The 141,077-nt window shown below is 33.7% G+C and overlaps 17 protein-coding genes, 1 long non-coding RNA gene and 1 other non-coding gene across 23 annotated transcripts; 10 read left to right on the forward strand and 9 right to left on the reverse strand.

Moving 5' to 3' along the window:
* Positions 1–146: 146 nt before the first annotated feature.
* On the forward strand, positions 147–4,491 carry LOC125857604 (pentatricopeptide repeat-containing protein At5g61990, mitochondrial). The gene is made up of 3 exons (XM_049537215.1): positions 147–3,472; positions 4,011–4,184; positions 4,276–4,491. Exon 1 carries the CDS (start codon positions 239–241, stop codon positions 3,332–3,334), a length of 3,096 nt encoding a protein of 1,031 aa, XP_049393172.1. The 5' UTR covers positions 147–238; the 3' UTR covers positions 3,335–3,472; positions 4,011–4,184; positions 4,276–4,491.
* A 1,006-nt stretch (positions 4,492–5,497) lies between these two features.
* On the reverse strand, positions 5,498–7,526 carry LOC125857605 (GDP-mannose 4,6 dehydratase 1). The gene is made up of 2 exons (XM_049537216.1): positions 6,332–7,526; positions 5,498–5,819 (listed from the first exon to the last, which is right to left on the reverse strand). Exon 1 carries the CDS (start codon positions 7,430–7,432, stop codon positions 6,341–6,343), a length of 1,092 nt encoding a protein of 363 aa, XP_049393173.1. The 5' UTR covers positions 7,433–7,526; the 3' UTR covers positions 5,498–5,819; positions 6,332–6,340.
* Positions 7,527–8,385: 859 nt separating this feature from the next.
* Positions 8,386–24,234, reverse strand: LOC125858500 (ADP-ribosylation factor GTPase-activating protein AGD3-like). 2 transcript variants are annotated; one of them, XR_007445753.1, is made up of 19 exons: positions 23,810–24,234; positions 22,657–22,733; positions 21,138–21,238; positions 20,304–20,374; positions 19,707–19,769; positions 17,810–17,854; positions 16,788–16,853; positions 16,622–16,669; positions 16,438–16,533; positions 16,283–16,324; positions 14,619–14,825; positions 14,356–14,487; positions 14,046–14,279; positions 13,843–13,929; positions 13,447–13,761; positions 12,291–12,527; positions 11,082–11,250; positions 10,779–11,012; positions 8,386–8,936 (listed from the first exon to the last, which is right to left on the reverse strand). XR_007445753.1 is itself a non-coding variant. In XM_049538291.1 (19 exons), exons 1-19 carry the CDS (start codon positions 23,867–23,869, stop codon positions 8,822–8,824), a joined length of 2,403 nt encoding a protein of 800 aa, XP_049394248.1. In that variant the 5' UTR covers positions 23,870–24,232; the 3' UTR covers positions 8,386–8,821. The 2 variants fall into 2 exon arrangements, 1 of the variants encoding a protein (XP_049394248.1); XM_049538291.1 differs by having other exon boundaries at positions 10,779–11,016; positions 23,810–24,232.
* A 4,143-nt stretch (positions 24,235–28,377) lies between these two features.
* LOC125860562 (mRNA cap guanine-N7 methyltransferase 1-like) lies at positions 28,378–39,302 on the forward strand. The gene is made up of 13 exons (XM_049540545.1): positions 28,378–28,539; positions 29,219–29,358; positions 29,431–29,499; positions 29,614–29,685; positions 35,673–35,774; positions 36,027–36,083; positions 36,735–36,873; positions 37,260–37,324; positions 37,429–37,479; positions 37,613–37,675; positions 38,128–38,251; positions 38,380–38,441; positions 38,907–39,302. The coding sequence occupies exons 1-13, from the start codon at positions 28,461–28,463 to the stop codon at positions 39,003–39,005; spliced, it is 1,122 nt and encodes a 373-aa protein (XP_049396502.1). The 5' UTR covers positions 28,378–28,460; the 3' UTR covers positions 39,006–39,302.
* A 1,952-nt stretch (positions 39,303–41,254) lies between these two features.
* Positions 41,255–43,269, forward strand: LOC125858363 (magnesium protoporphyrin IX methyltransferase, chloroplastic). Its single transcript, XM_049538123.1, has 2 exons — positions 41,255–41,892; positions 42,647–43,269. Exons 1-2 carry the CDS (start codon positions 41,317–41,319, stop codon positions 43,052–43,054), a joined length of 984 nt encoding a protein of 327 aa, XP_049394080.1. The 5' UTR covers positions 41,255–41,316; the 3' UTR covers positions 43,055–43,269.
* A 38-nt stretch (positions 43,270–43,307) lies between these two features.
* LOC125858364 (trihelix transcription factor ASR3-like) lies at positions 43,308–45,372 on the reverse strand. Its single transcript, XM_049538124.1, has 2 exons — positions 44,431–45,372; positions 43,308–44,279 (listed from the first exon to the last, which is right to left on the reverse strand). The coding sequence occupies exons 1-2, from the start codon at positions 45,140–45,142 to the stop codon at positions 43,993–43,995; spliced, it is 999 nt and encodes a 332-aa protein (XP_049394081.1). The 5' UTR covers positions 45,143–45,372; the 3' UTR covers positions 43,308–43,992.
* A 601-nt stretch (positions 45,373–45,973) lies between these two features.
* Positions 45,974–46,134, forward strand: LOC125861074 (U1 spliceosomal RNA). The gene has a single exon (XR_007445940.1). It is a non-coding gene; the product is annotated as a U1 spliceosomal RNA (small nuclear RNA).
* Positions 46,135–47,858: 1,724 nt separating this feature from the next.
* Positions 47,859–54,190, forward strand: LOC125859583 (uncharacterized). The gene is made up of 7 exons (XM_049539361.1): positions 47,859–48,025; positions 49,732–50,254; positions 50,382–50,538; positions 50,775–50,819; positions 50,969–51,134; positions 52,513–52,880; positions 53,705–54,190. Exons 1-7 carry the CDS (start codon positions 47,903–47,905, stop codon positions 54,021–54,023), a joined length of 1,701 nt encoding a protein of 566 aa, XP_049395318.1. The 5' UTR covers positions 47,859–47,902; the 3' UTR covers positions 54,024–54,190.
* A 2,823-nt stretch (positions 54,191–57,013) lies between these two features.
* LOC125858530 (protein BONZAI 1-like) lies at positions 57,014–67,175 on the forward strand. The gene is made up of 16 exons (XM_049538332.1): positions 57,014–57,282; positions 59,126–59,173; positions 60,793–60,941; positions 61,013–61,061; positions 62,896–62,952; positions 63,521–63,709; positions 63,803–63,937; positions 64,594–64,655; positions 64,730–64,832; positions 64,911–65,025; positions 65,568–65,644; positions 65,720–65,857; positions 65,956–66,120; positions 66,382–66,495; positions 66,587–66,683; positions 66,802–67,175. Exons 1-16 carry the CDS (start codon positions 57,133–57,135, stop codon positions 66,894–66,896), a joined length of 1,743 nt encoding a protein of 580 aa, XP_049394289.1. The 5' UTR covers positions 57,014–57,132; the 3' UTR covers positions 66,897–67,175.
* A 716-nt stretch (positions 67,176–67,891) lies between these two features.
* On the forward strand, positions 67,892–69,870 carry LOC125859736 (ethylene-responsive transcription factor ERF114). Of its 2 annotated transcripts, none has more exons than XM_049539552.1 (2): positions 67,892–68,402; positions 69,042–69,870. In XM_049539552.1, the coding sequence occupies exons 1-2, from the start codon at positions 68,156–68,158 to the stop codon at positions 69,614–69,616; spliced, it is 822 nt and encodes a 273-aa protein (XP_049395509.1). In that variant the 5' UTR covers positions 67,892–68,155; the 3' UTR covers positions 69,617–69,870. The 2 variants fall into 2 exon arrangements, with proteins under 2 accessions (XP_049395509.1, XP_049395508.1); XM_049539551.1 differs by having other exon boundaries at positions 69,033–69,869.
* Positions 69,871–75,095: 5,225 nt separating this feature from the next.
* LOC125857454 (uncharacterized) lies at positions 75,096–88,146 on the reverse strand. Of its 3 annotated transcripts, XR_007445666.1 has the most exons (9): positions 88,030–88,146; positions 84,684–85,124; positions 83,349–83,571; positions 82,502–82,689; positions 81,937–82,417; positions 79,097–79,283; positions 78,473–79,012; positions 75,443–75,642; positions 75,096–75,356 (listed from the first exon to the last, which is right to left on the reverse strand). It is a non-coding gene; the product is annotated as an uncharacterized LOC125857454 (long non-coding RNA). The 3 variants fall into 3 exon arrangements; XR_007445667.1 differs by lacking the exon at positions 75,443–75,642 and having other exon boundaries at positions 78,531–79,012; XR_007445668.1 differs by lacking the exons at positions 75,443–75,642; positions 78,473–79,012; positions 79,097–79,283.
* A 5,999-nt stretch (positions 88,147–94,145) lies between these two features.
* Positions 94,146–101,244, forward strand: LOC125857452 (glycine--tRNA ligase, mitochondrial 1-like). Its single transcript, XM_049537047.1, has 9 exons — positions 94,146–94,552; positions 95,065–95,447; positions 95,544–95,661; positions 96,113–96,307; positions 98,297–98,521; positions 98,870–98,929; positions 99,027–99,107; positions 99,196–99,601; positions 100,873–101,244. Exons 1-9 carry the CDS (start codon positions 94,373–94,375, stop codon positions 101,088–101,090), a joined length of 1,866 nt encoding a protein of 621 aa, XP_049393004.1. The 5' UTR covers positions 94,146–94,372; the 3' UTR covers positions 101,091–101,244.
* A 92-nt stretch (positions 101,245–101,336) lies between these two features.
* Positions 101,337–103,870, reverse strand: LOC125857453 (floricaula/leafy homolog 1). Its single transcript, XM_049537048.1, has 3 exons — positions 103,402–103,870; positions 102,443–102,852; positions 101,337–101,840 (listed from the first exon to the last, which is right to left on the reverse strand). The coding sequence occupies exons 1-3, from the start codon at positions 103,865–103,867 to the stop codon at positions 101,466–101,468; spliced, it is 1,251 nt and encodes a 416-aa protein (XP_049393005.1). The 5' UTR covers positions 103,868–103,870; the 3' UTR covers positions 101,337–101,465.
* Positions 103,871–108,805: 4,935 nt separating this feature from the next.
* LOC125860701 (uncharacterized) lies at positions 108,806–111,980 on the reverse strand. Its single transcript, XM_049540708.1, has 6 exons — positions 111,631–111,980; positions 110,119–110,380; positions 109,968–110,004; positions 109,580–109,685; positions 109,152–109,262; positions 108,806–109,066 (listed from the first exon to the last, which is right to left on the reverse strand). The coding sequence occupies exons 1-6, from the start codon at positions 111,811–111,813 to the stop codon at positions 108,950–108,952; spliced, it is 816 nt and encodes a 271-aa protein (XP_049396665.1). The 5' UTR covers positions 111,814–111,980; the 3' UTR covers positions 108,806–108,949.
* A 3,136-nt stretch (positions 111,981–115,116) lies between these two features.
* Positions 115,117–117,457, reverse strand: LOC125860044 (uncharacterized). Its single transcript, XM_049539940.1, has 5 exons — positions 117,411–117,457; positions 116,585–116,639; positions 116,402–116,508; positions 116,113–116,147; positions 115,117–115,464 (listed from the first exon to the last, which is right to left on the reverse strand). The coding sequence occupies exons 2-5, from the start codon at positions 116,585–116,587 to the stop codon at positions 115,397–115,399; spliced, it is 213 nt and encodes a 70-aa protein (XP_049395897.1). The 5' UTR covers positions 116,588–116,639; positions 117,411–117,457; the 3' UTR covers positions 115,117–115,396.
* A 12,274-nt stretch (positions 117,458–129,731) lies between these two features.
* LOC125860810 (uncharacterized) lies at positions 129,732–132,349 on the forward strand. Its single transcript, XM_049540832.1, has 4 exons — positions 129,732–130,108; positions 131,002–131,060; positions 131,843–131,960; positions 132,060–132,349. The coding sequence occupies exons 1-4, from the start codon at positions 129,882–129,884 to the stop codon at positions 132,136–132,138; spliced, it is 483 nt and encodes a 160-aa protein (XP_049396789.1). The 5' UTR covers positions 129,732–129,881; the 3' UTR covers positions 132,139–132,349.
* A 1,184-nt stretch (positions 132,350–133,533) lies between these two features.
* Positions 133,534–134,715, reverse strand: LOC125860795 (uncharacterized protein At4g14100-like). Its single transcript, XM_049540815.1, has 2 exons — positions 134,176–134,715; positions 133,534–133,845 (listed from the first exon to the last, which is right to left on the reverse strand). The coding sequence occupies exons 1-2, from the start codon at positions 134,663–134,665 to the stop codon at positions 133,652–133,654; spliced, it is 684 nt and encodes a 227-aa protein (XP_049396772.1). The 5' UTR covers positions 134,666–134,715; the 3' UTR covers positions 133,534–133,651.
* Positions 134,716–135,012: 297 nt separating this feature from the next.
* On the reverse strand, positions 135,013–138,487 carry LOC125860617 (succinate dehydrogenase assembly factor 2, mitochondrial). The gene is made up of 5 exons (XM_049540614.1): positions 138,242–138,487; positions 138,061–138,165; positions 137,834–137,960; positions 135,484–135,552; positions 135,013–135,397 (listed from the first exon to the last, which is right to left on the reverse strand). Exons 1-5 carry the CDS (start codon positions 138,346–138,348, stop codon positions 135,251–135,253), a joined length of 555 nt encoding a protein of 184 aa, XP_049396571.1. The 5' UTR covers positions 138,349–138,487; the 3' UTR covers positions 135,013–135,250.
* Positions 138,488–139,345: 858 nt separating this feature from the next.
* Positions 139,346–140,909, forward strand: LOC125859839 (uncharacterized). Its single transcript, XM_049539670.1, has 4 exons — positions 139,346–139,454; positions 139,738–139,996; positions 140,080–140,274; positions 140,508–140,909. The coding sequence occupies exons 1-4, from the start codon at positions 139,363–139,365 to the stop codon at positions 140,901–140,903; spliced, it is 942 nt and encodes a 313-aa protein (XP_049395627.1). The 5' UTR covers positions 139,346–139,362; the 3' UTR covers positions 140,904–140,909.
* The last annotated feature ends 168 nt before the right edge of the window (positions 140,910–141,077 follow it).

A 141,077-nucleotide genomic window follows, 5' to 3' on the forward strand; every position in this document is an offset into this window, starting at 1 on the left:
ATTACAACAATTTTGATCAAAATTCAAATATATTTCAGACTTTTTTCCCAATTTTAATTATATATTATAAAATACTCAAATTAAAATGTTTAAAAAATTATTCCATTGAGTCATGACAACATACTAAATAATACCATACATAAAGTCATCCCTGTTCACTTTCCTCTGCAAAAATCCTCTTTGAGATCTACACTTATTTAACTGGTTATGGTAATCTGGACAAGTTTGTTAAGAAACTATGAATCTCGTATTGTCAAAAAGGATATTGATTATCTACAATTGGAGTTATCGAAGACATGTAATCAAGAAATCAATGCGCTATACCCACAGTAAATCAACAGTGGAAGAAATCTCGACGATTTTGAAAGATAAGATTTCGGAAAGTAAATCAACAGCGGAAGAAATCTCGACGATTCTGAAACTTAAGAACTGGAAATTACTTTTGGAGTCGTCAGAAATCCCTAAAAAGCTAAATGCAGATGTGGTTCAGTCCGTTCTTGATTGGAACAAATTACTTGTCAACCCTAAACGCTTGCTTGACTTCTTTGACTGGTCGAATCATAAATTGGGTATTGCTCACATTGATTCTTTCTCCATTCTTGCTTTGGCTTTGTGTAATTCGAACAATTTTGCACCCGCCCAGCATGTGTTTGATGAAATGATTCAGAGACGATTTCCAGTACGGGATATTGTTAGTTCGTTGGTTAAATGTTACAAGGAATGTGATAAGTTTAACTCAAAGACTGTGGTGTTTGAGCTGCCAATTGATGCTTATAGGAAAAAGGGTATGCTAAATGAGGCTGTTTCTATGTTCTTGGATATTAAAAATGAAGGCTTTTTCCCGAGTTTGTTGTGTTGTAATACGTTGTTGAATGAATTACTAAATGGTAATAAAATGGAACTGTTTTGGAAGGTTTATGAGGGAATGCTGGAGAGCAAGATTAGTCTTGATGTTTATACATACACCAATGTGATCAATGCTTATTGCAAGATTGGCAATATTAAGGATGCTAAAAGACTTCTTCATGATATGGGAGAAAAGGGGTGCAATCCAAACTTGGTTACATACAATGTGGTTATCAAAGGCTTGTGTGGGACAGGTACAGTTGATGAAGCATTGAAGCTAAAGAAGTCAATGGAAGGAAAGGGATTGGTTCCGGATATCTATACCTACAGCACACTCATTGATGGCTTCTGTAAGAAAAAGAAATCCAGGGAGGCAAAACAGATTTTGGATGAAATGTATGAAGTAGGTCTGAACCCGGATCATTTTGCATATACAGCGTTAATTGATGGATTCATGAAGGAGGGTGAGGTGGACGAGGCATTTAGAATAAAGGATGAAATGGTTGAACGTGGGAAGAGTTTGAATCTAATGACCTACAATTCTATCATAAACGGGCTTTGCAAAATTGGCCAGATTGACAAAGCAGTAACTATCAAGGCTGACATGATTGATATGGACATATTCCCTGATGTGCAAACATACAATTATTTAATTGAGGGCTATGGTCGCAAGAATAACATGGATAAGGCTTCTGAACTTTTGGTTGAGATGACTGACAGAAACTTGGTACCTTCAGCCTATACTTATGGTGTGCTGATTAATGCTTTCTGCAACACTGGAGATCTCTGTCAAGCAATTCTTATTTTGGAGAAGATGATTGCAGCTGGCGTGAGACGAAATGTTATCATCTACACCCCAATCATAAAAGGTTATGTAGAGGATGGTAAATTTGAAGAAGCAAAACATATTGTGCAGGATATGTGGCAGGATGGTATATTACCTGATATCTTCTGTTATAATTCAATTATTAGTGGGCTCTGTAAGGTGGGAAGGATAGATGAAGCAAAAGCGTGTCTCGTTGAAATAGAGAAGAGAAGACTGAGACCGAATTCATATAGTTTTGGGCCTTTTATTTCTTGGTATAGAGAGGCAGGGAATATGCAAGTTGCAGAACAGTATTTCTGGGAGATGATAGATCGTGGTATAGCGCCTAATTATGTCACCTTTGCTTGTATCATTGATGGGTACTGCAAATATGAGAATATATCACAAGCATTTTCAGTATTGAATCGCATGCTTGAAATAGGTCGACTGCCAAATGCTCAGCTTTATGGTATTCTTATCAATGCCCTCTCAAAGAATGGGAAATTGTCAGATGCCATGGATGTTTTATCTGAACTTTATAATAAGGGTCTAGTTCCTGATGTGTTCACTTACACCTCACTAATTTCTGGTTTCTGCAAGCAGAGTAAGTTGGAAAAGGCTTTTCTACTTCTTGATGAAATGAGTCAGAAAGGTGTTAGACCAAACATAGTCACTTATAATAGCTTAATAGGTGGTCTTTGCAAGTCAGGTGACCTATCGAGAGCTAGGGAAGTGTTTGATGGTATCTCTGGAAAGGGTTTAGCACCAAATGGTGTGACATATACTACAATCATTGATGGTTACTGCAAAGCTGGTGATCTAGATGAGGCATTTCGCCTTTCAGATGAAATGCCTTTGCAGGGTGTTCAACCGGATGCCTTCGTATACAATGCTCTTCTTCATGGATGCTGCAAGGCAGGAGAGATAGAGAAGGCATTGTCATTATTCCATGAAATGGTAGAGAAGGGAATTGCATCTACTCTTACTCTCAACACATTGATTGATGGGTTTTGCAAGTTAGGAAGATTGAGTGAAGCACTGGAGTTGGTGAAGGGTATGTCTGATATGCACATCCTGCCTGATCATGTAACTTACACCATTTTAATTGACTACTGTTGCAAGAACGGAATGATGAAAGTAGCAGAAGAGCTTTTCCAAACGATGCAAGGGAGGAAACTGATACCAACCATTGTGACTTACACTTCACTCATACAAGGTTATCACAGAATTGGAGAAAAATTGAAGGTGTTTTCACTATTTGAGGAAATGGTGGCAAGGGGCATTCAGCCTGATGAAGTAGTCTACAGCTCAATGGTTGATGCACTTTACCGAGAAGGGAATCTACATAAAGCTTTCAGTCTTTGGAATGAACTTTTGGCTAAAGGTCTTTTGAAAGGACATGTAAGTGAAACATTAGTAGGGTCTTGGTGTGAGAAGGGAGAAATTTCGGCATTGTTGGCATCACTCAATGAAATAGGAGAGCAAGGTTTTGTACCTAGTCTTGCTATGTGCAGTACTTTAGCCCACGGATTAAATCAAGCAGGATATTCTGAAATATTACCTATGGTTATGGAGACCATGGTAAAGTTTTACTGGATCTCCAATTCCATGACTTCAAATGACTTAATCAGACATTGTCAGATAGATGAACATACTGAAAGTATTAGCAACACTCCAAAGTAATCAGCCTTATAAGTTACTTGTCAGCTTCAAGACTAGCTCAACAAGAATGTTGTATGCTGGATTAATCCGTTCTCTCTGCGGTTTCTGACCGTGGATGCTCGATGGCGAACCCAGACACCACTTGTGGGACAACACTGGGTATGTTGTTGTTGAACTGCTGAATTTTTTAAGTTTACTACCTGAAATAGGATAGTGATTTTATCTCTGTGTACAAAATATATGTATCCAGTATTTTCTTAATGTGGGGTTTGAATGTTAACAAAATTCTTGCTTATTTAAAAAGAGAAGGTGGCTCATCTGCTTTGTCATGCACCATGCCTTTGATGTGTCAACATTTTCTCATCCATCTCTACTCGCCAAACACACTAATGATGAGAATATTGATATTTAAAGACCTTGAGGATTGTTTTATGATGATACTAGCTCGATGAATAATTGCTCTTTGAAGTTTTATTGGTCATAGTCCATAAAACTTTTGTTGGCAGAGTTGGTGGGTTCATATTGTTGTTTATACCGTGCAACCAGATTTGCATGGTTAGAGTGGTGAGACTATTAAGATGAACTGACAAATGATCAAGTTTCAGCATAATTTAGTTGCCTGATTGAAAAAGAATGTCTGCAACTCAGTGTTATTTATTCTCATGTTATCTGATATAAGTTGTTTCCATTTATGAAGGAGCAAATGTTTGTAGCACTGCAGCTTGCATGTGAAGTTCTTTCCTTGGAACTTGCTACATTATTCTTCGGTTCTATGGTCACTCTGCTATGTCATCCTTATCACGGTGCTTTTTCCTTGGTCTATTGAGGAAAAGCAAGGCAAGGAAACCTTGATGTGCACATTTGAGTAACTGTAAGTAATATACATACTGAATACCAATGTCAAAGCTTTTGTATCAGAAACAATTCTGCTTGCTCACAGTTTCCTTTCTGTCTTTATGTAGGTTCTTGGAGAAGGATGCCAAGGAGTTTCTCGTGTAGTTTTCAACCCCTCTGATGCACTTCTGAAGTTACCTACCAGCGTTGAAACTAGGATGGATGTCTCTTGTTAGCTGTAGATCTATGTCTCACTATCTAATGATTATTCGTTTTGTAAAACTTTAATATTTTATGTATAGGCTTCACATTGTCACTGGAAAAAAGTATAGAGTATTTTGATGAACATTTGCCCAAGTTCGAGTCCTTGATGAACATTTGCCCAAGTTGAGTACTGCCCAATACTGTACAATGTGCAAAAAATTTTAGAGAAGAAACTAAGGTATAAAAAAAACATCAAGAAGTTATTTCGATGAAAGACATGCGTGACATTGTAACTTGGCCCTCTCTGTTTTATATCATTACATATTAAAATTTCCTTTGGCAGAATGAATAACCTGGACTGAGCAAGCTGTTTCCCCAGATAACTCAAACCTTCGTTGCTTTTTGGGACGTGGAAACTTCAAGCTGTGAGTGACTTATGTGCTGCTGTTATCTGTTTGCAACTTTTAGGAGGGTAAGAATCTCCACATCATTGAGGGCTAATTCTGAGACAAGGTGACAAATGGTCTTGCCTTCAAGATCAGCAATGCGTGGGTTAGCCCCCGTTCAAACGAAATTCTATTGGTCAAAACGAAATGATACAGCTTTAGTTGATTAAACATGGCCATTGACAAGATGATCTTTGATCATTAGTCTGATGGTTCAACATAATCAGAAGTATGCTCATTATTGATCCAAAAACATATATATCCTCTCTCAAATTCGAGCCAAGTATCACTTACCGTGCAACTATAATGTAGTACCAGAAAAAAGGTGGAGGATAGAGAAGGGAAAGAAACGAGAAAGCGGAGAAGAAGGTACAACAAGAGAAACAAAAAGAAAGAGAGGTAGAAAGAATATGACTAAGAGAGAACAAAAGAGAATGAACAATTCATCAGCTTGTTCCAAACAAAATAACAGAGTCGAGTAGAGATTTCTTAACAGGGATGGCATGACAGGGCAGAGGAAGACTACAAATCTTTTTAAGCTCTAGAAGCCCGGCAGATCAGGGTGGCAAGTTGGATACTTCTTGTCACTGAAAACGAGGCTCGGGAAAATCCTGATTCAACCACATCAAATTCCAAATTTGAACTAAATTCAAGAGAATCAATTTTAATGGAAGAAACAACTTCCTCAAAAGAATGAGTTTTACTGTACAAGTAGATCTCCAGCTGGAAAAATTCTTGTTTAACTATGTTTTGTATAAAGCACTTCAGGGTTTTGCAGTAAATTTAACAAAGCAGTCAGCTATGGAAGTTCAATATTTACGTTTTCCTCTAGAGGATTCCGACTTCCTATACATATACCTCTTTATGTCTTCTACACTGCAAACACACACCAGGAGACGCTTCACCATGGACTACTGCATTAACATCGGCTTGGTAGACAACAACGAGACTATATACAACTTTCTTGTCATTTGCAGACACATTCCCACAACTGTTCTGCAACTGAAAGCAGGTTCTGCATACTGCAACAAGAATCAGACATAAATTAAACTACAACTACAACATACCCAGTAACAAAGTGGGGTGGGGTGGGGGGTCTGGGGAGGTGAGCGTACACAGACATTACCTCTACCTCAGGTAGAGAGGCTTTAGCCAGATACCCTATAAAGATGTGAATTATTTAGCAAATGTTCTTTATTACCACACACATACGGGAAGCACCAATAGTAATAAATGTCTTTGTGTGGTTTTTTTTTACTGTGTAAATCTATAGTTCGGCATATCTGAATTTCTACACAAAAACTTGAACACAATTTGACTGTTCCATTTCCAACATTGAAGCAGCAAAACTCAAATAATTAGAATACGATTCCTCAAAACTTAACAATTGAGTTTGATCCAAAAAGATGACTCATATATGTTTGTATTTAAAAAGAAGTCATGAACAACAATAACAATAGAAAATAGCATGGTGCCTATCTTCAATACAATTTTCAACTAGAGCAAAGTAACTAGCAAATGTAAGTGGCATTACATAGAGCTTTCAAGGCTGTTGTTGAGCATCCATGTAACCAGCATCAACAAGAACCTTCTCCCTTTTAGCCAATTCGACATCCTCGTCCACCATCATCTTCACCAGTTGTTTGAATCCAACTTTGGGCTTCCATCCCAAAACTTTCCTAGCCTTGCTCGAATCTCCCTTAAGATTATCAACTTCTGTAGGCCTAAAGTACCTCTTATCAATCACCACATGATCCGACCATTTCAATCCTACATAACCAAATGCCTCTTCCAAGAACTCCTCTACCGTGTGGGACTCCTCGGTTGCTACCACATAGTCATCCGGCTTCTCTTGCTGCAGCATCATCCACATTGCTTCTACATAGTCCCCAGCAAAACCCCAATCCCTGGATGCCTGCAGATTCCCCAAAAACAGCTTGCTCTGTAGCCCAATCTTGATCCGACCCACAGCCCGAGTGATCTTCCTAGTGACAAAGTTCTCACCCCGCCTGGGAGATTCATGATTGAACAAGATCCCATTACAAGCGAAGATCCCGTACGCTTCACGGTAATTGACGGTGTACCAATGCGCGGCACACTTGGATACAGCGTAAGGGGATCTAGGGTGGAAGGGTGTAGATTCAGATTGCGGTGGTGGTGTGGATCCGAACATCTCAGATGAACCAGCTTGGTAGTAACGGATATTTGATCTTCCAGTAGCAGAAATGTGAGAACGGACAGCCTCCAGAAGACGGAGAGCACCGGTGGCGACAACGTCGGCGGTGTAATCAGGGATCTCAAAGGAGACGGCAACATGAGACTGTGCGGCGAGGTTGTAAACCTCATCAGGTTGAATTGTATCAATCCAGCGGCGGAGAGAAGAGGCATCGGTAAGATCGGCATAGTGAAGCTTCATGCGTGCCTTATGGACATTGTGAGGATCGATGTAGATGTGATTAACTCGTTGGGTGTTGAAATTGGAGGATCTACGAATCAGTCCATGAACTTCATAGCCCTTGTCGAGAAGGAATTCAGTCAGATACGACCCGTCTTGGCCAGTAATGCCGGTGATCAGAGCTACTTTCCGGCGATCGCCATTGGAATCTCCGGTCGATTCAGATCTGTCGGATGCCATTTTTCGGTGACACGAAGTTATTTATTCTTGAATTTGTATGTTGGAGTTTTATAGTAAACGCTTATTGAGAACTACTTGTCAATTTGCGTCAAATTAATTGAATCAAGTCTAACTATGACACAAATGAAAAAACAAATTCACTGAATCACAAATAAGAAGAAGAAATATCAAAATTAGCAAATTTTGCACGTGCCTGTATGATGCTCGGTTCGGTTATCGATTTGTGAACATGCTAAATCATTAAAGAAACTTTAAAATATCGATTATTGATTGTTATTTATCATTTGTTCAACTATTAATATTTCATATGAAAACATATTCTTCATTAAAAATTCTAAACCGCTATTCAATAAAAGATAAAATCTAAATCATTAAACTAATAACCATTAGACCCTCTTATTCCTTCCTTCTCCAAGTTCTAGCTATGGAAAAAGGTATCAACAACAACTGATTTTATTATAGGACAACTCATGATGTTCATATCGATCTATTATGCGTCTCTACATCTAGCATTGGGTAAACCTCATACAATAACTCCTATAAACCAATAACAATTTTTCATTTCGAATAATCAGTTCCAACTCAATTTTGATTTGTTTGTCTTACACTCCTTTTTTTGTTTGTTCCAAAAGTAGCACTTTTTTTTTTTTTGATAATTCTTTAGTACTAACTTTCCACGTAACATCCTTTAAGATGACAAAATTATGGAAATACATTCTACATATATTTATGACTTGTGTATGGGCTTGACTGTCAAGCCTCATTCCTCGTCCTGAACATGATATCGAACTGAACTCACATGAGGTAGTGGACCGTGATGTTGAGCCCGAGCACATCCTCCCAATATACAGAGATCAGTTCGATACCATGAAAATAAGAAATCACTCTGGAGAATCTAAGCTAGAAATCGAAACAAATATTAACAATTGATCAACATGAGTTTGCTTTATATATATAGTTGGGGAAGAAAAAAAATTATCACTTTGCACCTCTTCAGTTTCTACAGCATCTCAAACTAATTTAATATAACAAACTATTTACAACTAATCTACTGTCTAATTCTGTAAGCTCTGCAAGAAATTATAGAGAAGAAACTAAAGGCTGAAAAATACATATGAACAAGTGGATTATGCATCTTGAAGCATGAGTGAAGCAGCAAACTAAACATCCTGGGCACTCTCTGTTATATCATCTCTTCGCTCCAATTTGCCAACGCAAAGAGATTTCTCTCCTTCATTCCATGAAGGCTGCATATATTAAAATCTCGAAGACCTGGACATTATAGCAAGCTGTTTTCCGAGATAGCTTAAACCTTAGTTGCTTTGAAGATAAACGCATCACTCTGTGGGACGTGGAAACTCTTACCTCCGAGTGACCTTTGTGCTGCTGCTATCTATTTGCAACTTTCAGGAGGGAAAGAATCTCCACATCATTGAGGGCTAATTCTGAGACAAGGTGACATGGGGTCTTGCCTTCAAGATCAGCAATGCGTGGGTTGGCCCCCCTGTTCAAAATAAATCATATTGGTCAGATAAAGATGATTTAAAATATACAAATGATACAACTGTGTAGTTGGTTACACAGGACAAGACGATCTTGATCATTAGTCTGATGGTTCAAACATAATCATAGCTAAGTTCATTATTGATCCAAAAACATATAAATCCCCCTCAAATTTGAGCAAAGTACTGACCAAAAAGTTGGAAGTGCAAGTCTAATGTAGTTCCAAAAAGACGTGCAGGAAGGGCAAGAAATGAGAAAAGGGAGAAGAAGTGCAGAAGAGAGACAAATAAAGAGAGGTAGAACGAATAAGAGAGAGAGAGAGAGAGAGAGATTAATTTATAAAGTATAAAGTATTCGTCAAGCTTTATTCCAAACAAAATAACAAGAGTCCTGTTTATAGAGTTACAGATCAACAAATCTTTTTAAACTGTTGCAGCAGGCAGATCAGGGTGGGCAGGTTAGATACTCTTATGAAACGGTCACTGAAGACTAGACTCGGGAAAAAAGCTGATTGTTTCAACCACAACACATCAACATCCAAAGTTGAACTAAACGAGAAATTCAAGAGAACCAACTTTAATGCAAAAAACAACTTCCTCAAAAGAAAAGAGTTTTACTGTACAAGTGAATGCTAAAAGCTAAGTTGCACGGACTACACTTTTGGTGAGCTGCAACTGCGTCATATCATGTCTAATCACCTCTCTAAATACTTCTTCGGTCTACCTCTACCTCTCTCAGGGTCGTTTGGTGTGAGGGATAAAAATAAATAGTGATGGGATAAAAATTTTGTAACTTGTTTGGTTACCATGTTTGGGATAACTTATCCTGCCATTTATATCATAGTGACATATACATGATGGGATAAGTTATCCCAGGATAGCTAACCCCGGGATAACTAATCCTGGGATAACTTGTTCCCAACCAAACGACCCCTCAATACTTATTCGCTCTACATCTACCTCTGCCTCTCTCAATACTTCTTCGGTCTACCTCTACCTCTCCTGAATCCATCAATAGCCAACCTCTCACACCACCTGGGGCATTTTTGTTTCTCCTCATCACATGCCCGAACCATCTCAACCTCGCTTCCTGCATCTTGTCTTCCACCGAAGTCACTCCCCACCTTGTCTCGGATATCCTCATTTTGAATCCCATCTCTTCTAGTATACCCACACATCCATCGTAGCATCCTCATCTCCACCACTTTCAGTTTCTGAATGTGAGAACTCTTGATCTGTCAACACTCCACCCCATATAACAAAGCTGGTCTAACCACCACTTTATTCATTGAAGCATTTCATTGAATAAAAAAAATACACAATATTGCATTGAGATACTTCACATGATGCATCAAGTATAAGTTACGGTTCTGAGTTGTAACTAATTCTCACAGAGGCAGCTTCATGAACTAAGCTTAACTTGGGATTAGAAGTCCGACCACCCATGAGATAGGTGGAGTTTCCCAATAAAGCACTCCCTTGGCATATGCGAGATATAAATATTCTGAATGTCGGCACAATAGCTGTGGACTCCCATGACTTCAACAAATAAAAATTTATAGAATGCTCTGGTACATGCCATTAACATCGAGCTCCTTCGGAACTTTTGTGAATATCCAAACATTAGTTTGTTTCGCAAACTTAAAACTGAAGATATACAAGCATAGGCTTCTAGGTTGTGAGAGAAAGAACTATGGTAAGTGAGACAAGCGTAAGTGTGTGCTTGCAGGGTATAGAGACAAGCATAAGCATGTGTGCATGCATCAGAATGATGGTTAAACACAAAGTACCCTTTTTATCTTTACTTATAAGGATTAACAGCGAACTTAAAAACAAAGAATTACCTCGCAAGTAACAGTTTGGAAGTTGCAGTTCTTCCTCTCATAACACTATGATGCAGTGGGGTCTGACCTCGTGAATCACAAGCATTTATGTTGGCACCATGCTGCAGAAGCAGCTCGACCATGCCAATATCAGCAGTTTGGCAAGCTAGGTGAAGTAAGGAACAGCCATCAAGAAATTCATCAATGCAATGCTCTTCACTTTCACTTTGTGGGTTAAATGAGCTTGAACTATCACTGCCTAAAAAGATGATGTTAATCAGGTTTTGTTCGAATCAGAACAAGTCTCTAGATTTTGAGACGTACCAGGTGATGCTTCTTCCCCATGGACTGCATTAACATCAGCTTGGTAGACCACAATGAGACGATATACAGCTTTCTTGTCATTTGCACGGACACCTTCCCACAACTGTTCTGCAACCGAAAGGAGGTGTGTAGTGTCCTTCACCTTGTGAATGAAACGTTTTTCTGCGTACTGCAACCAGAAACAGACATAGCAAACATACATTAATTCACATTTAACCAGAAAAGCTAGCTATAGAGATTTGAATTATTTAGGAAGAGTTCTTTCTGTTACCACATGCAGACTAGTTGCACATAGGGGAGCACCATTAGTACTACATATTCATTTGCACACAAAAATGCCACAGAAGGCCTCTATACACTGTGCTGAGAGCTTGAGACAGGCAACACATCTAAACTGTACGAGATTATTCACCTATGAATAATGTCTGTGTAACGCAGATATGGATACCAGCGTTGGGTACGAAACAGAGTCGCACAACAGAAAAGATGAACATTTTGAAACATAGAGGGATATAACCTCATTCAAACAAATATTTCAACTTTATATATTATTTGTACGCGGTCTACTACATACCAGCAAAAGATGCTAATAGTTGTGCATAACATACTTCATCAATTTCATAGTCATAACATGCATGATCACCAAATATTTAATTAACTAAGATCCTTTGATTTTACCAAAATAAAAAGACGACAAATGTCAAGATTACGTAACAAAGAAGAGTCTCAATTTAACCTAGAATAAAATATTTACAGTATATTTTTTTGCCTAGGATGGTTCTTTTCTTCTTTAGTCTTCAGATCAAGTCATGCTTCTAACAAAAACTGCAGGCGTAATTTTGTTAACTTTTGTGGTATCACATAAGTTCTTGAAAAATATAAGAAATTAGGAGAACACCAGAGAGAAAATGTTTGACATCCATCTTACATAGCAGAATGTGCAATGTCCTAGACCACCGATCTCTTCTATTAGCTTTGAACTGGGAGATAATACCAGAGAAAGGCAACTAGATAAACTATAGGGTCACTCTTAGGCCTAATGTGCAATGTCCATAAACCTGGACACATTAAGGGCTAAACAATTGAAAGAACTGGAGTAATGAGCTGATGATGTCAGCTTTAATTGAGAAAGAAAATTACAAGACGAGCAACCCCTTGAAGAGATTGAACAGACGGCAAAGGAAGTAGCTTGACTATTCGGAGAAGTACCTTTGCATGAATGAATTTCTCCTTTACTGAAATATGATCAGCATAACTGGGTTTTCCAAAGAACTCTTTGTGTTTTTCAGACTCAAAAAACCGCATTGGTATTTCATCAGCCTGAAACGTTTTTCTTGCATGCAACAGCTCCTCCCAAACAGAATTCACGAACACATTACCCAGTGCCTCGAAAAGCGTTATGATTGAAGGCCCCCACACTTTAACATCAAGTTTCAAAGATCTTACCTACAATTCAAAGTTGAAAACTGTTAGATAATTTCAGAAAAGGAAACTTCATCTTTTGCATGATCATCTGTCACAGGTCTATAAACTATTATTTTTTAAGCAAGTGAAGTGCTTAACAAAGGACAAACTATTCTAAATCTAAACAAGAAAGGGGAAAATGGACAGAATACTGCATTGTCATTCAGCAACATGATTCTCTTGTCTCATATTATAGCCTTTCTCTTCGGATATGCCGCAGAAAATTAACATAAAATGCAGTTAAGGTATTCTCTTCTCACTTCCACTTTACTCTGGTTTACTGAAATTCATATTTTGTACTCAAGTTCTGTCATTCTGATCATAACTTGATTTGCGGCTTGCGCTAAATACAACTAAAACAAAAAAACTGGAGGATGAAAAGAGCCAAACTTTCTTCTTTTGACAAGTGTAAATTTGGAGAAAATAAATGAATAAAATATTTTAAAAACTCAAACTAAATGAAGAAACGATTTCACAATGACAACAAGGAGAATTATCAAGTACAACCCTCAGAAGTTTAAACACGATAAGATCAGACTTCATTTAGTATTTTAATTGTGAACGAAAGTTCACTCCTCACCAATTTTTTCATGTATCTAGGTATTTCAAAAATTTCAGCAGCAAAAGAAGAGGTCCAATCTATCATCAAGAGATTGCGTGGTTAAAACTGAGGTATCTAGTTCCTTTCTTCTTTTGGAATGGGTCTCCTTTAATTTTTACACAGAAAGATGATACATATACTTGTAAAAGCTCTAACAGACAATTACACAAGATGCACATGGTTAACTTGACAGCAGGACTTTCTATTCCCACATGAAATGAGAGAGGTTTAAGAAGATTAAGTTTCTGATTATGCACACAGAAAGAAACTTAGGTGCAAAATGTAACTAAGTTGGCTTGCCTTGGATATATGTACACCAAAGTTCCGGTGAACACCAGAACATTCAATGCATATAAGAAGTCCAAGATTTAAAGAAGCCCATTCTGGTCCAGGAGCACCACAATCAGCACATTTATCATTCCCAGGTATCCGTTTTAGTGCTTCAACTGGTTTCTCTCTTTTCGTGCTGAGGATGTGCACTGAACTTTTGGATGGGCGTATGAAAGATCTACCAGTAAGATCCCTCCCAGATGTGTACTCTTCCATTGCTCTTTGATCATGGTCAATTGGACTTCCTATAGAACTACTTTCACTAATGGGACTACCAGAGAAATGCTGAACACCAAAAAATCATATTATCAGATATAACAACAAAAATAAGGAAAGGAAGACTTATATACTTATTTTCTAGTTTACCCTTTCAGGTGTCTGGGAAGTTAGCAATGAAGTAATAACTCCTGTTATTTTTTCTATCCAGTCCATTTGCTCCGCTGCACTCTCTGCCTGAATAGCCAAAGGATATATCTTTACTAAAAGGTTATTGTTGATTAGAAATCTAGGTTGAAATCCAGTTCTCTTACTACAGCCCAAAGAATTATCAGGATGCCTCAGGCATTTACCTGCAAAGTATAATTCTTTGTTGGTGAAATTATTCTGAAGCAAAATCTCAGATCAGACTGATCTGCATCTGCTTTTATTGTTGATGTCAGTAGGTTCACTGTGTGACGTGCAACAGCTTTTTCCTCATGTACACCTCCATGATAATGAGAAGAAAGCCAACGACTCAGCAGTCCTGATCCCGGTTCTGGGGAAGAGCATCTGTTTGAAAGGAGTGGGCTGGCAGAACCCTGAAACTGCATTCTCCACATTTGAGCAGGTCTATATAATAGCTGAAAGAACTTGTGACAAACATTTAGTTTGATGACTTACAGATGGCCTGCTCAATTGTTTTCGATAGTAGTACAGCATTCCTCTGCTATCTAGAACAAAGAATCTTCTCTTCCAGTCACCTCTGATATTAGAAGAACGCTTTGACAGGTATCCTTGTTTTATAGTTTGTACCTAAACTATTGAAATCTTAGCTAAAGAAATGAAAGGTAGAATTTTCTTTAAAACAAATACTGAATATCGTAAGCAGTAAGAGAATGTTATTTGCTAATAGTTGTAGCCAAATGCAGGATTGTACTACATACCTTTCCTTCAGAAGCAGATTGCATGACTGCTTCAATAAGTTTGTGAGAACTCCTGGAAAAAGGTTGTGTGACGTCACCATTTGTAGACCCATTGAACGAACATCTCCTTTCTTGATCTATTTTCCTTTTGTACTCTTGCATCCTCTCATTGAGAGCTGCCTGCTCATACATGGAACTTTCTTGAGCTTTTTGTGAATAAGCCAAGACCTGTAACAGAACAGCATCCCTCAAAACATATAAAAACTATTAAAAGATGCCATAAGCATACAATGAAAATTAGTAGTATATCACTGAAGCAATTCCACGTATGCTACATAAGTAGAGTGTAATAGTAGATGCACAAATAATGGATCCAGCAGCTGACAATTGAAACTATAACAGAAGAACTTTATCATGCAGAGTCACAGACAACAAAAAAAAGACACAAACTAAAATCAAATTAGCTATTAATGATTGAGAAACTAAATTGCCTCATCTGCCTATCTAGTAATCTTGGGGTCGGTAATGGATTCAGAATTCATGCAATTATCTCCTGAATTTACAAGCTTGTGCTTGGACCCTTTGTAACTTCAATGCCCAAAACCATTAATTTTTCTTTGATCAAGATCCAGCGAAAATGAATAAAAATTTAGTCGAGGCTTCAAGAAGCACCAAAATGGGGCAATGTGGAGCTTCCTGTGATTTGGCAAATGTTCAATCTGCGAAGGCATTGTTTTATGGTGGGCAACGGCGCAAATCAAATCTGAGCAAAAAACTGATAGACCAGCAGTAGACTTTTGAAGTTCGAGGTTTGGAGAATGCATGGGTTAATGACTTCTGGGTACCACTATACCACTATTTCCTACGCTTCAATACGCAGTTAGTGAGTCACAAAATTGGTAAAAATTCTAAAATCCATTTTTTCCCTGAAAGATCTAAAAGCAAACTACACATGCATGCAATTTACCATGTATTGTGTTAATACCTACAAGATCAAATGAACTGCACATCAAGCAAGATGTTTCGAAGGGAAGGAAGATGCTATACAGAAGATGTTTATCGATTTGGACTATTCGGGGCAACCTACAAGATGCCAAAGTTGAAATTCATAGATTCTCTACAGGAATAATACTCTGTACAGAAGGAATCCGTCCTTTTCGTTTATTGTATTGGGAGATTTCCTTTCTTGTAATGTCCTGTCCTAGCAACTTCTAAATGTGAGGCTGTTTATTTTTCTTATTATTAATATGATCAAATGCACTGTGCTGTAAATGTTGCTTTTGTAATATAATTATAATATTTCTTTGTAAAAAAACAATACGCAAGTGGCGGAACACAGTCCAAGTTAACTAGCCTTGATTACTTTGTGGCGATTGCGTAACAGTAATAAAGTCTTCAGTGTAAGACATGTGAACGTTAACTAATTTCAGAGATATCTAATAATTAGAATTTGAAATAGGTAGTTTATCTATATAGAACTGTAAATTGGAAGGATTGCGGATAAAAAGGATTATGGATGCCAAAAAGAGAATATTTGTCATGAAGGTAATAAAAAGGAATGAAAAAGAACCCAACAATTCAATTTCATGAAGGTAGCACATTATCATCCATTCCCTCAAGCAAATTGGAAGGCATCATGGGAAAAGGGTATTCACAAAAAAACTGTTTCATAACTAGCATCTAACCTGGCTGATATAAGGCTCCATTTGATGCAAAACTTCATACCCCTGTGCATCACGTAATATCTTGAATTCAGCATGATGCATTCATTAATATCAACAAGCATAAGATTTCACCATTTTAAAACTTTTTTTCCACTGAAAAAGAAAAGGAAAAGGACCTGTTTGAAAAACCGAAGATGACTGTCCATCATACTGCCAACAGCTTCCAAAAATTCATACTTCTTTTTGGCCTCAACCGCAGAAAGAGCACCGACCTGAACTTATGAAATATTTCAACAATTATATTATCTTGCTATTTGTTGCATCACTATTTGATACCGACTGCCAAAGAATTGTGCACACCAGATTAAAGCGGGCTTGCTCAAAGCTCAACCTTGCATTGTAAAGTTCCTGGAAGGACTACCAAATTAGATGTTGCCTGACAATGGTTACCATAGAAACTACCTGATCAATAAACAACATAAAAGGATAGTGTTTATGGATTATAAGAAGAACCGATGTTCGTTACCTCCTCAATGGCTGCAGCTATATCCATCCTAGTACTTTTCCTCAATGACAAAAACTTCTCTCGAACCTAGATGATAAAAGCAATCATTTTAATGTACATCAAAACAAAGAACCAAGTACCATCATGTTAGTTTTCGAACTATTTCAACTTCTTTTCAGAAAGCTACAACTCAACAAATGTGAAGATGTTTCTAAAGGTTTAAAGGTCATAGAAGCAAGATGTGGAAACGCCATCCGGTGTTAATCTGTTATCAAGGGTATAAAGATCTTGTACCCGGTTGGCCTTAGTTCCGAGAAGTAGACACCCAAAAACTCTTTTTCTTCAAAATGTAACTCAAAAAAGATTGTATGAAATGAGTCCAAAAGGAGCAAACATATATTGATGATTCATATAGTCGTCCCAACTTAGTTTGGGATTTAGAAGTTATCATTATTGAACAATTTTAAAAGGATTAATGTCTTACTATACCAAAATCTGTTGCTTAAAATAATCTGAAAAGATAAGGATATATGTCAAAGACAACAGGAAAGTCTTTTACAACAAAGAGCAAGACCATGGCAAATTCAAAATGACATATTAACATGCACAAACATTGTTTGGACTTCAACAATCAAGGTTGTCACTAAAGTTACAGGATTTAGGAATACTAACCAATCACAGAACAGAAAAAAGCAGCCACTGGCAAACAAGATAATATTGATTATTAGCATATTAGGTACATAAATATCTTGCTTTCAAGTTTTCAATACTAGTAAATTAGTAATTCCCGCTTTTTTACTTGACATATTATTAATTACTGCCTCCCCTATCCTTTTGAAATGGTATTTATAGGTTCTAAGTTGAGTCTGCTATTTCAAAAGAGAAAGTACAATTAGAAAAACAGAGAACAATTAGGTACAATGCCAACAGAAAGTCACTCCATTGCAAGTCTGTATTTTTCAATTTAAATGGGTAATTATCCGAGAATATAAAGCTCAACACACGACAGATAAAAGATTTGACTAGAGAGACATTGTATCCACCTGATCATAAGCAACATTGGCTTTGTCAAAACGCTTCCGAGCTTCCTGAAAGTAATGAAAATTCACATAACATCAAAATACACGTGTTAGGTCTTTGAGAATACACTACAAGTGGTTGAACTACAAAAGGGGCAAGAAGAGAGATCTGTACATATATTTGCATAACTGAGATGTAAGGTTGATTGGACAATTGGGTGGGATAGAGTTCTGCGAGATCATATATGGTCAAGTATGGAACAAGTCAAAAACTAAACCATCGAAATCATAGGCAAGTCCTACCCAAATGATAACTAGTTACTGTCAGCGTCTTCTCTCCCTCCCCCCTTTTATTTAAATAATTATTAGTATAAATGAGATGCTTCAAAGGTTATTCAATATCTCTAGTGGAGCAGAAACTATCTATATGTTGAAACCAGATAGCTGATATTCTTAAAAAATCTATTACAGCAACCCTAAAAAGCTATAACATTGTAGAGTTCCAGCTAGTTGCCTTGAAAGAATAATGGGCGTTAAACTTAGAAAATAATCCCAAAACAAAGACACTGCCTTTTTCTAATCTTAACTCCTTAGAAACATTCAACTATTTCTTTTTCTATCTGATCCAGTTTAATTATTTCCTATTTCTTTTTTTTTCTAGGTATCAATTTGACAAATTCTCAAAACAAAATCAATGAGCATCAAGTGTAGTCTTTTGAAACCATCGATTAAACATTTACGAACCAAATTACAGATACTACAAATTAGTTTGTTGTTTAAAAAACACACTCTCTTGATTCATTTCTCAGTCTACGGAAGAAAATTTTCGCACCTACAAAGGAATGAAGCTCAAGTAGCTGTCAAACAGAAAGCAAAAGGGCTTTCTACTTTGATCAGGTAAGGTTTTCTGCTCTTAACATGCTTGTTCTTATTATCAATACACAGAGTGTAAGAGTAGTGCCCAAAGAGCTAATAGAGAATTTGGCTACATCTTGTCCTTTCTCAAATTTAGTTGAAGGCTTGAAATCTGACAGAAGCTTTAGTCAGTGTTAAGACGAAGTTACCTACTGAGTTCCCTAGCATGCATACATTATTGCTCCTTCCTTCAACAACTTCTACAAAATCGAGCCATCCCCTTCAATTGCTTTTGAAGAAGCATTTCCTATCCACATGGAGGAATCCTTGTCTAAACTTATTCTGTTAACTCGGTTCCTTCTTTTCTCTATTAATTTGAATACCAGCTACTCCATCACTTAAATCTATTAACTCTAAGATTTGAACCCAACAAAGAAATACAAGAGGGAAGACCTTGCCAATGGTTTGATTTGCATTTGGTTGAAGCATGAAGCCTGGTGGAAACTTTAGTCAGTGTTCAGAGTGTCATTAGAACCTCAGACTATCATAACGACTTCAATTATGCTACTCACCCAATCAACGAACCATTGGGCAGGTTACAGCAACAGAGGTCAAAACACCAACCATATACCTATATTCAAAGCTTACTTTGAAGATAATCCTACTCTAATGTTTTCATTCTCTCATAAATAGAACATATAATAACGTGCACAAGCATATGCTTTAGCCCAGTAGGACAGGTTCTACAAACATCCATACTTCAGAAAATAAAGTTTATGCAAGTTTGATTAGCTTACATGTCAGTTCATCTACAAAGTATTTTTGACTGACCAATTTTGGTTCATCACTTTATTGTTCATTTAGATGCTTCCTTCTATATGCATCCAGGAAGATGAAAATATATACTGACAAAATAAGGAAAAGTACTTGCACCAATGGGCAATGAAACATCCTAGTAAATGTGCTTCATAAGTAAGAATTAGCCGAAGTACCCAAAAGACTAGATTTTCTTATCTGTACAAACTTTCTCTACACAATGGACTACAAGTGAAAGTAGTGAGTATACCTTTACATCTGGAAGATCAATGGTTGCTAAATGCAGTAATCGATCATTTAATACACGCTCTACCTAAGCAAGACACAGAAAAAATGCCAGTCAAATGAAATAAACAAGGCGAAGATATTTCAAGGCACACACAGTATAAAGTATATATTGGAATGGAAAAGAAAAAAGTAAATTAGACTTGAAGTCGAGAAGAGCAATAATACCCCTAAAACAAGTTGGCATGAGAAAGTTTGAACACATTAGATGTGTCCAGATATCATTATTAAATAAATAAAAGTATCTCCTCTAGTCACATAATTCAACATGATAACAGATCAGGCTCGCATGAGAGAGAGCGTGTAAAAAATAATTATTTAATTAGAAGTGTCCTCCGTCCCTGTAGTAGTTTAAACTTTAACATGAGGTGGCCACTCTATCTACAATATGATTCTACAATTTTACCAAACAATTCATGGACCAGTACTAGGATATGGATTACATCCATGCAGATATAACAACTGTTAACAATACAAATCATTTGATAAACAGCATAATAGTTTTTTTAAAAGGAAAAAACTGCATAATAGTTGAAGTGCAGATATGGGGGGAAACTGATACCTGTGACCGAAGAACTTCCTTGTAGGTTCCAATTTCTCTCAGAGCGATAGCAAATTTGGCCATATCAGGGCCTATGAATGCAACTTGCATTTATTAGTATAATTGGGGAAGTAAGACTTTGCATTGATTCTTTGTTGCAAAAAAGTGTTGCTTTATGTGGAAATGGAAAAAAATAGAGAATTGCAAATGAATGCACGTGAGTTAGATAAGTGCAGCCAAATATGCCAATCCAAGTCGTTAACCTTCTAACGTTTAGCAATTATTAGGAACATCACAATCAATGAGAAACAATCAGTCCCCTATTGAACCTATAGGTCATAGACATTTTCTGTTTTGGATAAGGGACCTATAGGTAATCACTTCTAAGTTCAAAAGGTTCATAACTGAATTCAAAGATTTGAGGCCCTTCTAGAAATCATAATCTAGAATACATGTGCATCTTTGAAAGTTTTGCTTTTCTTTGTAATATGCATATGCATACCTTTTGCACAAAGGAGTCCCCTAGCATACCACAGCTCTGACACTGTGTAACCACCATTTAGGATATATTACCTTTATAAAGCATCCACGATGTAAAGAGTTGAGCTTGTTCAACAAACTTAGGATATGAGGTGATAACATGAGGTCTCCCCTCCTTCGTATTTTTCCCCTTTTAATATTAGTGTACATTAAGGGTCAATTCCTAACCCCCACCACCACCCGCTCACCACAAGGAGGATTTTATTATAGAGAGTTTAAAAAGTACAAAACTTATAGAAAACATTTTCCTTCATACCAAACACACCCTAAATACCAAACAATCTGATCTGAAAAGGTAAAGAGAGAATAGGAAACCTCCATATGCAACAGAAATGGGATCATTACGCCCTCCACCAAAGATTTCAAGTGAACTGGCAAAAGCAATGTCTCTATCATATGCCTCTCCAAGCCCTTCTCTGTAAATAGGAAACAAAAATGAATGAGCTCATAGCAAAATGTTGGTGCATATTTGGATTACCATGGAAACAAAATTTATGCAGAACTACTTGAGAATTAAGATACTGCCTTTTTTTTTCCAGTAACATCCTTGAAATGAAGCTTGTAGGAATACTAAACACTCCTTCCTATAAGCACAGCCCATAATGGTGCAATATACCTCTATGGTCAATAGGTAGAAGATAAATATATTTTTACATTATAACGGCCGGTTTAAAGGAAACTGTAGAAAGATACAGTCAGAAAGAAATAACAACTGCCAAGGAACTTCACGAAATACTATAACTTAATGAACCATAGTGGCAAAGCAGAGGCCCCAGATGTATATTAGCTTGTCCTTAGTTGTAATTTCAGACCCGCTGCCGAAAGAGAAAGCAGGAAAGAAATACACAGACTGGAATACAACCATGATATCCCTTGCTGAAAAAATCAATTGTGAATCAACTTCGCTGACAAGCAATCTTTGTGAAACTGATTCAAGCCAACTGCCAAATGATTCATCAGGCAACTAACATAAAAGATGATGTAGCCTAGAAATAGAGAATCATGCGACTTAAATATGAATTAGTGGTTCGAAATAGAGAATCATCTGAAGGAACGAAATAAGGTTTTAAGAAGGAAGTGTATTGTGAGAGGATGGTTTAACGAGAGCTTAGATTACAGCTTGCATGTACAGAGATTAAAATGGACAGCTGTCAAGTCAGTTATAGTGTTAGAAAACAAAGATGAGTAAAAATAATATAATACATTCCCATCATTTTACAAGACGAGGCAATGAATAGTGCAGAAATTGATATATCCAGATAATACATCTGCATTGGATGTTCCCTCAAATTTTAAGGTAGATAGTATGATATTGTTAAAGAAGAGCAGTGGAATTTACAATGTAAATCCACTTGTAAGACTTCCCTTGAGGGAAAAAAAACTGCTCGAGGTCATGTTAGAACTTCAGGTTTACACTCTTCTAGCATCACATCTTCTCAAGGTTATCCAACTGATATATGGTATTAAAAGGTTTAAATTAAATGACAAGCTGGTAGCACAAAAGCTGAAGAAAGCTATTCCCCTAATTAATCATGCAAATTTTGGTTACATGTATGAGTCTTATGACCAGGCATCCTAAAACTTTATGGGATCAATAATATATTAATTGGAATATTCTCAGAATTTGTGCCTCGTTTGTTGGAACTAAAGAATGAAGCTGCTACATTTTTGGTGGAACTAAATTCCCCCGTCTAAGTAACAGCACTGGTTGTTGCAGTGGACAGCTGTACACCCTTCTCACCTCCAATTTATACATCATAATATTTGCTAACGGACTGCCCTGTGCAATGTTACATATGATAATAAATTGATAGAGCAGGATAAATAAACTTACGTGTACTTTCGACATCCTTTATAATACTTTAGACATTTGTCCCTCAAAGTCTCAGAACTTTCCTCCAATGATTGGATCTGTTCCACCACCACAAACAAAATTTAAGGACTTCAACTCATGGTAAAAGAACATCAACAAAAATATGTACAACTACTGTTGCATGAATACCAATCTCAATGTATATATCACATAAATACCTGCTTGACCAGCTGTGTATGAACACACTTACTTGCAGAGGTGTTAAGATCTAGTTATAATAAGATATACTAGCCCTAGATTATATGTCAGTTAACTGTTGGCATATCATCAAACAGATCTATAGAATCATTCCTATTGAATGAGTGAGTGCTACACCTATCATCTAACCATGGGCTATATACCACAAATCAGCTTAATTGTAGCAGTTGACATCTAACAAAATATAATTATACACTCGTTCAAGGAAGAATATTTCAGCTAAAGCATAACTTGTTTCTCCTTGGTTGTTGATGATACACTTTGGTAAACTATCCCAATCCTCATAGTCTCAGGGTTTATTCCAGACAAACCAGATTCCTCAAAGCCCAATTACAGTCCAAACAACTGTCCGATAAAATGCTAAATCAACAGCTTACTATGTTTCACTTTTTAAGGCCATGTAACTTAAGACAAAATAAATTCCATTTAAAGGATAAGGGAGACAAGAAAACAACAGTGTCTGCATAAATATAAGCGCATAAACAGCATCCAAGGTGTGGTTTAGAGGTCAATGAGGTAGGTAACAAACTTTAAGATCAGGGGTCAAATTCTAGTGGATACAAAAAACACCTCAACACCATATAATCTATTCTCATATGTGTAAGCTTTGGTGAACATAGTTAACCGATATCTACATTGGTGGCATGTAGCAAGTTTCCACATGCTAGCTAGCCAAGACACCACTGTAATAAATAAAAAAATAATAAAAAAAAAATATATATATATATATAAGCCCCCAAAATATTAATTGACTGACAGAAACCTCAAATAGTCAAAATTGATTAGGCATCCTGCATCATAATGGAGTTATTTCTACCGTTAAAATAGGCTAAGCTGATAACACAGACAGGTGGGTACCATCAAATATGGCAACTTTCTTGAAATAAAATCAAGAATCAAGATTGAAATTCTTTACCTGTTGACGAAACATAGGAGAATCATCGATTCTGGCGAACAAAGTCTTCCCTTCTTGCATCTTATGAGTTTCTTGATTCACATTCGAATACCCAAAAAGAAAAGAAGTCCAATAATCAAGATTCCCAAAAAAGAATGATTCTTATGATTCACATTCGAATACCCAAAAAGAAAAAGAAGTCTAACAATCAAGATTTCCAAAAAAGAATGGTTCTTGGAAAGGGAAAAAAAAAGTGATTTTGAAGTTAAAATAAGATGAAATTAGTAAGGGGGTTTTGATGTTTTGAGGGAGAAAATGGAGGAAAACAAATAAATATTGCTGGAGAAATAGTGCGATAATTCATGGCTGTCATTAAAATACTATTAGTCTCTCTCTTTCTCTCCGTTTAAGGAATTCGGTTTTGATTTTTACAAAACGCGCAGAGAATGAGGAAATTGAAGCACGGTACGAAATACGGAATTTGTTAATCATTTTAACTGTCTGTCTATATTCGGTATGGCCGCCATCTTCCATTCTTGCTTGTCCACCACTATTCACTTTTTTATATTCTACTAACAAAAATATTGTTTGTTTGGTACAAGGGGGACACTTAAATAGCTGGAAGTGGCTGGAATTTGAAATGCTTTTATAAAGAAACTAGTAAAATCATCCATTTAATATCACTGAATTTATAAAATAATACTTAAAATTTATGAGTCATTAAAATTAAAACACTATATTATCTTACATATAAAAAACATTAATATTGTAAGTAATTTCTCTTTTGAATATGTTAACAATTTTTTGATTTTTTTCGCGAGACACATCACAATTGTAAAATTTATGCAACTTAAATGTGTTTTTGTTCTTACGAAATGCCTTTGTGTATATATATATTCTTATTTTATTCTTTTTTTTCCTTTTAATGTTGATTAAAGAACCAATGATTTATTATTTCCTGAATAATTCATTCATTAGATGTTCTTGAGTTATGTGATAATGACAAATAATAGTATAGATCTTTGAGGAATTTTTCTACTGTGCCTTCAACAATTTCATGAAGTAGAGAAAATTTATGTGAATACTTAACTAACGTGTGTTGTTTAATTTGTACTAACAAATATTTATAACAATAACTTTGCAGAAACATAAACAACAAAGTTTAAAATATATACTCAAAAATAACAATTAATAACATAAGCATAAATTAATGACGGTAAAAAAAATATACCAGAATTTGTAACAATAGAATGAAACAGAAAGGAAAAAATTGTACACAAATATTTAATTGTGCAGGTTAAGAAGAAGAAGTTCAGAATTTTTGTTATTTTAAAATGGGAGGAAATCTCTCTATTTATATCTAGACAACATAGGGTAGTGTGAACAAATATTTATTGTGCCTTATCGGAAAGGTCACAACTCTTTGAAAAAGTTACAACCCTTCGGAATGGTCATAACCTTTAATACTCCCTCCATTCCATATTAACTTAAGTTTTGAGGTGATTCACACCCTTTAAGAAAAGTAGGTTAGGACATAAATTGAAAATAATTTTTCATTTTTACTCTTATTAATTATTGTCAAAAATAACTAAACATTAATTATAATAACTAATTCCAATACTAACTTAAAGGGTAAAATTGGAAGAATATTTTAAATATAGTCTTGAAGATTGAAAACTTAAGTTAATTTGAAAAGTGGAAAAGGGCTCAAAACTTAAGTTAATATGGAATGAAGGGAGTAAAAGACAAAACTTTTCATAAAAGTTGCAACTCTTCATAGAAGTTACAACTTTTCATAAAAATCGTAATTGTTCAGATAAGTTGCAACTTTTCACAAAAGTCACAACTTTTCATAAAAGTCGCAACTTTTCATAAAAGTCGCAACTTTTCATAAAGTCGCAACTTTTCATGAAAGGGGAAAGCTAATTTTGTAAATATATAAATTAAAAAAGGAATCTTGGTTTGTGGTGGCACCACGTAGGCGGGCCTAGGATTCTCTTTTATATATATATGATTATTTGAGGGTGTGTTTAGTAGGAAAGGAAAATGTGTTCGATTGTAAAAAGAAAATTAAAGATATTTAGATATAATTTAGGTGAATATTATGATCTCGAATTTAGGCTTATGTGTCAACTCAATAAAGGACTAGACATTCCGATCTAACATCGATTGAGGATCCAATCCCTAATATTGACCCGAGACATGACCCTGACTACAACCCCAATGACGATTCAAGATCAAGATCCGACCACTACCTTGAGATCGAAATTGGGATTACTAAGACATGACACCCAACCTCGACACCCCACTCTGAGACTCGACCCTGGGATCTGCTTTAACCTTAGACCTAACCCTAACTTGACACCTACCCAATTTTTGATTGAGTCTTTGATGGGGGTTTTTGGTTTTGTGTCAATTTAGGTTTGGGTCCCGTGTCGGTTTAGAGTTAGGTCAGGGTTCAGATTGTGAATCCCAAGATAGTGAGAGGCTCATATTAAGACTTGGGTTGATCCCTAGATTGAGCCAAGCCTCAAATCAAGTGATCATGGATTGAGTCTTAAATTAGTCGAGGGTGGGGGTGGGGTAGGTCACATTACAAGGTGGTAGGTCAAGGAGCTAACTGCACAGGGTTGGTGAATTTGGGTAGATTAAGGGCCTGTTTGGAAGGACACCCTGGTAATTGAATTTGGTGTAATTGGTGTAATTGCATTGTCTTGTCCTATTTGGAAGGACGGGTAATTACTTGGTCAGCAAGTAATTTGTGTAATTGGCAGGGGTAATTACACTATACAATTCACAGGCAGAGGTTGTGAATTACTGGTAATTACATGGTATAATTACCACCTGAGTACTTTTTCATTTTTTTTAATCTCTATTTTTATTTTGTTTTAACTTTTTTTACTTCTATTATTTTTTAATTTCTTTTTATTTTTATTTTTATTATTCTAAAAATTTGTAAAAGTCTATTTTTTATTTTATATTATTATATTTCATTTTATTCTTGTTCTCAAATTCTATGTAATTTTCTCGTATTATCTATTTCTTTATGCCATGTTTATTTTCTCATTAGCATAATTTTATTAGTATTCTAATTTTTAAATTAAAATAGAATTTATTGTTAAGTAAGGTTATAGACTTACATTTTCTTTATTATGAAGAAATAAAAATAAATCATATTTATTGCTATGTTGAAATTTGTTATAAGAGTATTATGCTAAATTTTTTGTTTTGAATTTATTACTTATGTTATATTTTCAGTTTCATTTGTTTTAGTAATATTGAATTTGCATTGCACGTCATTTTTTAATTAGACTTGATAGATTATATTTTTGTCAAACATTTACTAATTTATGATATTTTATTTATATATTGCTATTCTTTTTATCAAACATGCATTTCACAATGTTCGTAGAAACTTTATACTTTTAGTTGTTACGATCAATTCAATTGAAATATATTAATTTGAAAAAATATAAATCAATTATTTTTTCATAATATTAGTTACAGTAAATATGTTTATTAATTAATATATTTTTTAAAAAGAATATATATCTTAAATATTTAATTTAATGTCATTTATAAAATTTCTTATTTGTCTAGTATAAATTTTAAATGATTAATTTTTATTTTTAAAATTTATTGTAATTTTATGATTGTAATTGTGCATCCAAATAGAACATGTGTAATTACACTGTGACAACCAAACAAGACATGTGTAATTACACTGTGGCAACCAAACAGATCAGTGTAAGACTAGATTGTGTAATTACTACCCTAGTAATTACACCAATTCCAATTACCTGAAGTAGTGATGGGTGGGAAGGTTAGGTTGAAAGAAAATTTAGGAAAATATTTCCCCTCGCTTTTAGTAGAAAAGTCATATATCTTAAATTGAAGGAAAATATATTCATTTTAAAAATATCTAAACCAATTAAATATGAAAAAAATGAAAAATATATTGAACACACTAGAACAGTTACTTATATTAGCTCATTCTAAAACAATTCGTCTTTGCAAATTTGTCAATCTCTTTTAAATATTCTTAGCTATTTTAAAAATAAATTGTTATTAAAATTTGTGACTGGCAAGAAATTTAGCGTAGTTTTAAAATAAGCATTTGATATTTCATTGCATACAAAATAATATTTAAATATTTTGATTGCCCCCGATTCAAAGTACTATCATTTAGTTGTGTTAATACCGCTAACATTGATATTTCACCCATACTATTTTATACACACATCTTCAAACTTCGACTCTAATTTCAAAAGTTCAAATAAAGTGAATTTATTTTTTATTTTCATGGTCAAACGCTAATTAATTTTTGAATTATATTGTTACCATGTATATTAGATAATTATATACTCCATTTGTGAATTTTTTCCAAAATCTCTCGTATAAAAAAATTATTTCTGAGTTAAAAATCAATTATTATAAAATTAAAATAGATAGAAAATTTAAGGATAAACCCTAACAACCTTTTCTTTTTTATTGTTTACAAATTCCTTTTTTGGGTTTGCAAGGGATTACACGAATATTGTCAAAAGTTCAAACTCCTCCTCATTCCCTGTGCTTCTCTCACTGTTAATTTGGAAAAAAATATTTTTTAGGCCGCTGTACTTGTCAAATTTGTCAAAATCAGATAGGTGTTGTTAAATCTTGATTTCTAATCATGAAGCGAGATCACTCAGAGCCTCCATCTTCAAGTTCTCTTGGACCTCCTCAATCCAAATTTAAGCACAACCCTGAAGGTAATTTTCTCCTTTTAATTTTAACACAAATCAATTTTAGTTGATTCTTATTTTTTACTTATAATATGGATACATTCTTGAATTAATTAACCCAATAAAGATAGAGTTTTTGCTGTTATTTACTGTGTTGGCGGCTGGCGGGAGGTAATAGTACTTGATGAAATAGTCTGGGTGTGCGCAAGTTGGTCCGAACACCACAGTCAATCCAAAGTTAGAAACTTTACTTTTATAGAAGCATAAGTGCACAACCCAGAAGGTGGCTTTCTCATATTTTCTTGTAGGACAAATCTCAATTGATTATTTCCATTTATTTGTGTAGATATGGATACATCATATATGTTCTCACTGTTGATTAGTACCCAAATCTTAAGCATAACCTAGAAGAGAACATATTCTTTTAATAGAAACCTCATTTGATTTTATTAGTACTATTATTAGTTGTATAGATATGAATTTTTATTTATTTTTTTTTTTTTCATTTTTACATTAGTAATAAGCTTTACTGTCATTTTAGCTGCCAAAGTATTTGCTACAACTGGTGGAATGCCACAAAGCAATGTAACATGCTCTAAAGACTGAACTTGTGATGCAAAACTTTAGGACGTTGTTACTTTTGGATAAAAGAAGTTAGAAGCTGGGTTTTTTATTGTGGTTGATTGTAAGTTTGAACTGGTGTCAGGCGATGCTCATTTTCTGGAAGATGAGAGCACAAAAATTTTTGCCAGGAAGGTGGCTGATCATTACAGTGCGAGGACCAACCAAACTCTTGAAGAGCGTGAAGCAAGTCCTATCATCCACTTAAAGAAACTTAACAATTGGGTATGTCTTCTTTATCCACGGGCATGGTTATTCTGCATAGTTCATTGCTAATGAGGTTTTCTGGCGTTTTAGATCAAGAGTGTCTTGATTCAACTCTATGCTAAAAGAGGGGATGCAGTTCTTGATCTTGCTTGCGGGAAGGTACTTCTTGCATATTGTATACCCTAATTATTTGGCATTACTTGATACAATTTATAGGTGGTAAGAAACAAGTCCCCATGCATCTAGTTTTCAATATCTTTCTGCTTGCACCAGGGTGGTGATCTCATTAAATGGGATAAAGCAAAAGTTGGATATTATGTTGGCATTGATATTGCCGATGGTTCGGTAAGTTCATCCTAGATGAATATATTTTTGTCGCTTTTTCTGCACTTTTATTGTGTTTGAGTGGGTTAGAGCCCCACATTAGTAAGGGAATAAATTGTTGGTCTGCTTATATGAATTTGAGCAATTCTCCTATCGCGCCTCATTTTTCACAAAACAGGTTAATGCAACGATGTGACAACACTTTTAGGATTTAAAAGAGAAGAGTCGTCATCTAACAAATTAAAGACGCGTTAGGGCACCATTCTAAACTAACTACCAAATGAATTAAATTAAAAGGTCAAACGAAATTAGTGATCAGGTAAGGGTTTAAATTACCACGAAAGGAAAATGTTAAATAACTTTCGAGGTCTACAAATGTGGGTCTCAGCCGTATCTCATATTATTATGTGGGGAGGTTAAACGAGTGTAATTTTTGATGGACTTTTTCTCAATATTGGATTGACTTTTGTGATAACATTGTTGAGTGATAGATTTGACATTGTAGATGGGGTATGTAAGTTGTTGATATGGAGACATTTGATATGGTACGAGAGGTGCATGATACCAAAAACTTTGGTACAAAGGTATTTGATACCGAGGAGGCAGTGTGGTGAGATTCTTTAGGTATGGCGTAGGATATGTAGGTTTAGAGACGTGTGTATGAATTTGGGGTGGATATGGGTAATTTGGAGACTTGAGTATTCGTTGGAGGCATATGAATGAAGCTTGGTTGATTTTGAGGATAGGAAATAGGATGAGTTGGCGGAGGATTATTTTGAAAAGTGGCTTGATTTGTGGTAGGACGGTCACCCATGCATGTCCTTAAAGAGGGATCGACCAAAAATCTTAACTCATTTGCGCATACCAATTATTTTTTCTTCTAATTCTACTATTTTCTGCTTCAACCGTAAGATCAACTCATTTGAAGGATATTCCTCTTCAAAAGTTTCAACCATTTCTGTGATAACATTATTATCAATCATTTTTTTCTTTCCTTTGTGATTCGAACTAGGAGGAGAAGGAAGAGCACCTTTCGATCGTGTGTGGTAAACCATAGTGTACAGATCAACCTTTGGGGAAGAGTAGACAAAAATAAAAATCAACAAGAAACCAAGTCAGAACATTGAATATATTGAGATAATAAGAACATTGTTTTGCTAAAATAAATGTTCTAAATGCAAGGAGCCTCGTTGAGCCAGAGGTAGGCCTAAGACGACAAATAAGTGATACACAATAATTAATTCAAGCCTTATTTTGCCAATTTGAAGCTTAGAGTCAGAAGAAGTAAAGAAAAATAAACTATTATTTATTGAATAAAATTAAACTATTACATCATGATAAGAAAACAGAAACAAAAATAAACTAAGGGGAAAATGGGGTAACATGGAAAAGTAATCTTAGAAATTAGAAACTTCGAAGATATTGATCCCAAGAACTTGGCACATCTGCTCTCTTATATCTGGAGTGATTTCATATTCATGGTTCAACAAATTGTGTGCCCATATATTTTCTCTCTCATCGACGAGTCCAGGATATCTTTCTCCACTTGATTCTCTATCCTCGGCCTTTTTCAAGATCCACATGTAGTATTCAGATGTAAGAAGGGTCGTCGTGCACCTATATCTATGGTCATCACCCTTTCCCACCTTCGAAGTGTGTTATGAACTTGTGGAATATTTTGTCCAAAATCATACTTATAGTGATCTGTATTGATCGCAATGTATCACTTGAACTCATCCAAACTGACGGAGTGCTCAAAGAGAAGCATATGGTTGAACGTCCTTTAAGCCAATAAGCTCAATGAAATAGCGTTCATCACCTCTCACTATAACACAAAGGGTGGACAACCAAAAGAGTTTCCATTGAATGCGATAGTTGTTGAGTCCCTTAAAAAATATGAGTCAATCTTTGACTCCCACGAGGGAGATGAAATATTCCATTTTTCTTGGATGACTATCAATTTTGTTGTCTTTACCTTTGTAAAGATCTATCATGTCAAATCGGTTATAGGAGTGTTTGATTGCCCACAATTGTAGTAAAAAGTTGCATCTTTCAAAAAATATTCTACCATTAACACATGCAGACAAACTTCTTATTATCTCTGCTAATATCATGGGCATTATAGTTTTCCTAGGTTCGTCCCTTCCTTGAGCTAACGCACGAACCACATGACCCAAACAAGTATCGATCTTTCCTATTTCTTTGGGAAAAGCCAAAAAATCCATAATGCAGTGACAAAGGCATTCAAGCGATATTTTTCACATTTTCTGCAGAACAATCAAATTCTTCATTAAAAAATTGATGACTATCTTTATGACCGAAGCGTGAATACAGAAAATCAAAAGGATTCCACCCAAAATCTAAATAGGTTAATGTCATATTGCATTTTATTCCCAGATTCTCTAGAAATGTCCTTGGTGATTGTTTATAGGGTACAATCATTTCACACTCACAATAAGGTAAGTCAAGCCATTAAGTTCTTCAATTGTCGGTACCAANCAATATAGGTTAATGTCATTGTATTTCATTCCCAGATTCTCTAGAAATGTCCTTGGTGATTGTTTATAGGGTACAATCATTTCACACTCACGATAAGGTAAGTCAAGCCATTAAGTTCTTCAATTGGTACCAATTCAAAATCACTAAACTTGAAGACCATCCTCGAGGGGACCCAAAATTTCAGCAAAGCCTTAATCAGGTGATGGCTAGGTATGACAAAGATGAAGGATAGTTAGGCCGCCCAACAAATTGCGAATCTCTATTTCATAGTCTTTTTTTATGTCATTCCCCCAATCTCTTAGCTTATAACTCACTTCTACGACCATTTGCGGGTTGACGAAATGTGGAGAGGCCATCACTCAGCAAATAAAACAACAAACAAATTCTAAACTCCATTTTGACATAGTGTGGCTTGAATTAATTATTGTGATCACATTGACACATAATATGCACGCCAAGTCTCAGTGTGATCACACTAATTAATTCAAGCCAAGTTATGTCAAAATGGAGTTTAGAATTTGTTTGTTGTTTTATTTGCAAAGTCATGACCTCTCCACATTCCGCAAATGATCGTAGAAGTGAGTCATAAGCTAAGAGATTGGGGGAATGACATAAAAAAAGACCGTGAAATAAAGATTTGCAATTTGTTGGGCGGCCTAACTTTCCTCATCTTTGTCATACCTAGCCATCACCTGATTAAGGCTTTATTGAAATTTCGGGACCCCTCGAGGATGGTCTTCAAGTTTAGTGATTTTGAATTAGTACCGACAATTAAAGAAATTAGTGGCTTGTCTTATCGTGAGTGTGAAATGATTGTACCCTATAAACAATCACCAAAGACATTTCTAGAGAATGTGGCAATGAAATACAATCTGACAGTAACCTATTTAGATTTTGGGTGGAATCCTTTTGATTTTCTGTATTCACGCTTCGGTCATAAAGATAGTCATCAATTTTTTAATGAGAATTTGATTGTTCTGCTGAAAAAATGGGAAAAATATCACTTGAGTGCCTTTGTCATTACATTATTGGGTTATTTGGTTTTTCCCAAAGAAATATTAAAGATCGATACCTGTTTAGGTCACGTGGTTCGTGCGTTAGCTCAAGGAAGGGACGAACCTAGGAAAATTATAGTGTCCATGATATTGGCAGAGATAATGAGAAGTATGTCTGCATATGTCAATGGTAGAATATTTTTCATGCAATCTTTTACTACAATTGTGGGCTATTGAACACTTCTATAACCGATCCGACATGATAGTTTTTTTCAAAGGTAGAGGCAACAAAATTGATAGTAATCCAAGAAGAATGAAATATTTCATCGTCCCTATGGGAGTCGAAAATTGGCTCATATTTTTTAAGGGACTTAACAACTATCACATTCAATGGAAACTCTTTTGGTTGTCCACCCTTTGTTCCATGGTGATGAGCGTTATTTCATTGAGCTTATTGGCTTAAAGGACGTTCAACCATATGCTCCTCTTCGAGTACTCCGTCAGTTTGGATAGGTTCAAGATACCACTGTGATCCAATACAAATCACTATGATTATGGACCAAATAATCCACAAGTTCATAACATACTTCGAAGGTGGGTGAAGGTGATGGCCATAAATATGGGTGCACGACGACCCTTCTGTACATGTGGATTTCGAAAGAGGCTGAGGGTAGAGAATTAAGTGGAGAAGGATATCCTGGACTCGCCGATGAGAGAGAAAATATATGGGCACGCAATTTGTCGAACCATGGATATGAAGTCACTCCAGATATAAGAGAGCAGATGATGCCAAGCTCTTGGGATCAATATCTTCGAAGTTTCTAATTTATAGGATTACTTTTCCATGTTACCCCATTTCCCCCTTAGTTTATTTTTGTTTATGTTTTCTTATCATGATGTAATAGTTTAATTTTATTTAATAAATAATAGCTTATTTTTCTTTACTTTTTCTGACTCTAAACTTCAAAATAAGGCTTGAATTTATTATTGTGCATCACTTATTTGTCGTCTTAGGCCTACCTCTGGCTCAGTGAGGCTCCTTACATTTATTTTAGCAAAACAATGTGCTTATTATCTCAATATATTCTGACTTGGTTTCCTGTTGATTTTTATTTTTGTCTACTCTTCCCCAAAGGTTGATCATACACTATGGTTTACTACAAACGATCGAAAGGTGCTCTTCATTCTTCTCCTAGTTCGAATAGCAAAGGAAAGAGAAAGATGATTGATAACAACATTATCACGGAAATGGTTGGAACTTTTAAAGAGGAATATCCTTCAAATGAGCTGATCTTAAGGTTTGAGCAGAAAATAATGGAATTAGAAGAAGAAATAGTTGGTATGCGCAAATGAGTTAAGTTTTTAGTCGATCCCTCTTTAAGAATAGGGCCACCTTTCAAAATAATCCTCTGCCGACTCATCCTATTTCCTATCGTCAAAATCAACAGAGCTTTATTTATATGCCTCCAACAAATACTCAGTCTCCGAATTAACCCATATCCACCCTTACTTCATAACACGTCTCTAAACCTACAGAACCCCACCACACAACCTCCTCGGTATCAAACACCTTTGTACCAAACTTTTTGGTATCATGCACTTGATGTACCATATCAACAACTTACATACCCCATCTACAATGTCAAATCCATCACTCAACAACGCAATCACAAAAGTTAATCCAATATCGAGAAAAAATTACACTCGTTTAACCTCCCCACATAATTATATGAGATACGGCCGGGACCCATATTTGTGGACCTCGGGCGTGAAGGGAGTGTTAGAGTCCCACATTGGTTGGGGAATGACTAGTGGTCTGCGTATATGGATTTGCACAAACTCTCCCTCATTAGCTTTTGGGGTTGAGTTAATCTTAAGTGTCATATGTTTACATGCTGCAAGTTAGAGATTCCTTTCAGTGAGCTATTTATATTTTATTGAACTATTTATAAGACTTTCTAGAAAACATGCAATCTGTTATTTGATCACTTATAATCTGGAAAGATGTTTTACCTATAGATAATCCTATGAAATGGACTCGTGACTAATGAATATTTCCCTGCAAATAATTGTTTATTGCAAGACAAGGGTTGAGCATTGGTCTCTGGCAGAACTATCTCCATGGATTCGTTTTTTATTGAATTTTTAATAAATGGGAAAACTTATTGGTTTGCTAAATGTTGATCAAATTGTAGTTTTTGCCTTTTAGTTGGAGGTTAATCTGGATTATTTACTTGAAGGTCACAGAACTTTTCTTAAATTCTACCCACTTGACATCACAGTCCTAAATGCTTCAGGCATATGAGATGCTTTCATTTCTTAAATGAGTCCTCCATTTAGTAGATTACATGATAGGTTTCTTCCTTTATTTACGGAAACGAAAATTCATCTTTTAGAAGGTTATATTTCTTTATATATTTTTTGTTAAATTCTTGTATTTTAGGTCTGCTATTTATTTTCTACGGCATTTGAGTGCTAGCCTGACTTTTGATATTATCATTGAATTATGTAAAGATAGAAGACTGCCGAACCCGCTACAATGGTGATGCAGATCACCATCAGCGCCGCAAAAAGTTCTCATTTCCTGCCAGACTTATGTGTGGAGATTGTTATGAGGTAAATCAGCTAACCACATGATCAAATTTTCCCGCTTTTGCAGATGGAACTGAAATTTCATAGCTTTTGTTGCTTTCTTTCTCGTCGTAAACATCAGGAATATTGGATGTATCATTTCCTAGACGTACTAGGACCTTATGTATAGTGATGATCAGCATTTGCTTTAAACTACTGATATACCAAATTGCTTTGTGCTTTTATTGGAAAATCGTGGGCAATGACACTACTGATATCTTTTGTGGTGATTTTCAGGTTCGTCTGGACCGGATTTTAGCAGATGATGCACCTTTTGATGTTTGTAGCTGCCAGGTATGTCAGTATCCTGTATTTCGTATAATATAGCAAACTTTGTTCTTCAGGGTGTTAGGTAAAATACATTGTTTGAGACTTCGTTACATAGTTTGGGACTTCGTTCTCAGTGACTACAAGTATTATTTTCCCTTAGAAATCTGCTGTACCATCTATTTGTTTTCTGGCTTAATTGAACTCCTTCTCTGATATCCCTTAGCCAATAGAGATACATGCTTTTATGAGTTGAAGCGCTGTATAAGACAACTTCTCTTGGTACGAGAAAATTTGAGGTGTTTTGGATTTGTTGTTTCCCTTGTAAATATCTCTTCTCAAGCTTTTATGTTCTGCTTCCGGGTTATATTAGATGTTTCCTTTGTGCTATCTTGGTTGTCCTGCATCCTTACTAGTTATTTTTCCGATGAACCTTGAAAATTAATAAGTGTACTCAGAAGCTTTTCCTATTAGTATAATCCACATCTTTCTTAAGTTTGAAATGGAAAAACCTTAGGAACGTAGAGGTTGAAGAAATATTGGATGTACAGTGTTCTCCTAATTGGATGCCTCTGCATAGTAGCTGCAGAGGCGACAGCACTTTATCCTGTCAATCATGCTTGTCTTAGGTGGACTTTCATAGTTGATTGTAAACAAAGAGAACTTGAAAATTTGCAGTTTGCTATGCATTATTCGTGGTCTACTGAGGCACGTGCACGCCGTGCGCTGGCCAATGTCTCAGCTTTACTTCGACCTGGAGGAATATTTATTGGAACAATGCCAGATGCCAATGTCATCATCAAGAAGCTAAGAGAAGGTTTAACTTTTGCTCAGTTCTGATCTTCTTGTCCCTGTTGAAACTATAAATATGAAATTGTGATGTCTTTATGATGTATGTTCACTCTCATCTCTAGCTTTTCAATTAAAAGAAAAGAGGCTGAAGTTCAGTAATATCTTCTGGATTTTTTTCCTTGATTAGAACCTAGTGTATATGCCTTTTACATCATGGAATAAGTCACGTTGAAATTCCTCCAAGTACTTTGTTAATTACTCTAATATTGTTAACTTATATGATCGCGTTTCCATTGCTCAAACTAGAGGAATGATGGTGTAATTGAATTTTTTGAAATGTGTTATGTAGCCGTTCTTGAACAGTCTTAAAGATCTGTTGATATATGGTCCCTTTCCTCTGTGAATCTGCAGCTGAAGGGCTAACCTTTGGTAATAGTGTCTACTGGATACGTTTTGATGAAGAATTTTCAGAAAAGGTAACTTGTGCTATCATTTTCTAGTAATTTTGTACAGAAATTTATGTATGTTCTCTATTCTGTGTATTTGTAGTACTGTATACTAAGATCTTCTATTGTTGCAGAAATTTAAATCTTCAAATCCTTTTGGCATCAAATACAAGTTCCATCTGGAAGTGTGTACACCATGTGCCTCTCCTATATATCTTGGCTGCATCCTTTAAGCTTATTGCTAATGATTTTTAGTGTTTATGTGTTCTTGTTCATTTTGTTGCAAATCATAAATTTTAGCTTCCATTTGGACTGTAGGATGCGGTTGACTGCCCCGAATGGATTGTCCCTTTCCACATCTTCAAGGCATTGGCTGAAGAGGTATTTAGTGTCTTTACCCCCTGTTTATAGCTTGGATATATTCTGACCCCACAGGACATTTGCTTTCTGACTTTATGTAGATCCCTTTTTCTTTAAACGAAAACGGGAAACCATAGGTTTATAAGTTCCATTTGGAATTGATACCTTTTTTACCTTAAATCGGACCATGGTACGTTCTCTTTTATACTGAGTTGGTGGATTTTTCTTGATTGAGAGCGCTCTAATGCTAGTTATGAGTCACAAATTAAGGAAAGTATATTACATATCACACAAATCCTTCTAGTAAGTCGGAGATATATTTTGTATGGTATATGAGGCATAGTTATTGATATCTAATGGATTGCCACTTAGGAAGACATATCATTGTTAGCATTCAGGAATACCATGGCATGCAGTTCTTTCTCACCTTTTTGGTTTGTTCTGACAGTTTTATTTTCTTTTGTTAAATGCAGTATGACTTTGAGCTAGTTTTTGTGAAGAATAACCACATATTTGTAGACGAATACATGAAGAAACCAGAGTTCATTGAACTTATGAGGAGGCTCGGTGCATTAGGTGATGGGAACCAAGACCGAAGTAAGCTTAGTTCTTTGGTTGCTGAATTTTACGCTTTGATGTTTCATCGGAAGTAATGTTGTGATATTTGATGCCTTATTTTATAGGTTTCCCCCAGCTTGTGTTCTGACTTGTGTTGCTAACAACAGGTACTCTATCACCAGATGAATGGGAGGTAGCCTACCTTTATTTGACATTTGTTCTGAGAAAGGTACTGAAGCCTAATTCATGTTTCAATATTACCATTGTTTCTTAAACAGTAATCTGCGAACCGAACTAGGGGTCCTAACCAGCATGTCCCTGACGAACGAGACCTTATCCCTTTAACCAAGTCATACAGAGGTGGACTAGGACTTGTTGGGAAGAAAGGTTACGTGCGGCTTGTAGAGCACATGTAAGGCACAATCGGGTTGCTCATTTGAAGCTTATGAGTTTAGAATTCGAGCTCTTTCAAATGATTGAGTTCTAAAATAATAATTTGTACATATTAAATGGATTTAAGACAACTTCAGTGTGTAGACCAAGGTTATTGGGTTCTAACAAACTCGTAACTTGGTCTCTAGCTCTGCTTCTGCTGTCATAGTGTAGGTACCATGTTAGGCACCAATATGTGTCAAACTTAACAATGACAAATATAGTAATTGTGATCTTGGCTAAAATCTTGTTTATTTTGCAGAGAGGGCAACCAGATCAAATACAGAGAAATCCTAGACGAGACATAGGCAAGATGCATTTGACTAAAGACGATATCGAGAATGTCAATGGTGCAGTGTAGTGTCTTGCTGTTATGGCATATGAAGAATTATCTGCAAGGAAGAGGAACAAGTCAACAAAATGTGCCCCTTTTTCGAGTCGATAAATCGAGCTGCTAATCAATTTTGCAGAATAAAAACTATAGATAGTTTTGGCCTAATCATTTGTTACAAATTTCAACTTGCTATAAAGCTCCAGCATGTATAGTTAAAACAAGCCAGTGCAATGTGTGTCCACTTGCACCTACTTACTACCTTGTAAATTTTATGTAGCATTTATAAATTAAAAGATAATGAAAATAGGCAAAAGTTTCTATTTAGACTGTTTTAAAGATTAAAATGCACTTAAAGTAAGTAATTATTGTTTAACAATAATCATTACAATAGCAATATCTTCATTATTAATCACTACATAACAATCTATTTATTATTCGGAGAGGGTCTAAAATGCCCCTCAAGTATTTGAATTGGTACAAAATTATCCTTCATCCGCCTATCAGCCCTAAAATACTCTTGACATCCACCTTTCGGCTCAAAAATACCCTTTATGTTAATCATTTGACTCATATTTGCCCTTATTTTTAATAGCTCCCTTAAAGTAAAATTATTAAATATTTATTTATTATATTGCTTAATATGATCGGTCCAAATTTAAACCCTTCTCAAATAAATAATAAAAATGATATTTTTAAAAGTTCTAATTTTCTATAAAACCACTTATGTTTTATATTTTGACTCGATACACTTGAAAAAAATATTGAAAAAATAATTAATTTCATGATATCTTCCTATTGGCCTATTTTAAATCGACCCCAATTTATTATAACGTAACCCAACTCATAAATGGGAATCCAACTAAAATCCATACTTACCCCTACTTATTGTCCATCTAAAAAAAAAATATTTTCATTGATATAAAATTTTCTCTCAATTATCAAAATGTCTTGTTCATTTTTTCTTTTATTCCTTTTTGTAATCTCTTATTCTTAATTAGGATATCTGAGACTCAAACTTGAAATGAAATCACATATTTATATTCTTTTAATTAGTATTATTGTCACGATGGGATGAGGGTGGGGATAAGAGAAATGATTATTTTTATTAATTTATTTTTAGTTTTGGGTACACACAAGAAAAATGTAATAGTTGTACATATTTGCTTAATTGAGTCATCTTTTATTAAACTAATTATTTCTATATGAATGCATCGTTATTTTCCTCTTTTTTTCTCTCTTGTTTGTCATAAATTGAAAAATAAAATAAAATGGTGGACAAGATCCAAATAGAAAAAAAATGAAAGAGATAGGAAGTGAAGGGTCAGGGAGGAAGAGTAGAGAGTAGACACATAACCTTTTTATAATATTAAATTTACTATGAAATTCAAAAGCATGTCAATCATGTGAGCTTATATATTAAATAATTTCAAATTATTTTAATGGAAAAGGGTCTAAAATTCCCTTAAACTATGAGATTTGGTACAATATTACCCTCCATCCACCTAATGAGTATGATGTGTTAGACATAAGGGTATTTTTGAGCTATAAGGTGGACGTTAGGGGTATTTTAGAGCCGATAGGTGGATGAAGGGTAATTTTGTACCAATTCAAATATTTTAGGGGTATTTTAGGCCCTTCTCCGTTTATTGTTAATTACTCCACTACTGATTACCACATTATAATCCCCACAAATTAGCCCCCCTGGGTCTTTCTTTTATTTATTATACATCAAAAAATTATCCAATCATCACTTATCTAATCCTACTATTAAATTATGGAGTTTAATTAAGTTATTTAAAGATTTCTTTTAAGAACAAATCTCACATATGGTGGCAGATTTATTTTATTTTGAAAATTATAAATGTCATATTTTTAAGAAGTTTTTTTTCTTTAATGGTATAAATTCTGTTTGTGTAGTGATAGTGACCACATATATAATTTAAACTCTATTAATAGGTACTTATTTATGGTTTATTTTAGAGAATTGAGGCGACTTTTGAGTAATATCTAATATTATTTAAAAGCTAAACTTTTCTCTTTTCTTGAAATAAAAAGATACTTACTACTTTTGAAGCATTGTCCAAATACAAATTAGTGTTCTAACATTAATTAATTACACAAGAGTAATTTTTCAAAAAGCGGTGACTCAAACGAAGTTTAAATAATCAATCAACTGAGTTATTATGATTTCGTATTTACATATTAGAAGGTTGAATTATGCTGACCCAACGCTAACGAATGGCAACGAATCATATCCTTATCCCGCGCGAGATTCCACACTATCATCAACTACCTTCTGACCACCACCAAATTTAGCTCTAACTCAACTCCAACTATTATGGCTTTCTCCTCGCCGCTGTTTTCTCCGGTTAACTTCACCTTAAACCCTAATCCCCAACTCCATCATCCTAAATGCACAAAGCCAAACAACCGCCGGAGCTTCTCCGTCTGCGCCATTCCGCCGCTCTCCACCGCCACCGACATCTCCGCCGTCACAGGTCCGTTGGACAGAACGACTATCGCCGTACTTGGCGGTAGTTCCGTGGCGGCACTTGCTGCTATTCTCTCGCTCGCCGACCCCGAGCGCCGGCGGCAGCTTCAGGCGGAGGAGGTCGGCGGCGGTGATAAGGAGGTGGTGAGAGAGTATTTCAATAACAATGGGTTCCAGAGGTGGAAGAAGATATATGGTGATACGGATGATGTGAATAAAGTGCAGTTGGATATAAGATTGGGACATTCAAAAACTGTTGAAAATGTGATGAAAATGTTGACGGAAGAGGGATCTCTGCAGGGAGTTACTGTATGTGACGCCGGTTGTGGGACCGGTTGTTTGTCGATTCCGTTAGCTAAAGAAGGTGCCATTGTATCAGCTAGTGATATTTCAGCTTCCATGGTAGCTGAAGCCCAAAAACAGGTGATCTTTGTTGAATTCAAGCTTATTCGCTAAATAATTGTTGCAGATTCGAAATTTTATGTCTGTGGATGTGTAGATTACCTCATAGTTGATTTATTATAAGTACTTCATACAACAACAACATTACCAGTGTAGTCGGGGTATGGGGAGAGTGAAGTGTACGTATACCTTGTCCCTATCTCAGAGGTAGAGTTGTTGTTTCCGATAGACCCTAGGATCAAGAAATTATAAGTACTCCAATAATCTTAAGAAAAATTTTCGTATATGTTTAAAATAATACTCCCTTTGTCTCATTGTTTGACCGTAGAAATTAAACTTGTGATCTAAAACATGTCAACAGAAAGTTTAAAATTGAATTGCTACTAAATCTTGAAAGGTGAAATTGGGACAGACCTGAACGGAAAGCGTGCTACATAAATTAGGACAGAGGAAGTAGTTTGAGTCGAAGGTTCAAAGAGTTGGATCTGCCTATGCTGCTGCATCACAGTTTGAGTAGTGGTAAAATAAGAAATTTGTTTCGGCTTCTCTTAGGTTGAACAAACTTAATTACAGTGCGGGAAATGCAATATCTTAAAGGCCTGTACCTCTTCTTTTCACCGGCAGCTTTTATGTTATCTTTGGAGTGTATCTTAGATTTCAAGAAGAGCCCTTGATTCGTCTTAAAGAAAGAAACTTGTTTTTGAATGTAATTGGTATTAAGATTATGGCTTTTTTGGAGTTGAGAACTGAACAATACTTCCTAATCTTAATGAAGGCGCAAGAGGAGTTGTTCAAGGGTAAGGATGACCAATCCCTGGCACCAGTAATGCCGAAATTTGAAGTGAAGGACTTGGAGAGTTTGGATGGGAAGTATGACACTGTGGTTTGCTTAGATGTTATGATACACTACCCACAAAGTAAGGCTGATGGTATGATTGCTCATCTTGCATCATTGGCTGAGAATCGCTTGATCCTGAGCTTTGCCCCGAAGACATTTTATTATGATTTGTTAAAAAGAATTGGAGAGTTGTTCCCTGGACCTTCAAAGGCTACACGAGCATATCTACATGCAGAGGCTGATGTGGAGAGGGCACTGCAAAAAGCTGGGTGGAAGATAAAGAAGAGAGGCTTGATCGCCACACAATTTTACTTTGCAAAGCTTATTGAAGCTGTCCCTGCTTAGGATTGAAAGGCAAGTGAGATCTCATTTGTTTGGCAATGTTTCTTCACTGCTGGTTAGATATTAGGAAGTCCGTTGAGTGTTTATTATGAATGCGTTATTTCACTCCTCAGTTTCTAACTTATATAATAGTTTACAATGTATCTGGATTCTGCTTCTGACTTGGAAAATTTTTGTCGATATTATTAATATATTATGAAATGTAAATTTAATCATCATTTGGTGGCTTTGATTCATTCGTTTTCATCCTTAACTTTTGTGGTTTCCTGTCAGCAGCTCTGCCACGTTTTTTCCTCAAATAATGCTTGATGGTTGTGAAATCCAATCCTTCATTTTTAGTCATGAAAACTATAAGATAGTGCTATTAATGGAATGGTGTTAAGCATTTGGTATAAAAATGGAGATAATGTCATATAAATTGGAGTAAACAGAGAAGAATTCACTATCAAGTAATCCAGTTTAGAGATGAGGTTGAACCTATGAATTCTCTATAGAAGCTTTTCAAACATAGCCTCTCCCCCCTATGATTTAATTTTAAGAAATGGATACTTGTCTGTGAATTTCTAATGGTCTATTGAGGACCACTCAACCTTTCTTATAGCATATCATTCATCTTGTTTATTTCTAATACAACCTAAAAAGGAAGAAAAAGCAAAGAATTACACTCTGTTCTCTTGCTAAGTGTTTGCTTTTCATGTCATTATCATCAGTTTTTCAGATAGACTGGTACTTGTTAAATTCATCACTGGAGAGACTGTCAATTCATAGTCGAAGGCAGATGTAAATAAAATCTTATGGTTGTCAAAAAGATTTGAAGATTCAGAACCAAGTACCAGCAACTAACCAGACATCATAATCACTGTCAAGAGCAATGATAGTCGATAAACATTCAAAACCTACTTCTTACCTAATCTAAAACAAAAATAAATCAAGGTACTGCATTACATCTTATCAGCAACTCTTGCTACTGCATCAGCTACCTTATTGAGAACAGCAATCAAGCTATTAGTTTGTTCCTTCTGCTGCTCCCTGTCCCGTTGACGATTTTCCATTTGAGCATCAAGTTGTGAATGAAGCATGTTGGTGTTTTGCTCCAGAGTTTTCAGCAGTTTATATCCCAGATTACTATCAATACAACCATCTGGTGATAGTCTTCTTTTCTTCACTCTGTCCTTAAACATGGGGCTATTCCAGAAATCTGATCCAGGCTGCTCGCCTTCAGCTGTACCTGAGAACAATACAGAGGAATGTACTTTACTGTTTCAATCTTTACGGTGTTGCATTCAACTAATCACAGATAAGTTCTGATGATAAAAAGTTAGTTAACTTCTGTGTTGAGGTTTTGTTTGAGAGAAAAGCAAGTTTTGAAGGACGTTTACCTGATCTAGGCACTGGAGAGGGAATGGACTTGGCTTTTTTGTCTATGACGATGTGTTCCTTCAGTGGGCTGCTTCCAACTTCCTCCGCTGCTGGAGGCATAACATCATCTTCCATAGTATATTCCCCAGTATGAGAAACATTGTCATTCTCTTCCTCTCCCTCTTCCGCTTCCTCTTCTTCAACTGTTTCTACACCATAGTCAAGTTTTTCATCTGTGGTTATGGTTACCAGAGCTAGTTGGTATGCTTCTGCTGTGAATTCCTTCCCATCCAAGACATTGTAGACTTCTCTATCAAAAGAACCTGGTAGCCTTTTCTCTCGCCTGAGATCGTTACTGATAATCCAATAAGATTCACTGCTTCCATTTGTCTGTGTCTCCCATGTTTTAATTTTCTTGAAATCACTGATCATGTTGCTCCAACGTTTTCTACATTGAACAGGTCCTCTATCTGCTCCATGTTGTCTGCAGTAAGAAGAGACCGAGTCCCATTTGGGTTCCGGCTTGTCTGATCCAAAAACAGAAGTGGATTTACGCCCCCTATGAGCTCTTTCCTCAGCAATCTTCTTCCCTTGTATGAGAACAAGCGTCTCTTGCCTAGTCCATCGCGAGTGTCTTGGTGTCTTACTTTTGCCATCTTCAGTCGATTTTTGCTGTCCATCAGCTAACGTTGCAGTGTTCTCATTCATCTCTGTTGAGCCTAATGTACTCATTGAAGTTTTGCTGCAGAGGTCAATCAAGAAGACAATATAAAGATCTTTGTGGATAGTCTATACATTACTTGCTGTTTTTTTACCAAGTTGATTGGTGATTGACTTCCAAAGAAAGGCATGTATTCTTTCTTTAGGCATTGTATCTTAAAGGCTTTCTTAATTTTTCAGATTTTTTTGAAGTACATTTATGCTGTCTAATTGCGAATGCCCAACTATACAGCTTTGCTTGATTCTGTCATTGAAGATGTTGCCATTTCTGAAAAGGGAGAGTGACCAAATACTAGTGCTCTATTTATTGCCTAAACGTTTAAGGCATCTATTTAAAAGGTGTGTTGACCCTTTACCCTGGGTTACTAAAATTTACAAGTAACTGATGCTACTAAATACATTATAAGTTTACCTAATAAAGTGGGATTGTTATAACCGAAGACACTTCCCTTATGTGACTGAAAATATTTTTCAAAAGATTAATAATGTTACCCCCTCTGTCCAAAATCCTTGCCACCTTTTACTTCTCAAGATTGAAACCGCTTTGACCAACATTAATCTAATAGCAACAAGTGTTTTGAGACAATGGGAGTAGCAAATTGTATAGTGTTTTCTGAAAAATCCATCTTCTTTCATTAGAACCAAATTAGAACAGTGGTTTATTTGTTTTAAAATAAGAACCGATCATAGAATTTTGATGTTTTTACTTAGCTAAATATATACAAAATTGTGTTGAGTGCAAAAATGAAAGTGAGTTAAGTGAATATGGTACCACATCGGCTGAGGCAAAGGGAGACAACGAGGTGGAGTAATATAAAACAAAAGGAGGGACCAACGTAGCGCATACTTACTTGAACAGGGTCAATGGGCGATCATTAAGGCCCATGGCCTAGGTTGATGACCTTCACTGCACTTTGGAGGGGCGACCGCCTAAGGTCGGCCCAAGTGATTGAGCTTATGTCATAATTTGTGGTAGAGGGGGCCAGAGTTTGTGCGGCCCCTACCCACATCTGAAACTATATATTTGGGCCTACTAATTCGACGTGTATAGGGCCTCGGTTCCTTAATTTGGGCCTCATCTATATGTTTGTGACATGTTAAAGATTGAATGACGTTAAAATTGTTTTATTACCAAGAGTTTCTATGTGTAACCTTATGTAGTGACACTTAAAATGATATCAAATAGCGTCCCTTATAAAATTGAAAATGACACATTTAATTGTAAATAAATGTGAAATGCATTAGTCTAAAATGGAAAATTAGACTGCTCAAAAAAAAGAATCAAAAGAGAATTTACTGTAAACTCGATTGATGAAAATAAAATCTATTTTAACCCTATTGATATCTACTTTTACTTAGATTGATAAAAAAGAAAATCTACTTCAATTCGATTGATCTTATTTTCTATCAATGTGTCTTTAGGCACAATCATTTTCAACTCGATTATCAAAAGAAGGATCTACTTTAACTCGATTGATTAAAAAAAATATACTTCAACTCGATTGATCAAAAAACGGATCTACTTTAACTATTAATTAAAGAAAAATCTACTTTAATTCATTGATCAAAAATAAAATTTACTTTAATTGATATGTCTTTAGAGACGACCATACATAAAATAGAAATTACACTTAAAAATGTGGACAAGCAAAAGAAGGGAGTTCGGCCATATTAAAATTACCTTATGAAAAGATTCGTTTGATATCCAAAAGTTGCTCAGCAACAGCCGGGCAAGCGAGAAATGTTGAGGTATAGTTGGATCTAAGTGTTGGTCACATGGCGGCGGTGAAGGGAGAGCCCTATTGGTAGAAAATAAACCACAATCCCTTTAGGTTTATCCTACATTAGAAAGAAGAACTAGAGAAAAAAGCGACATATATAATGGTGATTTGAGTCTTCATCGCCGTAATAATTAAAAAAATCAACATTAATTATTTATTTTAAAAAATCTTAATAAAAGTGAGTAAGTTGATCATTATATTTGAAACGCCTACTTTAATGTTACGTGTTAAATAACGTGACACATTAAAAAAGAGTCAATATAATCAAACGTTAATAAACCAATTAAAAATTATCATATCAGTTCAATCTAATTAGTCAAAAGAAAAAAACTATTTTCATAACAACTCTTCCTTTCTTATATAACTATAAACATAAATTCATCACACCACATAATGGATACTCCTGCTAAAATTTCTTACAAGAAACCAAAAAAGCAAATAAAAATTCGTATCAACACCATAGATTCAAGATCAATCTCAGAACAATTCTTTTCGTCTATATTCTTAAGTATTAAAATTGTACGCCAAATCAATCATATAACATGATTTTTTTATTATATTATCTGTGCAATAATAATCCTTCACAATTGATTTGACACAATGATTAAGATTTAAGAAGCAGTAAATGATAATAGTAATTTTATCAAATAATCCTTATTAAATTTAAGTCATTTAAATATTAAAAAATAAATAATATTTAATAATAAGGGTAAAATAAATATAACATGATAAATTATTCATTAGTCTTATAAACTAAACAAATATTATTAGACATCTCAAAATAGTACGATAGACAAGTAAATATAGACGGAGGGAGTACTTTAACTCTTGTTAATTTAATTACTACTAATGTATTTTAACTAACTACTAGTAAAATTTAACACGATTATAATATCTAGTCCCCCTACACTTCGCGGGTATCTTCGAAACTTTGAACTTTGTGGAAAGCGAAAGCACTGCAAACACTACACTGAGAAGAGGAGGGAAAAAAATGTGGGAAGAAGAAGCAAAGGGTATAAGAAGGGACGAAGAAGAAGCTCTGTTGGATCTGATTGAGCAACGTACTAAGAATGTTGAAAAAATTGGAAGAGCAATCGCTTATTATACTTGCGAGGTTTATCTTCTTTCAGACCCTAATCAAGTTTTTTTTTAATGATTTAATGTCATGTTTTTTCGATTTTAGTAATGGGTGGAAGTTTAAAGCTTTAAAGTTTCTTACTTGGCGGGGTATGTAGAGAAGGGACTACTTTGTTTGTTCCATTTTTATTTTTTTTGGATTTCCCCTCTTTTTGTTTTTGCTTGAATGATGAACTTTACTGTTTTGTCTGTGGGTATGTTTAAAGGTTGATTCTTGATAATTTGGTGGTAAAGTCTTAGTTTAAATGGAAAGAACCAGAGTTTTAGTTTATGGGTCATTTTGGTTACTGGGTATTGACATATTAAACACAAATAGTGGTTTTGAGCCAAAGTTATTGTTTTCTACCGAACCCCTAAAAGGGTTTTTAATCTCCAAAATCAATGCTTTATCTCACAAACCTTCAAATTTCTGTTGCTATGAGGTTTTTTAGAATAGTGAACTTCAATGTGTCTGTGTTATTGGGGGCTTTCAGTTTTGTGTGGAGTGTGGTGTGTATATGTATGTACATGTACAGGAAGTGTCTACCCTACTATACCATTCTTGATAAGCCCTTGATTAAGGGTGTGTTCGGTACAAAGGGAAATATTTCATTTGTATGTAATCTAGACAAATGCGATGTGAGGTGGGGGTTAGGGGTTAAGGGTGGTGGGGTGGTGAGGATGGGGCTACGGGGTTGGGGTAAAGATGAGGTGTGTTGGAGGGTGGGGAGGACACAACTAATGTTGAATGCCACTTGTGGAACTTGTTTTCCCTACATAAGAAGGGTATAAGAAGGGATGAAGAAGAAGCGCTGGTGGATCTCATTCAGCAACGTAGTAAGAATGTTGAAAAAAATTGGGAGAGCAATTGCTTATTATACTTGCAAGGTTTATCTTCTTTGGGATCCTAATCAAGTTTTTTGTTAATGATTTAATGTCCTTTTTCAGTTTTAATAATGGGTGAAAGTTTAAAGCTTTAAAGATCCTTACTTGGTGGGGTATGGAGAGAGGGGACCGCTTTTTTTGCCTCATTTTTTTTAAAAAAAATTTCCCCTCTTTTTGTTTTTGCTTGAATGATGAACTTCACTCTTTTGTATGCGGGTATATTTAAAGGATGATTCTTGAGAATTTGGTGTTAAAGTCTTAGTTTAAATGGAAAGAACCTGAATTTTAGTTTATGGGTCATTTTGGTTACTAGGTTTTGACATATTAAATGAATTTGTTTAAGACAAATAGAGGGTAGGAGCCAAAGCTATTGGTTTCTATCAAACCCCAAGGATGGTTTCAATCTCCAAAATTAATGCTTTATCCCAAAAGCCTTCAAATTTCCGTTTCTTTGAGCTTTTTTAGAATAGTGAACTTCAATGTGTCTATGTTATAGGAGCCTTTTAGTTTAGTGTGGAGTGTGGTGTGTATATGTATGTACATGTACAAGAGGTGTCTACCTTACTATACCATTCTGATAAGCCCTTGGATTTAGGGTGTGTTTGGTACGAAGGGAAATGTTTTCTTGGAAAATAAGTGGGTTTATTACTTATTTTCTTGCGTTCTCACGAGGGGATATCTGTTGAATGTAGGCTATTACCTGGCAGATGATTCATATCTAATTTAATATGTAATTGAAATAGTGTGGGTTCTTTCTCTTACTTTGGGACCATAACTAATATTTCAATCCCCCCTCCCCCCCATTGGAATGAGTTACAGCTTGAACAAAAAGAGAAGAACTTAGAGGAGGCACAACAGCAACTTGCTCGCCTCCGGGGCCAGGCCATTGTGGCAACATCCACAAGCTATCATGGGAATGACTTGAATCTAGTGAAAGTCGAAAGACGATCCATGAGTCCTATCCAGATAAGTGATGATTCTTCTGAAAGCCTCTCTGAGTGTGAACCTCAACCTGACAAAGACAACACTGTGCCACTTAAGAAATCTTCAACACTTGATAAAAAATTAGCAAGACCTTTTCAGAAAAACAATGATGATTCCGGAAAGCCTCCCCGAGCAAAACCACTACTTATCATTCCTGACATGAAACCAAAGGGTTCTCTGCATTTGAAGATGGAAGAATCTAGTCCCACCCCATGTTTTTCTGACTCTTGTGCTGGAGGCTCAGTTTTTTCTTTTCGTAACACTCGTATCGTAAGGTCAAAAGCAGATAAGAGCGCGAAAACCCCTCCTGACACCGGAGCTGCTGATGTTGAACATAAAGGAACAAAAAGGAAGTCTGGTAATACTATATTTGTTACATCTGATCTATTGATACTAGCATGTTCTAACATTCACTCTGACATACTATTTTCATATAAAATTACCATCTGACGAGCTTGTTTGTCATCTTCGCTTTGTGAATATAGAACAAATAGAGCATAAAGAGCTGATTCCATTGATAGGTAGATCCTCTTCAGCAAGCAAGCTACAATGCCAGACAACCAGTGTCATACCTAGTCAACACACGCGAAAGCTGAGAAATATTGTCTTGTGCCCTACTAATGATCAACTTTTTGCGAGCAGGTAGATTAGAAGTTTATCCACTCTTTGTAGATGACAATTGTGATTGTGGATGCATTTTGTTTATTGCTTCTAGATCTTTAATGAATTATGGATGGACCAACTGTAGAGCAGAGCTTGTCCCTTCTCTCTCTCTCTCTCTCTCTCTCTCTCTTTTATATATATGTATAGAATAGCCTGTTAATGTTTCTCATACAATTTTCAACTTTCAGTCTCACTCAGAGTTCCTTAACATGCAGTGCGCTGGATGGGGTTGTCAACTTGTGGCAGGTGCAGGATAGGGGGTATGCCAAATTTCTAACATCCAACTACTAGAGCTGCATCTGTATCTTTTTCTGCCACTTAATAAGCAATAGCTTTAAAAATGTTAATTTGTCTTCCCTTTGCATCACTAAATACTTCTATTTTGATGCTGTCTCGCTTTGATATTCAGGTCATGTGCCAATCTTCTCAGTAGCACTGATTGCTTTACCCACAAGTGTAAAAGATGGCCAGAAGACGTAGCCTGGCATCCAGAAGGAAGCAGCCTTTTTTCTGTGTACCGCGCTGATGAGGGGGATTCACAAATTTCAATATTGAATCTTAACAAGGGAAAAGAGGTATTTCTAGGAAATTATGAAGTTATATGGCGATTATCATCACTGTAAAATCTGCATGATTGAAAAAGTCTGTGTGCATGGGCATGACATATGATAAAATCCTGTTTCACTTCTAATCTTAATCTATATGCGTAGGGTGGTGTATGAGAATGTATTTTCTAATGGTTTAATAGATGAAAGGATAAAAAAAGACTCAGAACAAAAAATTTGTTGAGTGAGAGCTTGTAGGATAAACAAAAATTTTGTTTATGGTTTTTGGAAATTTTCATATCCTCTGTGTGTATGAGGGTACTGGCCTAATTTGTGGTATTCACTTTACTGTTCTACATAAAAAATTGAGGACCCTCGTACTTTCCTCCCTCATTAACGTAATTTCTTTATCTAGAGGCACCAACACATAGAGAGAGATGGAGGGGGGTGAGGGGAGGAGGGAGCATTGTTTTGTTGCTTGTCACTTATGATGTTCTTGGTTATGTAATCAATGCTAATTGGGGCTAGTTTTCTTTTGCTGATTGATGATTACTCATTCATCTGTGATTAATAAGGCCAACAACATAGAATAACTACCTAATCTCCTTATATGTCCAAACCCATAAGTTGATTTTATTTTCACTACTAACTATAAAATCCTTGGGCTACACTTGTTACCTGCTTTTGTTTCTCTGCTACACTCTATAATATTGATTGTTGAATGCTCAATGAGTGTGTACAGCTCTTGAAACATTTTTAGATGCCCACTTAATAATATTTCATGGAATCTCATAAAGTGAAATAAAAGAAATTCGGAAGGAGATAATTGGCTAAAGAGTTGGAGAGTGGTGTCAGTGCAGTATTAGTTCTTTTTTCCAGGTTGACTGACCAGTTTTGCCATAAGGACGAGGTTTATTGTAGTAGAAACATGCGTAAATCATGATTTAAAATCTTAGGAAAGAATGGAGATTACTGTAAGGTTCAGGGATCTATGTCTTTCTCTATTGCACAATTTTGCTTCAAAAAGAAACAATATTTAAAATTACAGAGGCAGCAGCATGTTTGATTTTTAGACCTTAGTTAAAAAGTAAACATCCAAGAGGGGTGTAATATGTCCTCTGTCAAGTATACAAGTACATAGAAAAACTCTGAGATCTCTTCCCTCTACTGAAGATAAAATACCATGGGAACCCATCAGGTAAGACCGATACTTATATGTTGCTCCTCCAGCCTAAACTCTATGAACTATAGGTGCATTGTTTTTCTTGTCTTTGTCATTCTCACAATTACATACTTTCGAGCCTTACACTTGGTTATGTCACGTTTGATTGTATCTCTTGCATACTCTATGTCAAAAGACTTTTAGATTTTATCTGTCCTCTGTTCTCATATCCTGGTGTATTAACAGGATATGCAAGTGAATTTCTTGGAGGGTAAGCCCCATGTCAAAGGGATCATTAACAACATAGAGTTCATGCCATGGAAGGAGGGCTGTTTTGTTACTGGTGGTTGTGATCATGCCGTTATCTTGTGGACCAATAAAGATGGAGAACATTCATGGAAGCCTAAAGAGTTGCATTGCCAGCATTCTTCTGCTGTAATGGGAGTTGCCGGTTTGCAGCATAAGAAAGTTGTGATGTCTGCTGGTGCCGATAAGCGTATATTTGGATTTGATTTACCAGCTCAGAGAATTGGTTACAAGCACCAAGTAGAAAGTAAATGCATGAGTGTTCTTCCTAATCCATGTGACTTGAATCTATTTATGATTCAGACAGGGTAAGTTACCATTATGGTCATTCTATGAACATGTTCATTATGTGCATATTATATTCTTTATTTCCATTATGTGCATGTTTCATTATGTAGATATTTCTTTTACGTAGTAATGGGTTTTCTTGCTATTTCCCATTCACTTGTCCTCCAAAGCACACAATGTGTTGTATTTTTGCACATGTGCAATGTCAGATATGATAGGGAATTGCACAACTTGTAACTTCATTCTATAGCACTGGCTTAGTGCAAGGTTACCATCTACATTTTTTTGTGTGTACTGGTTCTTTTAAGAAAAAGATGATAAACTAGACCTAAAATCACGTGGGAGAAATTTGTCAGAAAAGAGCTACAGTCTAAGACTCCACAGGAACTTAGCTAAGGATATAAACGATGGAAGTGAAAGATCCTCTGATCAGGGATATTAACTAGTTGGGATTAATGTTTAGTTTTATTGGTACACTTACGTTTGGGCTGGTGTTTGGCAAGAATCTTTAGTTTGTTTAAATATTGTTTGCTAGTAGAAAATGTAAAGAACCTTTTATATTGAAAATGTAGAAAGCACTAATTTCTCTTTACAAATTATGCCATTAACAGAACGGGTACAAAATGAGTGAAATGGATATTGAGGATTCACATAGAAAACCTCAAATAGTGTATGGGATTGAGGCTTAGTTGTCGTAGTGTAAAGCCTGTTTTATTTTTTGAACAATTTTCTCATTATGTGACAAGTCTGATTTGAATTATTATCTTAAAAGCATATATAATTTGATCAGGAAAATTTAAATAAGCTGATATATTTTCATTTTGCTTTCTCTAATCCACTGCAGGACCTTAGAGAAGCAGCTTCGCTTGTTTGACTTTAGGTCAAGGGAAGCAGAGACCCATTCCTTTGGGTGGAAACAAGAAAGCAGTGACTCACACTCGGCTCTTATAAATCAGGCTTGGTCACCTGATGGTTTGTACATTACATCTGGCTCAGTTGATCCTGCCATTCACATATTTGATATACGGTACAATTCTCACGAACCTTGCCTGTCCATTAGAGCTCATAATAGGCGAGTCTTCAAAGCTGTTTGGCACCATGCCCTCCCAGTCCTCATTTCTATATCATCTGACTTGAACATTGGATTTCATAAAATCGTTTGAGGTGCTTAAAAAGGTGTTTCCCTTTCCATTTTAGCACTCATTGTTCCCATTGATTTTTGGAAGTTATCACCGGAAAGAAATATTGAGGTCTTAGACCAAAGAAATTCACCGCGTGGACTCTGATACTGCAGGTGATTTAAAAAGAAATGTTAAGCAGTGTCATCTTTTCTTGTGCTGTGTTTAAATGAATGCAGAAGCTGTGGAAAAAGGCTCTGTACCATTCAGAAACATTTTACCTCCTTTTTTAACTCATAGGTATGTCAGTTAGTTGACTGCTGTAGGCACCACCAAGGGAAACCAGACACTAAATAGAGTTGTTATTATCGTCTAGTCTTTGTGAATTAAGTTACCTGATATCTGTGGTAGCATGGAAAAGATGTTGTCCAGGACACAACCTTTATCCAAAAGTGTGTGTTCTTCCAGAGAAAATTAGGATGCCATTCGTCTTATTAGGTCAGATTCACATCTTATCTAACTATATCTGCTCCACTATGACCAGTAACGCCCATCTCTAGTGGTTTACCTGTTCGCTGACCAGAAACTAGACCTTTTTTTAAAAGAAAAATGGGGGTAGAGGAAGGGCAAATTTGCCCGGGTGGGGGGTGTATGATTACAATTGAACCCTCACTAACAAGGTGAAAGTTCAGGTAAAATTAATTGAGTTACTAAGATTTCCTTCGAAACTGAGCTTTGATATATCATATATCAAACTCAGAGATTTTAAATGTGTGGATCAGTTTTACATTTAATAATAATATTATGAGAAGGATGAAACATATTATTTAGTATGTCAGTGCATACATGAAATGAATGATGTATACACAAACTTAATAATAGATGCGTATTTACACAGATTTTATCATTTAATTATGATTAATTAATATTTAATATTAAATCATTTAACCATGATAAGTCTTGACAAAATTTAGTACTATATATATTGAATGTTGTGGCGTGGGCAAAATACTTTTACATTTGCTCTCAATAAACGAATGAATTTCCATGAAGAGGTCTAGGTCTACACCAATCACACTCTAAAAAGTAAAAAAGGCTTGCCAGATGTATAGATCACTTCATTAATTTGGCTTTTTGGTTGCTTTCTTTTAAAGAAAAGACTAATTTGATGGAGGATGATTGTGTTGTCTATTTATTTAATAATAATGACCCATGCATGTAAATTTGATAGTAATTTCAGGCGTGGGTTACATGGCCAACAACTCAATTTATCGGGTAAACTACTTTGTGCTTCCCATGATATGATTTAGTAAGTAGGAAAGGATATCTCTCAACATCGAAAAAGACTTGTCTTTATTAAGAAATTGTCGTAGACATTCAAGAACATATTAAAATAAAAGACTAAGAGGCACTGCAAGCGAATATTCATTTCTTTATTCAAGTGGAAGGAGAGAAACGGCGGGAATAGTATTTTTACGAAAGTATAGTGGCAAACTCTTTAAACTTTCGTGGGTTGTTCCATTTAGACTTTGGTTATTAAACATCATTGACACTAATTAAATTAAAGAGAGTTAACATGGAGACAGAGAAGTCGTCCAATTTCTATAATTACATGCAACAAAGTGGAGCAGATAAAAAAGTGTTGCTTCCAAAAAGCTTTGCAATGCTTACATGTCAATTCACATGGTCTTTAATTTCTAAACTAATACAATAATTAATCAGCATGTAGGGTCACTTAGCGCTGGACATTTTCTAAACTAAGTATTATTTAGTTATTCAAATACTCGAATTAAGTTATGTTTCAATTGAATATCTCAATTCCTAATAAAGTGTTTCAATTAGACACTTTTAATTCAGATTTTGAAAGATCTTTTGCGTATATTTTCATTCGTGTATTAAGTAATATAAAATATATCAAGTTTCAATTGTACACATTCGCTTTTACCGTAAACCTAATACATTTTTACTTGAGATTGATGCATATAATCAAAGGAGATAACATATTTTATATGGTTGATTTAACTATTTAATAGACGAATGAAAATACATAATTTTTTTCTTCAAAATTTGATCAAAAGTGTCTAGTTGGAACAATATCTTATTAGGAGTTGAGGTGTTTAATCGAAATAAAGTCAGTTGATTCGAGTGTCTAAATGAAATATTTTGTGAAAAAAATGATTTCCGAAGACTTAAACATGTAACATAAGTAGATTGATTTAGAGGATTAGTATTTGTTTTGATAGGCAGAGAGAAGAGAAGAAAAAAAATCTTTGGATATAAAATTTAAATCGAAAGTTTATTATTAGCTCTCTTTAATACAAAGGATGCAATGTAATGTAGTGAACGAAGTCGTTTCTCTTTTAGTTAAATAATTTGATTTCGAACTCTGAATATGAAAAAGTCTTTGATAGGAAGAGCTTCCCTTCTACATGACTCAAATACAAATTAGTTCGACTTCAATGCGGACATCAAATAGTAAATCATAAAAAAATGAGAAAATTGTTAGCTCTCTGAATTTCATTTTGAAATTTCTAAGATGTAAAAAGAAAAAGAACTTCATTTCTTTTGTTTTTTTGTTATCAAAAAGTAGGTGTGTGAAAAAACAAGCATTATCCAAGTATAAGAAAGAGAGATTTGTTGTAAATGCGGACTTGGTTGTTGACCAAGAAAGAAGAAATGTGAGTCTTTGGGTTTCATATTCCAGTAGAGATCACTCGGATGTCATATCTTAAACAAATGACACTTGCTTAATCTTTAAATCAAATTCGAAAACTTTGAAAGAATTAATCTCAAGAATCAAGAGGTTGTACATTGAATGAGCAATAAAAACTGTGAATCTAGGTGACTCCAAAATCAAGGAGACTCGAATTTGAGACTTCTAATTAAGGAGGAGGAGTACTTATCATTCTGCTCTGGTTTATTATTTGCTATTTATTTTTCCTTATTTTTCTTGGAACGAAACACTTAAAATAGTCATACTTTAATCTGGAAAAAACGCGCTTTTGTTTAAACGGAAAAACCGAGTCAGTGGGGTGGCCCACAAAGTTGTCTCATTTCTGCTAAAATCCATTGTTGAACAGCCGTTACAAATATATATTACACAGAAACACACAGCAAAGGAGAGAGAAATTGTATCTCTTTGAAAGCGGCGGCCATGGGAAATTGCTGCTCTGATGTTGCCGGTGGACAGTCGGCAGTCGGCGGTACCGGAGTTAACCAAGGAAATCAACCAAACGCCCCTAACGAAGCCGTCGATGCTTTCCTTAAGTCTCGCGGTTACCAAGGCCTCTACTCTCAGATCGAGGCACTTGGCTCTCTCTTTCTCTCTATTTACTTCGATTTTCATTCAATGTTGTTTAATTATACTCACATCTCATTTTCTCTATGTTTTGTTAACCAGTGTAAAATTAATTTTGAGGAGTTAGTTTCTCGGTTTATGGTTGAATTTTATGATATAGTTCGATGAGGAAATTCATTTGAGCAGATTGGACTACAAGTTAATAGGCATTGACTGTTAATTGACTTACTCAGTGATTTTGAATAACTGGCTTGATTAGATATCCCTTTGGTGATTGAAATAGGCAGGGACTCCTTAAAATTGAACTTGTACTATAGCTAGTTAATTGTTGTGAGTGGCTGATTTTATGCTAGATTATAAATGGAGTTTGGATGCCTGTATATGTCGGAAAATACAAGTACAATTGAAAAGAAGGAAAAAAAAACAAACAAATTTGTTAGGGTGAGACAAAGACACATATATCTTGCTCTCTTTAAGCAGATTCAGGCCTACTACACTTTATTTGTCACTGTATTACCGGTTTGTGGTTGAATTGTGATAATTTGGGAAGAAAATTCCATTGACCAGATTGGACTCCAAGTTGAATTAGCATTTGACCGTTTGAAAACCTGACTTACTCCGTGATTACTAATTCACTAGCTCGATCAGATGTCCCTCTCTAAATTTGATTGGTGATCAAAATGGACATGGACTCCTTACATCCGGACTCGTACTATAACTAGGTACTCATTGTGAGTGGTTAACTTTCATCTAGATTATTTCTGAAGGAAATTAAATGCCTGTCGATGTTGACTAAATACAAGTACAATTGGAAAAAAGAAGAAAAAGAACAAATGTTGTAGGTTGAAACATGGATATCATGCTCTCTTTGAAGATCCACACCTACTGCACTATATTTTCATTGGTATAGCATTAATTCTTCAACTTGTCTCTTCTAGGAACTAGGATACAACAACTAGTTCGATGTTGTTAGACTCAACAAACTCTGGACTAGTTGAGTCCAAAGCTCTTGTACAAAGACCCTTTCTCCCACAAGTAATACCTGCTCTTTTATGGGAAATATGTTGGAGGCTTAGGCTTAGGCTTTTTCTTTCTCACAACTTTTTTGCACGATCACATCTCACTTTTGATGCACACTATTATACTTTTAAATTATCATCACGATGCAGAAAAACTCTTGTTTATAAGCATAGAATTTCTTACATCGAATAAATAAGAGTTTAGTGGGGCAATGAAGTTGTAAGAACTTGAGATCATCCGTTAGTGGTTAATAACTTGACCTATTATTGGGTTAATCAGTGGGTAGATCATAAGATAGTTGATTCAAGATATACACGCGAAACTATGGCCACCTTCACCATTGTAGCCACTAAAAATAATATTTCATGCAATTTAATGTTATTATTTGTAATATTAACATAAAATATCTCCAACATTTTCCCACACATTTGATATTAATAAATAGAAGAAATTCTTAGAAAAGAAGTACAATTTAATGGCTATAGTTAAACAATTGCGAGATGGAAATGCAAAGTACTTTTGTACCTATTCAACTCAAGTATAGAAAGGTAATATATTCTTTTACGGTTTTACCTAATACTTTCATGAATAGATAAATATTGCGGTGCGGTTATTTGTGAAGCACGCTACCTCATCCAGTCCATATGTACACTGATAATGCAGGTTTTCATTTACTGTTTTATTATCAGCATCATATTGCAATTCTATCACTCTGTACAAACTGCTTACCGTTATAGTGGTTTGGTCATTATCTATAATTAATATCTGCTCTTCATTTTTCAGTATTGATTTTAAAAAACAATATATTTCTTTATTTGTACATTTGCAGTTGTCTCTATCTGCTACCAGCTTACGTGATCGTGATGTGCTTTCCAAGGTTTGTCGCTTATTTGACTTGTGTTAGATTATGTAAATGATAGTGCTGACTTTCGTATGTTGTGATATAGTAGAACAGGAGTATCGTATGAATCATCATCTTTGTTAGTGTTGAGTATGGTTGTTGATTTTTATTTATTCTTATAATGTTGTTGAATAAGAATTGCTTCATTTTTCCAATATGAGGGTACATTAAATGCTTGCTTCGGAATTTGTTTTATTTTTTCCGAACAGATGTTGTCAGTATTATTACATACATGAACGCTCCCAGAATATCATCTGTTCGGCCTAATGTCCTTCACTCTCCAAATCTAACTTCTAAAGACACCCTGTAAACCATATAGTTTAATGGAACTATACTCGAGAAAATGGTACCGAGCATAGAGGTTATTTTCATGTAATATGAGTATTGCCTGCTAGCTTGATATCATTTTTGTCTTTGATTTACTTTGTACAGGTAACTTCTAAAATATTGCTTGCTGGACAAGCCCATAATTAGTACACTGGGTTTTGGGTTTGCAGTCCTGAATAAGTTGCACAGACTCTTCTTTTTGGTGTCATGCACCCGTGTCGACACGATATGGGTGTGTGTTGGGACCGAACTGGATATACAATCAATTTTGGGTACTTGGACCAAAATCGATAGAGAAATTCAAGACTCAACACAATGGTTGCTGAAATCAAAACAAAAGCTAGGGTGAAATCATAATTTAGGCATGTGATTTTTATCATTAAAAGATAGGTGTATTAAAGAAGTCTGCAGCCAGAAGGTGCTTTAACGATTCAACAACGCTGTTGAATGTACAATGAACTCAAGAAGTCTATTCTGGCCTCTATATCATTTGCAATAGCCATGTTACACCAAAAAACAATATGGAGATACATTTGTACTTAATAATAATTACAAATTCAAACTTGCTCTCAAAGATTCGTGCATGCCTTTCTTTCTAAATAGTTTAGGCATGTTTTATAATTTATTTTTATATATTTGAATTATTTTTAGGTGAATCCCCGCATCCATATCCATACCCCCGAATCTTAAAATTTGAATCATGAAGGATCCGACCTCTAGATCTACACCATATCGGACACCGACACCTGAGTTCGAGCAACTTAGGTCCTGGACCAGCTAGAACTTCTTGATTTCTGTGTGGTGTATGCTCTGAGCTCATCTTTGATGTTTGACTGGCTAAGTTGTATTTCGATATTGTGTTGGGTACTTTTTAATATTTAAAAGGACTAACGTCCACCTATCTAAGAAGTATAGTCATCTAAGCATCACTCATAGTTCTCTGGAAACTATTTCTTTGGACTTTGGAAATATTTTAGTTATATAAATTACGAATTCTCTTTTATCCCTTTGTTTTTGATAAATGGTATTTTTAAAGATGTATGAATTATGCCTTGTCAATATGAGACATCTTGTATCTTCAAGCATCGTAGTCCATTTTTTAATATAGACATGTTACTAGCTTTGGACATTATAGACTCTAGGGGTTAAGTCATAAATATTGTGCAGTTTCATTGCTTTCTTGGTGCTGCATTTGTGAACAAAATTTCACGTACTTTCTTTAAAATATAAACATGCTACTAACTTAACTGAGGATTTGTTTGTTACAGAGTGACCCTATGGCAGTTCTTTATTCAAAAGAAAAAGATGGTTCATTGAAAGAGCTTACCCGTACTGAAGTAGTTCTGAACTCATTGAACCCAAAGTGGATTACAAAATATACTATGGCTTATTATTTTGAGACGGTGCAGAATTTGGTGTGAGTCTTGATACTCTATTTCCTGGTTTCTGTCAAGCAAATATAATATGACAAGCTTGCCTTTATTTCAGGTTCCGTGTGTATGATATTGACACTCAATTTCATAATCAAGATGTCAAGGTATTTATGTTGCTCCCTCTAAAATTTTGTTAATTATAATTACAGTTTTTCCTTGTCTTGTTATTAATTGACCAGTGGTCATCATATCAGGCAAACCTGTAATTTTGAATTAGTTAATCCTCTCTCAGCTTTATTTTATAGGGGAACATATCAAATTTGTGTCCATCCGAAATTGAGCAACTTTGCGCTTAGAATTTTGGTGTAATATTCCCCCCTCCTCCACTCCCACCCCATCATTAGAGAAAAGTCAAGTTTTTTGCCCTTGATCCTAACACCACTCCAACTTGAGGGTAATATTAATCATAGACAAAAGTTGAAGAGTAAATTTGGTTCCTTTTTCTCGAAGAATTTTCACTTATGGAGTCTAAGATATTCATGTAGGAGCTTAGTTAATGGTAAGGGAAAATACAATATGATTTGCTAATGGCAAGGGTATGGAGGAACCAATGTGAACTGGATGGCAAAATTAAGCATATCCAGATTGTTCAGAGGCAAATTTGAACTTTCCTCTATCTTTCATATGGTGGTGTCCGGCTCCTAACATAGTTTAAGAGAAGATAAAAAGACTTTTCACACATACCAAAAGTATCCTTTGAACTTATGATCTTAAATATGTACGCCATTTTTATGGTTATAAGAGCATGCCTTTTAAGAGTAAAATAGGAAGTTTAAAATTACAGAGTTGAATTTAGAAAAATTTCTTCTTGGGACAAACTAAAAAGAAAGGTATGTCATATAAAATGGAATAGAAAGCACAGCTACTTATGTTTTACATGAACCTTGAAGCTGATTATATGGAGAAGACTTAATAGAAGTGTGTTTTGAACAAATTAATGTGCTATATACCGAGTGCTTTACAATGTCCAAATCCATGTTTTTTTGTTGTTTACTCTGCTGCTTTATGTGCTTGATTTTGAAATCAACATGTCACCTCTGTTGTAAAACAGCTGCATATATAATGTGTACATGAATTTTTTGTGTGTGTACATGCACCTTCAATAACTTACACGAATGATGCATAAAACAACAGTTCATATTTGCAGCATGCTAAAAAATAATATTGGGTGTAATTGCTACAGATCATTGTAGCTTTGTCATGTTTTTCGCTTTTTACGGAAGGGTTCCAAACCTTCAAGCAATTCTCTTGGTGTTGCTGTAACAGTTAGAACCTTGACTATTTCATAAGCACCTGACTTTAAGTTAGACATACCTCACCTGCCTTTAAGTTACGCGTGCCACTTTTTAGCTGTCTTCTTCTAATTTGACAATCCCATTCTTTTGGCATCTCTGGCGAGACGTGAAAAGTATCCCCTCCATTTTAATACTTGAAGAGAGCCTTTCTTTTTGAGATCCTTGCAGTTACTTGGTCTCAGAAGTCCTACATATTCTGTTTCTTAGGAGCTAGTTGTCTCCGTGATGTTTATCTTTCAAATTGAGTCACTGCTTCACGTACACCGTGGATAATATCAGTTGTTAAAACAAAAAGTAGATCAATAGTAAAAATAATTTGTACAACTAACCAGATTTATGGTTTCATTTTCTCTTGCTCTCTATTAAATTCTTATCTAATTGGAGCTAGGGAAAATAGTTTCACATCTTATATATGAGCACCCATCATACGCTTTGAATTTGCTTTTGTTTGCCTATTATGGAAAATTTCTAATGCATTGTCTTTGCAAATGCTATTAGAGAGTAGAAGATACAGTCATGTGTTATATATTTTGTTAAAAAAATGAAAGGATACATGGTATAAAATCATTTGCTTTTAATGCTCATTCAAGTGCTTTCACAGAAAAGATCCTACAAATCATGGAAGTTTATATAATTAATGCAGATGCTTAAACTGGAGGAGCAGGACTTTCTTGGTGAGGCCAGTTGCACATTGGCTCAGGTGTTCAACCTTTTTCAATCACAACTTCTCTTCCTGAAATTGTATTATCGCCATAGTTTTCTGCTAGAAGTGTAGACAACGGGTTTACTACTGAGGCTATTATTGGTCTGCTGACTGAACAGTAAAGCGAAGACACATTTCAGCTCGAGTTTTTTCTACTAATTACATTGTGTAGTACTTGGTTATGGATATGCGCTCCACTATTTAGTTGAGACCTGGAATAGATTGTTCACAGTCCAATTGTCAATACCTACTTGGGTGCAATAACATTTTTGCCACTATTCGATATGGATTTCCTGTTGGTGGGTAGCTACAGCGTTGCCTATCTGCTTTTCCATACATACCATTTACTTTATCTTTCAAGAGGTTATGAATTTTTTTGTCGGATAAGGTTACAAGCACTGAACCTATTTATATTTCATCTCTGTGTAACTTGCTTAAAACTATTCTTTCCAACTATCTTTGGATTCAAGTAAGTTCTGGTGTTCGCCATTGTAGTTTATGTCATTGTAATTGTGAGGTTATTTTTTCTATTAATCAAGTGAATGTTAAACATATTTTCTTGTAGATTGTCACAAAATCTGACAGATCCCTGACCATGGACCTTGTAAGTGGCGAACAATTTTCTGGTCAAGCACATGCACGGAAGTTTGGCAAGCTTACAATTTTTGCTGAAGAAAGTATCAGCTCAAAGACTACTGTCGAGTTGAAATTAAGATGTTCAGAATTGGAATCGAAGGATTTGTTTTCAAAAAGTGTACAAAACTCATCAGAATAGTATTTATCTATTATCATTTTGAATCATATGATGCTGAATTGCTGATATACATAATTCTTTTGCGTTTGGCAGGATCCATTTCTGGTGGTATCCAAAACTACTGAAAGTGGAATTGTCGTTCCAATTTGCAAAACAGAAGTGATGAAAAATGATCATTCACCCACCTGGAAACCGGTGTTCTTGAAAATTCAACAAATTGGAAGTAAGGTACAAGACAATGCTTTTTTGAGTGATCAATTTTCTATTTTCTTAAGATTGTGTTATGTTTCCTGGGATAATAGAACCCTGAAAAAGAGGGTAAAAAATCATTTAAAGATTTTTTTTCTTGGTCGGGAACTATATGATATTCCAAGTAAATAAGGTATCTTATGAGCTATAGGGGCAATGTGCTGACCTTTTTCTAGGTCTTTAGGCAAGTTCAGAAAACATTGCTAGTATTTTTCCATATGAATTCTGTGCAGAAGAATAAATTTATACTTTAAATGATGAAACTTCCAAACTCACTTTTGGCGATCTTTTGTTCTCTTACAGATAATATTTCACCCATCTATTCTCTAAAACTTGAAATCAGCTGTCTTTTTTTGACTTTATGATTGCATTAGCAATAGTATCTTGTGTTGATGGGATTCTGTAGATGTCTATGGGATCTTACCTTCTGTGCAATACAAACGAACTTTACTCATCAAAGTATCTAATTGTTTTGATTTTGAGGGGCTATACTTTATGAATTCATTTATTTTAAAAGATGTGATTGATAATATATTTTCCCCCGAGGAAATTATCATTTACTCTATATATGGTATGACGCATGGCACAATGTTTGTTCTTTGATTTTCCATTTAGAAACATTTGAATTGATGCAGGAGAACCCATTAATTATCGAGTGTTATGACTTCAATAGCAATGGCAAGCATAGTTTAATTGGGTAAGCTTTTTCGTCTCTTCTTCATTTCTGACCTCTACAGACGGGAAGCTGACAGTATTTCTACTGATTGTCAGAAAGATTCAGAAGTCACTATTAGATTTAGAAAAGTTGCATTCTGCGGGTACTGGTGCAAATCTTTTTATACCAACTGCTATGGGACCAAAACAAGAAAACAAGGTAAAGAGCTCGTTAATCAGACAACGCGACTGCCAGCTAAGCTTATTTGATCATGACAATCACATGATTTCTATCCAGGTTCTAAAGAGTCAACTTTTCGTGGAAAGCTATTCTGAGAAAATACAGTATACATTCCTTGATTACTTGGCGTTTGGCTATGAACTCAACTTCATGGTGGCCATTGACTTTACTGGTATGTGGTTGTGCATTGATATGTACATATATATAGAAACAGATTCTCGCAAGTCTTTCTTTGTTTCCATAGCTAAGCATGGAATTCATATTTGTCGTCTTCATCAATGGTACAATTTATTTAGACAAATTCCAACCTCTTCCTTATTAGGATGCACAGGGGGCTGGATTGAGACACCAAAGGTTGATGCCTCTGCTGTCAACTCTTATTATTATTATTACCAGAAATAATAACAAGAGTTATAGATGTGAAGCTCATCCTGATCTGCCCTAACCCCCTACCCCACCCCACCCCTCTTATGCAAAAGACCCTGGAAAATTATTACATTTTCTCAATAATTTTCTGTATCGTATGTATACACAGACGATTATTATTCAGAAAAAAATAAGTGGCCTATGCTCATCATTTTTTTGATGATGAACCTTTTGTGAATACGCAGTTACCCTTATCTTTAAAAAAAAGTTATGTATGTTAATGTTTGTATTCTTGCTTAACTTGTATCTGAGCCTGTATTCTTTTTTGCCTGAATTATTGTTTGTCAGCTTCCAATGGAAATCCACGGCTCCCTGATTCATTACATTATATTGACCCTTCAGGACGACCAAATGCTTATCAGAGAGTAAGAAAATATTCTCAGTTGTAATAATATTTCCCTTCATATGAAGTAAGATACTTACCAGAATCCCACTTTCAGGCAATCCTGGATGTTGGGGAGGTATTGCAGTTTTATGATTCAGACAAACGTTTTCCTGCTTGGGGGTTTGGAGCACGGCCAATTGATGGCCCAGTTTCTCATTGCTTCAACTTAAACGGTAGCAGTACTTACTGTGAGGTACCTAAAGAGCCTTATGTACTTCCACATTTATGGACTTGCTTTAGCTTTCTGTATCTTATTCATTTTATAAATTTCAGCCCTTTTTTTAACTCTAGGTGGAAGGAATCCAGGGTATCATGATGGCATACATTAGTGCCCTTCATAATGTTTCACTTGCAGGTCCAACTTTATTTGGACCAGTGATTACTTCTGCTGCACATATAGCAAGTCAGTCTTTGACGAACAGTGAGCGGAAGTATTTCGTTTTGTTAATTATCACGGTACATTTCATTTTCTATGTTATATATCTTCCTCCGTTTTCCTGATGAGTATTTTTTTTTTTGACCTTTCAAGTGAAATGCTAACCATCATCTGTTATTGTCTTGAGTTAAACCAGTCACAGTTATAGTTCATAGATCCTTTCACAGTGGAAATCAAACTCTATCTAATTTGAGTTGGGGTTAATCCATTGAGGACGTTTTCTTTTTATAACTGAATGTCCTATGTCTTCCTGTTCTGATTATATTATAGAAAAATTCCAGGATGGAGTAATAACAGATCTCCAAGAAACAAAGGACGCTCTTGTTCAGGCAGCGGATTTGCCATTGTCAATTCTAATTGTTGGGGTTGGAGGTGCAGACTTTAAGGAAATGGAGGTATGCAAGTGCAACAACTTGTTTCCTCAGCAAGCATTGCGTTTTATGTCATCCATTTTACATTAGCTGTATTGTGGATTCCTTTTTACAGATATTGGATGCTGATAAAGGAGAGAGGCTAGAATCTACAACTGGACGAGTTGCTGTTCGTGATATAGTACAATTTGTTCCCCTCCGTGATGTACAAAGTAGGTCATATTATAAATTTCTCGGTGAATAGAAAAAGATAATCAAACAAAACATTCTTTAAGAGCTTTCAGAAAATTATGCATCTGTTTGATGTGATGCCTTTTCTTCGATTCGCAGATGGAGATGTCTCAGTCGTTCAATCGCTTTTAGCAGAATTACCTTCTCAATTGTTGGAATACATGCGGTTCAGAAAGATACAGCCGACTTTGTGATCGATCATACAAGACTTGTACATATAAATGTCCATCTCTCTAGACTAAAATTTTGCTTCATGTTGCCCAGAAGATTAAGCTGATATCTTTCATCAGCATAGTCTTGTAATTGATTTTGTTGATAAAAAAACGTAAGTCCGTTGCTCTTTATACTTGCAAATTCCAATCTCCTTTCTGTTACAGTTACCTTCAGTTGTCCGTTATCCGTTGTAACTGTCATGTTTAAGGCTGTAAGCAGAACTTAAACATTCTCTTGGTTAAACTATTGTTTTTTCATTATTATTTTTTTCTACCATTAACTAATACACTACTAAATCAAATTGAAAATTTGGGAATTTTTTCTCTGTAAAAACTCTTCTTCAAATTCACTAAGCTAATACAATCATATACTCCCTCCCTTCAAATTAAATAAGTAATGATGTTTTTTTTAATTAGAAAAATGACACGCTTTTAAAATTTCAAAAGAACTCAACATGACTTTTAATTTTTTTATCCCTTAGAAAATTTTTATAGCCACAAATGTTAGTGCTTGTTTAAAATTACATGTTACTGTTAATAACGTTTTAGCTTAAAAATGTGTCTCTGAGTAACAAATTAATATAATGTATTTGGCAGTAAATTTGGTAGTAACATTGTATGTCTATTTAATTCATCCGATTTTTGTCTTTTTGCCATTGATTTTTTTTTTGTAAAATAATATCTAAAACGTTACTGCCAAATAAGTTTATTCTAATTTTATAAAATTTGGAAGAAAAAAAAACGTATCAAAAATTTGAACAAATACTTAAAAATATTTTTTATTTTACTCAAACTATACAAAAGTATTTAAAATAAGTACTCAATTCAAACACGCTCTAAGTCATCCACATATTATGACCACAATTTTTTCAGAAATATTCCATTTTGCTTATTAAAGTCCCTTTTTGGTCAAATTGCTCCATATAAATCGAAATGTAATGAGTATATATTCTGATGCCGCATATGAAATAAAAACAAAAGCAGAAAGCAGACAAAGTTGAATATTGTACTAGTCTCCAAAACAAAAAAAATAAAGTTGGACCGTATAGAGTATATTTTTTTCCACATAACTAGTATGTATTCACATTAAGTTCATAAAAAAGCTAGAGTAGTAAACCCTAATATCTTCTTCACTCCTCCTTCCTAGCTCACTTCTTTTTCTCACCTCATTTACTAATTTTTAGTAATATAGCTGGCTGCTAGCTAAGCTCTTGTTTGAATGTTTTTGTTAGATCGAAGAGATGAAAAGATCAGGCTCTAATAATGAAAGAGAAGAAAAAGACACTAGTAATATATTCCCAATATACTCATCAACTCGATCTCAACAAGACATGTCTGCTATGGTTTCTGCACTCTCTCAAGTCATTGGTAACTCTTCTTCTTCTGCTGGTGGTGATTCCTCCGTGGACGCCGTGCATGTTGATCCACTAACCCTAATTCCACAATCTACTCAGCAAAATCAATCTCAATCGTCTATTCAAGATCAAGGTATATATATTATCTTCCATGTATAGCTTAAGGAGACCAACATGGATTGTGGTGCACTGGTGAGAGTGCTTCACCCTTAACCAGAGGTCTCGGGTTCGAGCCCTGGTTATGGGGAAAATCCAGTTGGGAGCGCTATCCCCGAATGGGCCCTATAGTGCGCGATCAGGATTTAGTCGGAGCTCCAATGTGGGCTCCGAAACCGGGTGGAAAACCAAAAAAAAAAGTATAGCTTAAGGATAAAAAAAGAACAAGATCTTATTTCTATGTGAATATTGTCTCATCTAAAAATTTAAGTTGTTCCAGAGAAGATATTTTTATTTACTTGAATATTTTTATTGCTTGGCCCCTCACGTGCAGACCTGATTATTTTTTATGAGTGAACCTAGAAGCTTGATGTTTATCATGTGAACTTTGTTATTTAGGGCCTGTTTGGATTAACTTTTGGCTTATGACTTATAAGCCAAAAGCCATAGGTTAATTATGATTTCTAATTTATGGCTTTTGGCTTATTTTTAAGTGCTTATTATAAGCACTTTTTAACTTTACCCAAACACTTCAAAATTGCTTAATAAGACCTAAAATAAGTCCATCCAAATGGACACTTAATCTCATAATAATTTATGTACATAGGGAATTCAGAAAGAAGGCGGTATAGAGGAGTTCGTCAAAGACCATGGGGTAAATGGGCAGCAGAAATTCGGGACCCAAAAAAAGCAGCTAGGGTTTGGCTTGGTACTTTTGAAACTGCAGAAGGTGCAGCACTTGCTTATGATGAAGCTGCTCTTAGATTCAAAGGAAACAAAGCTAAACTCAATTTCCCTGAAAGAGTTCAAGGACAATTCCAATACTTTAATCAACATCAATTTACACCTGCCACGTCATCAACTAATACGTTTGAACAGAATTACCCTAATGTTCATCACTATGCTGATTTGTTACTTCGTAGTGACAATAATATTGATTTGAATTTCGACGTTTCACCAAGTACTTGTTATCAGTATTCATCATCAGGATCGTCTTTTGATATTTCGCAATCATCAGTGGAATTGCCAGTTTATGATGAGCAGCAACAAGTAAGTATTAATTATAATTATCAAGAAGATGAAGAAGAAGATTTTATGAAATATTCTGGGTCGCATTTTGGAAATTCTACTTCAAGTGGTGGACCTCAACATGATGAAAGTAATTGGGAAGAGTATAAGCAGGAAAAGTAACTTTCAATATGCATGACGATGGTATCAGAGCCAGCTAACAAATTAAAGGTCCTGAGTATGAACATCCCTGTACGTGTTTGGACCATGAAAAAGAATCAGGCTTGCAAGTGATGAGTATTGTTGAGAATATAAGGAAATAAATAAATATGTGTTGTCTCAGTCTATGATCTAATGGTATAAGCTTAATTTTAGAAGGGATAGAGACGTATCTTATATTTTTTTTTTTATCACAAGGAAAATTCGCAGCTGCTATCCTTTGGGTGCGCACAGGATTTTGCTCCTATGCAATAGCTCTATCTTGTGGTTTTATTGTGGGGCTTTCAATTTTATTTTATTTTTTGTATTTCAATTTATTGCTTGTTATGATTTATGAACTATATATAATATATAGTGGTGAAGTAATGGGAAAATATGAATTTTATGTGTTTTAAGGACTAAGTTTAATCTTCAATTATATCTTTACTCCTCCCTAATCTATGAAATATGTGTATAGCTAGGGATCGCTTGGTTCGAAAACAAATTATATTGAAATTATAATTTAAGGATTAGAAATATAATGATCAAAGCATGATTTATTTCTTATTGTGTGTTTTGTTCATTTTATTAAAACGGTAGCTATATATACACAATCAATATAAATCGAACTTTGATAAGTTTACGATAACAATATTGGAGAGTCCGAGCAAAATGATGCCTAATTAATTAATTTAAGGAGCTATATATACATAGCGAGTAGAATTTTGATTATGTGTAGCTATAGCTAGCTAGCTGAACTAAGTTGGCTAGTAATTAATTAATTGCTTCTTTTGCATGGCAAGGGTAGGTAATTAATTAAGAAGAAGGGCCCACGCAAGTAATTAGTGTGGACTAATTAATGCCTAATTCCTTTCACTTAGACTATAGAAGCATAGTATTATATATGTGGAACGCCGTACTTTCACTTAAATCTTACTATTAATTAATTAATGCTAAATGTTGATGCTAAGTGAAGGGAATCTAGTCTTAAATTCTCTTGCAACATTTTTAAAAAAAATTAGATTATGAATGTGCGCAAGTACCTTTTACATAAAAATACTTGCAAATACTTGTTCAATAAAATTTTTACTCATAGGAACTTTCCTAGTGTGAATGCTACGTACTTTGAACTTTTTCCAAGATTAAAATGTGTTAATATGAATACATATATTTGATTACTAAAAATTCCTTGTCTTTAATTAAATTTAAACACTGAATAATTAAGAGTAATAATTTTCTCTGCATCTAAACATGTAAGGTAGGCACATCAATCTTTAAATGATCAATTAAAATGCTCTTAACACGGTATGATATTATTTAATTTAGACCAAATTCACACAATTTAAAAAAAAAAATAGAAAACCTCACACCATCAAGAATAGCCAAGTAATTATCCAACACCTTACAAACAAGTTCTTTTTCTTTCTAGTTCCAATGTGAGATTTAATTCTCTCACTCTCCCAACAAAAATAGCACTATACATAGTCTAAAATAATTTATTTTAAATTTTGTATCTAGTTAAATAACGTACCAATGGACACATGAATTAAAACAGAGGAAGTACTAAGATCAAATTTTAGATGTCGCTAACGATGTTAAAATTAAGAAAGGATCTCATTATCCAATTTTCGTAGAAAAAAATAATTCAAAAGCCATTTCTGCATTTTGGAAGAAAAAGTTGGCTTTTTTACTCCGAACACGATATAATACTACTACTTTAGTTTCTATCCAAAAAGAGGAAAAGAACATGCTTCAGGCCTGAAATAAAAGACAGAAAAAACACTCTTTATTGTGAATCTAGTATAGTCCAAAATGAAACTCACCTTTTGACATGCATTTCCAAAAGTTGAAAGATAATGATCTAAGCTTCCCTTTTTTGCATGAAAACATGCATGGAATTGTCATCATGAAGCTTTATTCAAAAAACAATGTCTATATTTTAGTTCAAAAAAAAAAGCTAAGCTTAGATTAGAGTGAAAGTAAAGTGAATAAGCGTAGTTGTGCAAATTCTCTGTATCTTATACTAATTAATTAGGTTTTTATATATAAAGATTAGAACAAATATGAAAAGGTTGAAAAAAAAAACAATTGAGAAGTCATAGATTTCGGCTTTCATCATGTGTATAATAGTGAGTGAATAAAACACATAAACCGACCGCCGCACAATGTTCATGAATCATCATTATTCATAACTTTAATTGACTTATGGGTGGGATGTTACCTAATTTATTTTACTAAAATTATACGATACCTTATGAAATAAATGTGTAACAATCATCCAAACAAAATTCAAAATTGTATTTTAACAATTGCTAATGTGGTAAGTAGAAGGTATATTCAGTAGTGCAATAGTGAGACTGATTCACCCTTAATCAGAAGTTTCGGGTTCGAGCCTGAATATAGAGAAAATCTTGTAGGGAGTAACCCCCTCCCAAATAGGCCATGCAGTAAGAAATCTGCATTTAGTTGGAGCTGCAATATGAGTTTCAGACACCGGTCGAAAAAACAAAAACAAAAAGTTCAAATCTAATTATTATTTGTTTACTAATTGGCATCTTTATTCTTATCACATAAAATTAAGCTTTCGGCTGAAAAACGATATACAACCTTGACAGAGACAATGTTGGGCAACATGTATGATTCATACATTTTGAAGTAATACATAAATATATAGGAACTATGAATCGGTTGGCAAGAATATTATTTTACTCCTTAGTTACTCCTATATATGTTCCATTTTATATGTCTGGAACTATGGATCGATTGGTGTGAATACTATTTTATTAGATATTTTTTATTTTTCAATTTATACGTCTTATTTTTAAATAGTAGTGATTGGTGTTAATATTCTTTTATCAATTAGTATTTTTTTTCATGACAAGAAAAATCTGCAGCCATTACTCTTTGGGTGCGCACATGGTAAAACATTTGTTTCTATGCAATAGCTCACAAACCACACAGGAGAGGTAACCCGCACCAAGCAAGCCCAGTGCGATGAGCTCAACCCAGAAGGCAAACCCCTTGCTTTCAAAGACAAGGGATGTCGAACTTGAGATCTCTAACATGAAAATCTCAAGCTCAAACAACTGGATCATCCCGAAGGGTTATTAATCAGTACTTCTTTTGATCCGTCTCTTACACTCTTGCACATTCCGTTAAAGAAGATATTCATAGCCTTATAAACTGCAAACAGTATATGTCTGAGATGTCATGTATTTCCACATGCAACTTCGATCTCACTTAATTAACACGCTCTAACTTGCCTTCACAACTCTAGATCGTCGCACCTAAGTTATTATTTTTTTTCTACTGTCTTTCATATATATTAGTTTTTTGACACGTGATTATCAATTTTAAAAATATATGTTATAGTAAATAGTATTTGCTTATTTAAGCGAAGATTTGAATAATAAGCTTAGCAAAAAATATTACAGATTCTTCTGTGAATGTTCAATATTGATCGTCATATATATCTCTTATTCACGCAAACCTATGAAAATGGTTAATGAAAAACTTTATTAGTTAAATGTAATTATGTATATATTTATTTCAATTTGATGAAGTTCAATCATGTAATTAGTCTCATCTCACTAATATTACCTTATAGACAATATTTGTTTTGTATTTTTGTTGTCATCTAACCAGATGTGCTTTGCATGTGTATTCTACGTTAAATTGTTTAGATATCATATGAACATGTGACGAGAACAACTATATTTTATATTTTCACATTTGTAGTGAGTTTTCTTTTTAGAAAAAAGAACTCGGAACAATTTAAAATACACCTACCCAAATATAAATAAATATTTGCATTAATGAAAATATTTATCTCATAAAATTAGCTATTAAATAAAAAATAAAAATTCAACTAATACAAACTTCAACTGGCGTTATTACAAGTCATATGAACTTTTCTTCTAAAATATTGAAATATTAAGAAATAGTAAATAAGTAAAACAAAAGGGCAATGTTTAAATAGTAATAGCAATTTTTCTTCAACTAAACCACACAAGTAGCATTGATAAATAAAAACATTCTTTTGTCTTGAGCATCAAAAACAAATCGTGACAATTCTCTAAATTTTGGAAAAATAAATTCCAAAGCATATATCTACATCATAAGAGAAATTGTTAACAAAAATAAATAAATTTAGACTACATCATATTAACTTCATATATTGGAACATTACATACTAATGTATATATTAAGCAAAAAATAATTATTATTATATCATCAAAATTATATTATTTTCCTCAAGTACTCGAGGTTATGAAATATACCCTCTTACGGCTTACTTCATCAAAATAGTAGTACCTCATATTTTACTAAACTTTGAATTCACTCAACGATAATAAATTACACAAAAAAAAATTAATATGCAAGAAGAAGAGTAGATGATTAGAAAAAATTGTGGTTGAAAAATGAGAGAAAGTTCCTCTATTTATGTCAACAAAGGGTAGTATGAACAAATCTTTTTTGTGTCTTATTTGAAAAATCATGACCTTTTCAAGAAGTGACAACACTTTGGAAAAGTCACAACTCTTTGAAAAAATCACCACTTATTGAAAAAGTCACAATTATTTGAAAAATTCACAACTCATCGAAAAAGTCACAACAAGTAGTCAACTAACTTTGTTGCTTTCTTGAAATACTTGAGAGTCCCTGCTACTACTAGCAGATAAGATAGAGATTCTGCAGAGGGTAAAATTCTTCTTTCCTCTAAAGATATTTAATGTAAGGTGCAATATTTCAAACTTGATACAGTCAATCAGATTCCATATCCTATATAATATTGTCAAACTTTACTGCATTACATATCTATCTATCTACCTAAAAGCACTACTTTTTTTTTATCATCCTCATAGGGAAACACGCCACTTCACTAGAATGATTAAAGTGCAACAAAATGCTTCAAGGTAAGAACTTACCGTAATGAGTATTGGGTTGGTGTAAACACTCGAGTAAGTTTTTACTACTATATGCCTTGGACGGATGTGGGCTTATTCCTCAAGCTCAGTTTCTCCCTTTCTCCTCTCATCATTCCTGATGGACTCGACCAAGAGACTTTCAATGACGAATTACCAAGAGACATTACTTTGTACTCTCAATGCCCTCGCCGTTCATTGTTCCGTTATCTATTTCACCATATCAGGGGCATTGCTTCAACACAACTCACTAGATTTCAATAGCCAACTGTGCCTGAAACAATGATGGGATGAGCGAAAGGACGCCAAACGTGATGAAAATTACATAAATCATTAACTAAAATGCTTCTACTTAAGGTTTAGATATATACACGGAAACTTGTACAGGAAAAATACGGTGACCGGGCAGTGCTTTTCTGCTCAACATATACTCCTTAAAAGACCAGGAGAATCTCTAGCAGAAGCACAACTTTACAAAAAATAATCTAATTCAGATGTAGTGCTTAATTTGCTCTGGAGAAGTGCTTCTAAAGTTCCCTTGCTTTTGTAAACCTTCATTTGAAGATGAAAACTCCCAAGTCTTTGCATTTCCCTTAAATGAGGTAACATTACCTCATCGAAAAAATTGATAAAGAGACGAATTCATGAGCAAGGCACTCCAATACCAGTCCAAAAACAGCAGGATGCAATGGCGAAGGCTCCGTGAACCAAGAATTTCCCTAGCCTCTGGTTCGGTTATGGTATTGCTTGATCGGTGATACTGTGAATTGCTTCTTGAGCAGCACCGATTGTTGAGCCATCTGCCATTAATCAAAGACATCTACATAATACATCACATTTGAAGGCATGTAATAAAGCCGTCACCGCTTGAAGCACATAAAATAACCGTGTAACTAAGTCATCATACAAAAATTCTATATGCTTAGTACTGCAATTTTAAGGTCCAAAAGCTTGTTCCTGCAGATGATTTCCATTTTCACTTGCTTTCCATGCAAAAACACCTCAAAAATCAAAATGTCCACAAGCACTTACTTGCAAGTTGCAAGTACCTGATGACATGCCTGAGCAAAGACATTATTCCAGAACCTGTAGCAATCATGTGACCAAGAATTCTCGCATTAAGCACCAACAGCGTCTTATGTAATACAAATATTCTCACAGATAAATTAGTTCTGCGTAGCTAGGACACTATATCTAATTGGTTCCAAAAACTGAAAGTAGCACTACAAATCAACTTCTGACCCAATAGTAAAATGATCCTAAAACGTTCTATTTTTAATTGGAAGTAATTCTTTCTTTTCCCTTGGACGATTTCAGTAGAGGCTCAGTTACAGGTATTTATTTTACCAAGCACGTTTGCAGGACGAGTCTCAGTAAACACATTATTCATCTTCAACTATCCAAATAGAACTATTGCAAAACCAAGATAGTAAATGGATGCTGTTAACTGATGCATTACCTAGACCGGTGCCCATGGGAAGCAAGTAGAAAAGAGTAGATTGCAAGGCTATGGAATCGAAATTGTTTGAAGCCAAAGGAATATCGAACTATCGAAATACATTCTTTAAATCTCTCGGGAATGAAGTAGGAAACTCAGGTGAGAAAGCTTCAAATGAGGCTTTTTCAGTATTGATGGATCATTTGGAGGTTTTGAACATTACCCACCAGCTACCGTGGTACACTCGTCATTTTTGCGACATTTTAAAACAATTTTCTTCTTATTAATGGTTGCAGACCTAAAATTAACAAATAAATATGTTCCTTTACTTGCAACTTAAGCGTTTAGACTAGGCAACACAACTCAAACAACAGCTTAAGCTTTTAAATGAGACAGTTCACACCTATCAACATGATATCAGAGTATATCATAACAGACATAAAATCCGTGAGGCTCCCATGTCCCGACGACCCTTCAAAAAAGTATGGGGTCATAAGGAGTCAGAAGCAAGCAAAGTATCCGGGTTTGAACTTCACCATCATCATCACCATTAAGAATTCTTCAGCACCATCGACCAATTCAGTGGTTTGAAGGCTGGAACAAGACATCCTATAGTGGCAGCGAAATAGTAACGGGACTTCTAAAGTAAATGCAGCCTCTAGGCAGATGAACCAACCAAACCAGCAGATACTCCAATGGCCTTGGAAACACATTTGGAAAATCAAAATCCCATACAAAGTAGCTTGATTTTTTTGGTTATTGGCTAAGGAAGTAGTGCTGACACAAGATAACTTGGATGAAGAAGGGTATCCCTTTATGTTCCAGATGTTTTTTCTGTATATTATTCTACATAGTTGACAAAATACAAAGAAGGGTCAGATCTAAAAGGATACAAGAAAAGAAATAAAGAGGTCAAGGAAGTACATGTGGTCGCACTATGAACTCTTGACGGCTACCTCCACACACTTGTGAACAACACATACCTCCAAAGCAAGAATAAAGAAATTATCAATGGCAAGAAATGAACAAAATCTAAGATAAATGAGAAGAAAAAAGAAATACATCTCAGTAGTGAATGCTTTCGTGTGAGCTGTGACATATGGAGAAGGAAAGGAGAAAGATGGAAACAAACCCAGATGAGGAATCAAAGTGTGAGGTTTCGGTGAATGCTGGAGGGAAGCATCTGGAAGGCTAAGCTAAAAAAGGAAAGAGCGAAAGAGGCGGAAGTTATTTGGTTTCCTATCCTAATTATAGATAAAGCTTTGGGTCGTATATCAATTATCAACAATGTTTGTGATGGAGAAAATATGGCCCAACCCAAACCAAACCCTCTATCTATATTAAGAGAGGAAACCTAATAACTTCCGCCTATTCCGCTTTTTCCTTTTTAAGCTTAACCTTTCAGATGCTTCCCTCCGGCAGCCACCGAAACCTCACACTTTGGTTCCTAATCTAGGTTTGTTTCCATCTTGCTCCTCTCCTTCTCTGTATGTCAGAGCTCACACAGGAGCATTCAATATTGAGAGGTATTTCTTTTTTCTTCTCTTCTATCTCAGATTTGTTCATTTATTGCCACTGATATTTTCCTTGTTCTCGCTTAGGAGGTAATGTGTTGTCTACTAGTGTGTGGAGTTAATGAAGGTAGCCACCAGGAGTTCACAGTGCGACCACAGGTACTTTCTTGACCTCCTTATTTCTTTTCCTATTAGATCTGACCCTTCTTTGTACTGTGTCAGCTAATTTTGTCAACTAGGTAGAATAATATACAGATCTTTAAAACATGTCAAGGTATAGAAATTAAACTTCGTCAAATGTAATTAACTAGATGGGTATATACATAACTACTAGAAAGATTCCTAAGAGTTAAACTAGGTAAGTTGTTCTTATGTAGAAATCAAAACCATAAATATTGCAAACTTACTAAGTTACAAAAAATCTTACAATTGAATGCCGAGGAATTAGACCTTGTGAAGGAAACCATTCTAGTGCTAATTAACATTAATTCTTACAAAATGGAATTAACTTGTGTATGTACTATAAGGTAAAGAATTTTTACACTAACTCGATGTTTTAAATATGTTGTACTCCCTCAGTCCCATTTTCTATGTCACCTTTTTACGTTGCACTTGCATTAAGAAAAGATGTAACTTTACCCTTCTACCATTATTTAATATTTTCTTAAGTCAACTTTATTAATAATGACAAGATTAATTAACTATTCTATCAAGGGTATAATAGGCAAAATATCGTAATTTATGCATAAATTTTATAAAATGACAAGTATTGTGGTTCAACTATTTATAGAAAAGGATGACATATAAAATGGGACGGAGAGAGTAGCATATAATCTACTTTTTTCTAGGTTATTGTTCTTATTTTTTATGAATGTCTATCTGTAAATATCTGATAATGAAAAACTTTCAAGTACAAAATATTATCAATCAGCCTATACGTACATGCCTCGGTATGAAGTAGTACCTTCAAAACTAACCAGAAATATTGAAAATTCATCTATGAAGGGATAATTAACACGTACTTTCCTCTGTAGAGAAACCATTCTCCATGATCCTCATGATCTTCATAACCACCTGAGAGCACCATAGATTGCGTGTCCTGCAATTCCAGTAACATGGGGCCAATGCACACCCCATTTCCTGCAATTCAAGTGATGTGTCCACAATTCTCCAACAAAAACACCTTGATTTCTCTCCAGATCATTCTCCACCAATATTGGCCCGAAATGATCCGAAGGGATGGTCACAAATATCCTCCCGCTTGATGCATTAACCATTCCAGCTCTTTTATATAGCCCCTCCTTCCCTAATAAACGGGTTATCAGGGTGATCTATTTGATTCGCCAATATACAAGGGTGGATCCAAGAATTAAATTTTTCTGTTAAAATATTGGGGCTCAGTGTCACAAATATCCTCCCGCTTGATGCATTATGCATTCCAGCTCTTTTATATAGCTGCTCCTTCCCTAATAAACGGGTTGTCAGGGTGATCTTCTTGATTCACCTGTATACACAGGTTGATCCAAGAATTAATTTTTACGTTAAAGATATTGGGGACGGTTGAACTCATAGACAAGTGTGTGCTTACCTGAGGACATGCCACTTGAGGCCTTGTAGGAGCATACTTTTATGCAGTCACCAGTGCCGAGTCTATTTGTGGTTGATTGATTAATCATTTGGCGACTAATTTGACTGCGGCATTTGACTCTTGTATCCTTGCCTTGTCCAATCCATTTTTGGAAGAACTTCAAATGTAGGTTATGGCCACAGGATGCCTGGAAGAATAAAAATATCAATCAAGATATATAGAAGTTTCACGAGTATAGAAACCTTAAAAGATAATAGCCGTATGCAAATACTTATGCATACATAGAACCACGGGTGGAGCTGTGGAGATACATACTTGTACGTCAGTTTCATCAATCTTGCACTGATAATGGCTATAAAACAGCCATGGTTTAAAAAAAACATAAGAATGTCAAATTATAGTGCAAAAATCCTTTTAAAAAGATTATTGAGAATGTTGTGAAATGTTACTAATTTACTGTTAAAATGTCTGAAGAGATCATTTTGGTCACATTGCTTGAAGGGCGCATTTTCCCTGTGTTGCCAGTATTGCTGGACAGGCCTATATACTAAGATATGTTGATGCAGAATTAATCAATGATATAGCCTATGCGCCTTGAAGATAGTGACTTCTAGTTTAGTTTAAATATTTCAGACTCGAGGCACGTTCTATATCAAGATATAAATAAGCAATTCATCAAAGTCGAAATGCTAATAGTAAATTCCCATAACTGGAGAATTGTACATGCAGCTATACGGTGGACAATATGGTAGGAGAGGAACTTAAGAGTTATCTAAACAACTATACAAGTAGTCAAAATGAATTGTATTGACTTTTTAAGTTTTTTGTGTAACCAGATATACTCTAATGATATTGTTTTCATCATTGATGTCTAACTATCTGCTCATACTTAACTAGAGTTTTGGGTCCGAGTCCTACTAGATACAAAGTTGTCTTTGTTAGGGAGTGTTTTACCCTTGACGTGGAACTTCTCATGTCGTGAATCCAAATTTGGTTGGGCCCCAATACGAACACGGGATGAAAATCGAAAACCAAATGGGAGAATAACTAAATATATTCATCTCTTAAGTTTATGTACAACCTTCTGCCTATATTTATTTTGGATTATGGTGCACTCCGTGATATTGTTAACATTCCATGGCGTTTGGGATGCCAAATAATGACATGTTCAATATGAAGGGTTGGTTCTTATTGGTGTATATTCTCTTCCTCATTGTAAGATTTTTGGTTACTCCAATAAGTTTGCAATATGTATGGTTTTGATTTCCACATCAGAACAACTTATCTAGTTTAACTCTTAGGAATCTTTCTAGTAGTTATGTATATACACACCTAGTTAATTATATTTGACGGAATTTAATTTTTATACCTTGAAGATCTGTATATTATTTTACATAGTTGACAAAATACAAAGAAGGGTCATATCTAAAAGGAGACAAGCAAAGAAATAAAGAGGTCAAGGAAGTACATGTGGTCGCACTGCGAACTCTTGACGGCTACCTCCACGAATTGGTGGACAACACATTACCTCCAAAGCAAGAATAAAGAAATTATCAATGGCAAGAAATGAACAAAAACTAAGATAAAGGAGAAGAAAAAAGAAATACATCTCAGTAGTGAATGCTCTCGTGTGAGCTATGACATACGGAGAAGGAAAGGAGAAAGATGGAAACAAACCCAGAGGAGGAATCAAAGTGTGAGGTTTCGGTGAATGCCGGAGGGAAGCATCTGGAAGGCTAAGTTGAAAAGGGAAAGAGCGAAAGAGGCGGAAGTTATTTGGTTTCCTATCCTAATTATAGATAAAGCTTTGGGCCGTATATCAATTATCAACAATGTTTGTGATGGAGAAAATACGGCCCAACCCAAACCAAACCCTCTATCTATATTAAGAGAGGAAACGTACTAACTTCCGCCTATTCCGTTCTTTCCTTTTTAAGCTTAACCTTTAGTAGGCTTTTCCGCAGTCAAATTACTAATTTAAAGAAATTATTGACAGCTTAAACACTTGATTGCCCTTTCTTTGTTCTTTCCCAGGGAAGCCACCAAAACCTCACACTTTGGTTCCTAATCTAGGTTTGTTTCCATCTTGCTCCTCTCCTTCTCTGTATGTCAAAGCTCACACGGGAGAATTCACAATTGAGAGGTATTTCTTTTTTCTTCTCTCCCATCTCAGATTTGTTCATCTATTGCCACTGATATTTTCCTTGTTCTCGCTTAGGAGGTAATGTGTTGTCTACTAGTTCGTGGAGTTAATGGAGGTAGCCGTCAGGAGTTCACAGTGCAACCACAAGTACTTTCTTGACCTCCTTATTTCTTTTCCTATCTCCTTTTAGATTTGACCCTTCTTTGTACTAAAAGATGTCAAGGTATAGAAATTACACTTTGTCAAATGTAATTACCACTAGAAAGATTCCTAAGAGTTAAACTAGGTAAGTTGTTCTGATGTAGAAATCAAAACCATAAATATTGCAAACTTACTGAAGTTACCAAAACTCTTGGAATTGAATGCTACGGAATTAGACCTAGCGAAGGAAACCATTCTAGTGCTAATTAACATTAATTCTTACAAAATGGAATTAACTTGTGTATGTACTCTAGGGTAAAGAATTTTTACACTAACTCGATGTTTTTAATATGTTGTAGCAGATAATCTACTTTTTTCTAGGTTATTGTTCTTATTTTTTATGAATGTCTATCTGTAGATATCTGATAATGAAAAACTCTCAAGTACAAAATATTATCAATCAGCCTATACGTACATGCCTCGAGTATGAAGTAGTACCTTCAAAACTAACCAGAAATATTGAAAATTCATCTATGAAGGGATAATTAACACGTACTTTCCTCTGTAGAGAATCCATTCTCCATGATCCTCATCATCTTCATAACCACCTGAGAGCACCATAGATTGCGTGTCCTGCAATTCCAGTAACATGGGGCCAATGCACACCCCATTTCCTGCAATTCAAGTGATGTGTCCACAATTCTCCAACAAAAACACCTTGATTTCTCTCCAGATCATTCTCCACCAATATTGGCCCGAAATGATCCGAAGGGATGGTCACAAATATCCTCCCGCTTGATGCATTAACCATTCCAGCTCTTTTATATAGCCCCTCCTGCCCTAATAAACGGTTATCAGGGTGATCTACTTGATTCACCAGTATACCAGGGTGGATCCAAGAATTAAATTTTTCTGTTAAAATATTGGGGCTCAGTGTCACAAATATCCTCCCGCTTGATGCAATATCCATTCCAGCTCTTTTATATAGCTGCTCCTTCCCTAATAAACGGGTTGTCAGGGTGATCTTCTTGATTCACCTGTATACACAGGTTGATCCAAGAATTAATTTTTACGTTAAAGATATTGGGGACGGTTGAACTCATAGACAAGTGTGTGCTTACCTGAGGACATGCTACTTGAGGACTTGTAAAAGCATCACTTTTATGCAGTCACCAGTGCCGAGTCTATTTGTGGTTGATTGATTAATCATTTGGCGACTAATTTGACTGCGGCATTTGACTCTTGTATCCTTGCCTTGTCCAATCCATTTTTGGAAGCACTTCAAACGTAAGTTATGGCCACAGGATGTCTGGAAGAATAAAAATATCAATCAAGATATATAGAAGTTTCACGAGTATAGAAACCTTAAAAGATAATAGACGTATGCAAATACTTATGCATGCATAGAACCACGGGTGGAGCTGCGGAGATACATACTTGTAAGTCAGTTTCATCAATCTTGCACTGATAATGGCTATAAAAGAGCCATGGTTTCAAGAAAAACATAAGACTGTCAAATTATAGTGCAAAAATCCTTTTAAAAAGATTATTGAGAATGTTGTGAAATGTTACTAATTTACTGTTAAAATGTCTGAAGAGATCATTTTGGTCACATTGCTTGAAGGGCACATTTTCCCTGTGTTGCCAGTATTGCTGGACAGGCCTATATACTAAGATATGTTGATGCAGAATTAATCTATGATATAGCGTGTCCTCGGCCAAGTATGAGGATGATCGGAATAAAAAAAACTGGAACTCTACACAATATACATGTACTATGAGCCTTGAAGATAGTGACTTCTGGTTTAGTTTAAATATTTCAGACTCGAGGCACGTTCTATAGCATGATATAAATAAGCAATTCATCAAAGTCGAAATGCTAAAAGTAAATTCCCATAACCCCAGTTCTAGTACTTCCCAAAAGCAGTACCAATTAATAATACAAAGCTAGTGCATGCAGTCATGTACCTGTATAAAATTGAGATACATATTATCGGGGTTCCTCCTTTCTCTTTGCTTCTTCCTTCTTATATTGCAGGTATTATATATGCACCATAGAGAAAATCGGCGAAGCCCGTAGCATAACTTGCACCAGCAGCCTCGGTGTTGAATGCTTGGCAAGCATTGGTCCGGAGAACTATGACGGCGGGAACCACCTTGTCAAGAGCCTTTCGCCAATCTTCTGCGGATGCTGCAACAACAAATATTGTGTAAAGTAGTCATTTGTTTAATTTACATGAATTGCAACTGAAGTTTTGCAAGCTAGCTACTAAAAAAGATATCAATTAGTTACGAATTTTGTTGCTAATTTTTTGTTAAACAGCCCATAACTAACTTTTTTTTTTTTCAAAATTCATCGCTAATTTAGCAACAAATTTTTATTGTTTAATGTATACAAAATGATTAAACATTAATTGATTGGTCTCCATTCGTTGTATGAGCTATTTGGCTATGTCTAGCCAAATGCCACTCTTTTTCACCAGAGATTCTTGGTTTTAATGGAAGCATTACGGGAGAGAGAGAATTCTAAGCTAGGATAAAGTGAAAAGAGTAATAAATTTACTTTGTTGTTATAAATAAAAACAACTTTTTGTTGATCAGAGAAGATAAAATTAGAAAAGTAACACTACTATGATTGAGCCTACTTCACCTCTCCTCTTTCTCGTTTTCAAGAGCCTCTTAATTACTGATTCATTTATTTTTCTTATCTGTTTTTGGAGTATTAATCCTACAAGGAACACATACGACTGAACTCTCCATTAGATGAGACAGCTGGGCATGAAGAATACGATTCAACAGGGGTCTTAGAACACTGATACCAACAGAAGAATCTGCAGAAATGATCATCCATGGTAGCGCACTCTCAATCCGGATAAAGTTAAGTTATTTTAATGTGATAAAAAATAGTATTCATTGTTTCAACACAACTCACTAATACTGTACTTACGGTGCAGTACAGCATGCACAGGAAAAATTGAAAACAAATACATACGGAAACTTTTACTGGAAAATATGGTGTCTATCTGCTCAACATAGTACCCTTGAAAGACAAGGAGAATCTTAGAAGAAGCACAGCTAAAAGGAGATCTAATTTGGAAGCTGTGCTTTACTCTGGAGAAGTGCTTCTAAAGTTACTTTGGTTCTATGAACCTTCATTTGAAGATGAAAATCTACTAATTCCACGTCTCTGCATTTCTCTCAGATGAGTTACTATACCTCTTCAAAAAAATTGATAAAGAGACAAATTCATGAGCAATGCACTCCAATACCAGTCCAAAAACAACAGGATGCAATGAGACACACCTGCAACACTTCCTCCCATGCTAGATGCTCCATGAACCAAAGAATTTCTCTAGCCTCTGATTCGATCGAGGTATGATGAATTGCTTCTTGAAAAGCACTGATTGTTGAGACATTAACCGCCAGATGTCACCACCTCAAGCACATATTTTCCCCGGATGACTGAGTCATCACACGGAAATTCAATATACTTTTGTACTGTAATCTGAAGGTCCAAAAGTTAGCTCCTACAGATGATTTCCATTTGCACTTGCTTTCCATGCAAAAAAAAACATCAAAAGCTGGTGTATTTGAAGAGTGATGTATTTGTTATTTGCTTAAGTAGGAGTCAGCAAAACCCAAATTTTATTTCTTTTATTCCAAAGTGGACATATGTCCACAAACACTTACTTGCAAGTGACTGATGACAGGCAACAATCACCTGACCAAGAATTCCCCCATAGCCTGTGATTAAGAAGACACAACAGATGTTAAGCAACCAACGGCGTCACATGTTATACAAACTTTCTCACAGATAAAAATAGTTCTGCATAGCAAGGACACTACATAGGAGATATCTAATTGGTTCCAGAAACTGAAAGTAGCACTACTCCTAAATAATAAAGCAACTTCTGATCCTATAGTATAAGGATCCTAAAAAGAGCTTTTTTTATCAGAAGTTTCTTCTTCTTTTTCCTTTGATTATTTCAACAGAGGTTCAGTTACAAACAGGCCTTTATTATTCCAAACACCTTTGTAATTGAAGTCTCAATAAGCACATTGTTCATTTTCAACTATCCAAATAGAACTGTTGCAAAACCAAGATACAAAACCAGTGCCAGGGGAAGCAACTACAAAAAACGTAGATTGCAAGGCCATGGAGTTGAAACAGTCTGAAGCCAACGGAATATCGAACTACCCAATACAACAACATAACCAGTAAAATCCCACAAACTAGGGTCTGGGAAGGGTAGAGTGTACACAAACCTTACCCCTTACCCCTAACTCATGGAGATAGAGAGGTTATACATTCTTTAAATCTCTCGGGAAATAAAGTAATAAATCCAAGCGAGAAAGCTTCAAAAGGGACATTTCAGTATTGATGGATCATTCAGAGGTTATGAACATTACCCGACCAGCTACCATGGCACACTCTGTCATTTTTGTGACAGTTCAAAATAATTTCTGCTTATTAACTGGTGTAGACCTAAAACCTAACAGATAAATATGCTCCTTCTCATGAACTTTAAGGTTTTAGACTAGGCAACCACACAATTCAAACAACAACTTAAAGACATCAATATGATATCAGAGCATATCAAGTATATCATAACAAACACTAATTCTGGGTTCGAACCTCACCATCACAATTAAGAGAATATTTTCACATTACTGGTCCAATAAAAAGACACAACAGAGAGCGTGTTGCAAATCTAAACTATGATATCAAAGTATTAAACGTTTACACAATACTTTACACATTCATAAGTTACACTTCCAAAAATAGCAACAATTTTTAGTGAATTTATTTTCTACGCACTCTTTTTTTAAAAGAACCGGTAATAAGTGATAACAGGATAAAAAGTGGGAGATGTAGTTACTACAGAGGTTGGGGCACAATAAGTAGTATAGATGAGCTCAATAATTTTGCTTATGACAAAGAAAGATGAGGACAACAAGAACACGTGTACGTATTCATTTCAGGCACTGAACATTTGCCATGAATTTCATTACACCACTTGCCTGGAAAACTGAATCACCACCCTAATGCAAATAGATGTATATGATAGTTTACCACCCACTAGCAACTATTACCATGTACATGGAGATTAAGAAACACATGCACTACATGTTGAAAAAGGAATTTTTCATATGGACAAGTTTCCACGTTTCAGTTCATCTTTTCTCTGTTTTCAAATTAAGAATGTTGCTATGAGTTCTAATCCATGTGTCAAAATTTTCCAATTCAAGGCCCTAAGCTATAGATTTAATTGAAAAACTTCAAGGAATAGCGCCATAAAAGGTAAGTGTTTTTTTATATAACTCTTCCTTTTTTGAATAGTAATCACAGTTCACTCACTGGTCCCTGCTATCTCTTTCCCTATTAAACTATGTATGTAAGAACATTGTTGAAGCATATTTCGGATTTTATGAGTATTACGTACAGGGTTCTCGTGCTTTAACAATCAACCATATAAAAATAAAAATTCTGACCTTAGATAAGACTTGGCTCCATTACCTTCCAACATTGCCTCCATATTGCCACAGTTTCAAACAGACAGATCTGTGAATCCAAGCGAAAAAATAATTTAATAGAACAACAAAGATGAGCAGCATACATCTACAAAAAGTACTAAAGTGACTACTCTTTCGGTACAAACATAATAACCATCTATACATAAAAAATATATAAACAATAAAATTTAACTTCGTCTCTGGAAGAGCTATCTAGGCTATTAAATCAACATTCATTAAAAGGATGTTGTTGACATATATAGATAAATAGTGCAGAATTTTAAAAAAAAATGAATGAGTTGAGAAATTAACTTTTATTTATCACCAACCCTTCATGTTGAGCACAACTCCTCAGCACCCCAAAAGCCATAGAAAGCCAATAGATAATGGAGAGTGCCATGACCCAAAAGAAACATAGGTAGAGAAGGTTGTACATGTACTTACCATTTCTGAATCATAGATAGCAGTAGTTGATATGGTGAAGCGGCGGACATTAGAGAGTGTTTGGCTAAGCTTATAAGCTGGTCAAACTGGCTTATAAGCACTCTCTACCTTATCTAAGCATTTGGTAAACATTAAACGTGCTTATAATCCAAAATCAACCAAAGCCTTAAGTTGGTCATCATTTTAGCCCTTCATATGTACAAAAAGTACTATTTCGATTACATGTATATATGAAGAACTAAAATGATCACTTTTTTCCATACATTAAGCATCATTTTTTCATGCCGTATATATGAACGACTAAAATTGTCCAACTCCCATAACCAAGAAACACCCAAGGACAGTGGTGTCCCTTTTACCATTCTCCGCTCCACTTAAATCATGTTTTTATCTAGAGCAGGATTCAAACCAATCTGTTCTCCTAACACACACTCTCACTCTTACCACTACAACAATGTCCCTTAAAACAAAATTACTAAAACTACAGTTCAAAAGGGAAAATAAAGTGAATTTCATCAAATTCAACGTAATTTAGATCAGTTCGTTTGAGAGTTCTCATCGAAAAGAAAAAACACATAAGGGAGATATCAAAAATCAAAATGAATAACAGTTTAACAATATAATCTCATCAAACTGCAAGTTCTTGGAACAAATTAGAATTAAATAAATGAAAATGAAGAAGGAAAAGAACCTGGGCTACGACGCCGATGCGATAATAACATCGTGATTCTTCAATCAATGAATACAAAATCAAGAAATTGTAAGAACCCTAAAAACCCAAATATTTGCAGCAAGAAAGGGCGTTGAAGGTTGGCGTAATTATATGAACCGACCCGACAATTTTATAACTGGACCCGGATCTTTTAGCGGACTTAATTGGGTGATTGGATTGGGCTTTATTTGAATGTTTTTGTTTGAACAACTTTCATATATAGCAAACACAAAAATCATATTTGTACGTTATAGCTATAGTTTGAATAATTGCACTAAATTTTGCTATGGAGCTTTTGATTTGTATAATTTGCTATGGAGCTTTTGATTTGTACGTTATAGCTATAGTTTGTATAATTCGCTAGATACATAAAATTTTATACAAATTGTTCAATTTTGTATAAATTCATTTATACATTATAATTTGTATAATAAGATTTGTATTTGTATAATTATAAGTGTATAGAACAAAAATATATGTATTTGTATTTGTATTTGTATATACACTTTTCTCTCGCTTTATACAAACATAAATACATTTTATACTGAAATGTATAAAATGGCTAATTGTATACCTAATCATATGGCAAAAAAATGGGATGTTTGCTGCGAATTACAAATAAAATAAACTATGGCTATAACATTTAATTTGAATTATTAGTTTGTTATTTCATACAATTTCTCCTTTTTAATTTATTTTTAAAGTTTTTTTATTTATTTTGGGGACAATTTTAGAGACCTCTCCTCATGTTTATATTTATCATAGCGACTTTTTTCTTATGGTTTAAGATATTAAGGATTTGGAGAATACGGAGATGTGGGGGATCGAACCCCATGCAAAGCGAGTTGCTTTGCCATTTGAGCTGCATCCCCAACTTCTAATTAAATTGATTAAAATTAGATGATTCTAGTATTATGTTTCTTATCTTCCTAAATAATTTTAACTGCTATATAATTTAATACTTTGTCAAAATCAAATTCACTTACTAATTAAATTAGAATTTGTGAACTTCAAATTCTTAAAAATGTAGTATTAAAATGTATTTTTGTTTAAATTCATGACAAGTTGGTAGCAATTTGAAAAATTATTAATATTTTATTATTATCGTATTTAAAATGAAAATTGACCTAAAAAATTTATGCAAAAGTAAATTAAAAAGGAAATAAATGAATCTTAAAATCACAATAGCTATTGCTTATGGTGAAAATTTTGTTAATAAAAAATTATTTATTTACTGATGAATGTCAAATCTTTTTAAGTTTTTCTTTGTCATAACAAATAAAGTCAAATAGATGCATATTCGAAATGTAAATGTTATGGGTTCAATACCTTTTACGTTTTTAGCGCTAAACTATTATATTCTTAAAGTTATTGATTCTTATTTATATTTATTATAATAATATTAATATATTTCTTCTGTGAATTTCAAATTCTTATAACATATTTTTATCATCTTTATTCTTTGAAGCATATTTTCAAGGGAAAATTGTATAAAATAGCAAACTATTAATTAAAAATTAAATGTTGTAATCACAGTTTTATTTAATTCTAATATGTAGCAAACACTTTGTCATTCGCCTCTCTCCCCAGATATCTCGCTCACCACTCTCCTGATCTTGCTTGCCACCCTCTCTCTTGCCTCTCTCACTTTACACAAATACAAATATATAAATTATGTTTGTGTTTGTATAAAGCGAGAGAAAAATTTTGTTCGCCTCTCTCCCCTGATATCTCTCTCGCCTCTCTCACTTTATACAAACACAAATGTATAAATTGTGTTTGTGTTTGTATAAAGCGAGAGGAATTGTATATACAAATACTAATACATATATTTTCGTCTTATACACTTATAATTATACAATACAAATCTTCTTCTACCCAGTTCTTTTTTGTCTTTCTCTCTTTCTCGCTTTATACAAACACAGATTATACAAAAAAAAAATACTTTCTTATTTGTATACAGATTCCAAATATATACTTATACAATAGTTTCTTTTTATATAAGTATACCGAAATATACAAATTAATAGTCATAGCAAACATAAAATTTGCCATGGAGCGCATATGCAAACTATAGCTATAACATACAAATATGATTTTTATGTTTGCTAAACCTAAAATTTACTCTATTTTCAATTATTTTGCTTCTCCTTGATATAGTACTAATCAAGTTCCTCGTTGTATGTAAATTTTAGTGTGTCGCGATTAAAAAAAAAAGGTTAAGATTTCATCAAGAAGCATAATGAGACCTCAATTGCAACAGGTAGAAACTATATTTTCTGTGCGTCCATTAAAAACAAGTCTAAAGAAAAAATTCACTTTACTTAATCACAAAACGCTTTACTATGAGTCTAAATTAAAAGTATCATTTGACTTCTCAAAAATGTTGAATTGGGTTCAGGTAATGGACTTATTTGTCTAACTAATATGAGTCATTTTGATCATATTATATATTTGACTAATTCATTTATAAATGATATGATCAAAATTACTAATATCGCGAGACATAATAGACCATTAACTAAACCCACAATAATGCAAGTCAACATACTTGATAAGTTAATGGGTATTCTTAGTCTAGATTCATAGTAAAAAAAATTGTGACTAAGCAGAATAAAAACAAATTATATTTGATTTTAATAGACATGACATAAAGAATATAGTGTTTACAAGTTGCAACCTCAAGATATTTCTTGATAAAAAATATCCAACAAGGAACTTGATTAGATGATCTCAAAGGATAGAGAAGAAAGATACATTTTTAACAGCCACACAATTTGAAAATTCAAACAAAAAATATAAAAATTACACTATAATGAATAATAAAATATGACCCGATAACTTTACGAAAACGACAAGTTAATGCTAAAAACATAAAAAATGTTGAGTCTATAACATTTAAATTACAAATAGGCCTTCGTAAAGTTGCTGTTATAAACAATGAAAATCCTTTTTAAAAATAAAATTAAAAAATTTCATCAATATGTGAATAATTTTTTTCCCATAGAAAATTTCTACCATAAGTAATAGTTATTGTGTTTTCATAATTTGTTTGCTTTATCAACAATTTATTTTTGCATAAATTTTTTTAAAGATAGTTAAATACTAAGTAATTTTTCAAAACGTAACCACCTTAATTAGATTTATCATGAAAAAAAGGAAGTTTGAAAAGTATTTTAATACAATATTTTAAAGGTTTCAAGTTCACAATTTTTAAATTTAATTATTAGATGATTTTTGTTTTGATATTAACATTTAATTACATAGTTAAAAATAACTAAGAACATAAGAAACAGAAAATTAAAAACAATTTAATTATAATTAATTTAGTTAAAATTTAATTAAGTAGTTACTAATTAATATTATCTATTATTATTTTAATCGACGTCTTTTGTTTTGGACCTTATCAAACAAAGCTCAAAGCAAAATGTATTATTCACCCAAGTCTGTCATATATATATAAATCAAAATCATAATCAATTATTTATTAGAATATGTCATGATAAAAGAAAAAAACTTCCCAACATCTCTAACAAAAAAAATAATTAAGAAATTATAACATAATGCTATAATATTATATATTTCTGGACTCATAATTCTAGTTCTCCATGATAACCATTAAGGTTTAACACTTGTAAATGCAGCTATATATATATAATGATTAATGCATTAATAAGGAATATAAAAGGCAACAAACAAACAAATAAAGAATAACCAGTTGATTAATTATTCATCTATTTAATAAAAAAAATTGAGTCAGTCACAAACAAAATTATTCAATAAAAATTATGTTGTTAGACGTAATATAATGCACCATGAAATTAGATGGGACATATTTTTTCAACAAAATTCTATCCAACTTTATTAGATATATATATATATATATATATATATATATATATATATATATATATATATATCTGTGTGTGTGTGTGTGTGTGTGTGTGTGTGGCCTAAATCCCACAAAGAAAAATATTCATCCTAAATTTATATTTTAATAGTGTTAATCATTTTAATTTTTAATATGTCTTTTTCTGTTTAATGAAAAATCCTCAAAAGAAAACGTCGAGAATTTAAATTATAATTAATTTAATGTAATTCACTTCATTTTTTATTTCAAAGTACAGTTTTATTGATTTTATTTTATAAGGATAAATAATAGTGAAAATATGTTAGGAAATGTCACTAATTTGAATAGTCTTACTGATAAAAATATAATTTTAGAACGAAAGTTGATTTTGTTATATGATTAATTGTTAAAGCATAAAATTTTGATCCGACACATATAAAATATGAAACATTCTTCAATAGCGTTCTCAAATTCATAGTTTAATAAAGAGAAGAAACTTTAAAGAAAGATTAATGACTATTTTTTTTTTTAAAAAAAGGAGCTAGATAGAGAGAACACTAACCTTTTACGACGATATTCCTTATACTTGTTCAATTAAATCTCTAGCTTGGAACCTTGAATTGAAAAATTATGAAGAAAGAATTAAAATTTCAATCAAATGACTTAAATTAAAAGCAGAGATAAATAAAGAAAACTGATCTTTATATGATATCAGATCTGAAACTTATTAGAAGAAATTTTTAGATCCAAGCCTTAAAATAAAAAAATAATTACTAGAAATTAGATCTTAGATCGATATCCTTAAATTCTTGAATAATACATACAGTATTGTCAAAATCGAAGGAAAGATCAAAGATGAAAGGACAAAAAAATTATACTTTATATGTTATTTGTAGGCATAGAGTGAAAGTGAACAAAAAAATCATATAAAGGCTTTGTTGCGGCCATGGAGATAGGCCAAGAGACAATGTATAGTGATAGACTAGAAGCGTCTGTTAGGGTTTTCGACGAAGATGATTTTTATAGGCTCGAATAATGCGCCTCTTTTATCAAATCACCCTTATTAATTTTAAAATATTACTCTAAAACCTCATATATTTTGATAAAGCTCTCTAAATACGCTATATATGACGTGTATTGTTATCATATTTGGTTGTCTATCTAAATGCGTAGTAAATGACGTATATTACCTATTGAACCTTTCTTTAAAGGAAAATAAGTAAAGAATTTGTTACCGTTGAACAACTTGAGAGTGTGTTGCATGTCAAGTCCCAACATTTGATAATACTGTAATCAAATGCACCAACTCTCGAGGTGTGTTTGCATGGAAAGCAAATACAAATGAAAATCATCGGTAGGAATTTTAAATATAAAACACATTTAAATATAATTATCCCCCACCATTATCACTAATTATTGTCCCACACCGTCACCATCATCTAACAAATCTCCAATACATCTACCATCATCTATTGGCATTAATTTTCTTAAAATATTTGATATATATTAGATTAATTTAACATTTTTAAATTTAGTGTTTATAATTTTTAAAGAAAGATAAGTTTTATGTATTAAAAAATAAATCATCATGACTGTTTTATTTTCTGATGTTAAAATAAGATTTTAACACGTGTCTAGTTCAAACATAGATTGTTCTCTATAAAAATTAAATTATTTCAAAATTATAGCTCTGAACGAAAATTAAATTATTTCAAAATTATAGCTCTGAGATTATAGTTTATAAACTAATTTATCATATTTATAAGATAGGATAAAATTATCTAAATTGAATGAAATAAGATTAGATATCTCAAATTAAGTTTGAAATTTTACGTATGTTTTATGCTTTTTCTGTTCAATAATAGTTGTCCGTCATTGACTTGACACATGACTTAAAAAGCAGTAAATGATAGATATATAATTTTACCAAATCACGCCATTTAAATATTGAAAAATGAATACTAATAGTTAATAGCAAATGTAAAATAAACATAACATAATAAATTATTCATTAATTTTATAAACTAAACAAATATTGTTAAACATTCAAAATAACATATCAAATAAATAAAAATAAATAGAGAAAATATGTATTTAGTTAAAGGAGTAATATAAATTTATACCGTCAACTAAACGACCCCTCTAAATATTCGGAGCAAACATTTTGTTAGCGTGTTTAAACGGTGTCTTTTGGCTAAATAGTGAAAAGGCAAAAACAATTTAGACTGTGTGCCAGTGCCACTGTGGGTCTAGTCAAATTCTTGAAAGCATACAAATGATGAGTAATTAGCGAAGAAGAAACTGAACTGGCGTGAATTAGCAGCAATAGCCCTAAAGAACCATAGTGTGGGGGACCGGAATATTGAATTACCTTAAAAATATCCGTTATCCATAGTGGAGACGAAAAATATCTTTACCTCTCTGATATATTCTTGGATAAATCGATCTGAATTCTGAGTGATTCTGTCAAAAATGGACCCTGCACAAGAAGCTCAGAACAGAGAAACTTTCCGACAAGCTGTGACTAATACCCTTGAACGCCGTCTTTTTTACATACCCTCTTTCAAGATCTATCGTGGGGTTGCTGGCCTTTATGACTATGGCCCTCCTGGATGTGCCGTTAAATCCAATGTCCTCGCTTTCTGGCGCCAGGTTTCTCCTTTTCTTGTTTTGTTCTTATATATGTTCTTTACTCAATTGGGGTTATTCAATCAGGATAGTAAACAGTAAGGGGTCGTTTTTAATTGGAGACGAGAAGGGGTTGTTGCTCAGATGGTAGGGTTTGTTTGGTAGCTACTAAAGAAGCAAATTATTCATGTATTAATTTGGTAGCCAAGTTAGGAAATAAATTGTTCACGTTTACAATTAATACCACTTGATTTGCAATTTAGAAACCCGCGTGACTACTTGTATAAGTTAGGAGGGAATTGGTGTATTGTCTTATGGTGGGACAGAAGATAGAATAACTAATACGTGCGTAATTCTAACCAGCTAGCAAATGTCACCTAATGGTATGGGTTTAGTTAGACATGTTCATGATCATGGGTTTGTATGGAGATTGTTGTATTATGTTCTTTCTTTCTTGAGACAAGATGGGTTCTGCCATGTTTATATGATGTGTGTTAAGATAACTTCAATTGGTGACTTGTGCTTTTGTAATTCAGCATTTTGTTCTTGAGGAGAACATGTTAGAGGTTGATTGCCCATGTGTTACACCTGAGGTTGTGTTAAAGGCGTCAGGTCATGTGGATAAGTTCACTGATCTTATGGTGAAAGACGAAAAGACTGGCACTTGTTATCGTGCTGATCATCTGCTCAAGGACTTTTGCAAAGACAAGCTTGAGAGAGATCCTAATCTTCCTGCTGAAAAGGCTGCAGAATTCAGGCATGTGCTTGCTGTTTTGGATGATCTTTCTTCTGAAGAGCTCGGTGCTAAGATTAAGGAATATGGCATTACTGCTCCTGATACCAAGAACCCTCTTTCTGCCCCTTATCCTTTCAACCTCATGTTCCAAACCTCAATTGGGCCATCCGGCGTGAGTCCTGGGTAAGAATATCATTTAGAGCTGTGCTAACCCATTGCTTTTGCTTAGTTTGATAGAGATATTTTTTGAATATCCTGTCTGTCTTCATTTGCGTGCAGTTACATGCGTCCAGAGACTGCTCAAGGCATTTTCGTCAACTTCAAGGACTTGTACTATTACAATGGAAATAAGCTTCCTTTTGCGGCTGCACAGATTGGTCAAGCTTTTAGAAATGAGGTTAAAAAGCGAATCTTACTGTTGCCTTTGTTTTTCTGATGTGAATCCTGATCATATTTGTATTTTTCTACTATCTATCTGGAAAAAGTATAATTTGAGGACTTCTGAAGGGTGAATAAGTAGTTGTCTGGGCACTTAAGTTTCTCCACATTGCTGATGATCAGAATCTGTAGACTGTTCTATCTTAATCTGCTGCCTTGGGTATGGTGAAGAAGACATGAGTGATGCTTCAAGTGTGCAACTAATAGCATTATGCTAATACATTTTCTGTAGAAATGTTAGGCTAATATGCTTCAATATTTTACCCAACCCTTTTTCCCCCTTTTTTGGTTAATTTTTATTTGATCTATATGTTAATGAAGCTTTCTTGATTTATTTTACCTCTCTAGCTAGCTCATAGAAGGACCATGTTTGCATTTTTGTAAATAATTTAAGATGACAAGATATGCAGATCTCACCACGTCAAGGTCTCCTGAGAGTCCGTGAATTTACACTGGCTGAGATTGAGCACTTTGTTGACCCGGAGGATAAGTCTCATCCAAAATTTCCTGATGTTGCAAATTTGGAGTTCTTGATGTTCCCAAGGGAAGATCAGGTGGCTGGAAGATCAGCAAGGAGAATAAATATTGGTGAAGCAGTCGCCCAGGTTAGCTAATGTCAACGATTAACTTCTCCTTTGTTTCTTCCTCTCTCCTGGATAATCTCTCTGATTTCTGTGAGAAATATATGAGAACAATATTATTGAATTGTTGTTGTGTCTACATTATTACATTGAGATCCTATTTATAGACACTAGAATACAATCCTTTACCAAGTAGGATACTATTTACTATTCTATTCCTATTTGTGTTCCTATTCCTATTCTAAATAGGATTGTATAAACCTATTCCTATTCTAATAGGATTGTGTAAACCTATTCCTATTCTAATAGGATTGTATAAACCTATTCCTATTCTAACACTCCCCCTCAAGCTAGTGCATACAATTCATGTACCTTAGCTTGTTACATATATAATTAATACGAGGACCAATGAGGGGCTTGGTGAGATATCTGCAAGTTGATCAGTCGACTTCACAAAATTGACAATCAATCTCAATGTGCTTGTCTTCTCATTAAATACTGGATTTGATGCATAATGTCAATCAATCTCAATGTGCTTAATCTTCTCATGAAATACTGAATTTGATACATAATGTGGATAAAACACAGAGCGATAAAATTACAGTGTTGAACTTCCCAATCCAAACTTGCAAAGACTGTTTCAGACCATAAAGTGACTCACATAATCGATAATCGACATACAAGACTTTTAAACTCCCCCTGAGCAACAAAGTACTCAAAATCTAGTATAAAATATATGGATCTTGTTGGAATCAATAGACGAGTCGATATTAAACAAGAAAGTCACTGAAAAACTGGCCAGAACATGCTCATATGTCGGAGCATTAGATTTGATGGCTAAAAGTGGTCATAATCTAAAAAATAAAATTATATGGGTAGGGTCGGAATGATGTCACGACCCAATCAGAAAATAGAAATTATATAGGATAGTTCAAATTGATGGAACGACCCCATTGAAAAGGAGAAATAATATGGGTAGGGTCGGAATGATGGCACGACCCTACTGAAAAAGAAAAATTATACGGGTAGGGTTGGAATGATGGCACAACCCTACGCAAATCAGATTTGAGGAGTCACCGGAAAGACGAATAGAACTATGCAATCAAATCTGAGGAGTCACTGAAAAGACACATGATGCTATGCAACTCAGATATGGGGAAATAGTTTGAAAAAATCCACGGTACTACACAAATTAAATATGAAAAGTAGTCCGGAGAGATGCACGGTGCTACGCAAATCAGATATGCAAAAAAAGGCAGTCACCGAAGGATGGCACAGTGCTACACAAATTATATATGAAAAAGTAGTCATTGGAATGATGACAGAGTGCTACACAAATTAGATATGAGAAAATAGTCACATGAAAGATACATGGTGACCCAACTTTTGCTAACGTAATCATTGGCCAGACAGGCAACATATATGGGTGCCACCCAGCGGCAGTGGAAACTCTTTGATTTTCTACCAAGATTTTAGAGGCTCTGATACCATGTTAAATTAGGTCTTAGGCCTAACTCACACCCCAAAAGCTAGCTCAAAGGGAGGAGGATTGCCCAAGCCTTATAAGGAGTCCACCCATCTCATTAACCACCGATGTGGGACCTTTGTCATTCTTTAACACCCCACCTCATGCCCAGTGCTTAGCATCTGGTGCGTGGGCAATTTTTTATTTTGGGGGCCCCAACATCGGGTGAGACGGGCCTTGCTTTGATACCATGTGAGAAATATATGAGAACAATATTATTGAATTGTTGTTGTGTCTACATTATTACATTGAGATCCTATTTATAGACACTAGAATACAATCCTTTACCAAGTAGGATACTATTTACTATTCTATTCCTATTTGTGTTCCTATTCCTATTCTAAATAGGATTGTATAAACCTATTCCTATTCTAATAGGATTGTGTAAACCTATTCCTATTCTAATAGGATTGTATAAACCTATTCCTATTCTAACAATTTCCATTATCCATATTTGAAAATGACTCATCACACTGTTATTGTTGTAGGGAGTTGTCAACAATGAAACTCTTGGATATTTTATAGGAAGAGTATATCTATTTCTTACTCATCTTGGTATTGACAAAGATCGATTACGGTTTCGACAACATCTTGCAAACGAAATGGCACATTATGCGGCAGACTGTTGGGATGCTGAAATTGAATGTTCCTATGGATGGATTGAATGTGTTGGTATAGCTGATAGATCTGCCTATGACTTGCGTGCTCACACGGTAAGGCTAACATAAAATAGGGCATTCTGTTAGTTTTTTCTATTCTTAAAGCCCCCTTCCCAGTCTTCTCTTATGGTGCTTCATCAGTTGCTTGGCGTTTGAATTTCCAAGTTCACTGTTTTCTTCTTTTCGGGATCTATCGGATAACTTATGGTTAGCCTAAGTTTCATGCAAATGGACGTATTTTTTCTAAGTAAACAATTGTATACTGGGTATTTTTCCAGCCTCTCTACTTGAGGTAGAGGTAAGGTCTGCGTACACTCGACCCTTCCACACTTTGTGGGAATAGACTGGGTATGATGTTATTTGTTGTAAACAATTCTTTACTGAACTGAGTACCTATTGCAGGATAAAAGTGGTGTGCCTCTTGTGGCCCATGAAAAGTTTCCAGAGCCCAGGGAAGTAGAGGTGTTTCTCTTTCTCTCAACCCCTGAACAAGATAATCTAATCCTGAATAAAATACATAAACATGCTTACTAGCTTAATTTGTTATCTCTATTTTCAGAAGCTTGTAATAGTTCCAGCGAAAAAGGAGCTGGGTCTTGCTTTTAAGGGTAACCAAAAAATGGTGGTTGAAGCACTGGAGGTACCTGATAGTATTGCATTAGTTTACTCGTTTACGCCTTTCATGTGAGGGTTAATTATTAAGTGTAATTATTTGTTTCTGTTGCAAGGCTATGGGTGAAAAAGAAGCAATGGAAATGAAAGAAACATTGGAGTCTAAGGGGGAGGCCACATTTAATGTTTGCACGCTTGACAAGGTTGTCACTATAAACAAGAATATGGTGTCCATCTCCAAGGAAATAAAGAAGGAGCATCAGAGGGTTTTTACTCCATCAGTCATTGAGCCATCTTTTGGTATTGGGAGGATAATATACTGCCTCTATGAGCATTCTTTCAACACCAGACCTAGCAGAGATGGTGATGAACAAATGAACTTTTTCAGTTTCCCTCCTCTCGTAGCTCCTATCAAATGCACAGTGTTTCCGTTGGTTCAGAATCAACAGTATGAGGAAATTGCTAGACAAATTGCTAAGTCACTGACTGTCTACGGGATCTCGTATAAGATTGACATAACAGGTATCCTTGTTGTCTTCGAAAGTTATTCTAAGCACTAAGCTGTAGCAACTTCTGATTTAGGACTGTCACTTTTCTTTCCTTTGACAAGTATAATGAGTACCCTTTCTTTCAATTGATATAAATGTTAATTTCAAAATCCATCGCTAATTTTCTATTTGATTTTCCGTGAAAAGCTATCTGAATCTAGGGTGTTGGAGATTTATTCTCCACCCGTACATTTACATGTCACCTGTATACTCATTTTGCCATTTCTGAGAATGACTAATTTGAGCTATCAGTTGCTTACGAATTATTTGTTTGTCCTTTTCACTTAGGACAGTGATAAGAAATCGATATGTGGACATTACTTTAGACTCTTATTAAGATATGTTTTCTACGTTGGCTTAGAACTAAGATAGTTTTAAGCAAATTCTAACATTGGTTGCAATATTGGATTGATGTTCACTGGGAATTGCACCTAATAGTGTTATCCAACTCTGTTCACTAATGCTTAGGCAGAAGGGAATAACCTACTTTATTTTGCCTCTAGTGGAATTCGAACTAGTCTCTATGATGTTCATTCCAGCTGGTAACTGGTGCAAAAGTCTAGGTGTACAAGCTGGCCCGGAACACTACTAGTATAAGAAAAGGGAGAACTACATTCACCCGGAAATTTGTAAGTTAACTAAATAAAATTTGAAACAATATTTAGATTCATGTTGAGTAATTGACATAATGTATTGTCCGATGTTCATTAAGGTCCACCTGTCCAGGCCAATATTTTCGGTCTATCAACTTTGTTTGCTGACCCTCTTAAGTACAATAGGTAGTAACTTCGAAGTCTGGCTAAGGTTGGTGCTTACACGGCAAACAACTTCTGTGTTTGCATTGTCTAAATGCAGAATTTGAGTTTGACTTCTTCTTTTGACTTACCGTACACGGGGACTCCAATTTATCCTTGTGCGCTATCCATTATGGTGCTGGTCTCCTTGTGATATATAAATCTGGTCATGTCTGAAGATGTGTGCACCGGAGACTGTTATTATACAATACTCATATATATGCTAAAGTTTCCCTTGTTTACCAACGAAGTTATATTGACTAATATATGAGAAATCAGCAGCAGCCGTATCAAACTATGATGACCTGGTTTTATTGTAGCACTAAAATATGTTTATATACTTTAAGGTTGATGAACTGCTAATACAATAACTATGCCTCAAGCCCTCAAGTGCTAAACAAGTTGGGTCGGCTATATAATTCTTGACTGACCATGTGATTTTGTGCTATAGGTACGTCAATAGGGAAAAGGTATGCAAGAACAGATGAACTTGGAGTTCCCTTTGCCATTACAGTGGATTCAGCAACCTCTGTGACGATCCGTGAAAGAGACAGCAAACAGCAGATTCGTGTGAATGTGGATGAAGTAGCATCTGTTATTAAGGAGGTAACTGATGGGCAGAGCACATGGGGTGATGTGTTATGGAAATACCCTACCCATTCTTCTTGATCCCCTGAATTGAGAATGTTTATTAGCGGATTGATTTGTTACACATCGACAATTTGTTTGACAATCATGCATCAAAGTGACAGTAAATCCTTGTGCAATGAGAGTACTTTGTACCATTTAGTCCCATAATTCATTTTCCTTATTTGTGGTCTTATTTTTAGTCTATTCTGTTGTTTTTGTCCATTATGTGTGTTAGAGATGTTAGAACTTTAAGCAGTTACAGAAGGGAAATGAGGGACCTCCATGTTATGCAGAAAATTTTGATCTTTAAGCCGAAAAGATTACATCAACAGTAGAATAAAGTAGGGAAGTTAACATAGTGGCTAAGTCAGAGAGATTGATATACTTTGTAAACAGCCATCATCAGAAGCACAATTAGAAATGCGGCAGGCGATCAGCAACACCACCAGAAACCGAGCTAGAAGCAGCTGCAGCCGCGTTGCTTCTTTCAGAATGACACAGCTGGCGGAGCTTGGTGGGGACGTACCAAATGGCAAGTCGAGGATGTGCATTGAAGATAGCATCGATATCCCAGCCTTGTCGAGCAGCTATAGCCACCAATGGCTTGTAACACGCCTGTCGCCATGCCCCAACATTCTCTCCTCGCTCCTTGAAAGCTCTCCTCAGAGCATTGGAAGCATCCTCGTCAAGACAATGAAGTGCATAGCAATGCACATAGTGTCGCATTTTGGGCTTGTTTATGTAGCTTGCCCCTGCCTTCTTCGCGTACCTGAACACCTGATTCGTCACCTGCATATTCAACACACTCGTGAATCAACCATCCAATACGCGATAACTCTCTGTAACTGTCCTAGATTCTGTGTACCGTCCCAATTTATGCGATACTTTTGAGAGTTAAAACAATTTAAGTTTGACAAGATATTTGTGCATTGAATCTTCAAATTTTTTTTATTAACTTAATTCACAATGAAAAATTTACGATTAAAAATAAATTTGCTTAAATTTCAAAATCTAAAAAGTGTCACGTAAATTGAGACGATACTTGCTACTTTCCATCAATACGAGTAGTAAGTTAATTAGAATGCACAAGGTGTAGACTATGGATGTGGTAAGGACAAGGTTACAGGTGGAGGTACTTGAGTGGTAGTACAAATGGAGTAATGGGTGAAATTCAAGCTTTTATGGTTGAGCCCATCAGTCCGTACCTTAGCTGTCGAGTTTACTTGTGGACAGCTAATGGTTACTCTTAGACCCAATTAACGAGGTCCTCTGTTACCACATTCATTTTTATGCCCCCCAACTACTACTACTACGACGACTCACTAACTTTATCAGCACAATGTTTCAGAGTTATAGTAATTAAAAAGAGAAAGAGAGAAAAGGAAGGTGACCTTAGTAGGGCATTTTTCACCTCGTTCCTTAGCAATAGTCTGAACTTGGATCAAGAAATCACGGCATTGTTCGTAGAGATGGAACAGATAATCCAAGCCGTTCTTTTTGCCACGTGCCACTTCCCCAGGCTCCGTCACGATAAACGGATGCTCCCTTTGTCTCTCGCTTATTCCTCCTCCTGCTCCTCCACCTTCATTAATATTCTCATCATCTTCTTCTCCTGGTTCCTCCGTTTCATCATCCTCCTCTCCTGACGCCCCTCTTCTCTCCCTCCCCGTCGCCGTCGCCGCTTTCTTCCTCCTCCTTTGTTTCATTCTCCCACCCGCAACTTCCCATGTCCCGCCCCCACCGCTTCCTGCCGCTTCTCTCTCGTGCTGCTGCTGCTGCACTGGTGGTTCCTCCGATAATCCTACTTCACCATATGTATAAGGACAACGTACGTATACATGCTCATTTTAAACGTATAATAAAAATTGTCATAACACATGAATGATATACACATGACATAAAATCAACTTACTAGATCTCTCATTTTATATGCAATGATTTCGGTGTATGAAACCTAAAAATACTTCATTTTTATATATTTAAAATTATATATAAAACTGATTGATACTAATTAAGATATTCCTAAATATTTTACATTTTGAGAAAATTATTTGCAGACTCGATCTTTTTGTTTAGTTTTATAAGTAAAATATACGAGTAGAAGATTACGTACGTAACCAACCAACTGCATTAGTAAGATTCTTCAGAAACACACACAAATTATTGTGCTTGATCTCCATAGAAATTAGAATATACGCAGCAAGAACCCTATATATATATAGTTGCTTAATTGCATGCACCAGGAAAAGATAACATCAATATAACAGTGATTTTACAAGCATTTTGAAGACTTCTTGTGCAATTCAGTGCAAAGTTGGTTCACTACATGTAATTGAAGAAAATTATTAACCTTCTTGTGATAGAGCGTCAAGGACGACATTAGTTCCACCGTCGGACAAAATATGTCCGCGGCGCCGTGCTTCCTCTTCCTCCAGCCTCCGCCATTCAGCTCTAATCGCCGCTTTGATACCGTACCTTTCTCCGACGAGTAGGTCCCACCTAAAAATCTGCGAGAGACTATTCATCATATCATCAAGTTCTTCATCTTTCATGTCCAATAACGTGTTCACAGTGAACCCTAACTCCGCTATCTTAGCGGCGGTGTAATAGCGTATGCCGTACGCTTGAAACAACTCCTCTAGTCCTCCTAGCTCCCTCGTACTCCGTAAGTACGATGATGTTGGGAGCGGCTGAGGAGGTGGTGGTGCTGGTAGAGGCTGTGGTGGCGCCACCGGTTCTAATAGACGGCTTGGTGGTGGCATTGCACCTCTTGGGTCCCACTTGAACAAACTCGCTGAGAAAGCTTCTGGGTCCATCTTCTTAGAAGCACACACTTGGGTTAAAATGAAATGAAAGATGAAAAACTGTTGCTTTTTATAAGAGTTTTACTTCGACTGTAAAATAAATATTTACACCATTAATTCTCTCCTGATTCTTTATACACCATTAGTTAAATGGTAATTATAGATCAGTTCAATAAGTACACGTACATACTTATTTTTTCATCATCTCAGATTATTGTTAACTTTATAAAATGTAGTAATTTGCTTTATTCGAAAAATTACAAGCCCAACGGTTAGAGGAAATATGTATATGTAGATTTTATTTAGATAACATGGTAGTACATTTTTTTGTATATATTGATAGTGAACATGAATACTTAAAAGTCATTATAGATAAATCATTTGATAAGTATTACTGATTGATTATTAGATAATTTTTCGAGGATAGTGCCTTTTTGGTACGAAAGATAAGAAATAACTAATTTCAGAATTAATTTTAAGATGAGTTTATTTCATGTTTGTTTGTGATAACATTACGAAATAACTAATTAATCTCCAACTAAATAAGCCCTTATAAGTTAAAATTTACTAAGATTTTACCTTATATATATACGGAACGGATAATATATAGAAAAACTTAAACTATCAGCTTACTAAAAAAGATATCTCAATTTGTAATTTGAAAAATAAGTGAAAATACATCTTACACCAAAGATAAAGATGATTTTTTTTTACACTATATATATAAAATAAAAGTTTGTTTTTAACTTTGAAAATATATACAAAATTTCTGGGATAGGATCAGAGTCATACGTGAATAGCAATGTGCTTTTCTGCATTTGCATACAGAGAGAAAAGGTACGGATACAACAGTTGAAATAATTTTGCTTTTTTGGAAGAGACTTAGTTCAAATAAAACTAGTTCCAATTCCGAACCAATCAGCCCCAGTCTCTACTTCGACACCTTTTTTCGACTATATGGGCAACACATTTGGGATTTTTCCCATTTTAGAAACTTTTTCTAACTACGCTTCTCCACACATATATTCATTACTCGCTTTTTTGTTCATTTTTATTTGTTTATTATTTTTTTTTATGATCAAAGTGTTTAAGTCAATTTATGTGCATCTCGACTAATTATATGTGATATTTGCTACCTTTCAACAACAATGGATCGGATAACATATAATTCTGTCTACCAAAGCTAAGATAAATGAAAAGAATCATATAATGTGTTTTTGTCTTCGCAAAGTTTTGAACCTAAGAGCTCATTATTCTCAATTGTATCTGTCCATTGTTCCAAAAATATTTTTTTTATTTTTACTTGTTATGTTATAGCATATCAATAAAACATTATAGTAAAATTTTCATATCAATCATTATTTTTTAAGAAACGTGCAAATTAAAATTCAAAGTGGACAAGTCAGCCACAAAGGTTAATTTATTAGATAATTTAACTAAAAATCATCCTTGAAAATATTGAAGATAAGTTGAATTTTTGTACTACTAGAAAATAAGAAATTAAATAAAAAAGCAAAATTCTATGTTAATTATATTTAATTATAAGAAAATTCATTTAGGTAGGTGCTATTTAGTTAGGAATTCCTCCATAGCTTATTTCAGTATCACTAGCATGGGCGGAGCTAGGTGGGGTTCGTGGGTTCAGACGAACCCAGTAGCTTTTTCGTAGATCCTAAATTCTTACTAGAAAATTAAGTAATAACTTGTGAACCCCTGACAAAATTGATTGACAACTCAATGTTAAGAAAAGGGAAGGAAATTTAGAAACCCTAAACTCCTAATACTGGCTCCGCCTCTGAATTCACTAGAGATTTTTTATTAAAAAAATTAAATGAACTTTTTGCTCAAGTGGGGGACTTGTACGTGATGAAAATTTATAAAGGATTCAGTTGAAGTTGAAGGGGACCAAAGTTAAGAATTAGACTAGTATTACTTGGCAAGTTTAAAGTATGCTATATATATGCAGGGAAGTACGTATTTACAGAAAAAAGTATCACACAACAGAGCTAAGGTGTTAAGCCTAATAATCTTTTTGTAATCTAATAAGGCTGTTTCCCTTTGTACTTTCCAAACACAAAAATATGGATTTACGTATTCACGATATATCCTATAAGCTTATCTCTCATTCTTATGATATATATCCTCGTAAACGTATTCAGGATTTTAAGAAGTTGAGTCTACCATGATGATTGACGAAGAAATCAATATAGGATTTATATTTGACGCGTGCAATCTTTAGATTCTAAGCATAAACTCATTACTCCAAAATTATTAAAACATTTCGCTTTTTAGTAAGTTTTCACACATGTATTTATATATTGTCTCGAAAAGTATTGGAATGATTAGTTGAATTCATTGTCTATATATTACATCCTCCACTGCCTACTGATTTTAAGTATAAAATTGTTATTTCATTGTACAAAATTTAACAATGATAATAGAAGGAATAAAGCAAACAAAGAAAAATGAATAAAAATACATAAGTAAAACACCATAGTTTATGTATAGTGTTCATATTTTATTTATTTATCTTATTATACACATGAACCATTCATAATTTAAATTAATCTCTCAACTACTTCCCTGGTGTGAATTTCTATGCTTATTTCTATTTCAGGACTAGTCGAAATATTTTAACATTTTCAAAAGTACAATTCTATATGGAGTAACTAACTATATAAATTTGGAAATGATATCCTTTTATCAAAATAAAATATATTTCATAACAGTATTATACATAAAATATTCGTACTGAATAAGAAAGATGTGGTCAACTTTAAGACTAAAAATTTGGACCAATGAAATGATGACACGTACTATTAGAGCAGAGCAGTGTACGGATTTTATAAAATTTTGTCGCTGAGTTGCAGAGAGTCATTGCATTAGATTCGCAGAATTGAATATCCAGCTTTAACTTCTTTGGACTTTCTTTACTTTTGTCTCTTCTCATATTAACAAGAAAAGTTTCACCACAATTCCTTTGACTAAAAAAAATTATTTATTTATTTATAGTATAATTATTAATTTAATTTGATAATCAGTATTACCTTGGTCTATTTTTAATTGTCATGGTTTGCTTTTTAGAGTCAAATTATAAAAACTTTGACTAATATTTTATGATGTATTTTTGCATCATATTGATATGCAAAAAATTGCAATTTATAATACTTTCCGTATATTTTTTAAGTATCTAATTGTTTTGTTTAAAATATCGAATTAATGTAATCTAATTTAACTTTGAAAATTAAATAAATTGACTTTTGAAAAGCGCAACATGACAATTAAAACTGGACAGATGAAGTATTTAGTTACGAGAACTTAAAATTGTATTTCAAATTTGAAAAGAAATAATATTATAACCTATGTTTCAACTCACTTTTTAATGTTTGAAGTTGTTTCAAATATTGTTTGTAAAAGGTATAATCAAATATAACTACATCTTCTACTTTAACTCTATAAGTTTCAAAAATATAAAAAATAAGTGAAAAATATTTAAAATCTATGACAAGTGACTACTTAAAAAAATTTCATCTAGTTAATTGTTTCACTTTAATTTTTCTTCATCAAGAAGTATATTATTTCTAAAATTTAGACTATTTTAGCTATTCTGAAAGATGCTTTTTGGTATCAAAATCGGGCGTCATACAAAAAAAAAAAAACTAATATTAATTGCAAATTATGACGATGATAAATTAGACGACTCATAATATTATACTAAATAACATATTTGGTTAATTGGTCTACATATGACATAAAAAAGCTATCGAAAGAAAAAATATCTCCTACTAAATAAAAGTCTTTAATAACTATATTGTGGATGTTATTTTGTTATATTTGAAAAGAAAAAAGAACTTGAACTCAGAGTTTTGATTATTTACTTTATTTTTGGTGTTCCTCGACCACCCCACCAACACAAAAAAAAAAAAACAAAGAAATTGAAAAAAGAAAAGTTGTTAGAGGCTGAAAAACGTTTCAAAGTGTTAATGATGGCATGTCCTAAATCTCAGAGTCTTGATTTAATTGCAAATGTCAGGTCAGTGAAAAGATAGTTTACAAAAGTCACTTGTATATATTGGTTAATGTTCTAATTAATTTGAATGTTGTTTAATCAATTGTCTAAATTAAGCAAAACTAGGAAAGTATTTTGGGAAACTTACCTAAATGCTCACTACAGTCATATACTCTTATACACTTCGATGGTATATGTTGTGTATATTACATTTATATAATATATGCATATTTAGTATATACATATTTTGTAATTAAATGACCCAAAGACATTGGATTGTAATTTTACCAAGTGTTGTTTCCTTCCATATATGTCTTGTCATCATTTAAGGAGGTAATAATTTCACTTCGAATTAGTTACGGGAGTACATAAATTATAGCTTTTAGGTATCCCATGCATTTAGTCACGGTGTGCGAAAGTTAACCCGAACACACTTGGTCATTAAAAAATAACTTTTCGAAGCAAGTTTTTATCTTCAATAGATTGAAAACAAAGACCCATTAACCAACATCGATCATACTATAGAAGCGATTATTATAAGAACGGTGATAAGAATCAAAAGGGTAATTGAAAAGAAATAAGAAAACATACGTGGAAATATCGAAAACTAATTGAATTTATTAGCAACAAGGACTTTATAACTTCACCTCTCAATTGAATTCGATCAAATAACAATAACCCAAACTCAATCAAAAACGAGAAAACCAAATTGAATCCACAAAGAGGGCAACTCAATTGCTATAAGAAAGGCTCCTAAGCTACCAATGCTGTTTATATGTTCCAGAAACGAATGGCTACTTCATTTTGCAAGTGGTGCCTGTAGTTATAAGGATTATGTGCTGAGTGCAGTCAGTTTCTCCTTCTACATGGATCTTAAATTTAGGAGTATTCGACTCTTATGTGCTGTGCCAGTTAGAGTAAATAACAGAGCTATAGCCTGATTTGAATATTTCAATTCTTTTCTATATAAAAGCTAGATGCTTACGAATGTAAAATCATAGTACAAACGTTGTCTTCTTATCGAGTGCATTACCTGAAACAACTCGTAAACCAGCTCTGAATAATAATGATATGTAACTACTTGCTTAGGCTTCATGAATAGGAACTAATGGCATTTTGCCTCCATAAATATCTGGTAGCTGGCTTTCATCAATGTCTTGAAGTAGAGTTTCCGTGAGTCGTTTGTTTTCCACAAATGTAATCTGAGAGAAAAGATGATTTTAATACAAGATTGAAATAACAAGGCTATCGCTGGCATTGTTTCCATCAACCATTTTAGAGCCTCACCTTCTTCTTGGTGTTGTTATCAATAAAAGGGTACACAAGCTTCCACATTGTCCAGAATATGTAAGGAACATGAACCACAATCAGTTTTCCGAGTCTTTCAGGGTAGCAGTCCTGCGATTAATAATAATTTTCAAGATTATGAACTATATAATATGGTGAGCCTTTACGTATTACAGTTCCAAAAGGAAATATGAAAAGGATTTCACTTAACATATACCGGAAGTGTCAAGAGTTTTTACACCATCTGAGTGCCGGTGTATATATCTTTAAGTCTTAACTTGTTTGACTAGGTAAGCTCAGTAGTCGAACCAGAAATTTATTTCAAAAAATTACTAAGACGGTCACATCTAGGATTTGAACCTGTGAACTAAAATTGTGCAATCGTATGTATAGAAGGTAAAAATCAAATGAAAAATGGGTAAGTAGACCTGTAAAATGGATAGAGCGCCAAGATATGCACGAACATCACTGTTGGAATAGCCAAAACCTTGTAAATCCCCAATTACCACAAACTTTTCCCTTCCTGGTGAAGTTCTGATTCATCAAGACAAGCAGTTACACATTAATTTCAAAAATAGAGGCCAAACATGCCAATTACTCCCTCCGTCCATTTTTACTTGTCCAATATTCACTTGGCAAGGAGCAATAAACAAAACAACAATTTTACTATATAACACCATTTGAAATATAATAAATCCAGTGCTCTGGGAAATGACTTAAGTTAATAAGGAGGGTAAGTTAAGAACTAACGTGATAAATTCTCTCTTGATTTCTAAACTGAACAAGTAAAATGGACTTATATTTTTAGTAGTGTACCTTGAACAGAGTTTGTCTAAAGCCAAGACAACAAATCCTGTAGATCAAAACAATGACTTAACAATAAGAAAACCTGATCTGTTCAAAAGTCATTTCAGGGACCAAAAAACAGCAGGCCAAGTAGAATAGTATCAACAAAAAAAACACATACGTTTGAACTCTTCAAGACCTCCTTGTTTATTCGGCATATGTCTGCCACCAAAAACGACAGCAATGGGGCGTCCTAATTTGTCCACACCTTGTAAGAACATTTTGTTGTGTGCTATCTCATTTGGAATCTCAGTAGGTGAAATGTACCCATTTGGCACAAAACTTTTCTTCCATTTTAGGTATTTCAACAACATTGTTGAAGCTTTTTCCACATCCAGATCCCTTGCTCGAAGAAACCTTCTTATCGCAAAATCATCAACTTCCTACAAAACAACAGGGGCGGCTTAACGTAATCGGAGGCCTAAAGCGAAATCTTAATTAGAGGCCTAAAATCCAAATAAACTTCACATGCATTTATTTAAAATTTATTTTTCTTACATTTTTAAATGCAAAGTATTACTTAATATTTTTTTATATATAAATGATTTATTCGATTTCTTTTTCAATTATTAGTTTTAAATAAGATTTATCAATTCAACGTTGAAAATATAATTTTACTCGGGCAATCATTATATGAATTGTTAACATAGTTCTACAAGTAATAAGTTGACAAATTTCAAATAAGTATAAGAGTTAGAACCATAGCTTTGATGAAGTTGATAATTTGGTTACCCCACATTTTACTATAGTTGTTGTAATGCTTGAAAGTCTAAGAAGAAATGGAAGAAGAATTTACAATTCACTTTGTTAAATACTTTTCAACTATTAATTGATATTTTTGACAGAATATTTCTCTAACTTATCAAAAATTATAAAAAAAAGAGTGTAAAAGGAGTTAAAAAGACTAAAGTAATGTGAGTATTAGTGGAGAGAGTGTAAGAAATAAAACAATATTTTCTTGATTTCTTCTATTTGAATGAGGTTGAAGAGAATAAAATAATAATTTTAAATTTATACTTTTTATCATAAATAATCAATATTTTTTCTATAAAAAATCAACACATAATTTATTCTTGGTAAAAAATTGAGGCCCCCTAAAATTGGGGGCCTAAGGCCAATGCCTTATTAAAGTATGCATAGAGCCGGCCCTGCAAAACAATTGATGTATAAACCAGATAAAAAAATGAACCTTGAACCTAACTCAAACCCCAAACATATAGGATGACACAAAACCATATGAAGAGGCAATTGTCCATTCCCTTAATCAATGTAGGACACTCATGACCAAGCATGTGGAAATTCTTTTTAATATGGGTGGGCAGGGTGAGATTCGATCCAGGACCTCCGTCTGCTCTGATACTACGAAGAAGTCTATGACCATGACCTTTGCCTGCTCTGATACTACGATGAAGTGTGTGAACATCTCATCTAAAAGTCACGCCTTAACAAACACCTAGCTCCAACATGTCGAGCACTACATAATGTTGGGTCTCAACATACTTTAGGAGAACGAATATTGGGCTTAACTCAATACACTTAAAATTAGTGGAGATGTCTATAAACAAATTTCAATTTTTCACTTTTAACATCGAAAAAATCAACAAACACAGCATTAAAATTAAAATACAATTACCTTAGAAGACGGATCTTGTTTCTCAACTACAGCTCTCAGAAGAGAAATCTTGTTCATCTCTTCTTCATTGATTGTGGCGTCATCGCAATGTATTGATTGGATCTCTTTTCCTTGTTGCTGCAATTTTATTAGCCCATTATTATTGTGTAGCTCATTTTCTGCTGCCTCAATTTTTCCCTCCATTACTTTACTAGCAGAGCACAGAAAAATACAAAAGGAAGGACCTAACTTTACTTTTAAATTTAATATAATATTTTTTCTACTTCAATTTATGGCCAATTAACTTGGAAGATGAAATTAAAAAAAGGCATATGAGGAAGTTGGAGAAATTAAGACAAAAATCAAATGGGACCACCATAGATGTAGTTGAGTGGAAATATCTATATACTTGTAGTTTTGCTCGGTGAGATAGATTGAGATTTTTTTCTTTCAAAATGATAAAATGAACTTTTAGGAATACTTTATCTTTTTGTTATTGGATCATGTGAATCGAAATTAGCCAGCTAATATTCAGCTTATGAGTTTAGTAGAATCAGTAGTTTTGGCCTAGTTTTGTATTTTTTGTGTTAAATAAGTACTCCCTCCGTCCCTATTTACTTGTCCATATTTCCTTTTTTGGTTGTCCCTATTTAGTTGCCCATTTTGACAAATCAAGAAAGGACAACAAATTTTTTCCTATTATACCCTTATTTACACTTCTTGAAAATTGTAAAAGTGTATGTTGTTTCCCTCCAATTTATTTCACTTTAATTCAAATAAGTGGTTGTAATTTTGAAGTGAAAAGTTGTCATAAGGGTAAAATTGTAACTTCACTGTGCTAATCATTGTTGCCTTAATCTGTGTGCCATTTCTAAAGTGGACAACTAAAAAGGGACGGAGGGAGTAGTAATTTACTTAATATGTTTAATAATTTATCCGAAAATCCCTTAACTTTCTTTTCTCGAATGTTTTAACCCTTAACAAATGGTTATACCAAAAAAGTTGCTAGTGGAAGGTAGAATCATAATTTAAGTTTTAAAGAACGTAAGTGCATTTCTTATAGTAATGTTTTAAGAAATATTTATATATATATATATATATATTGCGTTTACGTGTTGTAGCTCATCCCACCTAACTTGAGAAATTGAGGATGTGTAGAGGACACGTTCATTGATAGCTTTTCAACATGAGCTCTAGATCGTAATTACTCCCTCTGTCTCAATTTATGTGACTTACTTTTCTTTTTAGTCAATCCCAAAAAAGAATGACACATTTTTATATTAAGTAACAATTTGACTATAAAGTATCTATTTTACCCTTAATGAAATGATTTACAGCCACACAAATTTCTATCATTCAGTTTTAAAAGTCTTCCTTTCTTTCTTAAACTCCGTGCCGAATCAAAGTACCTCACATAAAATGGGACGGAGGGAGTAATATTTTTGAAATGTAGTAAATAGATTGTTGAAAGAAATACAAATATTTGGAGATAATAAAAAAATAAATGAATATAGGGGTTAGTTGTGGGAAGTGGAAGTTCACCTACTTGCCTAACTAACTCATTTGCATTCAATGTGTAGGGCCTACGAGTTTATGAATTGGGTTGCATTTTGGATATTCAAAGACTAATTATGTGAAGTTTTCAAACGTGTGGATTATTGATTTGTTCAAAAGTTACTTAAGTTCAACTAAAATGTCTATAATGAAGATATCAAACTATCTTCTCTTGGAATAAATGAGAGCAACTACTCACTTGCATGTTTGAGACAAATTAACCAGATGTGAAGCATAAGTTTCACCAATTTGGTAAAGTAAAAAGAATGAAGTTGGAAAACTCTTTGCTTATGGATAATTTGTCCAGTTCTTTTTGTCATATTAGAGGCATTAACTTTCTATTACAAGACCCAAATTACCAGAAAAAAGAAGCAAAATTAAAAACAATAAGACAAAAAAGAACACAAATGGAAAAGTTAGAACAAGGACAATAATGAAGTTAATGACAGTTTCCGTACAATTTGGTCAGTAGAGGAAAACAATCAATGCAATGAGAAATTTTATGGTGGGAGAGACACAACTATGATTTTGTAGGTAAGAGATTATTTTTGAATAAAAAAATGTGTAGATCCCACATTTTTTATTCAATATTGTTATTTCTATCTCTTTTATTTTACATTGTTATTTCTCTTTCCCATTCATTTTACTACACATCCGTTTACTTGTCCATTTCTTTTCTTTCCCCCTTTTTAAAAAAAGTTCATCTTTAATTCTTCTTTCCTAAAATATTTCAGATCAATTTTTACTTATTAATTTTATTAATTCAATTTTTTTTTATATCATTCGATATATTTGTCTTTTTTATATTTGATAATTAACAATGGTGGAGTGATTGGACCCATGTATTTTTCTCCTACCTTTACTTCTCATCCCTCCTTTTGCCATTTCTTTCGTTTCACCTTTTTATTTTTCTAATTCTTTGTGTAATTTTTTAATCAGTTTTTTCAATGGTGAATACTATTTATCCAAATTTTTTTTATATCATTTATATATTTATAATATGTTCTCCATTTGATAATTATCACGTTGATTATTTTAAAAAAAATATATTCAAAAATACGAGAAAAAATATATATAATATATTTTCCCTATTTGTGGCATTATGGTTGATAGTTTTTTATATAACTGTTTACAATGAGTTATATTAAATAAATAATAATTGTACAAAAAAAAATTCATTTTAATAATTTTATTTCATAAAAATAAAATTCATTTTATTGTAAAATGTTTCAAATCAAGCTAAAGAAAATTGAAAAACCTATTTTTATTAATTTGGTACGGTTTATTAATATAAAAATTGATGTAATAATTCAATTTGATAAAGTGAAAAATTGATCTATCATGCTTATATACATGTGCCAAATGAGGGATATTAATAGTTTAGTCGAATTACTATCTAGACTTTTATTTTGTAGACAAAGGTTTTATTCTTCATTTTTTAATTTTCTCCACCATTTTTTCTTCTCATATTTTTATGTAATTTAAAAAATTACTAGTTCAATAAATTAACAATAGTAATAACTCGTTATTCTTTAATATAATTTTTTCATGTTAAACATTGATTATTTTTTTGTAAAATTTATAATTATTAAATTATTTTATTTTTCAAAATATAAACCTATGGATCAGGTTTAATATTATTATTTTTTAAAAAAGTAAATAACAAAACCACACAAACTTGAAATTGAAATCATACTTTTAAGAAATTTTGAGATTTGAAATTGTGATCTCAAATCAAAATTTCAATACTGAGCCCCAAATTAGAAGGCCAAACGCCTACTTTTCGCTTGTTACAAAAAGTAAAATCTTTTTTTCTTTTTGGGATCACAAGCAAGCTCTAGTACCAGCTACGTCAATTTTCTTATAACTGATAGATGATGTACATAACATAATCAATAAAAAGATATAATGCAGCATCAAATTTTTTAGATTTGTTGGCAGAAATAGGTATCATGGCAGACATTCATGGAATTAGTTGAGGACTCGAGATGCGCAAAAACTGACTCAGACACCACGATCATAAACAAAAAGGTATCAAGTGGGGACTGTAGAGTGTGTTACAAAAGCCAGAATCGATAACATCGACCCTCCTCATAACAAAGACAATCTTACAAGCAAAAGCTTAGTTCCAAATCAAAGTAGTGTGACAATGATTCAGTGCTCAAGTTTGATCAAAGAAGGCATTTTGATGCAGAAAAATTAGCTCTTTTTTGTTATAAGCAACTGTTTGAGTTTAGAAGAAGATTATTGAAACACCCATTGTCAAGCAGCCCACAGCCATCCAAGGACTCAGCCGCTCACCTGCCACGTTGAAGTACAGCAGTTAGCAACACCTTGGCAGAAGATTATATTCACTATCCTACAACAGAGAAATGATTTCCCTGTTTTCTAATGTTTGTTCTCTACGCTGACAACTTTCTTTTCTCGTTATTTCCACATCCTATGATAGACAGCAGAGTTATTTGCAATTCATAAGTTCATTTTCTCTAGCTACATCACTTCCATGTGCCTTTTGAATTTTGAAAAATGGACTATTCAGAGATGTTATGAAAAGTTAGTAGGAGCAGAAAACGACGCTTCTCAAAAGTTTGTTAAAGATGAACCTGAGCCAAGGGACAAGCGATCACCCTAAAGTATTAACTTCCTAGTCGAAATTATGCATACACATAAACAATGCTTAACCGCGCTATGCAATAATATCCACTCATATAATCTGTAACAGGTACTCATCTCAGCAGCAGTTCAGCATTAAATCCACAGCTTGCATTTTTAATGGGATTATCCACATGCAAGCAATTTGGTTAAAGAGAATTTTACATACACTGTTATTTAACTCAATTACATGAGAAGAAACGAATCAAATGTAAATTTTTTAAAAAGTTAGCAAATCAATCCAGACAGTTTCTAAGTACCAACATTACCAGCATGGTAGGAAATAACTTTCTTTACCTATTCTAGCAGCCTTCCAGAAGAATCCTCGAAACCTACCATAAGTAGTGTATCTAATTAGGATGTAAAAAGAAGATCCACTAATACAAACATTTTCAGTTTCCCTTTCACTTCATGGCAAATTCCTTCCATCCTTTACAGAGGAGGGAACAGAGAAAGTGGCTAAAGTGATTGTTGCTGTCTATATGCAGCACCGGGTTGCCAGTTCAGGCAATTGAATGCCAACAATGACAATTCAGGCTATCGCACGCAGTATATGAATAATAGAAATTGTATTAGCTAGACTTACCCAGTTCTTTGTTCAAGAAGTGCCGGAAAATGCATCTTTACATAAGTGCATGTACAAATCCATAACAGCACTACCGTCAAGAAGGAATGGAAATTAAAGAGCGCTGACTGAAAATACCAAAAATGAAAGTATTAGAATCTATTTATATAATCAACACATTATTCTCATTTCAATGCAACTCACCATATCTGAACTTTCCTCTCTTTGATCAATTTTTGCTTCAACCAAGTCACCAAACCTACAAAGTAAAGAAGCATAACTTAGTTTCCTCTCGCACAACAACAACAACATACCCAGTGAAATCCCACATGTGGGATCTAGGGAGGGTGATGTATACGCAGACCTTACCCCTACCGTGTGCAAGTAGAGAGGTTGTTTCGGATATACCCTCGGTCTCAAATAAAGCATATCAAAACAAGTTTGAAAAAGAAATTCACAAGCAAAGAAGCAATGTCGAAAATAATGGGCATAAGAACAGTAGCAACAACAAATAATACGAAAATCAATGCAAAAGAAACAATGGATAATAAAAGATTCAAAGGAATAAGATAATACAAAAGTAGTAATAATAATAATATTCATACATATAAGAAAAAGTAGATAATACTCGACTACCTGTTAACATTTTACCCTAATCTCCTCGACCTCCATATCCTCCTATTTAGGGTCAGGTCCTCATTAAGTTGTAGGTGAGTTATGCCATATCTAATCACCTCTCTCCAATACTTCTTCGGCCTACCTCAATCTCTCCTTAGAACCATCAAAGGAATATTATGTTAATGATAAATTGGTAGTGATTCCTCCTTGTGATTTTGAATCATTCAACTCAACCACCTCAAATTGATGAAACCAATTAATACTACAGGGATCAGTTCCCAACCACATTTGAATCTTTCTACTTTTCTTAGCATTTATTTTTATATATATATTTTAAATCATCTTAATAAAAATATTTGATTCTACGCTACAATCAGAGTATTAAAATGGAAAAAAAGAAAATAGGGATTACCTAAATGAGAGGCAATAGCAGAAATTGTAATGATGATAGTGATAGTGATGCGGGGGTTTCAGATCGCAAACATTGATGAATTTGAAAACGAATTGCCCTTTTTTGGTTTTGATGGAAAAACACGTGGAAGGAAAATTGGCCAAAATTAAATTTAGATATTTAGTAAGTAGTATTTTTATTAATTTCAAATAAAAAACTTGTTTTTTTTTATAAGGGAAATAGATTTTACTCCTTGTATTATTACATAATTATGATTTTTATCTATGTGTTATTTGACCATGCAGATTTAACCTTTAGTTATTTAAAGTATGCTATCTTGGTTCTTAAAGTTAACGAAAGTTAACTATTGATTATTTTAAGGTACATAAAATAAAATCTGCAATTGTTAGAATTTCTTACATAATGAAGTACATGTATATTTAATAACTTTTTTTTTTTTTAAAAAGACAGAGATATGTCATTTTATTTTTAAATCTTAAATATTATAAAAATAATTAAATAATAATGTTTCAAAATTCAAATTATGAAAACAGAAGCATTAAAGTTTTTGACGTATAATTCTTGTGGTTCTTTTAATAATGAGAGATTTAGTGCATCAAATTATTATTTTTTCCATTTGTTAAATTTATTTGAAAAATAAATAAAATAATCGATCAATATTTCACATAGCACATTGTGACTTTGTACTTCGTAGAATAGTAATAAACTATTACTACTTATAATAGTAAATCTTGACTCTTAAATATGTTAAAACACAAATTCATTTATAAATCAATTTATTAAAACATAGGAAATTTCATAAGTAATCCTCATTTCAAGAAATTTTAAAATAAAAAGACAATGAAAAAAAAAAACTTCAATTTTAAGGGCATGTGTCTATATGTAGAGTACATTGGCAATAAACGACGTCGTCCTCATCTACACAATTTGCTTCACAGACTTTGGAAACTCCAAATCGTCCAGAGCAAAAAGCTTTGCATGTTATATCGCTTCGATGTTGTCTGCACGTCCTTTTCCTGTCCGAACTATCATATATATATAACAATAATGGAATCAAAATTTTCATTATGAAGCAAAGTAAATATACAAATAAGTCAGATGTTAGTACAATAAATAGTATATCTGAAATCATAATTTTAAAAATAAAAGGTTAGTACTTAGAACTTATAGATTAAATTTTGAATCCATTTGTCTTTGATTATATCATTTTATTGTAGAAAAAAGAATGTATCTGATGCAATGGCAATAAGAACATGGAAGATCAACAAGATTTTTGAAGAAATTGACATCTTTCAATTACAAAATAGTAATAATTAAAAAAAAAAAAAGTAGTGATGTAGTATACCCTTTATGTGTTTATATATACATGTTAGATTAATGATAAGTATCTCTATTATAATCTTAATCTGGACAGAATATCAATAGTTTAATTTGATTCACTTCTTTTAGAAACATACACATATTCCCATATTCAAATTCAATAAATTCTCAATTTAGGATTGAGTAAGATCTTAATTATAAATAAATTGTTGCTAAACAAGGAGTAAATATAAATTGATTGAGTGACATTAGATTTACAGGAAATTACAAAATAATGTTTCATTCAAATATTTGTCTTTTTACTTTATTATAACTAGTGAGTGATTATGTTTGGTGAATTAATTGAAAAACCATACAAACCACAAGGGTATATTACTGAGATCAAACTATTTAAGAAATAATCTTTAACACATCCTCCTATGAAAGTTTGGGAGAGGGTGATGGAAATGAGGACGACGAGGAGAGTGTCTATTTTTTAGAATTAGTTTAAACTTATATGGAAGCACTCAACTATATAAGTCATCCAATCCCTGAATTATTATCTTATTCTAATTTTAGTTCTTGTAATATATAGCTAAGCATATTAATTAGACTTTCATTTAATATAAATATGTGATTTTGATCCCTAATATTAACAAATGTTAAAACTATAACAGAATCCCAGCTTTAAAAAAAAAGTAAAACAAAAAAAATGAATGAAAAGAGACGAGATACTGAGTTCGTCCGAATCCACGAACCCCACCTAGCTCCGCCTCTGATTAGACTGACTAAATTCTGAGGCATAGATCCATAAAAGCGTTGGTTATAAATCCCTTTGTCTTATTTTCTTTGATGATCTATGTTGTTCAAATTTATTTTCATTAGCTTTCTAATTTTTTAATTGAGAATATTATGTACAATACGATCTTGTTTCTTCATTATAAAAAGTTTTTTTAGATATGATGTAATAAAATAGATCTTGAATATGAACATGCTCCTACTAAAAATCTCTTATATTTGTTCGTCTTTTACAGTTATTTTTTTTTCTTATTTTGTTCCGGTCAAATTTTTAGCATTTATTAGTATTAAGGGTCAAAATCACACATTTATATTACTTGAAGGTCTAATAGGCTTAGTTAAATAATACGAGGACTAAAAATAGAATAAGATAATAATTCAGGGATAAAAATATACTATTATCCTTATTAATTATTTTTGGTGAAAAGCAATACTATTATCGACTTATAGTAAATATTTGTTCTCAAACACTCTCAAATATAAATTCGTTAATTGAATTGAACATCAATTTATCCTACACACACAAATATATATATATATATATAAAAATAACAGATAATGAAGAAAAAAAACACATTTAATTTCTATTATAATATTTCATATATTATTTAAAATTTAGGAAATTAACTCTCAATTAACTAATTCTTTATTTTTGGAGACATTCAGAGTCCGGTGGGGAACATATACAAAGGATTGCTTCGTCCTGAATTAAACATTTTGCACCACAAATTGTTTTAAATCGTTTAGCGCAATAAGCATAACATTTATCATGGTTTGAAATATCATCGCATATTTCTAGGAAATAACCGCTACATTTTTCCTCGGAACCTGTCAATAATAAAATCAGAATTTTCATTAATTAAAACGTCTTAAAATATAAAAATAAATACAGAATAAAAAATTCTCAAGTAATTTATATGTTTTAGTAGTTTTTATTAAGAGAGTTGGGTTGTAGAAATATAACTATAATGCTTCATATTGTACATCATTCAAAAATTTCTATTATAAATAATAATTAAAAAAGGAGGCTATAGACCATTGTGGACGATCTTTTTTTAATCTCGTGCATAGCTGAAAGTTAATGAGTTGGATTGATTTTTTATTTTTGCTAAGGCTATAATAAGAGAAGAATGCAACGTTGTAACACATGATTTATTTGGACTAGTAATCTTCTTACTTCTGATTGATTGAAAGGGAGAATAAAACTCTTTATTTGCTTTAGTTTGCGAAAGATTCGAAAGTGCTTTCGACAAGTAGCATAACTTTTGATTTTATAAAAAAAATCACTAAAATTACAACAAAAAATATATTAAACCAATAATTTAAAAGGTGCAAGTTTAGTGTTAAGAACTTTAAGATTAAAATTATAAAATTCAAATCTTAAACCGATTATTTGTCTTCGGCAAAAACATTTTATAGTAAAAGAATAAATAAAAGAGGATACCTGATGCAATGGCAATAAGGACAAGGAAGATCAACAAAATTTTTGAGGACATTGTCATTTTTCTATCACTAATTAAAAAGTAGTTTCTGAAGTCTATATGATTTGTGATTTTTCTGTGTACACTCTTCATGTTTATATATCAATAGTCAAATTTTGACTGTCATTCTTTTAAGCAGGTTAGTTATAATTATAATTAACCATAAATTCAATAAATAGTCAATTTAGGAATGATTAGGATTTTGATAAAATAAATTGCCAAATGTTTAGATAAGAATCCCTTAAATCTAACTAATTTATTTTATAAGTTAACTCACTTAAAATCAGATTTGTCAGTATAGGCTGGGCCGATCTGGTCTAACCCCTGATTTGATATAGATGAGCTAAGACTTTTGGAGCCCATTTTAGAAAAAGTTTTTTTAGTCCGACCTGAATAAATTTGCTGATTTTTGGGGGCTTTAGAACAAAAAAATGGCACAACATAACATATAAATTGACAATTGATAGCCCCTTTTTAATTTATGAAAAAATTATGCGGATAAGCAAACATATACTAGCTAATTAGCTAACATAACTATAGTTTGAATTAATTACGACTCACAACTTAAATACAAATTACACACACACACAATTAAATAACAGATATACAAATACAATTAGCCTCTCTCCACTCTCTATCCTTTCTCTCCTCCCTCTCCCAATCTTGCTCGCCTCTTTCCTCCCTCTAACATGTAGCTACAAATTATAATTAGCAAATTATAACTATGGAGCATAATTAAGTTATTTTTGAGTGGCGATATGCGAAAATTCCCCATAAATTTATTGGCAAAAAAGTTTTTTCTTTAATATTTATTTGACATCAAATAGCCATGTTTTCTTTTTTCTTGAAAAGTTAAAAAACAAAAACAAAAAACGGATAATGAAGAAAAAACACATTTAATTTCAATTATAATATTTCACATCATTACTTAAAATTTAGGAAATTAATTCTCAATTAACAACTAATCCCTTATTTTTTGGGACATTCAGTTTCCGGTAGGAAACATTCACAAACAAGTTCTTTGTCCTCCATTGCACATTTTGCATCACAAATTGTTCTAAATCTTTTGGGGCAAAAAGCTTGACATTGATCATGACTTGTAATTTGATCGCATATGTGTTGGTAATAAGAGGTACATGTGTCTACACATTGTGCCTCATAAGTCAATAACGAAATCAGAATTTTCATTAATTAAAACATCGTAAAATATAAAAAAATAAATATATAATAAAAAATTCGCGAGTAATTTATATGTGTGAAAATTTTATAAACGACATATATAAGACAAATATTTTCAAGTTATGACAGTATAATAAAGGGTTGCGATACTAAACTTTCATGAGGACCTATTACCTCCCTAGACTATTTAATAGTATATTTTTTACCCCCTGAACTATTTAATAGTGTATTTTAAAGGTATATATGTGCCCACGTAGACACATTACTGTTTATAATTTTGCATTATTTTTTATGTCCACGTGGACAAATATATATGTTTAAAATACGGTATTAAATAGTCTAGGGAGGTAATAGGTCCTCATTAAAGTTTAGTATCGCAACAGCGAATTCGACCAAAGTTGGGGTATTTTTTAGACCCTTATCCCTATAATAAAACTTTCAAGTTGTAACAATAAAAAATTTTCGATTGTAACATTTTATTATAAAAAAAAATAAAAATTTAAAATAATAGTAAAAAACGTCTTTTTGAAAATCATAAAAAGAAAAAACGGATATGTCATTAATTTGAATGTATTAAGGATAATTAAGAATGCCATAAATTTAGGGGATTCAAAACAAAATAGGAATACTTTTTTCCTTTTTTTTACTCAATCAGTTAAAATTAATTCAAAAAATATATATTTGTTTTCCTTATTTAGCTCAAAGAAGTTAAAATTCGCTCAAACATATTTCTATTCTTTTGTTGGAATGTTTCTCTCTCTTCTCAATATTTTCTCTGTAAATTGTCACTCTCATCTAATTCATATTTATTATTATACAATAATTTTTATTTTCTTGTAATGGACGGCTTCTTATTAGTATTAATAAAACATGAGGATAGATGGGATCCTTCATATTAGTGCACTTTGCGATTTTTTATTTGTATTGTAATACAAACCAAACGTTAATTTGTCCATGTGTGGGCCCGACTATTAGAAGAAGAAGGGAAGAACTGATTTTGTTTCTTTTTGGTTCTTTTAGTATTTTATACAAAAATCTAACTATCTGCCTTTTTTTTATTTAAGGAAAGAAAAGAGCCGCATGTGTCCGATTTGTCCATGTGTTTCACTCTCATGGTTAGGGCTTTAGGGTGTACATGACCGGGTTGATTCAGATTTTTTAAATATCAAACTAAATTATTTGTATAAAAAAAATTGATTTATAAACCAAACCAAACTAATAAAATTTGGATCTTTCGGGTTTTTCAACCTCGGGTTGGTTCAGGTTTTTCAAATACCAAACCAAACCATTGTGTCGAATTTTTAACTTTATAAATCAAACCAAACGAATAAACCTCCTATTTTTTTTCCCAGATTTTTGAATTTTTTCGGTAAAGTTTTCATACAAACATATAATTAACTTGTGCTCCAAATATTTCTTTAGTCTAACCAAAATACAATTATCTAAGGTGTTTCTTAAGAAAATAACACAAAATATGAAATGAGTACTGATGACACTAAAATATTCAATAAAAAATATAATGAAATCATCATATAAAATAAATATTGCAAAGTCATAATGAAAATGATCATAATTTAAAAGTACTAAATCATGCTAAAATAAGTTTAATAAGTATTAGTTACATTACTAAATATTTAAGGAAAATTAAAATTAGATTATGTATTTAATTGTCTAAAGCAATCTATTTTAATTGTCTAAACCAATGTTGAATTGATTTTTTTTTTTTGCATTACTATTAATTTGATTTTGATTTAAGTTTTATTATAATTATCAACATGAACTATAAGCTTTATTGGACCATTCCGAATTCTAAGTTTTAAACTTGAAATAATATATTAAAAGATAAAAACTATGAAATAGTATAAGAAATATTTTAAAATTATATCAAAGTAAATATTTTTATGTATAAAATAAAATTTTAAAATTACATATATAATGTCTGGTTGGTTTGGTCTTGGGTTTTTTTTTTTAGTTAAAACCAAACCAACCCAAATATAGTTGGATTTTTTTTCTAATACCAAACCAAGTCAAACCAAACCACTAGTCGAGTTTTTTTTTCCGGTTTGACTCGATTTGCGGTTTGGTTCGATTTTGTACACCCTTACTCATGGTATTATAGATTTAGAGCTATAAAATAAAATTTAGTGAATTTTTAAAGAAATTTTTTAGTTGAATGGCTTTCATATTATATAAAAAAAAAAGTTGAACGACTTACGAGTTATTGATTAAATGATCATCTGAAATATTATCTCTTATAAAATAATGATTCAAAATATTAATCTTTTAAAACCGAAATTATGTTTTTATTTTCTCAACCAACTAGTGAGTGATTATGTTTGGTATGAAGACCAAAGATCTTGAGCGATCGATCCGGCAAAACAACTCAAAAGATGTCAATTCAACTACGGACAAAATACCATGCCCACAAGATCAGCCGAACCGAGCCGCCCAGGCCGCAAGCGACAAAGAGGCAAATTCTCAGACTGAAGAGACAGTGGCTACCATTGTTGAAGTCCAACATCAGGAACAACCTCAAGCTAGTGACCCAACCCAAGAAATTGTAGACCAGCCACAACTAAACACTACATTACAAAGTGAATAACGGAAGCATTGAAGACTACTAGTGATACATGCAAACACAACAAAGACACTTAACATAGAAATAAATCTCCACTAAATAAATTTGTCAATTTAAATCTATTTTCTTTATGCTACCAAAAGACGAAAAAGGGAATTGATTCGTTCCTTCCTTGCGGAGGACGAGGTTTGTAAGCGATTTCAAAGTTGTAAATAGTAGTCAAGTAAAAAAAAAGTAATTGAAGTATAATTTTGTAAAATAATTCAAATATCGAAACATAAGATTAAAAATTTATTCAAAATGCTATGTTAGGATTTCTTACACACTTGAAAGTTAATTATATTATTTTCTGAAAAGAGAATTTATTTTTATTTTAAAGTCCTAAATATTCTAAAAAAAATAAATGACAATTGGTAAATCAATTTTTCGATTAGGTTTCATGCTTTTATAATAATAAACAAATTATTCATGCTGAAATGCAATACTATTATAGTAAATCCTCGTTTGTAAACACGCTTAAACATAGATTTGTTAGTTGAATTAAACAAAAATTTATATAAATACATAATAAAAGAAGAAAAAACGACAATAAAGAAAAAGAAACACATTTATTTTTAATTATAATAATTCAAATTATTTTTTTAAAAAAATTAGGAAATAATCTTTTATTTTTTCGGGACATAAGTCTGCTGGTATCTCACATTCACAAACCAAAACATCCTCTTCATCTAATAAACATTTTGCATCACAAATTCTTCCAAATCTTCCAGAGCAAAAGGCTTCACATATATTATTGCTAGCAAAATTTCTGCATACTTTCCTCTAACTTGTAAGTAACAGAACATGACTCATTGCAATGTCCATGTTGTGCTACGCAAGCTGTCATAATATAATCGATCATTAACAGAATCAGAATCTTTATAAAAAAAAATCAAAAGATAAAAAGAGAATAATATAGATACATTTTTTTCTTTACCTATTGAGGGAGTTGGGTGGTAGATATATAAATAACTATAATGTTTGAAAATGTGTACAAGTTCATTTAATTTTTTTGTTATAAATAAAAAATTTAATAATAAAACTACTAGCATCGTATTCATGTAAATCTAGTATTTTTGAAGGTTGTATAGGTTTATGGGTAAAACTTCACAACAAATAGTATGTTTGAACCCAAAATTATAAAAATATAAATTTGGAACTAAGAACTTAAAGATTGAACCAATAAAGTTTAAATTTTGAATTTGTAAGTTCGACTATAATAATTTATCGTAGAAAAAAAGGAATACATGATGCAATGGCAATAGAACAAGGAAGATCAATAAGATTTTTGAGGAGATTGCCATTTTTTCCATCACCAATAATAATAATAATAATAATAAAGTAGTTTATGTATTGTTATATGATTTGTGAGTTTTATGTGTTCATTCACCAGGTTTATATACAGGTTAGGCTAATGATAAGTACCGTTATTAAAATCTTAATTTGGAAAAAGATCAATAGTAATATCTTAATTTGAACATTTTTCATTAAAGAGTTAATATAAATGTCAATAGTTAAATTTGATTATCACTCTTTTTTTGAAGGTTAATCAATCATATACTGAAAATGTTCAACTTTATATACATAATAAAAAAATGTATATATTACATTGAATTTATATACATATATACACATATTCTAAATTCAATAAATTGTCAATTTAGGATTGAGTAAGATCTTAATAATAATTAATTATAAATAAATGGACATGATGAATTGAAAATGTAATGTAGGGAAGAGAATAAAAATGTGTTCTGTTTCAAATGTGCTTCACACACATGATTTTACGAAGATAGCAATTTTCTTTTAAAGAGCAATATTAATGAAGAATAATGAAAAAGAGAAAAATAAATAATATGTGATTGATATCATTAGTTACATAAAACACGAATTTGATTATTTGAGTATATCCTGCTAACCTATATGATATATATTTAAATTTATATTTAAAACGATACTCTTTTAATTTAATTAATAAAAAATGTGTGAGAAAATAAAATGAAAATTACTGCTAAAATAAGATGATATAATTAACTATAGAAAATAAAAAAAATTGACTATTTGAGTGTACCTCACAACATATCTAAAATATTCATACTCAAAATAACGTCTTATTAAATTCGATTAATGAAGAATAAAAAAAAATAGTTTCTTGTTATTCTTCATTAATTGAATTTAATAAGATGTATGGAGAAAATCATGTTGAGAGTGTCATCCCCAAATAGGTCCTACATTGTGCGATTCAAATTTTATCAGAACTCCAATGCGATTTTGAACATATGAAAAATAAATTTAAAAAATAAAATAAAATACTTGGAGATGTTCACAAGTTACTTTGGAGATATAACATGGGCGGATATAATATTGTATAGGTAGTATAAATTTATATGTTAAAATCGATCTAACTTATAATATATAAAATATTTGAGTTCAAAATTTAATAAACACAAATTTAGTACTAAAAAATTAAAGATTGAACCTATAAAATTTAAATCTTAAATATACGTGCCTTTAACTACAATAGTTCACTGTGGAATATGATGGGTCATTTATGTGTTAGTTACTGTTTTTTTATTTATGAGATATTGATATTCTATTCAATGTCAGAAGTATAATTTGTTCTGCCTACCCCCGCCCCACCTCCCCCTAGATTTCAATTTCATACTATATAATAAAATATAAATTTATTCATGGTGAAATGCAATATGCCAATATTATCATAGTAAAACTTTGTTCTTAAACAACCTCCAACATAAATTCATTAATTTAGTATGCCTCCTGTCTCTGATTTGTTCATTTCGTGTGTTAGATTTTCCCCTTTCAATCGAAAGTTTCCCCGGGCTTTAGAGGACCGTGCATCTTTGCGTCTTTATTTCGTCGATTTATGTTTTGGTCAATATTGTATTTATTAGCGTAAATTGTACCTTTTGCTTAAATTTAATGTTATTTTGATTTGAAAGAAATTGATGGATTTCAATTTATCTATGTTTTCTGCATTATATGTCCAAGTTAATCTTTCTCTATATAATAACTAAAGAATAAAAAATCAATAATAAAGAAGAAAAACTAAACACCTTTAATTTTAATTATAATATATTAAAATATTAGGATATTAATAGGATAACACAAATAATTCTTATTTTTGTAAACATAAATCTGATGGTAGGTCACATTCACACCACAAGACATTGTCATCATCTGCTACACATTTTGCATCACAAACTGTTTCAAAATTATCAGAACAATAAGATTTGCATCCCTCATCGGTAGAAACACTGTTGCATATGTCCTTCGAATAAGAGACGCATCCCTCATCACAATATGCTTGTGCTCTGCAAACTGTCAGTGACGAAATCAAAAATTTTAAATATAAAAAAATAAATAAATAAGAGTTTGAATTGTAAATACATAACTACAATGCTTGGAGATGTGACAAGTTATTTTTTTGTTATTATAAATAAAAAATAATAACAATAACTACTATGGATAAGTTTGTCTAAAAGTTTATTGAATTATGATTTCTCTATTCTATATTAACTGAATTTGTAAGACAATGCACACATATTAAAAAAAATATTTAAGGACATCATTTATCATAGTTTTCACTATTACCCTTTGTGAAATCATAAAAACATTGAAAGTATCTCCTAGAAAATATAAACTTCAATAAATGAAAGGACAAATATGAAAAAAAATTCAAATATCTATCTTGAACTTTGAACAATTTAATTATTTTGAATAATGAAAAAAGCCTAAAAAATTCAGTAAATATGGAATAAGGTGAGTAACAAATAGTATATTTAAACTCAAAATTTTAAAAACACAAATTTAGTATTAAGAACTTAAAGATTGAATCAGTGAAATTTAAATCTTTTAGATCTATGATTTTTACTAAAATAGTGTATTATTAAAAAAAAAAAAAGGGGGGGAGGGGGGGGGGGGGGTGTACCTGATGCAATCGCAACAATGACAAAGAAGATCAAAAAGATTTTTGAGGATAATGTCATCTTTTTTTATAGTCAATAATAAAAAAGCAGACAGTAATTTATGTAGTAATTTGTGAGTTTTTTTATGTACATTCTTCATGTTTATATACGAGTTAGGCTAATGATAAGTGTCTTTATTCAAAATCTTAATTTGGACATATCTTTAAAGTGAGAGATAATATTAATAGTCAAATCTAATATTTCCAAAAAAGATATTATAAATTTATTAAATTAGTGGATTGTTTATTTATTTAATACATAAACAATTTATATTTATGTATATATACTAGTGGATTGCTCATATTTTACAACAAAATATTTCTACTAACTTAATTTAGACATTTCTTTAATTAGACATAATATCAATATTCAAATCTGATATTCCAATGTGAAATATTACCATTATATTTTTTTTAGGATAGCTATGTGAGTGTGACAAATATATTATTGTACTTCAAAAAGAAAATACAAATACTTGAAAAGTAAAATTTCAGCTTCATTATTTATTATTACTGTGTGCATATGAATTTTTTGTTTCCATTACAAACATTTGCCTTTTCATAATTTATATATAAATAAAAAAATTTAACGTCGGAAAATAACATGTCATAACCATGTTCGATAAAAGAAGGGTCGAGAAGATAAGAAAAAGGGTCCAAAAATGAGTGGCAAAGGTATTATGTGGGGAGCATGACAGCCACGCGTTCGCACCACGGGCTTGTCGGCCTAGTCGTAAATGAAGTGGATTAAAAAATATGAAGTTTAAGATTTAAATTTTAGCGGAAATAAAAATATTACGTGAGTCTTTATTCATACGTATTTATACTTGACTATAGAAAGTAACAAATATTTTATAAAATTAATCGAAATTCAATACAAATTAATTCAACGCCACGATTATAAAATAAACAATGACAGCCACGCGTTCCACGTACAGTTTTGTAGACAGTTGTAGGCACTCGGCATTACGTCTAACGCAAACGCAAATTTTACCACTGAAACATCACCCACTTATTTTCAATCTCCTTCTTTCTTCTTTTGGGCATTTCATCAAACAGATAGCGTAGTGCAAAAGGAGTCGAGCTAGAAGAAAGGGCAATTTGTATAAGCAATGGCCCTGCAAGTACCCACTAGAATCCCAGCTAATTTAGCCCCAAATGGTGGCAACAGTGGCCTCAGACAGGCACCAAATGGTTTAGCATTAAAATCTTCATTTTTTTCTCCATCAATTCATCTCTTGCTCCCACCTCCATCATTCTCTAGAGCAGCTCCTGCTACTGCCCCTAAAATCTCCATGCGTGTTACCTCTAAGCAAGCCTATATTTGCCGAGATTGCGGGTAATTTACTAATAACGCTTGACTTCTTTCTATTTCCTTTTGTTCGCGGATTTAAGATTTTAAATCAATAAGTTTGTTCTCTCTAGTAGTATTACGGGTTGTTATAGTGAAATGTTGTTATTGAGAACACAACATGAAAATTGCTTATTTTTAAAACAAACTATTATTAAATGTATAAATTGCAATGAAATATTATTGCAGAATGATTGTTACACAGAGGTTTGACTATTTTTGATATTATTATTAAATGTATATAGAGGTGGAGTCCGTATTAAAAGGGTTCTAAATTTTCTTTAGAAATGTCAATTAATTTTGTTAGAAGTTCACAAATTAATATACATATATATTTAATTAACAAATACGGGGTCTACGAAAAAGCTACCCTTTGAGCTAGTTTTTGGGGTGTGAGTTAATCCGAAGACCTAATTTAACATTGTATCATAGCAGGGCACATCTCATCCGATGTTGGGACCCCCAAAAATAAAAAATTGCCCACGCACCAGATGCTAAGCACTGGGCGTGAGGTGGGGTGTTAAAGAATGACAAAAAGTCTCACATTGGTGATTAATGAAATAGGTGGACTCCTTATAAGGCTTGTGCAATCTTCTTCCCTTTGAGCTAGCTTTTGGGTTCGTTCCACAAACCTCCACCTAGCTCCACCTCTGAATGTATATACTACATTTTAATTGTTTTTTTTGCGCGCGTTACTTAATTAGTTGGAGCATAAGACAATGAGCGTCATTTTAATTGATCAATTGCACTTACAGAATTCGTTCTGAATTTGCGGATTGCTACTTTCTGGATGTTGTAGTCAAAGACTCTTTTCTTCTTTATGTTTTGCTTGCATTATTGGTGCTAATCTAATGTGTTTGTGATGAACATAATGTGCACAGGTATATTTACAATGACAGAACTCCTTTTGAGAAAGTACCTGACAGTTACTTCTGTCCTGGTATGTTATTTACATAAATCATTGAATTGTAAAAATCACTAATTCCGTATCCGATGTTTTCTTTATTTCTGATTATGCAAAATACTTATCATTCTGTCACAATTAGTCACCAATATCTTGTCGACGAGCTTTGGGGTTTTCCTTGATTTAAATCAAAGTGGAAACAACCTCTGGAACAATTAGCCATTCCTTAGAAAAGATGATTCTGAATCTGCACTAATTTGGGTCTATGACAAATATATCTCATCATTAAGATATACTTAAAGAACTTATGTTTTATGTATAAGGATAGTATTTGGTAGATTTATCTAATGTGGAACATAGAGAAATGAAACAAATTCATAGATTGAAAATGGGAATTAGGAGATAAAGAAACAAAAAAAAAGGGACCTCCAAGTGAGAACGAACACCCTGTTAGCTCAATGCTTTGTGACCATTAATCCCTTATCCAGATGCAAACTTTTAAAAGTTCACCGATTTTCGCCCAGTTTTTCTTTTCTTGGTATAACCATCTGGTTTCAGCCTAGCTAACTAATCGAAATTCACTTCGCGTAGAACTCTTTAAGGGAAACCTCTCCCTACCATAGGTTTCTCTATTCCTAGGTCTCGAAACCTGAGACTTCTAGTTAAGGGAGAGGGTTCCCATCATCCCGCCACACTCCTTGATGGTTCCTTGCTAAGTTTTTCAATTAGCATCTATTAGCCGTTAGCTATGAATTTTCCTCTTTATTTCTCGAGATCCCAAGTGATTTGTAAGACTTTGGTTTGATATATGATTGCAGTATGTGGAGCTCCAAAAAGAAGATTCAGGGCATATGAACCTAAGGTAACCAAAGATGCTAATTCCACAGAGGTTCGTAAGGCCAGGAAAGAACAGTTAAAGAGAGACGAGGCTGTCGGGTAAGTTCCATCCTTCATACTTACTCTTCTCTCTATCAGTTTACTTAATTAATTTGAATTTAAATCAACATAATCAACGATGATTCTTCGTTGGTGTAGGAACGTTTTGCCCATTGCTATTGGAGTTGGAGTTGTTGCACTTGCTGCTTTATACTTCTATGTCAACAACACTTCCTAGATTCAAGTGGACACAGAAACAATGTCTTCATCTTCTGATTTAACACATCAAGGAGATTGTTAAATTTTGTATTGAAGTTCTTCTATGTATAATTGTTTATTCTATCCATTCATTCTATATATTCCCACTTCTAAAGTGATGGAAATATGAAATTGCTAATTTGTCTTTGTTTAAACAAACTGTTTTATGCAAAAGAAGACCTGATAAGTATGAGTTTGAATCAGTCTTAAGTATGCTAAATATACAGATGTCATGGTATGATTAGAATACTATTTGTCAACAACATACATACTGATCTCATATGTAGTGTCTAGCGTGAATGCAAACTTTACGCTTACCTAATGTGAGGTAGAGAAGTTGTTTTCAATAGATCTTTGGCTCACATAATTCAAATCCTAAATGGAATGGCCAATTACTCTTTATTATTCTCAGAACATCAATTCTATCACAAAAGACTTTTCAATTTCAACTGCATTCTTATGGTAACGTAAGTGGGGGTAATGGTATTTATGAATTATGATGTTGAATCCTCCGTTTATTAAAAAAAAAAAAGATGTCACTTTACTAATTGTCTTTCATCACATCATTACTACTTTGCTAAGAAAAAAACAAACTCAATGTCATAGTAGAAGAAAGTCGAATTCTCTTGAGAGTTGAGACGACAAAAAATGAAAGCACTTGAAGAAGTCTAAAAGTGTTGCCAAAGCAACATCACTAGTCATAAAAGAACAGAAATGTGCCACCGAAGGATGAATTTTAAAAAATTAATATGTATCAATATCCACGAAAAAAGACAATTCATGAATAAATATTGAAACGTCAAAATAAATTATGAACGTGGTAACTATTAATTCCTTGGACGAATATGATAGACTCACAAAATTTCTGGTCAAACGAAGTTCACGAAAATCAACATGCATATTTACATATGGAAAAAAAAACTCATTAGTGATGATTTAGTCGCCGTAAATTACTTTAGTAGTTGCCAGTATAAGTATAGCAGCTCGCCGCGAATACACATATTTGTTGCCAAGTTAGTATTAGCGGCAACTTTGTCTGCCGCAAATATTAGTATTAGTTGCCAATAAAAGTATGTTTTCATAGTTACTTTTGTGCCCCTAATATTAATAGTATGTATTAGCAGCAACTTTAGTCACCACTAATAGCTATATTAGTTGTTGCAATAAGTGAGTATTTAGTATCAATAGTCCCCGCAAAATGCCTTTTCAAGTCGCAAACTTTATCCTTACCTCATGTGAGATAGAGAGGCAATTCCCTTCAATCTCTACTGCATTCTTATGGTAAATTCTTACTCGTTCGGGTGTTAACGTTAGATTACGTAAATTTACTAATTAATCACGATTCTAAGTTGATCGCTATTTTTTTTTGTGCAGATATATATCATTCATTTATTGACTTGATATAAACATGAATACAAATAAGTTGTTACCCATTCGTCTTATGGTCCAAAGGAACAACATCATAAAGAACAAACATGGAAATGCAACAAGAATTAGAACGGTAAAGAAACATCCATAGCTGCTCCCATGAGTCTGCCAATGGAAACATCATTATCAGTAACCAACCTAACAGGAGATGATATCTCTTGTTCTTCTTTTGCCTCTTTGAAACAGTAAACAGGGGCTTGCCATTTTGGATCCTCTAGCACTTTTCCTACTTCAAATGTCATTACATGTGCAATCATACCTGCACCCACCCAAATTTCTTTCGTTAATAACTTCTGTTCTGTCTCACCAAAAAGGACACAAATTTACGCGAATGTTCAAACACATTTGAAAAAAAAAGTTATATACACTGACAGTACGAGCAAATTCTACACATATCATTGAAATTTACTGAATTACAATGTTCATATGAGTAAATTTCAGCTTTGTGTTCATTCACATAAAGTCATCTGACTTAGAGTTTATCACACGAAAATTATTTTTTCTGTTTTGCCAAATTGTTTAAAAAAGTAAATTTCACAATGCAATCCAAAATATGCTAAACTTCAAACACTTCTAATTAAAGCATTACCTGTGTAAAAAGCCCAGTAAACAGGTCTCTTAGTAACAACATCTTCGTAGTAGGTAATGAATTCAACTTTTTCCCAGACATTGCAGAGAAATCCATCCATATATCTCTGTCCCAGATAATTTCCGTCTTGTAGCCAAGTGGGTCTAAGGAGTCCCACCGGAAAATGCGCGACCCTGCACTCTTTGTTAGCGTCCAAAGTGTAGTAGAACGAAGTGTGGTTATTCCATTCCAAATCGTAAAGGAGTTTTCCCAATTGATTTTGGATAATGTTGAAGTTCCGGCCGTTAGGAAAATCGTACCACAAATCAACGATCTGTAGATTCCCCTTGTTGTTATTCATGAAGAGAATCGAATGAAATTGCTCCGGCCATGGAGTAGGTATTGGGTCGCCGGATTCTGACGCAATGCTGACGGTGAAGCACAGAGAAGACGCCGCGAAGAGGAGGAGAAGAAGAGCGGAAATTGTAATGGATTTCCCTGAAATCAACATTTTTATTTCTCTTACTACAAAGGCAGAGATTAGAGGATATCCCTATTTGTTTTGACTTCACTTTTTGTTGGCTCATATAAAAAAATGGGTAGATAAGGTAGCAATAATTTGGGTGATTAAAAAAAAAACAAAAAAACTTTAAGCAAAATAAAAAATTTTCAAATTCGTATTAACTTTCTAGTTGATTGTTTAATATTTTGAAGCAACTAGTACAAATACAAAAAGTAAGACGGCATACAATAGATCCTTATGATTCGATCTTTCCTTGAACCCAACACATAGCGAGAGTTTAGTATCCTAAATTGCCCCTTTTTTGACTACTTATACAAATCGGCAAACACCACAGGAAATCAGGCTATTATAATATTCCAATAATAATTATGTAGCAATCAAGCTATTATAATGTTCCAGTGATAGTTATGTAGCAATTACATAAGCTAACCAAAGAAATGCTTTTACTGAGGCATTATTCAAACAGAACTGAGATCCTATTATTTATTAAGTAAAAAACATACATAGTAATAACGAGTCCCTATACAAGACTACAAATCAGTTGTTCTTTGACACCTTCAAGCAGAAAAATAACTACTGGTTCCCAGCTATAGGTGCATCTCGGCCTTTCTTGATATCATCCCACCCTCTCACCCAAGGTTTTCCTGGAACAGCACGAGTCTCGGGAGAAGAATGATTGTTAAGGTTGTTCATAACCTTTTCACGCACAGCAGAAAACACCTACACCACAAGTACACATCAGATGAATTATATATTCAAATAAACCAATCGAATGAAGTATCAATTCTACAAGGTTGATGGCTCACAGGATTTGTGCTTATTGCATCTGGGGGTTGCTCCTGACCAGTCAGCCACTTCCACAAATCTGGATTCTCCTACAGACATAAATAGAATAAACTGAATAAGACGCCTCTAGTTAATCTTCACAAAGGAGATTTGACCAGCTACGACCATTCTACTCCATATAAACAGATTATTTGCATTTGTTTTTCTTTCATAATTTTGTTGGAGGAGGGAGTGGGGCAAGGCAAAGAGGGTTGAGAAAGATATTAACTGATGGAAAAGGATGAGACAACCATCATCGGAAGAATCACAGAGAAAATACAATTGTAAACATTGCATTGCAAATTGTGGCATTTGAACAAAACTGATGATTGTTAATGTCAAGTCAATGTGGTGCATATATTCTATGATTGCTGAATATATCAGACTGGACTGGTCACATTCTAATCCCCAACCAACCTTCCCACCTCTTAATATAATCCTTTTTCTCCTGCCTCCCTTTTGTATGCCTTAATCTTACACTCCTTAACTTTTTGGTTTTCCTTTACCTAACATGTTCCTGAGTTCCCTGGGGTGAAGGGGAGGATTTTGAGTCCAAATTCGGCCACAAAAAATAAGTAGGAACTCATACATCCAACTACCCAATTCTTACATGCTATAAGATATATGCATAACATAATATTTTACTCTCTTAATTAGGGGTGAGTGGGGGGGTGGGCAGAGTAGGAACACAAAAAGAAGCAAATACTCAAATGGTACAGTACTTTCCTTCGTAAGCAATAGTAATAAGAAATATTAAGCCCAATGCTGACTAAGCAGTTAAAAGTACCAGTAAAAGTTTATGGGAGGGCCGACTATCGTTTACTAAAACTAAAAACACCAACAAGCAAAACACTCATGTTAGCCCAAGGCATTAGCTCCAATAGTCAAGGATCCACCTCCCCAAAATTATGCTTGCTTCTCCTAAACCCTGAAGCCAAGCTTACCCTTCTTCTGACTTAACCCCACCACCCTCACATTCAGCAAAAAAAGTAATAATAAGAAATAAAGAAAGTGGACATGTTATCCTATAAAATGAAATGATGCACAAACAGCAAAATCGCCAATACTGAACTTGATGAAATTACTGCACAATTCTGTTCACAGTCTACTCAAGTAAAAAAAAAAGAATCAAAACTTTCTAATCACTATACATCCTTTGAGCACAGTAAAAATGAGAGTAAATGGCCAAAAGTATCCCTTAACTATATCCCAAACCCAACCCACATCATTCTATATTCATGTTAAACAAAAAACATCCCAAACAATCCTAAAAAGTAGTAGGTTACATCCTCCAGTTAGTTTCGGTAAAAAAAAAGTAATGATACAATAATGTGTATGTTTAGATAAGATGTTAAATCAGTTTTAAACCCATATAATTTGACCTTGGTGCTTTACTCTGTTCTGCTTCTACTTTCTTAGAAGTTTGCAAAGCTTAATTTTTCAACCACGAACCAACCAAGAAATGCCTACTCTTCAGAACAAGAATGTAATTCATCAATGACCAAGGAACTGCTAGCAAGCAACAAAAAAATCAATGAAAGTCATATCATTTGATCCCAAGTCGAACATGAAGAAGTTATAACCACTGGGGTTCAATACAGAGAGCAAGATAGCGCCAATTTATTTGCAGGAGTCTTAGTCTCTGATCTGACGGGACTAGGAAAGGGAAAAGACAGTGAGAACTGCAGACACCTATTGTGGCAGACTCCAACCAGTACAACTAGTCTATTATAAGTCTTGGTTAACATCGGGTTGATTCTTAATGTACGCAGAAGCTTGCCTGATTTCCCTTTAACAGACAATATACATGACAATATACAAGGTTGAATTCAGAGAAAATGCCATCTGTTGTTTAATTTTAGTTTTTTCAGATTTAATCATCTAGTTTTATGAAGATCAAGCTTGAAAACTTGAGCACCAGTTTGAGCATGTGTGAAACTGAGCTGCAGAATGTGGTTTATTTGAGCTCAAATTGAGGCACAACAGATTCAAATCTAAAGAAGTTGGCAATGGCAGATTGATGACATTGAGGATCTATCTGATGGAGGATTTCGATATATTTTGTTCTTCTTTGCTGGAGACAAGAGCCATCGCTGACAATTCTACATCTTTGTCAAACTTTAGGGTTAAGGTTCAATAGAAGATGTCATACTAGGCTAACAATAACATAGCAGAAAATTTCTAGATTATTCACCTCAAATCAAGATCATAGACTCCCACTACGAGCTAGAGCATTTATGATATCTAATTATTGACATACAAGATGATAAAATCCATATAAGAACGTGAAAACATAAAAATAAGTATAATGAAAAAATATAAGAGAGTTACCAGGTCAAGGACATGAACAAGGGACTTAATTCCATTTTCGTCCATGGATTGTATATGTTCCTCCACCCACTTGCCAAGAACAAGGTCTAGCTCCAGGTATCCTCTTTGTTTACTGCGATAAATAAGCCTATATCCATACAAAATAAAAACACTATCATGAACCAGTCCGCCGCCCAGAGGACCATATAACCCAGAGTATCAAATAATAAAAAAAACTTCAAATTCACCTGTTAAACAAACGTCTTTTGCTCTCTTCGTCAGAAAAATCGATATTTATCGGCGATGAAGTCTCATTAGAAGAAATAAAACGCGAAAATGTTCCAGCTAAAGGCCTAATTGAGCATACAAAAAAGATATTTTCAACACATAACAAACATACAGTGGGTAAGACAAGGTAGAATTCTGTACCTGTAGAGATTGTGAGACTGGAGTGTGGAAGTTGCAACAGATGCTGTTTTAGAGGAATTGATGATTCGAGGAATGGTGAAGAGAAGTGCCCTTCGCAAATTCGCCATTTTTTCTCTGCAGCAAGCAACTACTTAAGCTCTATTGAGGATCAATGGAAACTTCAAATTTGATCTCGATTGGGGTTTAACATGCGGTTTTTGCCTAATGAAATACGAGGCGTGGCGTCTTGGCATCCACTATACCCGTCTGTGAACACTTCTTTTATTCGGGTATAATTCAACCCGAAATTGATCCCAAATTAAACCGAAAAAAGTAAAAATAGACGATTTAATTGCACGATTTTTTGCTTTATAAATGTACTGATTTTTTAATTTTATTCTTCAGTTTTTATTTTTAGTTATCAAACATTTGTCTGGAGGGACATAAATTTGATACAACACAAAGATAACTTGTGAGATATTATGATGTGAAAATATAAACTTATGATCTACGAAAAAGTTATTTACGATAAAAATTAAACATCATCACAGTATGAGGTAAGGCCAAAAGTACAAATGACTATAAATAGCTACCATTGCCTCAATTTTTATATTATAATATTCAACGAGCCGTAAAAGTAAATAAAAATTGAAATAATAGATAACTTATAAAAGAAATACTATTAATTTGATAAAACAAATAAGGCCTTGATCCCTAATTCCCTTTATAACTCGAGCAAAAATTCTCGACGTAAATATGATAAAATTCAACATTTGCAATACAAATTTCATTTGATAATAATAATAATATGAGATTAAATGAGACACTAAATACTAGTATATATATTTGTGTTTTTGGGGATAATTTCTTAAATGGTCACCCAAGTTTAGAAAATCGTCTTCAAATATTATTTTTGTTTCATTTAGAACCAATGAATATTGTTGAAACGAACGCTGTAGGATTGCTCCAAATATATCGGAAGAATATCGGTGTTTCTGTTACATCTCTTCTCCTAGCTACCTTTCTTTCTCTCTAACAATTTTCCCAAATTAGTGAACGAATTAATGCAGCTGCAGAATAGATAGATACAACTTAATTTATTGGAAGCAGAATCGAAATTGAAAATAATAATAGTAATAATAATGGATAAAAAGGAAAGGGCAAAGGAAAAAAAGGAGAAAAGACGCCAAGAGATCTCTCTTCTACGTACTATTCCTTATTCTGATCACCAAAGGTCTCTTCTTTTTTACATTTACCTTTTTTTAAAGAATTAGATTCATCTTAGCTTCTCAAGCAGAGACGAATCTAGGATCTAGAGTTAGTGAGTTCAAAATGTGTTTAATCTGATATTTTTTTATGTATATGTGTGTATAATTTTAATTAGATGCAATGATTTCAGTTGAACACATAGATCCCGTCCTAGATTCCTAATGGATGGTTATATTTGGCCGCGGTTTACTTTTCATGTGGATTTTTATTTTGAGCATAATGCTGATCGTGTTTTGCATGATTTATAGATGGTGGTCATCTGAAACAATTGCTGTTGTAACGGGTGCAAATAGAGGGATTGGATTTGAGATTGTTCATCAGCTTGCATCACATGGCATTACTGTTGTTCTTACGTCGCGAGAGACAGCCGTTGGGGAAGAAGCAGTGAAGGTCTTTCAGGAAGGAGGTCTAAATGTGGCATTTCATCAATTGGATATTGTGGATCCTGCATCAATCCAAACATTTTGTGATTGGATTAAAGAAACATATGGTGGCCTAGATATACTGGTAATCATTAATGTGTTTTGTTATTAATTAGGAATCTATTTTACTTTCACAAAGCTAATGATGATATGTATGGAAACTTGTAGATCAACAATGCAGGAGTCAATTTCAATTTTGGCAAAGATAATTCTGTTGAATTTTCTGAAATGGTAATCCAAGTTAACTATTTTGGCACCAAAAACATGATCAAAGCACTTACTCCGTTAATGAGGCCTTCCCCTGCTGGTTCTCGTATTGTTAGTGTGACCTCGCGATTGGGTAGACTTAATAGCAAACGAAATGTAAGTAACAGCTCCAGTATTTCATTATAATTAACATTGCAGTGTGTGATCAACTCATCCAAAGCTTAAACTGTTATAAAGAACATACTTTTAATTGCTTAATTGGAATGCATCTACACATACCCTCGCGTTTATGGCCTGATTCTGTTTCTTTCATGTCTGCTATGGTACCATAAGATGGAGTGATCTTATTTACCATCTGAATATGATCTATTTTTGGTTGATTCTACCAGGGAATTTCAAATGTAGCAGTGAGAGAACAATTAGAAAACGTGGATTCGCTATCTGAGGAAGTTATCGATAAAACTATGAACACATTTTTGGAACAAGTAAAAGATGGAACTTGGGAATCAGGCGGATGGCCTCATGTGTTCACAGACTACTCATTGTCAAAGCTAGCAGTTAATGCATACACCAGGTTAATGGCAAGGATATTCGAGGAACGACCAGAAGGTGAAAAAATATACGTAAATTGCTATTGCCCGGGATGGGTGAAAACTGCTATGACTGGCTGGGCAGGCCATGTTACTATTGAAGAAGCTGCTGATACTGCTGTCTGGCTAGCTTTGCTCCCTGATCAGTTTGTGAGTGGTAAGTTCTTCGCTGAGAGGCGCGAAATTAACTTTTAAACTGTCAGTGTATATGATTTGTTTTTTTGTTTTTTAAAACAAGATTTTCATCGATGGAGTTCACATTCGAGATAATCTGCATTTTGTTAACTGAAATGCACCCAATTGATATAAGTAGAAATAGATGAAATTGATTGCCTAGAGACGTTGGGGAGAACTGTTTTTTTGGTATTT

Source organism: Solanum stenotomum, chromosome 3, assembly GCF_019186545.1.
Source record: "Solanum stenotomum isolate F172 chromosome 3, ASM1918654v1, whole genome shotgun sequence".
Classification (NCBI taxonomy): Eukaryota; Viridiplantae; Streptophyta; class Magnoliopsida; order Solanales; family Solanaceae; genus Solanum; species Solanum stenotomum.

Bases quoted from the DNA above. Each gene is read 5' to 3' on its own strand.
- LOC125858364 (XM_049538124.1), bottom strand. From the start codon at position 45,142: ATGAGTACATTAGGCTCAACAGAGATGAATGAGAACACTGCAACGTTA. The intron at 44,280-44,430 runs GTAAACGTCCTT...TATTGTTCTCAG, and splicing joins CTCTCCAGTGCCTAGATCAG to GTACAGCTGAAGGCGAGCAG.
- LOC125858363 (XM_049538123.1), top strand. From the start codon at position 41,317: ATGGCTTTCTCCTCGCCGCTGTTTTCTCCGGTTAACTTCACCTTAAAC. The intron at 41,893-42,646 runs GTGATCTTTGTT...ATCTTAATGAAG, and splicing joins TAGCTGAAGCCCAAAAACAG to GCGCAAGAGGAGTTGTTCAA.
- LOC125860810 (XM_049540832.1), top strand. From the start codon at position 129,882: ATGGCCCTGCAAGTACCCACTAGAATCCCAGCTAATTTAGCCCCAAAT. The intron at 130,109-131,001 runs GTAATTTACTAA...TAATGTGCACAG, and splicing joins TATATTTGCCGAGATTGCGG to GTATATTTACAATGACAGAA. The intron at 131,061-131,842 runs GTATGTTATTTA...ATATGATTGCAG, and splicing joins TGACAGTTACTTCTGTCCTG to TATGTGGAGCTCCAAAAAGA.
- LOC125857452 (XM_049537047.1), top strand. From the start codon at position 94,373: ATGGACCCTGCACAAGAAGCTCAGAACAGAGAAACTTTCCGACAAGCT. The intron at 98,522-98,869 runs GTAAGGCTAACA...TACCTATTGCAG, and splicing joins ATGACTTGCGTGCTCACACG to GATAAAAGTGGTGTGCCTCT. The intron at 98,930-99,026 runs GTGTTTCTCTTT...CTCTATTTTCAG, and splicing joins CAGAGCCCAGGGAAGTAGAG to AAGCTTGTAATAGTTCCAGC.
- LOC125859736 (XM_049539551.1), top strand. From the start codon at position 68,156: ATGAAAAGATCAGGCTCTAATAATGAAAGAGAAGAAAAAGACACTAGT. The intron at 68,403-69,032 runs GTATATATATTA...TTATGTACATAG, and splicing joins ATCGTCTATTCAAGATCAAG to GGAATTCAGAAAGAAGGCGG.
- LOC125859839 (XM_049539670.1), top strand. From the start codon at position 139,363: ATGGATAAAAAGGAAAGGGCAAAGGAAAAAAAGGAGAAAAGACGCCAA. The intron at 139,455-139,737 runs GTCTCTTCTTTT...CATGATTTATAG, and splicing joins CCTTATTCTGATCACCAAAG to ATGGTGGTCATCTGAAACAA. The intron at 139,997-140,079 runs GTAATCATTAAT...GGAAACTTGTAG, and splicing joins ATGGTGGCCTAGATATACTG to ATCAACAATGCAGGAGTCAA.
- LOC125860562 (XM_049540545.1), top strand. From the start codon at position 28,461: ATGAAGCGAGATCACTCAGAGCCTCCATCTTCAAGTTCTCTTGGACCT. The intron at 35,775-36,026 runs GTAAATCAGCTA...GGTGATTTTCAG, and splicing joins TGTGTGGAGATTGTTATGAG to GTTCGTCTGGACCGGATTTT. The intron at 37,480-37,612 runs GTGTGTACACCA...TTTGGACTGTAG, and splicing joins AATACAAGTTCCATCTGGAA to GATGCGGTTGACTGCCCCGA.
- LOC125860044 (XM_049539940.1), bottom strand. The intron at 116,148-116,401 runs GTAAGTCTAGCT...TACTTATGGTAG, and splicing joins CTTCTTGAACAAAGAACTGG to GTTTCGAGGATTCTTCTGGA. The intron at 115,465-116,112 runs GTAAAGAAAGTT...TCAACGTGGCAG, and splicing joins CTGGAAGGCTGCTAGAATAG to GTGAGCGGCTGAGTCCTTGG.
- LOC125858530 (XM_049538332.1), top strand. From the start codon at position 57,133: ATGGGAAATTGCTGCTCTGATGTTGCCGGTGGACAGTCGGCAGTCGGC. The intron at 61,062-62,895 runs GTATTTATGTTG...TAATTAATGCAG, and splicing joins TTCATAATCAAGATGTCAAG to ATGCTTAAACTGGAGGAGCA. The intron at 65,645-65,719 runs GTAAGAAAATAT...TCCCACTTTCAG, and splicing joins GACCAAATGCTTATCAGAGA to GCAATCCTGGATGTTGGGGA.
- LOC125859583 (XM_049539361.1), top strand. From the start codon at position 47,903: ATGTGGGAAGAAGAAGCAAAGGGTATAAGAAGGGACGAAGAAGAAGCT. The intron at 50,820-50,968 runs GTATGCCAAATT...TTTGATATTCAG, and splicing joins TGGCAGGTGCAGGATAGGGG to GTCATGTGCCAATCTTCTCA. The intron at 52,881-53,704 runs GTAAGTTACCAT...AATCCACTGCAG, and splicing joins CTATTTATGATTCAGACAGG to GACCTTAGAGAAGCAGCTTC.
- LOC125860701 (XM_049540708.1), bottom strand. From the start codon at position 111,813: ATGGAGGGAAAAATTGAGGCAGCAGAAAATGAGCTACACAATAATAAT. The intron at 109,686-109,967 runs GTACACTACTAA...TTGATGAATCAG, and splicing joins TTAGACAAACTCTGTTCAAG to AACTTCACCAGGAAGGGAAA. The intron at 109,067-109,151 runs GTGAGGCTCTAA...CTTTTCTCTCAG, and splicing joins ATAACAACACCAAGAAGAAG to ATTACATTTGTGGAAAACAA.
- LOC125857604 (XM_049537215.1), top strand. From the start codon at position 239: ATGAATCTCGTATTGTCAAAAAGGATATTGATTATCTACAATTGGAGT.
- LOC125860617 (XM_049540614.1), bottom strand. From the start codon at position 138,348: ATGGCGAATTTGCGAAGGGCACTTCTCTTCACCATTCCTCGAATCATC. The intron at 135,553-137,833 runs GTAACTCTCTTA...TTATGTCTGTAG, and splicing joins TTGTTCATGTCCTTGACCTG to GAGAATCCAGATTTGTGGAA. The intron at 135,398-135,483 runs GTGAGCCATCAA...CTTGTGGTGTAG, and splicing joins ATGCAATAAGCACAAATCCT to GTGTTTTCTGCTGTGCGTGA.
- LOC125857605 (XM_049537216.1), bottom strand. From the start codon at position 7,432: ATGGCATCCGACAGATCTGAATCGACCGGAGATTCCAATGGCGATCGC.
- LOC125858500 (XM_049538291.1), bottom strand. From the start codon at position 23,869: ATGCAAGAAGGGAAGACTTTGTTCGCCAGAATCGATGATTCTCCTATG. The intron at 19,770-20,303 runs GTATCAGTTTCC...TGTCTTGCTTAG, and splicing joins AGGAAGTTCTTCGGTCACAG to GTAGAGCGTGTATTAAATGA. The intron at 12,528-13,446 runs GCAAGCCAACTT...TTTGAATTGTAG, and splicing joins TTGGTGTACATATATCCAAG to GTAAGATCTTTGAAACTTGA.
- LOC125857453 (XM_049537048.1), bottom strand. From the start codon at position 103,867: ATGGACCCAGAAGCTTTCTCAGCGAGTTTGTTCAAGTGGGACCCAAGA. The intron at 102,853-103,401 runs GTTAATAATTTT...ATGGTGAAGTAG, and splicing joins TGACGCTCTATCACAAGAAG to GATTATCGGAGGAACCACCA. The intron at 101,841-102,442 runs GTCACCTTCCTT...TTGAATATGCAG, and splicing joins GTGAAAAATGCCCTACTAAG to GTGACGAATCAGGTGTTCAG.
- LOC125860795 (XM_049540815.1), bottom strand. From the start codon at position 134,665: ATGTTGATTTCAGGGAAATCCATTACAATTTCCGCTCTTCTTCTCCTC. The intron at 133,846-134,175 runs GTAATGCTTTAA...GGGTGGGTGCAG, and splicing joins TTACTGGGCTTTTTACACAG to GTATGATTGCACATGTAATG.